Below are 106,308 nucleotides of genomic sequence, written 5' to 3'. Positions count from 1 at the left end.
AACTGGTAAACAAAAGCAACAGCAAAAACTGCTGGAGAGCTCAGTGGCTGAGGCCTCTGGCTGTGGGGCCCGAGGTTGAGAGGTCGATTCCCCAGTGGTGACAGGGGATTGGACTCAATGATCTGGAGGGTCCCTTCAAGCTGTCTAGTTCTAATATTACATAACACATTCAGTAAGGCAGAACAGTCCATTAAAAAAAAAAACCACCCGGGCAGCCATTCACTGAGGGAAAGCTTGCCTGAAGAGAAAAGTCTTCATCTGCTTGCGGAAGGACAGCAAAGATGGGGCCAAGCTGGCCTCCAGTGGGAGGGAGTTCCAGAGTCTAAAGGGGCAGCCACAAAGAAGGCCCTCTCCTGCGTCTCCCACCGAGCACACCTGTGAAAGGGGTAGGAGCAAGAGAAAGCCCTCTCCTGAGGATCTTAACATCCAAGCAGGCTCATCAAGGGAGATGCGGTCTTTTAGATAGCTTGTACCCAAGCCGTGTAGGGCTTTATAGGTTAGGAACAGCCCTTTGCATCATGCCTGGAAAAAGGACTGGCAGCTGGTGAAGCTGCTGTAACGGAGGGGGGGGGGTTCTGTGATCCCTGTGATCCGCCTCAGTCAGCCATCTGGCTGCAGCATTTTGGACCTGCTGAAGTTTCCTGACACTTTCTAAAGGCAACCCCACGTTGAACATATTACAGTAATCTAGCTGGGATGTAACTAGAGCAGGTGTCACCACGGCCAGACCTGTCCAGAAATGAGTGCACCTACCCCATAGCTGTTGCCGTTTAGCCCCTTGGGCAGGGGTGGGCAAAGCGTAGACCTCCAGATCCCACTGGGCTACAAATCCTAGCATTCCTTACTGGGTAGGGCTGACGGGAGTCACAGTCCAAGAACCTCTTTGCCCACCTCTGCCCTTAAGCAGCATAAAGAGCAAGCAGGGAAGTTGCAAGACTTGGCGTCTACATAATAATAAAAGAGGCTGTTGTTACGTTCTGTTGAGTTGTGCCAGATGTTGAGCACCCAACTGGGTTTTCAAGGGAAGCAAGAGGAATCACTGACTGTTGCCAATCCACAGTGTGTCCCCATGGCCAAGCGGGGATTGGAACCCGGGTATCCTGAGTCCTCGCCCATCACTCTACCTGTTGCACTACTACACAGGCTCTCACGTATAATAGTCATGGGTTGCAAATGAGGCAGAAGAACGTGAGACGGGAATGTGCACAAGGGTGTGCTAAATAATGATAAACCAGAGGTCACTACTTGGAAAAGGAATCTGTGTGTGAGGAGGTCCTTGGCAACATCCGCAACTACCAAAGACGCCCCCAAACTCCTTCACTCAGCCATGCATCAGCTGGCTGGAAGGATGGGTGAGAAGTCCAGAGACCTGGTTTCTGGTCTTCCTTTGGCTGGGCAGCTCCCTGGATGACCCGAGACCCATCACACACATGGCCAACTTCACCAGGTTCTTGTGAAGACCTAGTGTGGAGGAGGAGGAAGAGCAGAGCTATGTCTGCTGCCTTCCTCTCATTGGCGGGACGGTGAGATATAAAAGTAGGAGGCACCTGGAACAAGTAAGACTACCTTAGTGGTCTAATTAGGGCAGGAAGGTCCTCTCCCAGCCTCAGCAGAATGTGCACCTGAGGGACACAGCCTGGCACCCTTTCAGCAGGAGGTGAGGTCTTCAAGAGCTTCTCAATGAGAGCCGCACCAGCTGTGAGTGAGCTGCTCACCAGCCTCTGGATGCCTCCGCTGTCCGTGGTCCTGATGCTGAGCCATCACCCCCTTACTGCTCAGTCCTCTTGTTACCGGCCAGGCCTTGCAACTCCGAGCCTTTATTGCCAGATCTCCTGATTTCAGAAAATCAATCCCTCTCACACACAAACCTTGTTTTGCCATCACCTGCATCTGTTCATCACTTATTTTAATGGTATGTTATCTTTCCCACCTAGTTGGGCCCAAAGACGTCAAATGATAACCGCAAAGATACCCATTCAAAAAAGCTAAACCAAGGCTTGCAGACTTAGCTCTTGCGCCACTGTGTGTTATGGGTGATCACGTCCCTTCCAACTTACAGCAACCCTGGTAGGGCTTTAAAAAAAAAAAGTGAGATAATTAAGGAAGGGGTTCAACATGGCCACCGAAACCCAGTGAGTTTCCATAGCCAGACAGAGATTTTAATCCAGCCCCCCCTAAGTATAATCAAAAAAGCTATTTATTAACAACACCCTGGGTTCCATTGCACCAGTAGATAAATAGTGAATTATTATTAATAATAATAATATTCTTAGAACTGCAGAGCTGGAAGAGACCCTTTGGATCATCAAGTCCAACCCCTGTCAAGGAGGCACTTTGGGGGAATCGAACTCCCAACCTTGGGCTCCACAACCAGGTGACTAAACCACTGAGCTACCCAGCAGTTAAGTGCTGAACAAAGCAATATTGAAAAAAAAATCCAAATAAGCAAACTTTATCCCTCTACTTTGTTTGTTTGTTTGTTTGTTTGTTTGTTTGTTTGTTTGTTTGTTTGTTTGTTTGTTTGTTTAAGATCCCTCCCATCTAGACCGAAGTCTACTCTGAGCGGCTAACAATAAGGTCATAAAACAATTTCATAAAAACAATAGCAGTTATAAGATAACAACATAATGTAATTCAAGATGACAAAATAAATTATATAATGACAGGAGGGAAGGCCTGCCTAAAGAGACAAGTCTTGATCTTGATCTTAAAAACACCCAGCGAGGGAGTCAGGCCAATTTCTGGGAGTAGACTGTTTCAGAGGCGAGGGGCCACTGCCGAGAAGGCCCCGTTTCTTGTTCTTTCTCTCTGGGCTTCCCTGGCGTCAGGCCCCTCAGCCACCCCTCCTGGCTAGAGCGAGTGATTCAGGTAGATGTAGGTGGGAGGAGGTGTTCTCCTAGATATCGAGGACCTAAACCATTCAGGGCTTTATATGTCATCATTAATACTTTGAAATCAATGTGGAAACAAACAGGAAGCCAATGCAAGGCTGCCAGAGTGGGGGAGATATGTTGATGCTTTCTCACTCCAGTGAGAAGTCTGGCCACCGCATTCTGCACCATTTGAAGCTTCCACATCAATCTCAAAGGCAGCCCCACGAAGAGTGCATTACAGTAGTCTAATCTCGAGACTACAAGCACATGGATCAGAGTGGTGAGGGCCCCCACATCAAGATAGGGACGCAGCTGGGCCATCCGCCGAAGATGGAAGTAGGCAGTGCGGACCACTGATGCTACCTGGGTCTCCATGGTGAGCGCCTCCGGGGCCACCCACCCTTGGGATCTCCGTCTTGTCCGGGTTCAGCCTCAGTCCATTCTCCTGCGTCCATTGCAGTACATACTTAAGCCAAACAGGAGAGGAAATACCCAGCACGGAGAGAAACATATCCATCTCCATTCCATACAAAGGCCACATGAGTCAGACCTCGAATCAGTCTTCGAACCCGTGATTGCCAAGCAGACTTCTTACTCGGGGACACTTCCCTCCCACTTCTCGCTTGGGTCTCTGCTCTAAGTACCTTCACCAGGGAAAGGAAAGACTGCCAGTCATCTCTCAAGCCCCCTCCCCCCAGGCACTGACAAATCATATTAATCAATCTCTCTCCAAGACGCTGGGTGGGGTGGCGAAAGCCAAGGGGGGGGTGAAGGCACTTTTTTAAAATCGCAGTCTATTCGGCAACATCCAGGACTTGGCAGTCACTCGTGGGATTGCTGAGAAGTCATCAAGAAGATGGGCTTTGGGCCGCTCCAAGATGCTTCCTCAGGCAAGGAGGGTAGAAAACCTAAAGTTAAGGCAAGTGGATCAAAAAAAATTGGGCCAGACGTGAGGCCCATGGCTCATGAAGTCAGATTGGCCTCCAAAGCAAAATGGGGGTATAGATTCCACTCGAGGCAGAAGTGGTGATTCTTGCTCCTTTGCAGACCAAAGGCTGGTTTCTCCCATTGTCTGAGATCTGCCAGTGGCATGAAGTGAAGCCGCATGGATGCCTTGCAGCAGAGAAAAAGTGGACCAAGGCGTGTGTAAAAAAAAAGTAGGGGAAGACCTTCTGGCCTCACACTAGGGCGAAAAGTCAACAGCAGCCAAATTGGCAGTCAAGCCCAGTGGACTGATGGAGATGGAATTCTCACTGAGGTCTGGTCTCTTCTCATGGCAGCAGAATTCTTCCCAGTTGCCAAGTCATGCTATTTTCCACAGCCTGGCCAAGTGTTCCTTTGAAAGCAACCATTTCCAAGGTTGGACAATGGGTTGATTAGATCATGTGGCCATTTTTTATAAGTCTGTCCCCCCATCCCCCCCCAAGCACTTTTTGGGTTTATGCTGTTCTTGCTTTTTTCTCCCCCTCCTGGAAATTCTTTGTGAATAATGAATTCCAGGTTTTTGCAGGGGCGTTTCTGTGGCCTGTGAACAAAGTCTATGAAAAAAAAATCAAGACGTCTTGCATACAGTGCTTTCACCCCCAAGATCTTACATGGAGCTCCTCCACCAGTCTTAGGAGCCTGGCAGCTTTTGAACATCAGTGCCATCTTATTCGCATGTAACCCAGTCAAAGCCCATGCTCTGATTCTGGGAGTTACAGCCCAAAAAGTAACTTTTCCAAGCTCTGAGGGAAGAGGGACTCCAGGCCACTTCAGAGTCTTACGCCAAAACATAACTCAACGGCGACAAAGCCCCACCTCAACCCAATTTTTACAAGCACACACAAATCAAAAGGGATGTAAGATACAACCTGCAGCAGTTGGTAAAATTCCACTTACCTCCTGCATGACAAGGGGACGCCTCCCTCACCTGAATCTTGGCCACAAAAAAATTAAGCAGGCAGGTGGGTCTCCCTGCAGGTCCTCGGGACAATCAGGGGATGACAGCAGCCCCACCTTGGAAGAAGCCATGGGGATCCCTTCAGAAATCCCCCAGCCCAGCCTGATCCTGGATGCCTTTTGTACAGGGATTTCCAAGCAAGCAGGTGGCTGGGGCGTCATCCTCTCCTCAGCATCCTGACCAGCTTGAGAAAACAAGCCTTAAAAAAAAATAACACGTCAGCTGGCTTTATTATGGATCGCGCCAGTGGGAATAAATTAAAATAGCGTCATGCTGTCTCCCCTTGCCCCTGCCAATTCATTCTCACTGCCGTGAGTGAGGAAAAGCTGCCCGGACGAAGTTACTTTGAGAGAAGGAATTTATTTATTTATTTATTTATTTATTTATTTATTTATTTATTTATTTATTTATTTATTTATTTATACCCCGCCTATCTGGTCATTGCGACCACTCTAGGTGGCTAGGAACTACGGCCCTTTGCTTTTTTGCACACAGTTGATAGGTAACTACTTGTAGAACGCCTGCGTTCTCTTCATTGGACGAGCACAACCCCTGCCTATCCTTCACCTTGTGGCTCTGTTTGCCCCCGGGGATGGAATGGAGCCAGGGGCTCACAGGGTTAAAATCCCTGGACTACTTGGCTTGCGACATCGTGTGCCACCCCCTCCGGCTTCACTGCTCCCTCTGAGCTGGGCTGTAACCTTCGCAATAGGTGGGACCGAATTCATTTTCCCAGGAACAGAATTGCCTTTGCAAATTATCCCTGTTGGAGTGAGAAGGATATGGGGGTCGTTTGATCCTGAGCGGGCAAGCGAGAGCCATTCGCTTGGGGAAAGAACGGCTCCCGAATTCTTGATATATAAACCAACTGCGTGCTTTTCTTGGAGGGGTTGTCTTGTGGGGTTACTGGCTACAGGGACTGCCATGCTGAGTGAGGGGCCAGTGATTCAGCAATGAGTGAAGAAACAGGCCCATAAACCCCAGAGTGACCGCACAGACGTCCCAAGGGGATCGATGCCTTTTGGGACTGAAACTGTTGCCCTGTTCCTCCTCTGCTCGCCCACCCTGGCTCACCTTTCCCCAGCAAAGAGCAGACTCCCCAAATGTTTTTTTTTCTCTCTCTGCCATTTACACCCTGCGTGAGGTCTCTCCACCCGTCTCCAATGATGCATCCTAACTTTTGCTTCAAGTCAGAGCTTAATTCTCCTGTCAGGGGCCTCTTTGTCAGTTTTGGGTTTTTTTTTCACAATGTAGCTTCCTCCAAATGGATTAAACTGTGAACCCTATCATTTGCAATCAGTTCTCCCCAAAAGCCGGCTTCCTGAGGAGTATGGGAGTTGTAGTCTGACTCATCTGGAGGGTGCCAGTTAGTCACACTCATGCTTTACACAGGCTGAGCCTTACATTCTCATTCATCTGTTCATTTGTTCATCCAGACTTATAAAGTCGAGAGAACCTTTAAGCATGTGCAGAGCCCTTTCCCACCTCTACTCACTGTGTTGCCAAAACCCGGCTCCCACGCGTCTGGGATCCGGAGATCAGAGCATCCCAAGCTGACAGATTGGCTTTCATTTTGGCCCTTCCTCGCTCTCGGTCTTACCTGTTGCTCTTTTTTATTATTCTTTTTAGCCACTAACTACAGAAGTTTAGCAAAGTCCTTCTTGACACCAGGAGGAAACAGCCTTTGAAAGGGGCCGTGCTTTCCTCCGTCTTCGTGATCAATTGGGTCAAGGAAGCGAGACGGTGAGAAGAGCTGCAAAAATTCTCCTGTCTACAGGAAAAGAAAAAGAAAAAAGCAGCACAGCTTTCCAAAGCATAGAACCATAATTCCTGTTTTGTTTTGTTTTTTTAAAGCAACAGGAGAGCGCCGACAGGCAGGGGAGGGGGAGCAGGAAGCAAGCAAAAAATCCAAATACCTTCTGAGCTTCTGGAAGACTCCACTCTGGTCAAAAATAGCAGAAGGTGAACGAGAGCCAGGAGAGACATAAACCTGCTTTGACAGCTCCACAGAACAGGGGAAGCCGCCTTTCACCAAAGTAATTAAAGGCTGCGCTGTTGTGTAACCGAAAAGCTGGTTCATAGAAGAGGCGGGTTCCCGAGACGTGTGGGTGATCTGCCTCCCTGTAGGAATCAATCCTACAGCGCCCGTGGGCCACTTCCCTCCCTTCACCTGAGATGGTAGTGTGGGGTAGTGGTTAGAATGTGGGAGCGCCGCAGGGGAGATCCAGGTTCACCCCGACCAGCCACAGAATTCGCCCAGCAACTTTCTCACCCTCATTGATCTTTCAAGAATATGATAGCCATATCCTCCAGTTGGACCTCAGGGAAAAGAATCATAGAATATTTGAATTGGAAAGGGCATATAAGGCCATTGAGTCCAGCCCCCTAAGAAAAGTGGGGAATCAGAGTGACAAAGGATTAAAAGACGAACACAGAGGGGTCAAGTAGCCAACCTGTCACGGGATGCCGCATAGAAACAATCTCTGGTCCCCATTTCCTACAAACATGTTCACATTTGTTTTGTGTAGAATTTTTGACAGGCGTGTTGGAGGCGAGCCAGCAGGTAACAAGTCACTTAGCTGCTTTGGGTCCTTTTAAGGAGAAAGGCAGGGTAAAAATATTTTCAATAAATAGATAAACATAATCAAAGTGTAAACAGAATCGGTGCATAAACATTCCCCTACATCTATATTTCACACATACGACAATGATGTCTGGCATAGATTGTGGGTGCAAACTATACCCCCATGGAAGAATGTATGTAGGTATGAATAGGTAGATACGCTCATATAAGCACATCTGGCCACAGGCTTATTTTGCCTGCATCTGGCTGGCGGCATACGCAAGAACATAACTGACCTTTGAGCAGCTCAGAGGTTTCAGTCTATGGCTGAGGTTGGGGGTTCGATCCTCCCCCCACTGGGCCTCCTTGGCAGGGGCTGGACTCGATGACCCATAGGGTCCCGTCCAACTCTGCAGTTCTATGGTGACGATGATGATGCCTGAGTAGTGTATGTGTATCTGGGATGGGGGGATGATGGGACCTGGGACCCCAGGTTGCCGCCGCCTTCCTCGCCTTTTCCCTCCCTATGCAACGGAGCAGGCAGCGCATCCGAACAGGGACGTTCATGACAACTGGCCTGCCCCCCCCCCCGGCAGGCACCACCTTGGGCCGAGGCGGCGGCCAGGTATCCCCACCACCTCCCAGCCCCTTGCCCCGAGGTCTCCCCTCTCCTCTCCGTGTGGCTGCGCAGCTCCGTCCTCTCACTCTCCCCTTTCTCTCCCCCCCCCCCCGTGCTGCTTCCTGTCCTCTTTTCACCCGCGCTCTCCCTGGCCCCATGACCTAGATCCGCTGGTGGGGGGAGAGAGGGGGGAGGATGAGGGAACCCCCTCTCCATCTGGTTCCACTGGTGCAGTGGCTCCCCCTAGCGCCCGTGCCCCTGCACTACCTTTCTCTTGCAACCTTCCAACCCCCATAGGGAGGCTGTGTGTGTGTGTGGGGGGGGTGTTGGCCCTTTTACCCCTTCCCACTCCCCCCTCCCTCCCTCCCTCCCAGGTTTAGGGGGGACCTCTTCTCTCATCCGCCCTTCCCCGGTGCTAATTGCATCTCCCAGCCAAAGGTGCTGGGAAGGTGGGGGGAGGAGAGCGAGAGAAGCAGGAGGGGAAGGGATGGGGCCTTGATGGCGAGCGAGGTGCCAAAAAAGCTGCGAGCGCGTCACGGGGAGAGATTTCCTTATTGGGTCTCCCTCGCCCGCATCCTGAGTCCATCTATGGGCATTTACGTCACCGCAGCCCGGGCTTGGGAACTCCAGAAATGGAAGAGCCGGCCCGGAGCGGAAGGCGCGAGGCAGGTATATAAAGGGCCGGCTGCGGCGCTCGGGCGCTTTGCTTACAAACAGACGAGGCAGAGGGGGAAGCGAGAGGGAGAGAGACGCACCTGCCGAGGCCGGGCCAGGTGAGGGCGGGACGGGACGGGCAGGGCAGGTGGGCCGGGACGGGCCGGGACGGGTCAGCCCCCCCCATCCCACCCCCAGGCCGAGCACGACTAACCGGACCCCCTCCCCGCGAGTCGCCCCCCCCGCACCGCCGCCGCCGCTCCTCCTTGAGGACTAGCAGCATCCCGCCCTCCAGCCACCTGCCCAGGGTGGCCTTCCTGCTCTCCCTCTCTTCCGCCGGGCCATGCTCAACTTCATGGATTTCCCCCGCCAGGATTCGCTGGACGCCAAGCGGCCCCTGGAACCGGCAGAGGGCCCGATCCCCGGGCCTCACCCGCAGCAGCGCCGCCTCCAGCCGCACGACCCCCAGGAGCCTCCGGCACAGCCGCCGCAGCCGCCGCCGCCACAACTTTTGACGGAGCAACTGCGGGAGGGAGCCCCCCATTATCTCCCAGGTAAGGAGGGCCCTTCTTGGAAAGGGCAGGGGGCTCGGCGTCCGTTTGGCGACCAGACCGTCCCAGAAGGGTGTTTGTTCTGCAGGCAGGCAGGTCGGTGGGTTGGCTGGTGGGTTGGTGGACTGAACCCTCGGATCTCTAGATGGATTGATTACACCGGGATTCCGAAAGCCTCCAGGGAGGCCAGCTCGGGGGCCACAGGTGGCCCGAGAGTAACAGATGGATGGATGGATGGATGGATGGATGGATGGATGGATGGATGGATGGATGGATGGATGGATGGATGGATGGATGGATGGATGGATGGATGGATGGATGGATGGAAGGAAGGAAGGAAGGAAGGAAGGAAGGAGCTGATGAAGGAAGGAAGGAAGGAAGGGAAACCAGTGTCTTCTAATGGAGCACTCTAGTAAGATCATCTAATTCAGGAGTGGACCATATATGACCCCCCCCAGAGTGCCATTCTCCAAGCTCCTCCCATTTTAGACCTCCACCTGGGAACTCTGGCCCTTGGGTTGCCAGCAAATTCCATAAGTGGCCACCCAGAGGCCCCCAGGATCTCTCTCTGGTCCTCTCTGTGCCCAGTATAGTCTTGACCAAGGCCAAACTAGTCTTTTTGCCCAAGACTGCCAAAAGAAGGACCTTCCTCTCTCTTCTCCCCCCCCCCCCTTTCTCTTAGGCAACTCATTCCATTGCAGGATTTAGCTTGCAATTTGGGAGAGGGCCGTTAATCCCAGGTTAAATCCACGGGGCGGGGGCAACCATTATGATAGGCTGGGCCATTTCAGTGCTGGGCTCTCCTGTTTTCCCCGGACCCCAGACCCCATGAGTTACATCTCCCCAGGATGAGCTCTGAACCCCAGTGTTCCAGAACTAATTCCCATTTCTACCCCTTTCTTGATGGACAGCCATAATTCTTTGAACTGGGCTCCAACCTGGAGCCATGCTTCTATTTGGTCCATCGAGAAAAGGGCCCCCTGAAAAATGTGCCAGTTTTGGAGATCACATCTGAGACAGAGGGGAAAGAGGGTAAGAGGGAGGGGCCCAGACATTCAGTGGGGGGTTATCTGGTGCTGAAATGGTGGCCGGTTTTGCCCGGGATCATTAGATTTCATCAGAAGCTGCCGGTAGGACCAAGAAACCTAGGGTACCAGTAAACCCTAGGCCATTCAGACTGGTTTGGGGATCTTGCTCCGGCTCTTAGGGGTCACTGAGCCCAGACTTTTGCTAATACAGCTAAAGTTTTCCAGGCAAGACTGATATGAGGAAGAGGTGGGGGTGAAGTTTTGAATCAACCCCATAGAAGGAAAAAAAATAGAACAGGTATGTGTGCAGGATTATGTAAAATATTACAAACCAAGTTGAACGGAAGGATTGGATAGGAAATACAACAGGGTTAAGAAGGGCAGGGAGTGTGTGGTTCTCAGATATGAGCTTAACTGGTCCATGTTTCAGGCGGAAGAACATGAAATGATGACTCCTATCAGGCTGAGCCCAATATGGCACACTCAGACTGGCAGTAGCTCTCCGGAACAAGATATAGAGAGGAAGGTCTTTCCGCCCCCCTGCTACCTAATAGAGGTGCAAGAGGTGGAATCTGGAACCTGTGGCAGCAAGTGACTCCACTTCCAGGGATTGTGTAAATCCACTCCTGGTCTTAGTTTTGGTCTGCACTTTTATATGAGCTATCCATGGTGCTGAACCTATTGGGGGGATATTTCAGTGCATTGGATGGCTCCCGTAAAGTGCAAACTAAAACAAGGAGTGGATTCACCATATCCCCAGACCAGCTGCCACTGCCTAGGGCCTTCTATGCGCAGCCCATAGATGCTGCTTGCGAAGCATGACACCTGATGCTGTGTACACTTCTCAGATCTGTCTCCTGCTTTTTGCTGCAGTAGGCTTGTGCTTTTACATTAGTCTTTACTTTATAACTGAAAAGAATAATCTTGAATATCAATTTTCTAGGTAACTTTATGGGCGCCCCCATGAACCCTGAAACGGCAGATTTCTACTTCCTCTCTGGGCAGCCATCTCCACCAGTCAATTATTCGGGTAGCTTCTTTATCAAGACTGAGCAATGCCAGGACCAAGAGTCCCTTTTCAGCTTGATGTCAGGCATCCTGGGCCTTTCCCCCTTCTCAGCTTCAGAGGCCCCCCAGAGGCCACCAGAGGCCATCTACAGCATCCCTGAAGCTATACAGAACCACCTGGACCTCTATTCCACATGTCCACCTGAACTCAATATCTCTGTCCAGCCATCCTTGGCTGACCAAGGTTATCCCACCTTCGCCAGTCCAGAAAGCCTCCACCAGCAAGTCCAAACATCTCCCGAAGGGCAAGCTTCTTCTCATTGTCTCTTTAATGAAAAGCTGATGGAGAGTAAGCAGGATATTAAGCTCTCCTCAATTTCTCCATCTCTGGAGAAGTTCAAGCCTCCTTGTTCCCATTGGGACCCTCTGGGCCAACCTCAGAATTATCTGCCCTCAGAATATCCTTCTTCAGAGACCTTTCCTTCTTCAGAGACCAGCCAGACCGTGTTCCCCCAGCTGGCTCCAAAAACAGAGAACATGCTGTCCGTCAGCTGCCAGTCAGAGCTCAGCTGCCTCTCAGAACAGCCGGGGTCCTTTGGGCAGAACCTGGATTTCAGCTGCCAGCCGGACACCTTCCCCACACAGAGCCAAATCCCCAGTGACTTTGCGGAAGCCAAAATCGCCACTCTCCCCCACCCGCTTCTCCAAGACTTTGAACCGTCTTTACCCCAGGCCGAGCTCATGCCCAGCTTGATAAACCCCGGCGATCAAAGGTTGCACAGCACCTCCTCTCCCTCATCCCTGGTCTCCATGGCGGACTTTCTCGCTCACGCCCCCGGTTCCTCAGCATCTGCTTTAGGACCCAGCAGGAACGCCAGCGTCCTTCTGGAGCCAAAGAAGAGGCCCCGCAGAGGGAAATGTTCCTCCAAATGTTTCTGCCCTAAGCCCCACGAGAAGGCTTTTGCTTGCCCGGTGGAGAACTGCATCCGGAGCTTTGCGAGGTCTGACGAACTCAACCGGCATCTTCGCATCCACACCGGCCACAAGCCTTTCCAGTGCCGCATCTGCCTGCGGAACTTCAGCCGCAGCGACCACCTGACCACCCATATCCGAACCCACACAGGGGAGAAGCCCTTCTCCTGCGACGACTGTGGCCGCCGTTTTGCCCGGAGCGACGAGAAAAAGAGGCACAGCAAAGTCCACTTAAAGCAGAAAGCCAGGGCAGAGGAGAAGCTGAAAGGACTCGGGTTTTACACCGTCGGACTCTCCTTCGGGACCCTCTAAAAGCCTTTGGGGAATCCACCAAGTCTTGGCTTTTTGCAGGAGATCAAAGGTTCTTAGAGCACTTTGCTGGGATACTCAGTTTGGGAAGCTCTCTTTCAAATGGTTCCTTCTTACCGGAGAAGGATGGGTAGGAGAAATGAGCATTTTGCCCTGCATGAGCCTTCCCCATTCTGGTTGATTTCTTGTGCTGAAAGGGACCAGAGGAGAAGGCATTCTCAAAAGTGAGCAAATGAAAGGAAAGGAAGAGGAACGTCAGATAATGGCCTAGAGAGAGATTACTCTCATTCCATATCCAAATATGGTGGATCTCAGGTGATGGAGTAAGTTAGCAGCTAAGCTGTTTCAGCACCACTGCTTCTGGACAGCTCCAGGAGGTCTGATGCTCTGTTTCAGCACCTTCCAGCCATGGACAGATCTCGACTGAGCTTCGTGGGAGGGAAAAACAGTATTTTCTTCCCCAAAACTGCTTCTGTAATTAGCTTTAGTTAATGAGAAAAGTGTCTGTATATCTAAATAATTGCCTGCATTTTATACAGGGATGAAAGCAACTTGGCAGATGCTACCATTTTTAACACACTGATCCCACTTTCCCTTTCATAAGCACTTTAATGGACCTTCCAGGAAAGAGGATGGCTACTTTTCTTGTGTATAAAATTAGCACAGTTTATTGCATTGTTAATGATACAAGTTGCTGGAACTGACAGACTTTGGTAAATGAATGAATTGTATATAATTGAGACTAGGAGACTGTAGTGTTTTTTTAAAAATATATATGTAAATACTTCTCTTTGTATTTAAAAAACAGAATGTGTCAAGGTTATTGCAAAACTGTGTTTATTTTTACAATAAATAAAACTGGTTATAACTGAAGGAGGAAAATGTTCTTGAGCTATTATCTAGCTGCAAACTTGAAAGAATACAATATATGGCAAATTATTTATTTATTCAATGCTGCCAATTTATTTAATTCATTGTTTTTCATTTAAGATAGCTTTACCACGCCTTTCTCCTCAAAAGGACTCAAGATGGCTTATATAATTAAAAAATAGTAAATATACAACAAAATTTTAAAAAGGGTTATACAAATATGATATTAAAATGGTAAATAAAATGAATACTAAAACTCATTTAGAACAACCAAGCACAATCATTTATATAAAAACTCCTCTCAACCTAACGGTCATTAAGGAAAAGCTTGCCTGAAGAGAAAGGTCTTCATCTGCTTGCAGAAGGACAGCAAAGATGGGGCCAGCCTGGCCTCCAGTGGGAGGGAGTTCCAGAGTCTGGGAGCAGCCACAGAGAAGGCTTTCTTCCATAGCCCCCTCAAGCATGCCTGTGAGGGTGGTTGGACTGAGAGAAAGGCCTCCCCTGTTGATCTTGACATCCAGGCTGACTCAAAGAGGGAGATACATCATGAAACCATCAAACTGAATGAATTTAGGCATCCTTCAGTCTCGAGAGACTATGGTAATGTGCTCCAAATGGAGGTCTTGGAACCGCATCTAGTGTGGCTGAGGAAGCCATTTTTAGAGTAACCAATCCTTCCACACTGAAGACAAATACAATCTGTCCCCTGTCCAGCTCCTTGATTTTGCTGGTTTCAGGACGGCCTCTTTGCCTCGGCCTGCTGTACAAGGGTCTCTTCAAATTGGAGAGGGCGTAATGTACTGCCTGCCTCCAGGCTGAATGCTCAGAGGTCAAGATTTCCCATCTGTTGAGGTCCATTCCTAAGGCCTTCAGATCCCGCTTGTAGATATCCTTGTGTCGCAGCTGTGGTCTCCATCTGGAGCGATTTCCCTCCACTAATTCTTCATACTGGAGATCTTTTGGAATCCGACCATCAGCCATTCTCACGACATGCCCGGGCATGAAACCATCAACATATTAGATATTGCTACAAAAGAGTGATTTTTCTCCCCAACTATGAGTTAAGTTGGTCTTGAACAATTTTTGTGGAAAGCAAAGAATGGAAAAGTTCCTGGCTTGAACTCAACTTGCAATATCTGCCAGCCATCATGGCCACTGTGATTATTGATGCCATAATCCTCCAAAAAAGGGTGGGGGAGGGGCACACTCTCCTCAAGCTCTGGTTGAGATTAAGGGGTGGGAGGATGCTTTGGACCTCCAGATACTTTGGCCTACAACTCCCATCTTCCCCACATAGCATGGCCAAGAAGAAGAGATTAGGAGAGGTATACTTCCAAACATCTTGAAGGCTGAACATTTTCAGCCTTTGATTGGAAAGAACGGGTGCTAACAAGCTATGCCACCTCCCTAATGTTATCTAGATTGCTGATGAATTTCTTAAGGAAACAACTTTATCATCCTTAACACACAAAGTTCATCTCATTTTGGAAGCTAAGCAGCATCAGGCCTGGTCAAGACTCTGGTGAGAGATCACCAGGGAACACTTGGGATCTCAAGGCAAGGCAGGGAGTAAAACTGGCCCCAAACATGGAGCTGGCAGAATGGAGCCCAGGGGACCTCAGAGGTCCGATTCACAGATACCTGTGAGTCCAGTTTCAACCTTCCTTCCAGAAATATCTGGATTCCTGTTGCTTTCCATCTTCATACACTGGCTAGACACACATTCAGGACCACTCCTTGATATCTGTACAATGAAACACAAGCGTGGCTGCCATGGGCAACAAGAAAGCCATGCTCCAAAGCCCCTGACAGTTAGCATCCAGTAGCCTTGGTACTTACAGTTAGGAAGCTTCCCACTCTGTCTTTCAAAGCTTCCCCAGGAGGATGGGCCAGGCCAAACCAGGCTCCGAGATTCCAACCAGGCCTTCCAGATGGGTCAAAAATTTAGGATGTGTGATTGGTTCACAGTGCCAGACTGGTTAGGAGCAGGGAGGGCAAGGGTGGGGCCACTGGCCTTCTTCATCATGTCCTCCCCTAGTGAGTAATACCAAGGGGGTCCAGGAGGAACAGTCCCTGTTGCTTACCCTGACCCCCAGCATCTGCTGTCTGGGGCAATTGTTTCAGGGCTAGACAGTAATTGCTGTTGTTTAGTCATTTAGTTATGTCCGATTCTTTGTGACCCCATGGACCAGAGCACGCCAGGCCCTCCTGTCTTCCACTGCCTCCTGGAGTTGGGTCAAAGTCATCTTGGTCGCTTCGATGACCCTGTCCAACCATCTCATCCTCCGTCGTCCCCTTCTCCTCTTGCCTTCACACTTTCCCAACATCAGGGTCTTTTCCAGGGAGTCTCCTCTTCTCATGAGATGGCCAAAGTATTGGAGCCTCAGCTTCAGGATCTGTCCTTCCAGTGAGTACTTGGGGTTGATTTCCTTCAGAATGGAGAAGTTTGTTCTCCTTGCTGTTCTAGACAACAATAACCCATGCTAAATGCAGAGAAATGTTAATTTCATATTTTTTTACTCTAGAGGAAGCATGCAAGGACCAGCTGTGGATCTAGTTCAATTCACCTCAGGAAACATACCTCAGTTGTTTTCTGGTTAAACCTTTAAAAAAAAAAAAACTCCTGCTGGTGCCAGTCTCTTTGTGAGCTCGTTATTAGAGGGACAAAATTAGCTAAAAAGCAAACAGACAAGCAAACAAACAAAAACTTAGTGCAAAGTTTAAGTCCTCCTGCCCATGCATGCCAGGGTCCGGATTAGGCCACAGATCTGGCGATGGAGTGGGCAGGAGTGATCAGAATAGACATAAAGGTTTTATTGACTATCTGAAAAGTTGGAGGGGCTTCTCTTCTGTCCAAGGTGCTGAAAGAGATCTTAGCCTCCAAATGTAACAGAAATGCCCCCGTTCACGACTCTTCCTTACTTTCTAGTGCATTTGTTTATTTATTAAAAACATTTTGCCTCGCCTTTCTCCTTAAAAAGGACTCCAGGTGGCTTAGATCCATTAAAAGACAATGTTTGAAGCTAAAAGCAGTAAGTATACAAATACTGGACGGCTCAAACAAATACCATGCTAAAAGATGGTGAACAGAAACAACATCAAAACATAGTTAAAGCCCCCAGGGCACAACATTCTATTTTTTAAAAAACCCACTCAGGCAGCCAGACACATAGGGAAGGCTTACTTGAAGAGAAAGGTTTTTGCCTGCTTGCAAAAGGATGGCAAGCATGTTCCCAGCCAGGCCTCCAGTGGGAGGGAGTTCCAGAGTCTGGGAGCAGCTGCAGAGAAGGCCCTCTCCCGTGTCTCCACCAAGCACAATGGTGAGGGTGGTGGGGCCAAGAGAAAGGGCTCCCTTGATGATCTTAACAGCCAAGCAGGCTCATCATGGGAGAGGCGGTCCTTGAGATAGTTTGATCCCAAGCCATTTAGGGCTCTATAGCTTAGAACCAACACCTTGGATTCAGCCCAGAAATGGATCAGCCGCCCGTGGCACTGCTGTAACCACTTTTCACTCTTATTACTAGATGTAATAAGATGGACTTGGCCAGAATGGCATCTTTTCTTGATTTAGCTTGTATGCGTTTTTCTCTCCCGAAATCTGCCATGGTGGATCTAGGAACACCTTGGTCCACCTCAGTGAAATGGAGGAAGGTGTGTTACAGTAAGTCAAGCCACGTGATGCCTGGAACGCATTGGCTCCCCTGTGCTTCTGGAAGGGCAGCATAACCAGGCCTGGTTGGTCCTTGAATGTGATACTGTGAAAAACCATAGAGAACGCTGCTGCCAGTCAGAGCAGGCTATATCAGTCTTGGTGGACCAAGTGTTACTAGGTTGTATTGTTTGTAAATTAGGCCCCGTTTCCCCACAACTGATCCAAGCAGCTCAGGCAGACCAAAGTTCTTCTGATGATCTCCCACCTAATCATTTCCATGGGAGGTGCAGGAACTGATGTTTAAACTGTGTGCCCTCACACAGAACTGTGACCCTTTCCTAATTAGAGTACCTTAATCAGAAAGTTGGGGAAACTCTAGTCTTCTCTTTCTTTCAGACCATATCTGTCATAATCCCTTACTTCTAACCCTTCTGGCTCCTTATTGGGGCTCCTAGTCATGAATTCCAATTGTTTCTTTGAGACAAAATATGCATAGCCACAATAAAGTAGGAGATAAACAAGGAGGAGGAGAAGAATCTTTAATCTTTAGTAAAGCATGTCGTTTGCGTTGCAATGTTTACAGATGCTGAGTTAGTGGGTATCAGATTTTATTCAACTTTTTGTGTGTGTGCGTGTATGTGTGTGTGTGTATGTGTTTTAACTTTTTGTACAGGAGCATATTTTTATTCTCCCTTCCTTTTCCACTGCTCTTTGTTTTTGAGAAATGTACTTAAATTGCCTTTCAGGCCATTAAGGTTGAAAACTCAATGAAATATTTCAGAAAGAGGTAGCCCATCTGATGTTTTGCAACCAATTTCTCCTTTGCAAAAGGAGGCTTTATGTAATACCCTTGGCAGAGTAGCTCGCCTTTTGCAAAGCTGATCCTACAAAAAAAAATTTTTCTCTCATTGAGCCAAAGGATGGGATCAGCTGGGTCTGAGGCCACATGGAATAGTGCTTGGCTTTTATCCACTTGGAATGATAATAGATACTCATTAGCAGTGCTATTACTACAGGGAGCCCCAGGTCAAAAATAATGAGCCAGGAAATGTCACTTAAACATTTCCTGTGTTGTTTAACATCTGCATGAAACTTCTGTAAGAGTTTGTTCAGAGTTTTGGGGTTTGGTGTCCCCAGTACGCAGAAGACACCCAACCCTATCTCTCCCTGCTCTCTAAATCCATGGAAGCTGTTTTGATTCTAGCTCAGTGTCGGGTGTCTGTAATGGACTGGATGAGGGCCGATAAACTGAAACTTAATCCAGACAAGACAGAGGCGCTCCAGGACGGTCAAACGGCAGATCAGGGAAGAGAGATGCAGCCTGTGCTGGATGGGGTGATGTTCCCTCTGAAAACACAGGTGTGCCCCTTTGTGTTTTTGTTGTTGTTGTTGTTTTTGTTTTGTTTTGTTGCTGCTGTTTGGGTTAGGTGTAGGGATGGGGGATAAGTGGGCATGAGATAAGCAGGGAGTGCAAATCAACATAAACATTTTAAAATACTGTACTCATTCTTATCTGATACATTTCAAAGATACATAGGTTCCTGGTATCAATTATAATGTACATTCTATTTCTAAATTGATCATAGGCATTCAATGATCAAATATTAATTTACATTCTATTTCTGAGCCAGTCATAAAATTTATGCCATCAATCCTCATGGTTCGTCTTTCTTGTCGAATCTAGCCGTTCTGATAATTTATCCATTTCCGCCGTGTCCAGAATGTTTGCTATGAACTCATCCTGTGATGGATTCTCCGGGTCTTTCCAATGTTTTTGCAAAGAGTATTCTTGCAGTTGTCAAGATATGGATGGCTAAATATGTTTTCATTGGTTTTGTTGATTCCGGAATTACGTTTAGAAGAATTCAGGGGTTACGGTTATCGGAATCTCTAGAACCTCTTGCAAAGGCATGTCAACTCTTGTCCAGTATTTTTGGAATGGCTCCTCCGTTTTCAGGTGTGCCCCTTGGGAGGCACTCGTGGGATCCAGGAACGTTTGCACAGCGACTACTAGGGTGACGGCTGTGCTTGTTCCTGGAAAGGTCATGCCTTAGTTACATCCCAGCTGGATTACTGTAACATCCTCTATGTGGGGCTGCCCATGGAAAGTGTCGGGAAACTTCAGTGGGTCAGTGGAAGCTGTCAGCCCCCAGCAGCTGACTTCCATGGGCTCAGTTACTGGGTTTAAACATGTAAGAGATTTATTTGCAGTGGTAATATAGCCCTGCCAAATCTTTGCACCCTGGAGAGAGACATTCATGTGGCTCCCTCTAAGTAAGTAAGTAAGTAAGTAAGTAAGTAAGTAAGTAAGTAAGTAAGTAAGTAAGTAAGTAAGTAAGTAAGTAAGTAAGTAAGGAAGGAAGGAAGGAAGGAAGGAAGGAAGGAAGGAAGGAAGGAAGGAAGGAAGGAAGGAGGGAGGGAGGGAGGGAGGGAGGGAGGGAGGGAGGGAGGGAAGGAAGGAAGGAAGGAAGGAAGGAAGGAAGGAAGGAAGGAAGGAAGGAAGGAAGGAAGGAAGGAAGGAAGGAAGGAAGGAAGGAAGGAAGGAAGGAAGGAGTTGATGACAGAAGGGAGGGAGGAAGAACAGTGAGAAACTGTTGCTGAAAACTTGGCTGAAAAGCTGGATACCCATGCGGGTATTTTCCTGAGCTGGTTGCATTGTATGCATCAGCTTGATTGACTTTTCTTTGAGGAATGAGGCATGTTTCATAGTCACACAGACAAATCAGAATTACTTCCTTGGGAGAAATCTCGAAGCACGAATATGATGAGGAAGAACAGATACTTAGAGCTTAGGAGGAAGTGGGGCACGATCCTGTCATAACTTCAGTGGATGCTGTCCGGTCCCTCCAGCGCTGCCTGGACACTGTACTGGAATGGATGCAGTCAAATGGATTGAGGCTGAACCCGGACAAGACGGAGGTCTTGAGGGTGGGCTGCCCTTCCGTCAGCGGCATAGGTGACTCCCTTTCTTTTGGAGGGATGACCCTTGCCGCAAAGAGTGAGGTCCGCAGCTTGGGAATACATCTGGACCCGGCGCTTACCATGGAAACCCAGGTGGCGTCCGTGGTCCGCTCCACCTATTTTCATCTATGGCGGATTGCCCAGCTGCGACCATATCTTGATCGGAGGGCCCTCACTACTCTAGTCCAGTGGTTCTTAATGTGGGCAATAATGCCCCCCAGGGGGCGATTTCATTTTTCAGGGGGGCGGTAGAACGAAAAGGGGCGGCATGGGGGCGATGGAGCAGAAGGAGGGCGGTAGGGAGGCCCTGGAGCGAGCCAAACCTGTGAAGGCGACTGCAGCCCCAGTGCTGGCAGTAGATCCGGTGCTGCTGCCACTGCCAGATGATCCAGCTCTTTCTACCTGCCACATCTCGCCTTTCTCCTTTAGGGGAGCACTGAGTGTGGATCGGGTGGAAGGAAAGGGTCTCCTGGGTCCTCATTCTCGCCCCGTGAAGTGCTGCCTCCCCGGGTGGGGAGGGAGACTAGGTAGGTAGGTAGGTAGGTAGGTAGGTAGGTAGGTAGGTAGGTAGGTAGGTAGGTAGGTAGGTAGGTAGGTAGGTAGGTAGGTAGGTAGGTAGGTAGGTAGGTAGGTAGGTAGGTAGGTAGGTAAGAAAGATATCACCTCAGGGAGGGGGCGATGATAACTTCCTCAATGGCTCAAGGGGGCGTTTCTTTCAAAAAGGTTAAGAACCACTGCTCTAGTCCATGCGCTCGTAATCTCGAGATTAGACCATTGTATGCACTCTACGTGGGGCTGCCTTTGAGGCTGATGCAGAAACTTCAGATGGTCCAGAATGCAGCAGCCAGGCTCCTTAGTGGGGTGAGAAAACACCAGCATATCTCCCCCACTCTGGCTGCTTTGCACTGGTTGCCCATCCGTTTCCGCGTTGACTTCAAAGTGCTAATGATCACTTATAAAGCCCTAAACGGTTTGGGACCTCAATATTTGGCAGACCGTCTTCTCCCACCCAGATCTACCCGAATCACCCGACATAGCCAGCAGGGACGGCTGAGGGGACTGAAGCCGAGGGAGGCTCGGAAGGAGAAAACAAGAAACCGGGCCTTCTCGGCGGTGGCTCCTCGGCTGTGGATTGCCCTCCCAACAGAAATTCAGCTGGCACCCTCGCTGGGCGTTTTTAAAAGCCAGTTAAAAACTTGGTTATTCAAGAAGGCCTTCCCTCCAGTCAATTAAGTCTTTCTCTTTTTTCTTTTCTTTGCTATTCCATCTTGGTAATCCTCTCTTTAAATTAATTGTTTTAAATTGAAATTGTAGTTGTAATTTTATGATTTTATATATTTTTATACTGTTTTGTTTTATTTTGTAAGCCGCCCCGAGTAGACATGGTCTAGAGGGGCGGGGTAAAAATCAAATAAATAAATAAATAAATAAATAAATAAATAAATAAATAAATAAAAATAAATAAATAACAACCCCGTTGGGGGTCTTCCTTCCTGGCAAAGTGACAATCCCCCAGAAACCGCCTGCCGGGTTACGAGCATTCTGGGACATCATGCTGAATCAGCTGCCCAGTGTGAGCCTGGGAGTAACTCCCCACAGATAACCCTAATTTTATACAGATAACCCTTTTTTCATAGTCACCGAGATGGAACAAATGTTTTATTATTATAATGTGACAAGGGATGGGTTCCCTCTTTTTATGACACAATTGCAAATGTTTCAGTTACATTATATTTACTCGGATGTGTTTTCTGCTTCTGGCCAGCAGCTTGCAGAATTCTGATGGCCTTTGGGAGTAACGATGTTAGTTAATTTTGAGGAATAGAAAGTAAAGTGTTACCTTTTGAAATGATTATAATGATAACTAGCCACTTTTGTATGTTGGAACTGTAGCAAAAACGAATTACTGTATCTTTCAACATCAACGAAACAAGCTGAGGACAGGAGCTCTATGGCCACAAATGTGGCATCATCCTCATAATCATCCTTGGAACTGCAGAGATGGAAGGGACCCCTAAAGATCATCAAGTCCAGCCCCTGCCAAGGAGGCACCGTGGGAGAATCGAACTCCCAGCCTCTAGCTCTGCAGCCAGATGCCTAAACCACTGAGCTGTACAACATGCAGATGGGAGATTTTTTCCCCCCCCCTGAGGTTTGTGGCGCAGCAGTTACACTGCAGTACCGCGGTCAAGGCTCTTCTCATGACCTCAGGTCAACAGCAATGGGCTCAGGTTGACTCAGCCTTCCATCTTTCAGAGGATGGTAAACTGAGTACAGTATTCAGTTTGCTGGGCTGGGTAGGGGGAGCAATGTGTAGCCTGCATAATTAAATTGTAATCCGGCCAGAGAGTGTTTTCAGGGCTATGGGACAGTATAAGCTTCACACTTTGATTCTTATATGGCAATAGCTTCCTTTTCCTTTTGGGGAGGTCCTCTCCAGCAGCCGTGGTGTGGACAGCAAGTGAAGGGTGCAAAGATGACACCAGTGACGTTTTTCGAATCACCCTCTTTGAAGCCAGATGGTCCCATTGAGCAGAATCTGTCCATTCCGCTCCTATTGTCTGGCCAGCCCCCACCTGCTTACCTTGCTTTGTTTCAAGGGTACAGTATGGAGGGGCAGCCACGGAAATAGCAAATTCAGATGAAAGGAAGAGGTCTAAAGGTCTCCGGTAGCTTAGCGTCATTTTTTTTCAACGGAAAGGTGGAAATTCAACAAATAATCCAGGCTTATAAATGACAGATTTCTCACTCACTCCGCTCTGGCCCAAGATGAGTCACACTAGTAGCGCACAAACTCCTGTCTAATGTTTGATTCACCTCATTAAAGAACTTGAGTCCCACCACAACAAAAGCAACCCTACTTTTCCGGAGAAGAACAATTATTGATTTGCAAGCATTTTACAGGACATTCATACATCTACAGGTCATCAGATATGAAAGGGATCACATTTGTTTGCAAGAGGTGTTTGTGGTTGGCTCTAAGGGCATTAAAAAAAACCTGCAATAATTCTGTCCGTGCAAATACGAACAAAAATAATAATACCATTACTAGTTAGGGGAAAAAAGCGTTCTGGAGTGAGAGATGACCAAGAAAGAAGTATGAAAGTGAATGAATAAAGGCCAGGAACCATAAAGCACACAAAATGCAGGAAAGTAGCATTCTTCCATCATAGGAAGAGGAATTCAAAGGACAGACTGTTGCAGCTGATCATTCGAGGTAAAAACCAACATGAAAAGAAGTTCAAGGAAAAAGTAGAATTTCTTGGCTGAAGAACTTCAGAAGCTGGCTTAGATGTGGCACAGGGTCATCTTTTAAAGCACAGAGTCAGGACATTTTCTGGGTGACCTTGGGCCAGTCATAATTCCTCAGCCAAAGCAGCTTTAGGCTCCGAGGAGGAAAAAGAGGGATGTAAACAAGGTGAGCAAAATGGATCAATGACAACCAGGAGCCACAGAGACACAGTAGATCAAAAGAAAACCCAAACAAGGACTGCAGGAAATAAAAGTTCTCTCTCTTCTTCCTGTTGTTGTTCTATTTTTAAAGCCCACTCCTTGGTCCAGTGAAACCTTAGACTAACTTTTATATTTTTTTCAATGCCAGCTTTTGTGGACTCCATCAGACAGAAGAGAGGAGATGTAACACGGCAAACATTTATACATGGCATCAAGGTACAGATATTGGTAAGAAAGTCAGTGGGTGTTAAACATTGTGATGACAGTGTTTTTAATATGTGGGTCCTTAGTAGATGTTTGTGCTGTAAAGAATGTGAGAACCTCTGTCATGTATTGAAAACAGTAAAATAAGAATGGTAGAGTAACATGAGTGTTAAATAGATGGGCTGTTTACAGCTTTTGATGAATACAAGCTTTTCTTTGTATTCAGTTACAATAGTGTGTGAATTACCCCCAACAATGGATTACCACAAGAACAGAGTAAAGAATCTGCTCTTTTCTAAGGTAGAACAGATTCTAGAGATTCTACAGTCTTTATAGAGTTCGTCTTTAAGATGCCACCATGCTTTTGTCTTTTTTTAAAAAAAAAAATAACAACTTTTATCCATACCTATAAAACATTTGGGGACTGGTTGCACTTGCGGGTTAAACCGCAGAAGCCTCTGTGCTGGAAGGTCAGAAGACCTGCAGTCATAAGATCGAATCCACACGACAGAGGGAGCTCCCGTCGCTCGTCCCAGCTCCTGCCAACCTAGCCGTTCGAAAGCATGCAAAGATGTGAGTCGGTAAATAGGGACCACCTTGGTGGGAAGGCCACAGCGTTCCGTGTCTAGTCGCGCTGGCCACGTGACCACGGAAACTGTCTTCGGACAAACACTGGCTCTACAGCTTGGAAACGGGGATGAGCACCACACCCTAGAGTCGGACATGACTGGACTAAATGTCAAGAGGAACCTTTACCTTTACCTTATAAAACATTTGTGAGAGGTTAGAAATAGCACGGGCAATAAAGAGCCATTTGGTTAACAAAAGATCCGCTCCTTGTTTGTTAATAGAGGTGCCTGAATTTTTGGACTCCTTCTCGAGAGGCTGGCTCTGGGAACTCCCATAAGGAGCACCTGAATTTTCCAACTGGTTCCTGTCTTCCCGTCTGCAGGGATTGGGATCCATAAAGGGGCCTCGTCAGTCTTGACAGCGAGCTGCACGGATGACTGACTGAAGGATCTGGGCTCAGGCTTTCTTCCTCCAAGGCCAGCGGTGTAACCATTGCGGCCACACTGCCAGACCAATGCACCCCACTGGCCGAGTCTGTTCGGTCACACCATTTGCTCCCGAAGTGACTGGCTGTCGCGTCGCTTTCCTCAATGTTAGGAAAATCGAGTACGTGAGCAAAACAAAAACCAACATAGAAATCTAGTTTTGTGACAAAGAGTGAAGAGGTGTCGTAAGCCCGGGTGTCTCCCAAACCTTGCAGGAGCTGGGGGGATTTTAGGAGTTGCGGTGGTCTGAAAAAAGGAGCACCTTCCAAGCTGTGCAGAGTTCCTGTTCCCTCTTCCCTGCTTGTCTTGGCAAGGGGCATCCAATAATGTGGTCCTGGAGCAGTGATTTCCCTCCCGCCCGTTCCCATTCATTTGGCTTTTGAAAGAGAACTTCACAGTGGCTGTGCTTTACAAGGCTGAGGGAGGTTGGTGTGTGTGTTGTGTTCTCTCTCTCGAGAGAGAAACCTGCTCTTTCCAAATCCTGCAGGGTTGGTTGGTTTTCCCTTTCCAGTTTTAGCTCCATTGTTCCCATAACAACCGCACGCCGTTTGGAGGCCAAACGCTGCCTCCCCTTTCCATGCTACGTCTTACAGTTACCTCAGAAGCCTGCCCAGGTTCGCCGCTCAGCAGCTCGTTGGCTATCCCAGGCGGCTCTTCACAAACAAAGACCCCTCGACGCCCTTTCCTCAGTCCCAGAATCTGGCCCGGGCACAGCGTGACCATCTTTGAGGGTCGGAGGACCTTCGTTCCAGGCCATTGAGGCACCCTGGATCGGCCTCGGAAGGAAGGAAACCATGTCCACCTTTTCTCGAAGGCTTTCACGGCGGGGATCTGATGGTTGTTGTGGATTTTTCGGGCTCTTTGGCCATGTTCTGAAGGTTGTTCTTCCTAATGTTTTGCCAGTCTCTGTGGCCGGCATCTTCAGAGGACAGGAGTAGGAACACAGAGCACAGAGCATGGACAGAGTTCCTACTGCAGTCCTCTGAAGATGCCGGCCACAGAGACTGGCGAAAGGTCAGGAAGAACAACCTTCAGAACATGGCTAAAGAGTCCGAAAAACCCACAACAATCATCATTTCCACCTTTCTTCAGCCCCTGTCCGGCTGCTCAAGCCCAGCAAGGAGGAGCATCAACCTGACCCTCCGGGGTTTGCTGAACGGCCACACCCTGTTCCCAGGCAATGCATTTGGGGGTGTTGTTTCCCAAATTGTTGTGGCTGTCCCCCTGTGAGGAAACCAGCCATGAAGGGGGATCGTCATTCGCTCAAGTCTGCAAAAAAACTGAAATGCGTTGGGTGGGAGAAAGGATGGGCCTTCCAAGCCTTCTTTCGGCTGGTGCCAAGAATTTTATCTTTGGCCTTGAACTCCGGGGAAGCGTGTGAGCTGCTAGGTCTGCTTTATCCTAGAACGGCAGGGTTGGAAAGGGACCCTCTGGATCATCCAGTCTAAATCCTGTCAAGGAGGCCCAGTGGGGGAATCGAACCCCCAACCTCTGTCTCTGCAGCCAGGTCCCTAAATCACCGAAGTATCCAATTCACAGCTGGCTCTTGGCTAGCTTCTCTGATGCGTGCCTCTTTCAGACGTTGCCAATTAGCTAGAGAAAAAAAAGGATGCTATCTGATTGGTTGAATGTGTTGACCCATCCAGCAAGGGGATGATGGGCTATAAGGCCAGCCAGAAGATTGGCACAGTTATACTTCTGGAATCAAGCAGCAGCTTCACATACGTAGTTTGTGCTAATTTGCTTGCTCCAACATCTAACCCAAGCTTGTCATTATGCCAAACTCTGCATGTGCACTGGAACCATGTTACTTTGTAAGTTATATAACTAGAGAGTTAGCTTTCTTGTTTTCTATCAGTTTGATTCTTAGCTGCCTAAGTCTTTGAATGCTTTGCATTTTGCCTTCATTATGGAACTGTTTCACGTTATCATTATTATTTTTATTTCAGAATCCTTAAGCTTCCTTTTAAATCTCTATGTCCGTTTGAAATTTCTTCGATAAAATAATAAAAATTTTCCAGTTGTATTCAGAGATGGGCACAAACCGGTTCGTCAAATCCCCCAAACCCCTAAAGGACTCTTTAAAATGACTCTAAAAAAGCAGAGGCAAGGCAACAGAGAATCAATCATCTCCTCCTGAAGAAAGTAACAACAGTAAATGAAAAAGGGGGTTAGGGTCATCATCTCATCAGGCCTATGCTATAGCACTAATTTATTTATTGCATTCCGAACAATCATCAGTGTCGTATCAGAAAGAAAAGCCTTATCAGACCTATGTAGGCGGTGGCACACCTCTTTATTTCACATTCACCATCTTCTTTTTCATCATCATAAATTACGTATCTTCTTGCTAGGCACTGGCGCAGCCCAGCTCATTTGCTCCTCAACTATTAGTGCCTGGCACAGACATGGCAGGACTGTGCCCAGTGGCCTGTCGCTCACAATGCCACCCACATGGTCACCATGTTCTTCTCAGACTACAGGTGGAACTTACCTTTCGGGGGTGAGGTGGCTGCCTGGCTGGCCAAAGAAACAGGTGAGGAGACAGAGAGTCCGACAGGTTGGCATCACGCACGGTCCTCTCTTTTTCTTTTTCTTTCCCGTCTCCTCAGCTTTGGCAGCCGGCTCTGGCCAAGTGGGGCACTCTTGCCCAGCCTGGTCAACCATACCCAAGTCTCCCTTTCAGTCAAACAAGTGAACTAGAGTTCAATCACTCTAGTTAGTTCATTATAGGTCAACAACTCAGAAGAACGCCCTGGTTCTGACTCTGCCACTCAAATGCTGTGCAGATGGAAACCATCCAGGCTCTCATGGCATCAGGCAGGCAGGCCGGGACCCCAAGCAGGTCCTTCGTTCCTAGCTCAATCTTTTCCCTACCATCCTAGATTCCTATTTACTGAAGTCTTCCTCTCCTAGTTTCAAATCCACACCCGCCATCTTGACTTCCAAAGGCCAAGGCACATTTTGTGATGCCATGCCATCATCTGCCAGCAAGGGTCTTTCTTCATCTCCTCCCACCCATGCAGGCATGCCTCTAACTGTATGTTCTGCATTCTTCGAATCAGGTCAAGCAAGAAGATACATTTGTAAATTATTTTTTTCCCTTTCTGTAGCAGTCCTTTATATCTACAGTGGAGCCTGGAGGCTTATTTCAGGAGAAGGTGGAAGAACTAATGTGATTCCTGTGGTGGGAAAAAGATCTCCTCCCTCCCTCCCTCCCTTCCTTCATCAACTCCCTCCCTCCCTCCCTCCCTTCCTTCCTTCTATCATCAACTCCTTCCATCCATCCATCCATCCATCCATCCATCCATCCATCCATCCATCCATCCATCCATCCATCCATCCACTGACTCATCCATCCATCCATCCATCCATCCATCCATCCATCCATCCATCCATCCATCCATCCACTGACTCATCCATCCATCCATCCATCCATCCATCCATCCATCCATCCATCCATCCATCCATCCATCCATCCATCCATCCATCCATCCATCCATCCATCCATCCATCCATCCATCCATCCATCCATCGACAGTCGGGAAACATGGTGGGATAACTCAAGATTTTGTCATGAAAAAGGGCAAGGAAAAAAAGCTTTCAAGTAAATCAATCAATTTGTAGCAAAGGTTCCCAATCATTGGGTTGGGGCTCCAACTTCCAGAAGCCATCAGCAATACCTCGCTGCGTTGGTCAGGATTTCTGGGAGTTGTAGTCCAAGAACATTTGGGCACCCCAAAGTCGGGAAGCACTGAGGTCTAGAATCATTGCAGCTGTGTTGGTCGATTATAATTAAATCAAAATATCCGCAGAATAATCTGTTCATTCTGGCCAATTGAAGAGTTACAAAATGTCTTTCCCATTAATTTTAAATATGCATTCATTTTTTTTCATGGGACAAGTGTAGGAACGGAAAAGTCTTTAAGCAGGTGGCTTTGTTTTCCAGCTGGATTCTGGTGGGTTGTGTTTTTCCCCCCTTCTCCTGTCCAACACACTGAGTCATTGATCTGGGACCTCACTTAGCCACCTCCAGCGTTCCTTAATGACTCTCTTATTATTGCTGGTGAGTGCCAGATGATTTATGTTAAGTGTGCCTAAAAACTTCAGCAACGGGTGGGTTTTATCCTTAAATGGCAGCTGAGTCATAGATGTCTCTCGTAATCCTTGTCTGGGAACAGGATCTGATTAAATAACGAGGGGCATTTTTATTATGTGCCAGGCACCCCAGTGTCACTCAGCAAACACAACAATCGTTCATTATAGATCTGTTTCAAGAATGCAGCTGACCCGTCAGTCGGAGACCTGTCATGCTGTTGTGAAGAGCAAGGAAAAGGTCACCTTTTTCTTTGGAAGTACAGTTCCTAGCATCTACCAACCAGGACGGATCTGGGCTGCAGCATCATGGGACTGATACTTCAGAAGTCAATCATCCAGGTGCTGTTGTCATGCAGGGAGTGTTCACTCCGTCAACTGCCATGCAATGGCCTCTACGCCCTGACATGCAGCAGGCTCAAGCTTTAAAGAGGGGAAATGCTGTTTAGCGGTGGGCAGGCTTTGAGTAGAAACTTCCTTCTGACCCGGTCTTGCCCAAACTCCATGCTAAAACACACTGTGGGGCCACTAGAGAGCATCCGGAATTTCCCAAGCGTGTGAAATAACTCTTCCTGTAGGGAAAGTCTCCCGAGAAACTCAGATTGTGCCTCAGTCTCAACCATTTGGAAAGGAAAGTTGCGGAATCCTGACATGATTCTGCGACTCAGACATGGAGCAGAATGGTGCATCCTCCGAGGACAGCCCTGGTAGCTAACCTGTCCTGGTCCCCAGCCGGCCTCAGTCCCATGGCAGACAAGGCGCGCCGCATGAGATGCTGACGGCAAGAGCAGGGGGAGGCAGTTCCTTTGCTTTTTGTTCATCCACACTCTAAACATAAACCTTTCGGAGCTGTACATAAGGACTCAAGGCAGATTGATCCATAAGTTTGCTTTGGTTCTCTCGGAAATGGAATCTGGCCACCCTGCTTTGATCCAGACTTCACACAAACCCATCTGGATCCATCCAAATTGGGTTGGGGTCGGGATTTGTCCAAATCCAATGCATGCAGATGCGGGCACATGTGCATGTGCATACACACGCACGCACACACGCACACACAAACCAACTATGTGGCTGATGTTTAGCAACTTGTCTTGGCTACAGCCAGACATTGGTCTCTGAGTAAAGACCAAGCCTTTCTCTCCCCGCACTCTCTTTTATGAATGATACATGAGGCCTTATTAATATCCTCTTAGCAAATGCATCTCTTGTGGATGTTGTTGGGGAGAAAAACCCAGTCAGCCCCACCGAGGCAGCTGGAGAAATGCACTTCCTTCTGCATCGTTGGTGATAATATGTATGTCAATATTGGCCAAGGCACGAGACGCCTCTCCTTCGGGCTCGCCAGAGGGAGCGCAGTCAGACCCTGGCGCTTGAGACTGCAAAAAGGCACAGACGGAAAACCGGAGCTTCTTAAAAGAGCTAAACTGCTCCGGGTAAAGGTGATCCATCTCTCCATTGCGCCAGAATCTCAGCTGGGAAGGTCTCAGCGATCGACGAGGAAACCGCCTAGTGTGTTCTTGTGATATGCCGTCAAGTGCCTTCCAATTTAGGATTGGACATTTCAGATCTGTGAAATGTTCAGTGTGCGGTTTCCCACTGCCATCCTCTCAGGTGAGGTTTCATAGGCACTGGATAGTTGGGGCTGCCTTCTCCACCTCATGGCTCCATGCTCTTGAGTTGCACAGGGAGGCCTCAGGCCGAAACAACTGGAGAAGACATTGACCACCGACAGGACCTCAACATCGGCTGATCTGGAAACATAAGCTGCAGCAGACATGGAGACTGTTGCACTGTGGGACATTAGAGATGGGCACGAACCGATTCGTCCCAGTTCTTCCTTTCCCCTCCCTCCCCAGGCTCAATCAGTCCCTCTCCAGGCTTGGGGTGCCAGCTTCCTGCCCCTCCTCAACAGATCTGCCGATTCTGGCAAGAGCTGAGCCTTCTCTGGCCCCGCCCCCTTGGCTGATCTCCCAATCAGAGAAAAGGGCAGGGCACAGAAGGCTGTGCTCTTCCTCCTGACTGGGAGATGAGCCGAGGAGGTGGGAAAAGCAAGGCAGCCAGGCCTGGGGAGTGGCTTGATCTGCTAGGAGGCGGGCAAGGGGAGGAGCAGCAGTTGTGTTGCTGCCTTTATGAACTGGGACGAACCGGTTCGTGCCCATCTTTGCTGTGGGTGATGGTCAGGGAACAGGGCAATGAAGCTGACATTGCCAGGGAGTAGGAGGAGCCTAAAACGGGCAGCGGGGTGGCCAAATGGAGAGAGCAAAGCATCACCAACAAGAAGCTGATCTCATCCACAGGGCTTGGAGACTTAATCCTGCCTAAGAAACACCGTGAGCCCCCCCCCCTTAAGTACAAGTTATTCTGGGAAAAGAAAACACACAAGCAGAATTTATGCTAAATGAGGTTTTTTTAAAGACACCTTCTGGAGCAGTGGTTCCCAACCTCGGGTCACCCAGATGTTCTTGGACTACAACTCCCAGAACCCCTGGCCAGCCCAGCTTGTGATGAAAGCTTCTGGGAGTTGTAGTCCAAGAACATCTGGGGACCCAAGGTTGGGAACCATTGCTCTCTAGAGGCTGCCTTTAGTGCTTATGGTTTGTGTTTCTTCAATCAGAGACAATAGTTTCTCTGCACATCCCGGAAAAGTTCCTTCTGGCACTTACTGGTGGTGGGATTCCGGGAGCTGCAATTAAAAAAAAAAAGGAACTTTCCCCAAGATCAGGCTGCTTTCTGTGACAGAAATGAAGAGAGACCCTCAGGAAAGCCTGCGGGGCGTCTCCCAAAGGCCCATCTCTCATGGTGATGATGCAAGAAGGCGAAGCGAAGTGTGCTTGCTTGAGGCTTGCAAGCACAGTCACCCTGGGGCGGGCCTGAAAGGTGCCATCACTGGGGGAGACCACACTGCAGAACCAGCCGTCTGCCCAAATTTACATCACTCCAAGGTCATGGTGGGGTCAAGTCTGTGGCCAGCAAGAATTATCCACAGCGCTTAGTAGTCATTACAGAACCAAGTTGTAGCAATTGATTTCCAGCCTGTGAGACACTCAATAGGCCTCCCACCTGTAACCATCATCCCACTTTTTTTTAAGAGAAGAAAGTCCCCCAGAAATGCGAAGATGGTTTGGGAGAAGGTTCAAAGGGTATGTCTTTGAGCTCTTGAGAAGCTCAGGTGGAGGTCACCGAAGGAGGACGTGGCCCTTCTTGTTATAATTTATTTGTTTATTTCATTGATTTAGAGATCTCCCCATGTGTGGCAATGCACTATCCTGGCTGGTTAACAGCCTAATAAAATCGAAACAAACCGTGTCAAAAAGCAGCAGTGAAATCATAAAATAAACAAGCCAATTAAATCAGCATTTTAAGAAACAGATAAAGAGCACAACGGGAAAACTACAATCTCTCTTGCAAGCCAAAAATTTCCTTTCTTGTTCCTAGTTTGACTAAACTCCCGTTCAGCCCAGCCGGACTTGGGCGGTTGGCCGTTTGAGCCGCAAGTCAGGAGACACACCAAAACGTTTCATTGTACTCTACCCCCAGAATTCCCTGCATGTTGAAAGCCAGCATGTAAGGGAAGAAGCTAGCCTACAGCACTTTGCCAAGGTAACCAAGTTTTTCCATCTGCATGGAATTCTATTTTTTAAAAAAATTACAAAATAAAGATTATGTACCATCAATTGTGAGTTATGGCGTGCCATTCCAGGGTTTTCTTGGCATAGAAGACTCAGGAGCAGTTTCACCCAACCCTTCTTCTGGGGATGCCCTGGGATCACTGTGCCGCTTGCCCAAGGCCACACAGGCTGGCTCTTCTCCCGGACAAATTACAATTACTTTGGACTTTAAAGCCCAGGAAATGCCTCATGTCCTTAGTATAGATGTGAAACATGTGCTGCCACCTAGTGAGATCCAGAAGAATAGCAAAACATCTGATCCTGTAACATACAGGTTAGTGTGTATCTAGAAAGATCATGAAACAATAATCAGCTTTTATATTCCTTCCTTCCACCCATCCATCCATCCACTCCTTCCTTCCTTCCTTCCTTCCTTCCTTCCTTCCTTCCTTCCTTCCTTCCTTCCTTCCTTCCTTCCTTCCTTCCTTCCTTCCTTCCTTCCTTCCTTCCTTCCTTCCACCCATCCATCCACTCCTTCCTTCCTTCCTTCCTTCCTTCCTTCCTTCCTTCCTTCCTTCCTTCCTTCCTTCCTTCCTTCCTTCCTTCCTTCCTTCCTTCCTTCCTTCCACCCATCCATCCACTCCTTCCTTCCTTCCTTCCTTCCTTCCTTCCTTCCTTCCTTCCTTCCTTCCTTCCTTCCTTCCTTCCTTCCTTCCTTCCTTCCACCCATCCATCCACTCCTTCCTTCCTTCCTTCCTTCCTTCCTTCCTTCCTTCCTTCCTTCCTTCCTTCCTTCCTTCCTTCCTTCCACCCATCCATCCACTCCTTCCTTCCTTCATCAGATCCTTCCTTCCTTCCTTCCTTCCTTCCTTCCTTCCTTCCTTCCTTCCTTCCTTCCTTCCTTCCTTCCTTCCTTCCTTCCTTCCTTCCTTCCTTCCTTCCATCCACCCATCCATCCATCCATCCATCCACTCCTTCCTTCCTTCCTTCCTTCCTTCCTTCCTTCCTTCCTTCCTTCCTTCCTTCCTTCCTTCCTTCCTTCCTTCCTTCCACCCATCCATCCACTCCTTCCTTCCTTCCTTCCTTCCTTCCTTCCTTCCTTCCTTCCTTCCTTCCTTCCTTCCTTCCTTCCTTCCTTCCTTCCTTCCTTCCTTCCTTCCACCCATCCATCCATCCACTCCTTCCTTCCTTCCTTCCTTCCTTCCTTCCTTCCTTCCTTCCTTCCTTCCTTCCACCCATCCATCCACTCCTTCCTTCCTTCCTTCCTTCCTTCCTTCCTTCCTTCCTTCCTTCCTTCCTTCCTTCCACCCATCCATCCACTCCTTCCTTCCTTCCTTCCTTCCTTCCTTCCTTCCTTCCTTCCTTCCTTCCTTCCTTCCTTCCACCCATCCATCCACTCCTTCCTTCCTTCCTTCCTTCCTTCCTTCCTTCCTTCCTTCCTTCCTTCCTTCCTTCCACCCATCCATCCACTCCTTCCTTCCTTCATCAGATCCTTCCTTCCTTCCTTCCTTCCTTCCTTCCTTCCTTCCTTCCTTCCTTCCTTCCTTCCATCCACCCATCCATCCATCCATCCATCCACTCCTTCCTTCCTTCCTTCCTTCCTTCCTTCCTTCCTTCCTTCCTTCCTTCCTTCCTTCCTTCCTTCCTTCCTTCCTTCCTTCCTTCCTTCCTTCCTTCCTTCCTTGGCAGTACATAATTATTATTGTGTTCTTCTAATAAAAGTGGCTATGTTTCCAAAGTCTTCTCCCATGGAACCTGTGTTTCTCAAAAGCAAAGGCAAGCAAAGCGGGCGGCCATTCACCAGGAGAAGCAAACAAAGAGACCGCACAGGTGGGGCCCTGTTGAAGCCAAGTGGCATCTGAGGGTTCTTTTGCAGGCTGTCGAACACTCACAGTGGTGCCCTGGCCGCACAATCAATCCCACGGCCGGCAGTGCGACACCGACGCCCTGCGAAAACCAGACCAGGTGTCCATAGTTGTTCTTGCACATGTGGCAAAACCCAGGCAGGATCCTGGCCTTTAAGCCGTTCAGTCCCTCTCCACTTTGGTCTTCCTCTTTTCCTTCTGCCCTCCGTTTTTCCCTCGCCCCCCTTTCCTAGGAATCTGGTAACTCCTTAGGGCATGCCCAAATCTCAGCAGCCCCCAATGAGTCCTTTTCATTCTCTCTCTTTTTTTTTTAATTTTTTTTTTAACAAGGGGAATTGAGGTTAATGGGGAAGAGGAGAAACAATAACATACTAACGTCCATTCTATACCTATTGCCATATCAAGATTCCAAGTTACTCTATTTACTCTTTTCTACCTTCCAGGTTTAAGTTCTCGTTTCAATATATGCTCTTCAAGCGCTGCCTGTTGATTCAGTCCACTTGTTAAATAGATCCCATCTTTCAGTTGCCTTTTGTAAAGGACAGCCCTTCATCACTTCTGATAAAATGTCCATTTCCGCTGTTTCCCGTATCTTCTCTATAAGGTCTTCTTGTTTCGGTACCGTCGGACTTTTCCAATTTTTGGCATAGAGAATTCTGGCTGCAGTAACTATGTATATAACTATATACTCCTTTGTCTTATCTATGTTATCAGGTATCATACTCAATAAAAACAGTTCTGGGGTTAATGGCACCTTACAAAGCAATATTTGTTGCAGCATAGCATGTACTCTTTTCCAATACTGTTTCGCTACTCTTCATGACCACCACATATGATAATAGCTTCCCACTTGTGCTTCACATTTCCAACACAGATCTGATACATCTGCATACATCTTCGACAGTTTTTCTGGCATCACATGCCACCTATAAAACATCTTGTATATATTCTCCTTAAAATTAACCGATCTTGTAAGCTTTATATTACTTTGCCGTATTTTCAACCATTGATCAATATCAATATTATGCCCTATGTTTTGTGCCCACTTAGTCATACATTCTTTAACCATTTCATCTTGCATTTTAATTTCTAACAGATAGTTATACATTTTCTTAACAATTTTGTCTTTTGAACCTAATAAAAGCTTATCAAACATCGTTTGTTCTGAGTAGAAACCTTCTATTTTGTCTTTCGTATATCTAGATTCCAGCTGTGCTCTGGACCACCAGTCTATATAGATATTCTGTGACTCTAGCTCTTCTTTAGACCTTAATTCACCATCCTTTTTAAATAAATCATGGTACAAAGTTTTGCTTTTGTCATGAGATTAGATTGTGTAAAGGCCTCTATAGGTGACACCCATACAGGTGTTTTTTAGTAAATTTGTTGCATAATCTTTCTCCACATTCCCAATAGAGCTTTTCTTATCATATGTAAATTAAAATGCTTTTGCTCTTTATCCTTTTTATACCATAGATAAGCATGCCAGCCTAATTGTAAATCGTGTCCTTCCAAGTTAAGTAATCTATCATTTTCCAAAGTTATCCATTCTTTTATCCAATCTAAAATACAGGATCTATAATACAGAACCCAGTCTGGAAGACCAAAGCCACCCCTCTGTTTTGCATCTTGCATTGCCTTCATTTTAATTCTTGGGTTTTTTTTCCTTGCCATACAAATCTCATGATTATCTTATTAAGTTCTTGGGAAAAGGACTGTTTTAATATGATAGGAATTGAGTCCTTTTCATTCTCAAATGAGTTCCTTGCTCTGATGGGAATTAGGTTTCTGTCTTCAAATCCTAAGAGCAAAGATTTAAAAAAAAAAACACCACAGCAAAATAAAGGAATAAATTTTGCCCCAAGCAAAATAATTCACTGCCAAGAGAATTTGCCAAGAGTCCGCCTCAGCCTTTGGGGTGTGGAACCATAATGGCCCATGGCCTCGTCGGCGTCTGAGGGTTTCCTTCGGTGACTTCCAGATGATGGGATGGGGGATCTCCACCCCATAAAGTGAGACCTCTCGGCCAGCTGCCAGCTCCCTCCTCTGCTCCAAACTGCAGACGATGGCATGTGGTTCTGTCCAAGGTTTCTGAAGTTGGGTTGGACAGAAAGGCCCTCTTGTCAGGCCTTCTGTTCCCACGCTCACTTCTCCGATAGAGGAAAGAAGCCCCCCCGGCTCAAAGTCCCAGGAGCCAAAATAACTGGGGGGGGGGGGGAGAGATGGCACTCACAGGCAGAGTGTGGGATTTGATAACAAACCAAAAATGGTGTGCCATGAGAGAATCTACCCCATAGTGACCCTTACAAGGTTCTCTAGCAATCCAATGCCCACACCCTCTTTCTTGTGGCATTCCAGAGACCATCGTGCGGTTTGCCCACGACCACGTAGGCAGCCGGGGCGCACCGCCCTTGCCAGCCACACAGGCTCCTTCTGGGTGGTTTCAGCTGCCCCTTCTCCCAGGAGGCACCTGGAGGATTCGAATGCCTGGCCCCTGCCTCTGCCTCTGTTCCAACCCACTGAGCTATATCAGCCTTGATTCTTTCCAGGGGGATTAGGTACAGAGGATTCCACCCTGAGCTGGCCACCTGAGAGAGCCTGTCAGGATTAAACTCAATGTTGTGAGCAGAGTCTTCACTACAGTATTGCAGTTGAACCACTGAGCCATGAGTATTCTTTTATGTATGTTTTTTAATAAATACACAAAATATAAATGCTGTTCCTTAGAGTCCATCCTGGCGTCGTATGCAGGGAGCAGCTGCAGTCATTTCCCTGTTCCCTAACCCGGAGCCACCATACAGCCCTTATTGAAGATTCTTTTTCCAGATTACAACACTGGCTGGGCTAGCAATGGGGGATTCTTCTAACAAGGGCGGCTTCCTTCACCCCACTCGTATAGCTTCAACACTTTTAAGAAGGGGTGGTGGCTCCATTTCCAAACCCCGAAATTTTGACTGCAGGCCCCCTTAAGGCATGGGAGCTTCTCAACCTTCTAGAGTCCCCAAATAATCGGGTCAGATGAAGCAGGTAATAAGGAAATGCTGCCCGCAACTGCCCTCATGTGTTACACCAGGTGGAAGGATGTGTCCCTGGAGACTGAGACCAAGATCAGGCACACTCTGGTCTTTCCGATCCCCGTGTACGGGTGTGAAAGCTGGACAGTCAAGAAAGTTGGCAGGGGGAAAAATTGGCTTGCTTGAAATGTGGTGCTGGAGGAGAGCTTTGTGGATGCTCTGGACTGCCAGAAAGACCAACAAGGGGGTCCTAGAGCAAATCAAGCCTGAACTCTCTCTGGAGGCAGAAATGCTGAAACGGAGGCTGTCCCACTTTCGACACCTCATGAGAAAGCAGGATTCTCTGGAAAAGACAATCTTGCTGGGAAAAGTGGAAGGCAGCAGGAAAAGAGGAAGACGCAATATAAGATGGACTGACCCTCAAAAGGAAGCCACAGGCTTCAGTTGACAAGAGCTGAGCAGGGCTGTTTTCTGAGGGGCCACATATTCATTGGATCAGAGTAAGTCAGAGGCAACGTGACAGCACGCAAGAACAGCAACCCACACCCAGTGGCAAAGTCTAGCACCTTGCAGAGGGAAGGTCAGGTTCAGAAGAGCAGCTCACCTGTTTTCTCCCACAGGTGGCCGTGTTGACACCCCCCCCCCAAAAGAGTTGGTGGGGGAAGAAGACCATCGGGAGCTCCAGTCTTAGCATCTCCGGCTTGTCCCCCACACTCACATGCCCTAGTCTTTCTTTCTTACTGGAGTGTCATTCAAGCCATGTGGTGATGAGGCCATAACAGTGGCTAGACCACGGACTCTGACAAGGTGGCCACGTCTCTAAGTCAACTGGGAGTGAGGGCAATGTTTGCTGGATTAGAATTACCCTCGCTCTGAACAGGCGGGCACTTTTTCCTTCCTCTTTCCAGAGCAACTCTTGAAAAACCGATCAAGGGGGCAGAAAGAGACATCATCATAGCTCCCATGCCCTAGATCTAGCGTTGATTTCCTCAAGGGGTGGTTCATGGACTCAGACAGGGAATATGGCTCAGCCCCAAAGTTTGAAGGGGGGGGGTTGTCTGTTCTCTTGCTCCAGCCTATTTCTAGCCACCTGCCTGCCTGCTTCTCCTTTCTCCTTGTCTCTCTGCCAGCTTCACGCCTCTTTGCCTCTCCCCTTGGGCTGCATCTCTTGGCTCACCTCCCAGCCTGCCATTGTCTTTCCTTGTGGGTTGAGTCTCCCTGCAGAACGGTCCCAGGATCCCGACTCAGTTCCCGCCTGAATCCTGCTGGGAGCATCGCTTCCCTCCTCAGCATACTAAGCTGCCTCCAGGACGGGCTCCGACAGACATCCATGTGGTCCGAGAGTCCCATCTGGCCAAGCCTTTCTGGAGCAAAGCAAAAGCGAAAATCGTGGTGGGATTTTGCAATTCAGAGAGCACAGGTTGTTCAAACTGAACTATACAGACACTAACACACCAAATGCTCAAAACAGAAAAATGTGATGGCACTGGGGGTGGGGGAATCAAGCAATCATCGAAAACAAAAACAAACCCACAAATAAATAAAAGTAACACAAGAAGACAAAGCCTTGACCCGGCTGGAAAAAGAGGAAGGAAGGAAGGAAGGAAGGAAGGAAGGAAGGAAGGAAGGAAGGAAGGAAGGAAGGAAGGAAGGAAGGAAGGAAGGAAGGAAGGAAGGAAGGAAGGAAGGAAGGAAGGAAGGAAGGAAGGAAGGAAGGAAGGAAGGAAGGAGTTTGGATGGATGGATGGATGGATGGATGGATGGATGGATGGATGGATGGATGGATGGATGGATGGATGGATGGATGGATGGATGGATGGTGGAAGGAAGGAAGGAAGGAATTCTTTAAAATAAAAGCAAATAATAGCAGAAAAAGCACTAAAGAGATTTTGGGGAACAGAAAAGTATCTGTTTTGCTCCCACCTAGCCTATCAGTCAGAAAGTGTTCATTGGACACATGAGTTGTCTGTGGTACAGGAGTTCAGGTCCTGTGCTCTCAAATCCAAAGCAACATGTCATCATTAGAATACAGCTCCCAAGGTCATTGGGGTATTTAAGGAGTGGCTGGACCCTTTCCACCCTCCTTGGCCAAACCTCCCTCTCCTGAGCCCTCGTCCACCCTGCTACCCTGCCTGTCCTGCCAGGGAGCCGGGCCTGGGGTGTGCCTGGATCTCCAAGGAGGCGGGGGAGGGGAGCAGCAGCCCCTATGGCGTCGCCTTTCCAAACTGGGACGAAGTGGTTCGTGTCCATCTCAGTCCATAAAACTAAGGGCAACATGGATGGTGCCCTTTCCCTTCCACAGCACAGAGGCTCTGGTCTTATCCAGTTAACCAAACATTTTTTATCAGTCAGGCTTGTAATGCTGTTAATTATGCAGGCTACACATTGCCCCCTCCAGTGGGCTGGGCACACTGGGTTACAGGCCTCGGAAGGATAGAAGGCTGAGCGAACCTCGAGCCGGCGACCTGGGATAGAACCCCCCGGGTCGTGAGCAGAGTTTTGGCTGCAGCGCAGCCGGTTAACTGTACTGAAATTATTCCTTTGAAAGGTGGGGCTGGAGGAGAGCTTTGTGGATGCCCTGGATGCCCAGAAAGATGAACAAGGGGGTCCTCAATCAAATCCAGCCTGAATGATCTCTGGAGGCCAAAATGGTGAGGCTGAGGCTGTTCTGCTTTGGACACATCATGAGAATAGGTGGGATTCTCTGGAAAAGACAATCGTGGTGGGAAAGGTGGAAGGCAGCAGGAGAGGAGGAAGACCCAAGACGAGATGGACTCATTCTCTAAAGGAAGCCATAGACTTATGTTTGCAAGAGCTAAACAGGGCTGTGAAAGACGGGACATTTTGGAGACTGCTCAGTCATAAGGTTGCCATAAGTGGGAAGTGACTTGATGGCACATCACAACAACAACAACAACAACAACAACAACAACACAATGTGTGGGTTGGAGGAAGGCAGATTCAACTAGAGGCTGCCTGGTTTAGAAGTCAGTGCTCACCAGAGGAACAGAGTGTCTTGAGGCTCTTCCGATGTGTCAGATTCTCTCTCTCTCCCACAAAACACAAGTTGTGTGTGGCTGTTTCATGGCTGGGAGATGCCGAGGCGTTGGGGACCCCTGACCCCACGGAAAGGCTTCCCGAAAAGAAATGCAGACTGGGTCCAACAGTGCGCACTTCCTTGCACCCCCGCTAGGAGGCACTATAAGTCACCCCACATTCCGGCTTGTTCCTGGCTTTCCTCCACAGGAGGATGAGCGTTCAAGAATCTGCAGGCGCAGGGTGGTGGGTGGGTGGGTGGTGGGTGCACACATCCCCTGGCGGCTCAGGCCCACCGGGCATCCTCCCCCTAAGCCCGCCAACTTGGCCAAAGGCTTGTTTGGGCAGAATCCGGGGGGGGGCGCAGCAGTCCACTCCTCCCCCATCACACAAACCCAGAGATGTGCCACGGGTTGCCACGACTCTCACAGACACACACAGACGCACACCTTGGTTGCAGCACACAGCTGGCTCGAGGTCCTGGACCATCTCTGAAGAGATGCTGAAGGAGAAGGCAGGGAGGCCAGCCGGAACGAAGCGGGGGGGGGCAGGAGGGGGGGCTGATCTGACTTTCCTCTCTTGAGTTGCTGCTTTGAATTCACACACACAGACACACATAAGAGTCTCACACTTCAGGTGATGCTACTCCCACCCTCCCCCCACCCTTTTTGGAGCGATATTTATGTGTGTAGTGGGGGGGGCACTGCACCATGCCCTCTTCTGCTCCGCGAAAGGAAGGGGGGGGGTGTTTGGAGAGGGTGCCCCTTCCAATTAGGCCCGAGTTGGGGGGGGAGAGATGTTGCTCGGCCCTAAGACCTGGGGGGGGCCTCAGAGGCAGCTGCGGCGGCGGGGGGGGGGAAGAGGGCGTGTCACTGCAGACCCCCAACCCCGGGCCAAGCGGCTGATGGCTGGCCAGCCGAGCGAGGGGCGGGGCGGCCCCCATGCACAGCCAGCTGGAGGTGGGGTGTGTTTTTTTTGGGGGGGTGTCGCTAGATGTGCCAGGCTCTCGCGCACACGCGCGCGCACCTGCAAACACACACGCAGGGGGAGGGGAGAGAGCCGCCTGCGCTCAACCTCTGGAGCAGCTGGAAGGCTCCTTCCTGGCCAGCCCTGGGAAACGGGCGCGACGCGGGCCGCTCCCCTCCTCTTCCTCGGCCTCCCCCCCCCCAAACACACACACACACACACACACACACACACACACTCCCCTCCCCCCCATTCTCGCTCGCCGGCTGCCTTGGCAATGGAGGCGCCCAGATTGTAGGCAGCGTGTGTGCATGGGGGCTGCTCCGGGAGGAGGAGGAGGAGGCGGCTTTGCAAGCTCTGCCCCCCCCCGGACCTCCGCCCGCAGCGGGTCTCTCCCCCCCCCGCCCGGCCTCCGCCAGCCAACAAAGGCTCGCCCGGCGCCTCGGCCAGCGCCGAACCCGCGGTCGCTCGCCGGCCGGCCTCTCGGGGCTGTGCGCCGCCGCGGTGCTCGCGAGCGCCCCCCGGTGGACCCCGAGGGGGAGCGTCTCCCCCGCCTCTCTCCCTCTCCCTCTCCCTCTCCCTCTCCCTCTCCGTCTCCCTCTCTCGCCCGAGCGGCGTCCGCGGCGCGCATCGCCCGGCCGGCCACCTGCCTCGGTCCCAGCGCTGCGCGAGGCGAGCGGCGGGCGGACCGGCCCGCGGGCCGGCGGGAGGGCGAGCGGGCGCCCGGACGCCTCCCCCCCCTCGGCCGCCTTCCCCAGGTAAGGTGGACCACCTGGATCTCTCCGGGGGTGGGGTGGGGCTTTTATTTGGGGGGGGGAGAGGGAGGCGAGGCGATCGGGGCTCGTCCCCCAGCAGGACGGCGTGGTCGCCACCACCCAGGCATCTTTTCTCTCTCCCCCCCCTCCCCATTTACAGCATGCGGGGAGGGGGCGGGTTGGGCTGCCTTTTTTCATTATGGATTTAAGCTCCCCGAAATCTCCCGTTGGGTTCTCCCCCTCCCCCTCCCTTCCCCCCCCCCGATTGCAAAGGGTGAAACATCCGCCCGGTGATGGAGGCGCCCAGGTGCCGTGCGGGGGGGGGGGCTTGCCGGGAAGGCGCCAAAGGGGGCGGGCAGGCAGATCGGCCCCGGGTCCCCTCCCTTTGGGCTCTTTTCAAAACTGGGGGGGGAGGGGCAGTCAAGGCAAGGGGGGGCCTGGGAAGGGGGCCCCCGACACTGGGCGCCTGGCCGGCCTCCCGAATCAAAGGCTGCCGGCTGCCTCCATCCTTTCCGCGGCACCAGCCATGCTGGCCTGGCTGGCATCCGACTCTTTCTTTTCCCAGTCTGATTTTGGGGAGGGGGGGAGAGAGAAAGCCCCCCCCATACATACACACACACACACACATACACACCCCGCCTTCCGGGGCTCTGCTTGTGTGCCTTCTCACGCTCCCTTTGCAAATCCAGATTGCCAGCCGTGTGATCCAGAGGGAAAGCAGGATGCTTGGGGGGGGGGGGAGTAGACCCGGAAAGCCGGCAGGGATTGTGTTCCGTCTCCCCCTCCGGAGACCGGCACCCCCGGGGTTAAGGATGCCTCCCCTCCCCTCCCGCCCCACCCCAAAGGGTTTTAGATGCTACCAATTCTAGATTGCAGAGATTTCCCGCCGCCCAGGAAATCGGGACCCGGGTCCTTGGGGAGCAGCGGCCAAAGGAGACCCGCTGAGACCGTGGACTTTAAGTCAACACTTACGTAAGTCTCCTTGATTCAGTGGGTCTACTCTACCCGAGCCTGAACCATTGGCTTTTCAGTCCCTCCCTAGTCTGGGTGGTCCTCTGAAATCAGGATGCTTCTGAAAGGAAAGGAGGAAAACAAAGTTCCACGCAAGGAGCGGATGAGACCCGCGAGCCTCCGCCAGTGTCACCTGGACCCACGGCTGACAATCGATGGGTCGGAGTGTTGAAGGGTGGCAGGAGGGGATGGAGAGCCAAGCCCCCCCCCCCGAGTTATTTGCAGCTAAGGGGGCTGCTCTGGACTCTGGCAAGCCTTCTGTAATCTTCTTTGGGTGCATTTCAGAACATGGTTCAACTACCCTTTCCTCTGATTTCCTCTCCTGTTGCCTCCGTGTAGCCTGTTTTCATCTTGGTTTGTACCTGGCTAGGGGAGTGAACCCTAAGAGGTTTGCTCAGTTTAAAAAGAAAAGGGGGGGGGAATACTTCAAGCTCATGATTTTGTTTCGGGACTAAATGATTATTTTGTCATTTGTGTACAGCCTAAAATTGCTAGTTCTGTTTTGCTGTGTTTATATAGTGTGAAGTGCTCTGCACAAAAAATTCGAACGGAGCCCCTACCTAGCTCTTGAAAAGCTTGCTGTTAAGCATGTACAAAACCCAAGAAGGGGAAAAAAAAATCTCTTTTGTGAATTCTCAAGCCGTGGATTTCTGTGGACAGCTTTGTGGCCAGTTCAGGTTTTAGTGGTTCTGCGTGCCTAGTCATGGGGGGAAAATCTAAGTGGCAGCTGGTGACTCTGATGTTGTGGACAACAGCAAACCCCTTTGGGGTTTTAATCCAAACTTTAAAGAAGGTGTCCAATTTGTTACAGGAGAGAGGATTCAGTGCCTTGGAAAAACTCCTGTAGAATCTGGAGTAAAACTCAGGATGTATTCACCGCCCTCTGCCACCAGACCCCACGGGTTCTTAGTTGCACTGCATCATGGGCTTTGTAGTTCCGGACTGCACAACTAACAAGGCTTGTCGTGTGTGCTTTTAGCGCTGGAAGCGAATGCAGTGTAGTTCTAGAATGTTAAGGCAGGCGATCCTCTCGTGCAGTCATGCGTTTTGCTCACTTCCGAGAAAAAGGTCTGGTGGAAAAAACGAACGGCAGTGAGGACGTATTCTCGAAGGCTTTCACGGCCCGTTGTTGTGGGTTTTTCAGGCTCTTTGGCCGTGTTCTGAAGGTAGTGAGGATGCTGCTCAGGGCAACGTAAAGCTGAGGGTGTCAGGTGATGCTTATTGATTCAAAATTTTCTCTAAGGTTGGTTCCTTGAAAACCTAGCAGATCTCAGAGCAACCACTAGATATTTGGGGCCAAATGATTCTCTTAAATCTCTTACCACTCGAGGTTGGTTGTTACTGTGCTGATTTTGCAGGCAGTAAACTGATTTACACGAGAAGGTGCTCCCCAGTCAGAATGAAGCCAAACTCCGGAGAAGTGCCGCGGCCTGGCTGTTGGACATCGAAGAGAGAAGGCGCATTTTAGAACAATGAATGGGTTGCGCCGTGCCATTACACTGAGCGTAGATCCACTGAAAACAATGGAGCTTCGGCTCTCATACTTTCACCCCATCCAGTAGGCTTTGAGCCATAAGGAATGCATGTTGTTGTTGTTGTTGTTGTTGTTGTTGTTGTTGTTGTTGTTGTTGTTGTTGTTGTTGTTGTTGTTGTTGTTGTTGTTTTTAACTAATCATTCCGCCATGGCTGGAAGTGAAATTGCAATCTGGACCGTTCTGAAATGTGGTTTGGAAGTGCCGATTTAGAAACTTGGATAATGCCCTAAAATGTGATGTGTGTGTGAAAGAGCAAAGCTTTGAAGCTGGTTGTGTGTCAGGCAGTCTTTGTGGTTCATTGGCTGAGATCCGCAGACTAGCGGCTTTTCTCTTGTTGGCTTCCACTGGTTTCCTTACACACGCACACACACACACTTGGGATTTCATGCAACGGCATGGGTATACTTCGAGGCGGACTCGTGTAGGATTAAACTGTAACCGTGGCTGGAAGACTTCCAGGAAGAAATGGCTATTGCAGCCTTTCCCCAGTGTGGCATTCTCTCTTTGTGTTGAACTACAACCCCCATCATCCCCAGGCAACATGGCCATACACTGGCCATTTCCTTTCGGGGTCTGTTCTGCTGAACTGGTAGAAGAGCTAATGGCGTGGTGTCTTCTTTCTTCCCCACCTTTTGCCTTCTCATTTGTGACAAGCTAAACATGGACAATTTAAAAAGTGACTTTATCTCACTTCCTTAAATTTCTCACCTTGACTCAAAAGGTGTTTGCATGACTTCAAGCTGTTCCGTGTCTCACGGGCTGCACGTTTTCTGCATGTTCCACCCTCTCTCTCTCTCTCTCTCTCTCTCGCAACTGTTCATTCTGATCTTATTACAATTATCACTGCAAGCTGTGGCTTGCTGATAGTATTTGGTGAGAGCCAGTCCTAATTTGGCACGTTGGAATATTTTGTGACAACTTACTAAACAACAGGTCTGGTGGAGGTGGGTGTCAGGTTTCAGTATGGTAAAGGCTCCACTCCGGGATTTAGTACTGGAGAACTCCCTTAAAGTTCAGATTAAAACCCAGAGTGGATGTTCCACACAGCCGTCCATTGACATCTAATCTACCAACTTCCACTGAGAAGGTCTTTGGATCATTCTTGCTTGTTGTATTTCCCTTTTATAATCCACGAGGTAGCTAGATAGCTAAGTGGCTTAGGTTTCTGGCTGGGGAGTCCAAGGCCTGGGATTTGATTCCCCGCTGGGCCTCCTGGAAGTAGAGCCAGCCTGGATGGCCTGGGGCAAGCTTCACAGTCACCTCTAGAAGAAGGGAATGGTGAACCCCTTTTGAGTATTCTCTATCTGAAAATTTTTTGGAAAGGATCACCATAAGTCATAATTTACTTGGCGGCACGTGATGACTGCTACAGGTCAGGGATTTTGACCCGAAAGGAGTCTGGAGTGTGGTCCATTTAGGACAGCCTTAACAAACAGTAGCTTATAATGGAGTTCAGAAATATTACCGTATTTTTCCGTGTATAAGACTATACTTTTGTCTAAAATCTTTAGACTAAAAATTGAGGGTCGTCTCATATATAGAAGTAAGCTGAGGAGAGAACAAAAACAAGTGGATGGGGAAAGCAGGGATCAAAGCGATCCTTTGATCCCTTTCCCCCTACACTTGCTAAGCCCCACTTAGATTTCTCAGCGTTGGATTAGAAAAGTTGGGGGGGGGCGTCTTATACATGAGGGTGTCTTATACACGGAAAAATACGGTACTTTTCAGAACTGCCAGAACTGGAGGATTCTGGATGTGGTAGTCCTCCCCGAAGCACGGCCTCTAAGATCTGGCATAGGAACTGTAGATCTAGGACATAAATCAAATTAAGTATAAAGTACTCCGAAACGGTTTACCCTTCCCCGTCTTCTGAGGGCCCTCTGGAGCCATGCAGCTTGTCCAAGGCAACTGGCTCAATAGCTCAGGGGTTTAGGACTCTGGCTGCAGAGCTAGAAGTTGGGAATTTGATTCCCCCGTTCGGCCTCCTTGATGGAGGCTGGACTTGAGGATTCCGAGGGTCCCTTCCAGAACTGCAGTTCTAAGATGATAGATGATGATGCCAGGAGGAATCGAATTCCCAACCTCTGGCTCTCCAACCGACAGGGCTGTCTATCCGGCGATATGGGGCATGGTTTCTGCCAAGGCTATACTATGAAGCGTGGTTGCCCTCTTACCCAGAGCATCTGATCTGCCAGCTTGCTTTTTCTGCCCATTGCCGTTCCATGTACTGTACAAGCTTGCAACAAGCGCTGCCCTCTGAGAGAAGCCTCGCTGCCTGACACTCGAGGGGGAAAAAAAGTGTTTTTGGGCCATGAGCCCAAAGATGTTCAGTGCTCAGCTCCAGAAACATTAAGGTGAATATCAAGAACATGAATTTGCAAGGATGGGCGGGGGTGGGAATCAGGATCTTTCAAGAAAGCAAACCAGCCTTTATAAAAATATATATATTTTTGCATCCAAGGCAGCGTTGAAGGCTGCACGGAGAAGCGAGCAAACGCAGAGCACAAAATGACATGCAGGAAGCATGCCAGCGTTTGGGATGCTGAATTGTATGGATGCAGGCCAGCTCGCTGAACCAGCGCAGGATGGTCTGCTTTGGCCGGCAGCAGTTTTGCAGGGTCTGGGATGGAGGGGAGGAAAAGTGGCAGAGGGAGACGGAGGCCAAAGCCAAAGGTTCATAGGCACACGTGCCCACACGTGTCAGACCGGGGAAGGTAAAAGACGTATTTGATGTGCATGTGCAGGAGGAGCACACTAGGGGGCGCTGAACCTCTGCCTCTGGGAATGAGGAGAGGGGCTAGCTGGGGTTAGCCAGAGCTTGATATTCGCCCTGTTTATCCACCTCCCCATGAGGTCATCGGTTCCATTGTTGTACTGCTTTAACAGTTAGGAAGTTTTTTCCCCCCTGATATTCAGCCTAAATCTAGCTTCCTGTAACTTGAGACCAACCATAATCTGTACAGGAGAAGTATGGGTTATAACCTAACCCTAAACCTTCTTAGTGTTTTCTCCTCTTCATAGAACCCCCCCCCCAATGTCCCCATGGCTTCCCATCCCTGCGGGTTTCTAAATGCGTATTTCCCCCCACTGACGAGAACTTGACGCTGGGGGCGAGAGCAAAGTGTCTCCTTGCACAGAGACAAGAACTCACCACCAGATCCCCCAATCCTGGGTTGTTCCAAAGGTAGCTCATTTGAGCAGTATAATTTAGGGTGGTGGAAAAGGAGGGGGGGGATCATTAGGTCCGTACCGTGTTTAAACCTTTGGGAGCCGGGCGTCTTTTCCGAGCTCCTGTACATCAGCCAGCTACGGTGCCGATAGATTTTTCTGGCTCTTCTGCTCCAGATTATTCGTTTCCCAACGCTTTCTCTCTCTCTCTCTCTGCAATTAACAACAATTTCCATGACAACCTCCTTTTTACCTGTTGTTGTCTGCCAGTTGGAAAAATCTAGCACTTCTTCATATCAGTGAGCAAGTGCACGGCACGACACATACTGTGCATGCGAAACCTTCGTTCCCAGTGTTTGCAGGGGGGGGGGAGAGCAGGGAAGGTTGCTCCCTGATGGCGAGGGCAAATGATGGTGAGGGCAAACGATACGGAATGGGATGGACCGAAGGTCTGGTCCCAGGCAAATAAAGCTTCTGGCCCTGGTTGAGCAAAACAGCTTACAGCCGCGTCCGACCTGAGGGCTGCTTCCAGAAACGAGCCTCTTGGTCCAGCAACCTCAGGCGCTCCAGTGGGGTTACGGGAGGCTGCATGGACCACGTGGGAGGCGGACAGGAGTGAGTCCTCGTGGTGGTACATCCACGTGAGGTTGAAATTGCCTGCTGGGGTTTGCATTCAAGAAGCATCTGCAGAAGGCTGCCCAGGGCGAGCGTACTTGGTTTCTGGCGCATGATGAGTTGTTTCTTGACCTGAAGCAAACCATGTTTCAAGAGAAGATGCCTTGATGGCTTAGTTTTCTAGCTCCTTGCCACCCCTAAGACTCACCTACTTTGACAAGGTAGGCACCAGCCGTGGGACCTGATCCGTCTTGGGGCTCAGACAGGTTCTGGGGCTGTATTCTGGCTCAGGTGGCATCTTTTGCATTTCCTGGAAGGAGATGAAGAGTCAGGGTGCTCTCGTCAGTCGCCCGTCCTGGTCCAAATCATGGAGATTCGGTCCTCCATGGCAGGTGGCTTAAAGATGAACAAGCTTCACTCGGCACGAGCTTTTCGTGGACCACAGCCGAAACCCACGAAAACCCCTGCCAAAATAAAACATAGTCTTTCGTTTGCCAGAAGAATCTGTGTTGCGTTTGCTGCAGCCGTCCTCACCCAGCTAGCTAGCTTTCCGGAGATCCCTTTCCTGCCTTTGGAAAGGCAGGTATTTGCCTGCCTGGCAGCTGAAAAACAGAAGTGTGTGTGAAAAGGGATGCAGGAGCGCTCTTCATCCTATAAACAAAAACACGGACAAGTTACGCGGCCAGAGGATCTACAGAAGAGAAGAGAATCACTCTCTTCTTTGCAGCTTTGCAGGCACTCATTTTGGATCCTTGTCTTCGTGGAACTGAATCAGCCACGCTGCCATGGTGATCGTGGCTAGGTGCTTTCTGAATGGCCAGGTGAATCTCTATTTGATTGCCAGGGAGGGCCAGGTTTGGCCCTCCCAATGTTGTCCCACCGCACCTGCCTCGGCATTTCTCCCCCCCCCTTGGCAGGGTTGATGGCATTGGAGGTCTGGCCACTTTGGGGAGGCTTCAAATTGCCCACCCTTTTCTTAACCATCCTATCATCCCTCAGCAAATGGCCTTCCTAAACGGCCTTCCCCCCACTGTGGGGGTTACCCCCGATGTTCCTGACTACAGATCCCATCACCCCCTAAGTACAAGCCCCATCATGTCCTGATCCCTGGTTTTGCTGGCTGTCAAGCCATACATTTTTTGCTGTCGTCGTTATGTGCCACCAAGACACCTCCCACTTAGGGCAACCCCACGAATGAGCACTCTCCCAAATGCCCTGCTGAGCGCTTGCCAACTCAAGCCCGTGGCTTCCTTTAGAGAATCGATCCATCTCAGGTCTTCCTCTTTTCCTGCTGCCTTTCCGATGTCCCAGCATGACGGTCTTTTCCAGGAAAATCCTGTCTTCTCAGGAGGTGCCCAAAGGAGAAAAGCATCAGTTGCAACATTTTTTTTTAACTCCAGAGAGACAGTAGGTTGGGCTGGATTTGGTCCAGGGCCCGCTCGCTTCTCTTTCTGGCAGACTACGAAGCTCTTCTCCAGCACCACATTTCAAACTTGGTTTGCCTGTCCGCTTCCTTTACTGTACAGCTTCCGCACCCATACATGGCGATCAAGAATACAAGTGTGTGAATTAACTTGGTCTCCGGTGACACATCGTTACACCTTCATTCCCTCATTCCCCACCTTCAAGCTATTTCTAGTGAAGTTCTTGTTGCCCAAACCACAACGTAGAAAATTGTTCAGTAGAGGGATTGGGGGGGGGGGACACAGAAAAAAAGAAGGTCAACCCCTTCTCCTTATGCATGCTTTATACTGTCAAGTCTTACCCAATTTACAGCAGTCCTAAAGTTGAGATTTACAAGGTATGCAAGGTAATTAAGGAGTTGTTTGGCCACTGACCCCCATGAGTTTCGATGACCAAGTGAGGATTTGAACCCATGTCTTCTGATTGTTGGTCTATCCTTCTATACATTACACCAGTGGTTCTTAACCTTGGGTTACTCAGGTGTTTTTGGACTGCAACTCCCAGAAGACTTCACCACAAGCTGTGCTGGCTGGGGTTTCTGGGAGTTGCAGTTCACAAACATCTGAATAACCCAAGGTTAAGAAGCACTGCATGACACTAAACCAGGCAGCCCTTCTGCCTATACGACAGCCCTCATCCGCCTCACATCCCAGTGGATGGTTGTCTAGAAGAGAGAGAAACACTGCTGGTGATGCCGTCAGCATCCCATTTTGCTTTGCCCACCAGGAAAGACTGAAAGAATTTGGCATGCTTAGCCTGGAGAAAAGACGGGAGATTGGAGAGCACTTTTCAAAGCTGTCTTACGGAGGAGGGGCAGGATCTGTTCTCCATCATCCCAGAGTTCAGGACACGTCTAATGGACTCAAGGTACAGGAAGTCAGATTTTGGCTGAATATCATGAAAAACTTCCTAACTGTTAGAGCGGAACGACAGTGGAACCAATGACCTCGGGAGTTGGTGAGCGCTCCAACGCTGGAGGCATTCAAGAAAAACTTAGACCACCCTTTGTCCGATCTGCTTTGATTTGGGTTCCTGCTTTGAGCAGGGGGTTGGACTGGATGGCCTTAGAGGCCCCCTTTCCAACGTCATGATTCTATGAATCTATGATTCTATGCAAGTGTCCACCTGGTGTGTATTAGCCATAAATAGGGCCAAACTGCACATTAGCACTTTCTAGAGAAGGGACCGAAAATCAAGTGGAGATCAAGCCGTTATTTCCATTTGTTGATGTTTTATTACCTGAGCAAGTAACAGAACTCTCTTTGCGTGCATTTCCCCAGGTCGGACTTCGGCCTTTAGTTGCCAAAATGCAACGGGGCCACCCTGCTTCCATCTTGCATGTTTGGCCATCGATTTTGAGATTTCCCTGAGATGTTCAAGGTGACCCCCCCCCCCGGCTGGGTCAAGCCATGGCATGATTTGTCCCTGAGGTGGAGTTCTTTGCCAACTTCTCAGGGTCAAAACTCCCTGCTTTTGTGAATTTGCTCTTCTGGGGCAGTGGGAAGAGGAAAGGAGAAGGTCCAGAAACGATCTCAGTCTGGCCCAGAAATTAATGTAACAGCTTTCTTCCCCTACCGTGGCAAAGTCATTTGGCGCAGGCCTGTTGGGTCCTATCTGACACGGTCTTGAATAGATGTGGCCACAGGAGTCACACTGGTTCAGACCAGGCTTTCTCGGCTCTCAGATCAAGCCTGAACTTCCTCTGGAGTAAAAACAAAATGATGAACTAAAGTCTGTCCTGCTTTGGGCACCTCACGAGAAGGCAAGATTCTCTGGAAAAAAACAACACTGGGAAAGGTGGAAGGCAGCAGGAAAAGAGGAAGGCCAAGTATGAGATGGACGGACACCCTAAAGGAAGCCACAGGCTGGAGTTTGCAAGAGCTTGCTGAGCAGGGTCGTTAAGGACAGGACCTTTGGGAGACCATTCATTCATTGGGTCGTCCTACGTCGTCGGCTGCTTGACAGCACATTGCAACAAATGAATTTGTCATCTTCCAAAGGTCCTGTCCTCAGTAGCCCTGATCAGGTCTTGGGGCCAATCAAAGTCATATTTGGTCTTCCTCTTTTCCTGCTCCTTCAACTTTTCTGGGCATTAGGGTCTTTTCCAGTAAGTCTTGCCTTCTCCGGAGGTGCCCAAAGAAGTGGGAAACGTAGGTTAATAATAAAGAACTGATCTGTATGCAGGGTGCCCCCCTGTCCTAATTCCAGAGGACCTTTCCCATTAATTATTTTTTTAATAATTGATCACGGGTTAGGGTGGGAAAGATCCCGCTCGGAAACCTAGGCTGGAGAGTTGCTGCCGGATCGGAACAGACTGCACTAGGCTGAAGGTGAGAAAGGAAGCTGGCGGTAAACCCATTCCTACGACGGTCAGCGCCTCATTTGGCTAGAGCTGGTGGGAGACACCGCATGCTTTTGGACCAGATCTGGCCTCCCTCGGTCTGGATCCGGTCCTCTGGGCTTCCCCAGTGGGCGAAGGCCTCTCCTCCTGACTTCAGTGTTTCGCGACTTGAGAGCTGCCGACTGGGTGATTTCCTCATCGCCAAAGGAGGAACCGTTGCTTCCAAAGCAACTTTGCTATCGGGAAGAGCTTTAAGGTTTAAAAAAATGTGCTTGAATGTCTCTGCTCTTCAAAACAGAGATGGGCATAATCTCGCCCTGGAGCCAAGTCCTGTTTTTGCAGCCTCCAGCCCTCCCCTTTCCAGGCAAAGAAAAAGCGAAATACAGTCTCTGGAGGCCTTCGCGGATGGCAGTTTACTTTTAAATACATGACAGCCTTCCCTGCTCAGTTTAGCATCCCAGTTTTAAATGGTAAAATATTATTTTGTTTGGTTAACTACTTCCAGTTTTATTTGGGGGGGGGGATGCTTACACTTGGAGCAAAATTTTGCAGCTTCCAGAGTGTCCCCGGAGCAGAAAGGAGGCTCCCAGACCCAACAAAGTGCCCAACCCTGCTGTAAAATAGGATCCCCCCCCCTTGCCGTTGGCCCCACAGACCCACTGGAAAGCTATCTTCTGCCTTCTCCAAGATGGGAGTTTTGGCCTTCTGACTGAAAGAGCTTCTGCATCCTTGCCTTAGTTAGATCTTGGACTTTGTGGGTTCCGTTCCTGCTTTCCTTGGGAGCTCTCCTTGGTCCTGAAACGTCTTCATTCCTGGTGTGTCAAAGGCCTCCCAGCAACTGGCTCTGAACTTTTTAGTATTCACTGCAATCTGCACGGTGGCTGGGTCCATGGCATGATCTGTGTATCTAGTTCTTTGTTTATAAAGAAAAAAACATCCCCATAAATAGAGGAGGAACACAATCTACTGTGACCCAGGGAATCTGTGTAGCATCCGGATGGTCTGACCTGTCCACTCAAAGCCCATACATCCACCTTTCCATAGTCACAAATATGCTCAAGCTTAGTGGTATAATAATAATCCAGTAAAGTTGAGTAGACAAAGTTAATTGAGGGTGCAAGGAAAAAGGAGACTATGCCAGACGGAGAAACGATTAAACAATGGGACATGTCTTCTCTTTACCCTAGCATAGGCATCCTTCAGTCTCGAGAGACTATGGTAACATGCTCTGAATTGAGGAGTGTCCTCTCCAGAGCATGAAGCCCGGGTAAGGTAATATGGAGGATAGGCTGTTACCCAAGCAGCAGATCCCCCCTCTCCACATTGCTGAAATGGTCCAATGGAAAGGCAAGAGCCAATACAACTGGTTCCAGCAATGTCGCAGGAGTTGGCAGAACGACACATGCTGCCTTTGGGACTCCAGCTCTGGATTTTGCCTCGAGGTTAACTCCTGAAGCCTTTTACCCTACAGCTCCATGAAATGGCAGCTGGAATAGCTGCAATGGGCACACAGAGAGAGAGAGAGAGAGAGAGAGAGAGAGAGACAGAGAGAGAGCACAATGACATGGGTTTCAACCCTTCCAAAGTTTTCATGGTTAGAGCATCCGTCAGAGAAACTGGGCGTTACTGGAAGGTTTCACTGTCCTTCGCCTTCTCTGTCGATGTCATTCTGCTGTGCTACGTTTCTCAATTTCCAGGTTCCCCCATTCAAATCCAGACCCTCTTTTTAAATCCATGGATGCCAGATGGAATGTGAAGGATCTGTCCTGACGTTTCTTTGCCTGATGGTGTTCACCAGCTCCTTGCTGGGCTCCACAGTCATGCCAGAATCACACAACTACCCCTGGCTCCATCCTTTTTTTGCACACTTCTCTGCAGGCAGTCCCCATGGCTACTTAAAATATTGTGGCCCAAGCCTGGTGACCATTCTCTGCCCCTCACTATTGCACCCTGATACATGTGTGCCATTTTCCCCAGGGCTAGGTTTCAAGAGGCAACCAGATTGGTTTGCTAGCATCCTTAAGAGGCAAAACAGACTGTGTGGAGGTGGTGAGTGACATTTTTAATGTCATCCTAAGGGCAAAAAATCCCCAGGCCAAGAGAAGGTCAGAACACCAGGGCAAACGCTAGGCTTGAGGGTCTCGCCCCGATCTGTACTCAGAGGGTGTTGTCAGTGAAGGCAAACCCAGAACGTGGGTGCACCTCCACCTCCCGCCTGAAACGATCTGATCTGTTGCACCACCTTGGGCAGGCTAGCCAAGGGCAGGGTGATACCCCCTGTTTCCTGTATTGCCCGGGTTGTTTGCCTGGGGATTGTGCAGCAGAACATCCAGATGGCGTGAAATCTTGGATCAGAACATAGGATCACACACCAAAACAGACTGGTGGAAGCGCCAGGACGGATCTGAAGAAGTTATTTTTTCACATGGTGTGGAGTAAAACCTGGGAATTTGCTGGAGTGTAAGTTGGTGGTTCTGATGCCTGGTGAAGTGGCCCATTTGTTCCAGTTGGTTTTTCTGTTGTTCTCTAGCCCTGCCAAGTGACTTCTCGCCTATAGTGATCCCACCTCCCTATGAATGAGTGGCCTCCAGAAGGTCCTCTATCCTCAATAGCTCTGCTCGAGTCTTCAGCCCCAGGTCATGGCTGCCTTTAGTGATTCATTCCCTCTCACATTTGGTCTTCCTTTTTTTCTGCTGCCTTCAACTTTGCTAAACCTCAGGGACTCTTGAGGTTGAGGAGCTACGAAGGCACTGGAAAGATAGGGATAGGATTGCTTAGGATAGCTCTTGTAAAGTTTGGGCTAAAACCCAGAGCCAATTCACCATGCCACTGACATCAGAGCCATGATCCTCCCCTGGATGGCCATCAGGGTGGATAGCATTAAATGCACAGAAGATGGGCCATCAGGGGCTGCTAGAGAAGGTGGACATATACCTCCCTCCAGAAATGGCGAGCACGTCCGTTTGTGTTTTGGTTGTCAGGGAACACGAGCAGGAGGGGGCCTGTGTCCTTCTGGTGTCCTCTCCATAGACTACCAATTGTCTGTCGTGTGGACAGATCCAGAATGGCTCCTAGGATCTTACACTGCTTCCCGTTTCAGATGGAAGTGCCTGTTGGTTTGTGGTTTAACCCTAGTTGAAGCCATTGGAAACCAAACAGGGTGGTTCTATACACAACATTTACTGGCTGGATTGCTCATCGGTTTAGGTCCCTAGCTGCGGAACCAGAGGTGGGGATTCCCCATGGGGCCTCCCTGTGAGTAGAGCCAGCCTGGGTGGCCTTGGGCAAGCTGCACTGTCCCACAGTGCCCCTAGTGGAAGGGAATGATAAAAAACCACTTCTGTGTATTCTCTACCTGAAAAGGGTTGCCACAAGTCCGAATCGATTTGAAGGCACACAGTTATTAAATATTTTTGCACTTTCTCTGTCTATCTGGCCATGCTGTTGGGACCTTTCTGGAACGGTCGCCCCCCCCAAAAAAATAAAAAAGTCTCCCAGGTTCTCAGCCAATTTGGTTTGGCAATGAATGGCGTTTTCAGAGGTGGAGCTGGCTTTTTAAAATGGAATATATCTCTCTCAAACAAATTGTTGCTTGGTATTTTTTTTACTGACCTTTTCTGATTCATTGCTTCAGAGGGCTCTGTGGCTTTACACCCCCCCCACACACACGACAGTTCTCAAGCGTATCTGTTTCCAAGTGGGACGGGGAGATGCTATAGTGTGTTCCTTGAACAGAGTCGTCATGAAATATTGAAATTACAGCTGATAAAGTTGTGTGTTTTTAAGACCGAAGAACGGTGTGCCGGGAAGGGAGTCCTCAAACCCTTTGTCTTGGTGGAGAAAAGAAAATGTGGTTGTCTTTGCAATTAAAGGGGGAGTGGCTGTTTGCAAATGCATGGCCAGAATGACCCACATCGAGCCTTGCCGGATTAAGCCACGTCCACGGTAAAGCAGGATTGAGAGTAAGAGTTTGTGGGCCTGGCCACAGCGATTCTCATCTCAGGTTGGGCCAAGCCTGGGGTATAGAAAAGTGCCTCCTTTTTTCGAACTCTCTCTCTCTCCCAGGAGATGTCAGGCAGAAAAAGAAGTAGACAAGATGAAGAGAGAGAGAGAGAGAGAGAGAGAGAGAGAGAGATGGAATGGAGGAGTTGGGACAATATGCCTGCTACTTAGGGATGTTGGACAGTCTTTGGGCCCAAGTCCGAGTCTAAATCTTTGGTACCAAACCCTGACTCCCATGTTCGAGTCTCTATTAAATACAAGCTTATGGGTGGGAGGGGTTCCGAGTTAAATCCGAGTCGTTGAAGGAAAAAAAACAATGAGTTGAATCCCAGCTGAGTCACCGGTGTGATTTATAGCTGACGTGACAGTGAAATGGTGGCAAAACCACTGCAGGCTGTTTTAGGTTTACCTTGATATGGGTGCCACCTTGGCTCTCCAAAGCCTGGACAGAGAAGACATGGCCCACTTCCCTCTCCATCCTTCTGGGTCCTCATTGCCATTCCTGTCAGCGTCCTCCTCGGCTCTCAGGCCAGGAATGCTAATCTACCTCCGACTGACAGGAGCAGGGAGAAGATCCAGGACCGACCCTCCTTTCTGTTTCTACTTTGACCTCTTCCGATTACATCAGAATTGCATGGAGTAAGCAGTCCAGGCATGGCTGGGTTGTTTCCTCCCTCCTCTGATAGCCGGCCTAAGAGTTCCTATTGACAAAGGGGCCAAACGGAGCTTGCAAGAAGGGGCGCACTTTTTTTTTTTGACAACGCTGCCCAGAATCCCTCAGTTGTAGTCCACAAAAATTAACTCTTCCAAACTCTGATTCTCGATTCTTTCCTCCACCTGGAAAAGGAGATAGAGGAGTGAACTTTGGCTGGCTGGGGACGCTGGAAGCTGTAGTCCCCAATGACTTAGTTTCTTAGTGGGGGGTTCTTAGTGGGTGAGGAGTGTTTGAGGATTTTTTGTGTGTGTGCATGTGGGTCTGGTCTCTCGGTGTCTGTGTGAATTTTGTTGTATGGGTATACTATGTATATATAGTGGTGCCTCGCTTAACGGGCGCCCCGTTTAACAACGAAATCGCATAGCAATGAAGATTTTGCTATCGCAAAAGCGATCGCATTGCGATGTTTTAAATGGGGAAAAATTACTTTGCGATGATTGGTAACCTGTTTTGCTTACCGATCATCACAAAGAGATTATTTTTTAACAGCTGATCGGCAGTTCCAAAATGGCCGCGGGTAAAAAAAATGGCCGCCCACTGTTTTCTGGGACAGATTCCTCGCTTACCGGGCAGCAAAAATGGCCGCCGTATGGAGGATTTTCGTTTAAAGGTGAGTCTGAAGCCCATAGGAACACATTGAAGGGGTTTCAGTGCATTCCTATGGGCTTTTTAATATCGCATAGCGATGAAATTGCTTTGCAGCGATTTTTGCTGCACCGATTATCGTCGCTATGCGAGGCACCACTGTACTTACAATGACAATAAATTTATTTGAAGCTTTCCCAGCTCCAGCCACAGGTGCAGGGGGGAGTGTGGTCTCAGGAAGGGACCAGTGGCCAGACGGTGCTGACCCTCTTCTCTCTTCCAGGAGTGCCCAATGCTGACCGCACCTCCCGCCGCCCGCTGGGATTGGTCTCCTCCCTGGCTTGGCTCACCAGCTCCTGACCAGCAATGACTTTGCTGAAGGGCCCTACCCTCCTGTCGCCCTGCCCTTTTCCCCCTCGCACTGCCTCTTCTGCTCCCGGCGCTGCCGCAGCGGCCACCCGCGGGTCAGCACCATGAGCGGGGCCGGGCGGCTGGATTCCTGTGGAGGAGGGCTGCGTGGCCGGCAGGGCAGCTTGGGCTGAGGGATGGCGTCTCTGGACCTGCCTTATCGCTGTCCTCGCTGCGGGGAACACAAGCGTTTCCGAAGCCTCTCTTCTCTGCGGGCCCACCTGGAGTACAATCACACCTACGAGACGCTCTATGTCCTTTCCAAGACCAACAGCATCTGTGATGCCACAGTCTTCCCCCTGGCGTCCGACACCACCACCCTCTTGACCCCAGCCACCCGCCGGGACATCTTTGAGAGCACCTCGTTCCAGGGCAAAGAACAGCATTTCACCTGCGACCTCATCGCCGCCGACGAACTGGATCCTTCTTCCTTGCCGGTCGCCTCCCGCTACGTCCACGAGATCGAGATCCCGCTGACGGAGATCTTCACCCGGAAGGCCATGACGTCAGCCTCCACTCCTCCCGCCACGGCGGCCGCGGCCGCAGCCGTGGCCGCCGTGGACGCAGCCTACGAGGAAGGCTTGACCCGCCTCAAGATTCGGGCTTTTGAGAAGCTGGAGGTGGACAAGCGCCTGGAGAAGCTGACCGAGGAGGTGGAGCAGAAGATCGCCTCCCAAGTGGGCCGGCTCCAGGTGGAACTGGACCGCAAGACCTCGGAGCTGGAGAAAGCCAAGCAGGAGAGCCTCCGGCTGAGCCGGGAGAAACAGGAGCTGGAGGACCGGGCCGTGGAGCTCTCCCGCCAGGTGGACGTGAGCGTGGAGATGTTGGCTTCCCTCAAGCAAGACCTGGTGCAGAAGGAACAGGAGCTGACACGCAAGCAACAGTGAGTGCCTCTTTCTGTCCCCCGGGCAGATGGGGTGGGGTCCGTGGAAGGAGGCAGGGGAGGGGGGATGGCTTTACACACCTCTTTCCCAAGTTATTCTGCACAACAGAATCTATATCAGGCTTGTCCAACCTGCGGCCCGAGGGCCGCATGCGGCCCAGGTCAGCTCATAATGCGGCCCAGTGCAATTTTTTATTTTTAAAGAAATTGCAAAGTTTCAATTTATACTGCCGGTGCTTGCAGCTGGAATGTGGCCAAGGCACGTCACAACAGTAGAGGGGGAGAGAGGGAAGGAAGAAGTGGGAGGGGACGGGACGGGGGGCTGCATGACTGTATTGCGCCATCCCCATCAATAGGTGGACCCCCTCCCACCGGAGTCGAAGCTGGCAGCCTCTGCTCTCTGAGATCGCAGCTGCCGGTAAGCGCACTTGGAGCCGGGCTGCGGAGGACAGCTAGGGATGCCCCCCCCATGCAGCCCAAACCAAATGTATGTGCGGCCCAAACCAGATTTTCATCTTCTAATGTGGCCCAGGGAAGGTGAAAGGTTGGACACCCCTGATCTATATAGTCCTGAGTTTTTTAGACTGAGATTCTCACAGAACCATAGCCAAGAGGGCCAGTGACCCTGCGTGCTGGGCAAGAAATAGAATTTCGGGCCAAAAATGTGGAATTTTCTAATGTGTGAAAGGGACTCGCCTCGGTCTGGTCTGGTCTGGTTTTGCCTGGCGTGCGTCTCCTTCAATTTGCATTTTCTTCTGCTTGATCTTGGCAATGTGCCATGCAAGGGTGCATGGACTATTTTGCTACAAAGTCTGAGATCCTCTAAGGCCTTGGATTCTACCCCCTGCTCCAATTTAGATCATGTTCTAGCTTGATTCACGGTGGATGCCTGTCGGCTTGTCAAAATCAAATTACCTGCTTGCGTGCTTTGTTTTGCTTTGAGGTAGATTGCCCCCACTGACAGCATAGAGGACTAAAAATAGTTTCCACCAGATAGATAGTTTCCACCATCACTCCCAGCTAAGTTACTTTTCCAAGCTCTGCACATTACACAATTGAAGTTAGAATTACTGTAGGCTGCCTTTAGAAGAAAGGCACCAAATCCATCCATCCATCCATCATCCAGGCACCAGTTTATTTTTTAAAAAATATCCATTCCACAGGCCTAGACTAGGAGCACACCCCACACAAACCGACGAATACCTGATATAGATAGGCACAATTTCTTATGTGGAAGAAATTATAGTACTACTGATGACATCCGTGCAGCAGTCAGAGGAAAGCATTGAGATGTTGTTGTTTTTTCCAGTCCCGCCAGCATCTCCATCATGTCCACTGCTGAAATGGCCAGTGTCATGAAAAAGGAATCGCTGCTTTTTCATTAGTTTCCTGGGGCTCAGTTTCAGTAACAGGGCTGAGCGCACTTCCCAGGGAGAAGGCTTTCTCTGTCTTAAAAGGGCAGAGCCTGGAGGGGTACCTCTGGATCATCCAGTCCAGCCCCTGCCAGGGAGGCCCAGTGGGGGAATCGGACGCCTGACCTCTGGCTCCCCAGACAGAGACCGAAACCACTGAACTCTCCAGCCATTCAAAAGATGCCAGCTTTGTGATGCAAAGCTCTGCTGCAGGGAGGCAGTATTCCCCAGGTAGGCCTGGCTGGAAACCTTTTGCTGACTGATGCAAAGGACAAGCCGAGAGATGGATTCAACCCCTGCAGCTGGACCAGTCTTCCCCTGGACCTGGGTGTGGTCGGATGATTTAGGGGGTGCAGGACCAGCTGGCGGGAATGAGGATGAAGGGCTAGCATGAATGACCACTCTTGGCCCCCAACCAGGGACTCCACTGGACTGGCCCTGACCTAGAGAGATGATAGTCTGACTTGTATACGGTTTCCAGCAGGACCTTTGATGGAGGGAAATGCCCCAGATGTGTTTCCATGAGCAGGCGCCCTCGCCGGCATTCTCCAGCTTTCCGGCTGGCACAGCCAGGATCATGGCATATTCCTGGATTGATAATAAAAGGAAATAAAATAAAACCACCTTCTAGAGCCTCTTCTTTCAGCTGAGCCTGACGTTCAGGAATACAAGTACGGACATGTAGAAGGAATGGTGGGTCGTTGTTGTTTTTCCAGATTGGCTTCCTAAAGTCCTCTCATTCAGCTGTTACACAGGGGAAAGGGAGAGGTTCAGCAAGCATTACTGATTCCTCCCGTCACACCACTGTCACATATGAAACACGCAGACCGAAGACTGGACCCCCTCGTCCTCTCGAGTCCCACCCCGTCTTTCCAGTGTCTTGATGATGCATCTCTGTTCAGCGTCATCTGGGGGTTTAGAGGACCTGACAGCTGCTTCCTTTTCTGCCGTCTTTGAGAACAGATATCAGATGAGACTAGACATGCCGCCCTGTTCTGTCTCCCCCCCCCGCCTCGTGCCGCGGCCCCCCCTTCCTGATTCAGTAACTCTTGGCCTTTTTGCTTCTGGTCCGTCGGCCAATTTCCTGCATCCCTGGAGACACAGATTAATTTTTAAGTTAGATTTTGTGTGCCATTTTGCCAAAATCAGAACAGACGACGTTGACTGTTTCCCGGCCCCCACCCTCTCTCTGCATCTTGATTTTCTTGTCTTTTGTGGCACCCAGTGATGCCAAGCACCACATCAATACCACTGCTACTTAAGTCATTAAATAATTGGGTCTAGTCGTAAGCAACGGGAACGTCCGTCATGCTGCTTGGAGACAAAAGGGGAAGAAAAATAGAGAATCACCCCATAGGTCGCAAGTAGCGTAGAGCTGGCCAAAGATGGTGGAAAAACAGGATTATGATCAATGGAAGGACTTAGAAAAATGCAGCTCTTTTCTTTTAAAAACTGTGTTAGACTATATATCCCAAGATCCCCCACCCGGCACCGCCGTCATTTATTTTGGCTAGGGGATTCTGGGCCCAACAGAATAACTTCTCAAAGCTGTTTAGAAAGTGGTGTAATCATGTTCTGGATAACAACATTTAATAAGGAAGATTCAGGGAAATCCAAAACATCATGGATGCATAGCAAAGCATGCCATTCTTTGTTGTCCTTGTCTTTAAATATTTATTTATTACATTTATTGCATTTATCTCTCTGTCTCTCTCTCTCCTCTCTCTCTCTTTCTGTCCCCGTATCTATCTATCTATTCATTCATTCATTCATTCACTCATTCATTCATAGTGCAAAGCACACACTCCTTTTATCCAGGAATGTGGACTTCACTATAAAGATTGTATGTTATGTCCTGTACCATCACATCACATCGGACTTATGGCAAGCCTAATAGAGTTCTCAAGGTATGTGAGATAGTTAGGGATTTTTTAAAACTGTTGCTACCTGCCGTAAGTTGCTGTAGCCATGCAGGGATTTGAACCCAGGCCTCCTGAGTCCTAGGTAAAGGTAAAGGTTCCCCTTGACAATTTCTGTCCAGCCGTGTCTGACTCTAGGGGGCGGTGCTCATCCCCGTTTCCAAGCCATAGAGCCAGCGTTTTGTCCAAAGACAATCTTACGTGGTCACATGGCCAGTGCGACTTAGACATGGAACGCTGTTACCTTCCCACCGAGGTGGTCCCTATTAATCTACTCGCATTTGCGTGCTTTCGAACCACTAGGTTGGCGGGAGCTGGGACAAGCGACGGGCGCTCACTCCGTTGCGTGGATTCGATCTTACGACTGCTTGGTCTTCTGACCCTGCAGCACAGGCTTCTGCGGTTTAGCCTGCAGCGCCACTGAGTCCTAGTCCATCATTTTATCCACATTTGGCCACACTGGCCCAAACTGCGTTGCGCAGCTACACCAACACACCTTAAAGTTGCATGTGTGGTTGAGAAATTGGCGTTGAAACAGAAAACGCATCCATCAAGCGGTTCTAAGTTGTGCTACTTGCTTACACAGTCAGTTGTGCGATCAGGACTTTCTGGACATGACTTCCCATGAAGTTCCAATGGTTTAAATTTCTGCTAAGGGAAGGACACAGGGTTTCAGCTACTGGCTCCTGCACCATAAAGAACAGAAGCCAGAAGGCCTATAACTAGGTCGATAGTCAGAAAATCCGCCTTATTATCTCCCCACCCTAAAATTATCTCCCTTTTTTTCCTTCAGTTCTCTGACTCCTTTCATCTTTCCGTCTAGTTCCTTAATTACCCGCTTTTCCCTGGAGTTGATATTTTAGCTTACTGTTCGCTCTTCATCCTTTTCCCAACCATTGTGCCTGAAGGGTCCCCATTCTTTCGCTTCCCTTAAAAAAAAAATCTCCTGCTAGAGTTTGCTTTTCAGTGCTCAGCTAGGGTTACCCCCTAAGCTGTGGGTGAGCTTTCACTCGCAGCCGGACTGATAACTCCCTCTTCCATTGTGGAAACCTGGGCTGCAAACCTTTCACTCCACCTTGATGACTGAGCATGTGGGATGTTTGTGGAAATTCTGTGCCATTCTGGTGGCCCAGCCAATCAGGCTGGGCCACCAGCCTGATTGGCTGGTGCTCCATGCTGCCAACAGGTTCCAATATAGACAAGGGTGTTTGCACTGATTGCTTGTGTGCTAAATTTGTTGCAGAGATTTGAATTTCTAGTTAAATTCCTCTAGCGGTGCAACAAAAGTGCAGGGATTCACAGAACAGAATTACCTTCAATTTTTCCCAGAGCAGTCCAACCCTTTTTCTTATTACCTGGCACTTACAGTCTCAGTAATTCACTCCGAGATATTTGTATGATAAAGAACAAAAGGTTTCATTTACTTCCAGTGAACAGATCAAACAGTAAACTGGCGAACAGGACTGCTTTCACCAAACAGACTTCAACAGACTCCCTCCTTCTAAGAGACTCAAGAGAGGGGGGAAAGCACTGAACAGGGAGGCAGGAGGGAACAACTGGCTACTGCTGGGGCATTTCTGGGATTCTGAAACTTGCCCAAGGCCACCCAGGCTGGCTCTTCTCCCTGGAAGCCCAGTGAGGGAATTGAACTCCCAACCTTTGGCTGCCCAGCCAGAGATCTGAGCTATCCATCCAGCATTGACAAAATTAGAGAGACCCATTTTCCCAGGGCTTCTTTTTTGCTGTTTCTAACACAGGGCCATGCATGCCAAGTCCACTTGGCTTAGTTGTGTTTTACAGTCTTTCCCGAAAATGACAGATTTGTAACACACACACACACACACACACACAAATGCAAATTCCGATCATTGTTCTGAGGTTGAATTAACTATGTATGATGTTCCCAGCTGGAAAGCACAGTTTGTTTTAAAAAGCATGCTGTAGTGCTAGCATAGGGTCATCTATATCACATGTGCAATAGACTTTAACAGTGAGTTGCGTCCTCTACTTAAAAACCAGAGATTCCTGGACAGTATAATGAAGACTCAAGGCTGCAGTCTTACGCACACGGATAAATCTCAATGAACTCGACGGGGCTTATTTCTGCATTGCCGTGAATAAGACTGCACTGTTTCGGGTTGCACACACGCCAGTTGATGTGGGCTGCGATAGCATGAATAGAGTAATGCTTCTGTAAATCGGATGAAAGCCTGCACAGATCAGTCACTCTTGCAAGACTGGGCTTCAAAACTGCAGAGAGGTGGTTTTCCACATCCAGAAGGAACCATAGCTATTCTCGGCTTCCTTCTCCACAAGAGACGGTGGCTGTTCCTCCCCGCTCTCTCTCCCCGCCAGCCTTTCCAGAGCAACTGCCGGGTAAGACGCGGAGTGTAGATGGTCGTTTCATAAGATCAGGCAGGATCAGATCCCCGGGGGAAGGCAGTCTGAATATTAAAGCACACGGCAGTTGCTTGAGAATGTATTCCTTTTTAGAAATAGCTCCCAACGGTAACTCCCACCTCCTGGATCTTTATTTAATGTGGCCATTTGCATGGAGATGGGCTCGGCACCTCGTTTTCAATTAAATTCATGCTGTGGGATCCGGCGGCTTTCCGCTGCGTGTCATGAGGATACAGTGGCTGGAACTGCAGCAAATACCTGCCTGTGAAATTTGCCACGGTGAAAAGGTATGGGGTTTTTTTTTGGGGGGGGGGGAGGGAACTGAACCACCTTGGCAGCCTTTCCATGTTTTTAAAATGTGGCCGTAGCACTTGCATCTCCTTCCGGTTCTATCTCTGTGCCATTTCTTCTCATTTAGTTAATATCTTCTTCCCTAGATGATCCCAAACTATCAGGGATCTCAGAGTGAGTATGACATCATCAGGATGCGACATAGCTAGTCAGACTTATTGATGCTGTGACATCATGCAGAGTGTTGGGACATTTAGATTTTTTAGACTACAAATACCATAATTCTCCACTGTGGGAATCCCACCAACCTTATAGACACCTAAATGTGGTTCACCTGGGAGAAAGGGCCTAAACTGGTAGGCTTTGAGGCCTAGTTCGGCCTAGCTCCAGCCAAGCTTCCTGTTCCTGCCCCAGTGCTAGCTGGGAGTTTTCCTTCTGAGCCAGAAAGCTGAGCAGAGCTAGGCCTAGCTAATCCTGAGATCCTTCCAGTCAAGGCCTTTTTCTCCCAGGTGAGCAAAATTTAGGAAAGTGTCTGTAAGGTGTGCAGTTTTGGAGTTTTATTCGCACGCTGCCTGTGTTTTGAGTGACTAGGATGGAGTTTTCTGGGCTGTCAGTCTATCCAGCACTAACCAATCATTTCCTTCTACTTCTGAATTCTAAGAGAGCCCCACCTCTCTGCTGAGTGTTCCTTTCCCTTTCGTCTTTCTCTTTCATCTGTTAGAAGCAATGTTTCTTTATTTGCTGTTGATCTGCTCACCATCGTTATTAATGATTTTTCTTCTTCTTCTTCTTTCTCCTACAAATGTCTCCGAGTGAGTCATTGATACCTTAAGGACCAATGAATGAGAAAGGGGTGGACTCTCTGGAGAACTTGAAGCTGTTCTCTTCTGAGAGTCTCTGTACTTCTACTGGGTAGCACAAAGGAATTTTACCAGAAATTCAAAACTATGCAACATGAAGGAGAATTAGATATTTGCAGTCCAAAAAATATGAAAATTCCATATTTGTGGAATTCAGGGGAGAAACTTACTATAACCTTCTTCAGCTGTGATTTAGAGTGAGAATCGTGAACATTTTCTTCACTCGGCAGGTCACAGAACTGTGTGTGCATGTTCGCAAGTGTGTTTGAAGGGGTTGCAGGATGTGTCTGGAATGCCTCCCCCTCCACCACCGCCAACCACCCTTCGGCCCAGCTGTTCAGGGGCATGAGGATTCCACCGCTTTGCCAGCCCCTCGGGGATTTTCATGACCTCATCTATCACTCCATGATCTGGTCAACAGCCAATTAAAGTCATGGACAACCAGCTGTTAGGAAACGCGGGGGGGGGGAATGAGTCATTGAGTCAGAAATAAAGGATGGGGGAGGTCTCCATCTCCCTATTTTTCATCTGAACTCGCACTGAGAATCTCAGCTCACAGACACAAATGACGAGGGGGTGGCCACCGTCCGCACTCTGCGCAGGATTTTGCTATGACCAGCCCTGGGGTTCTTTCCTGGTGGCAAGGTTCACCCTTGGAAAATTGTATTTATTTACTGTACTTGTTTATTTCATTTGTCCCACCTTTCTCCCTTGCAAAACCAAAGATAGCTTACCATGGAAAACAAATTCAACTAAAAATCACCATGGGAAAAACCTTATCCGTTAGGTCCGTCGGTGTAGCCCAGATGTAAATGTCAATTGGTACCCAGAACCCCTTTTTTTTTCATGCCAGAAAAGCCCCGCCAGGGCCCTTTTTTAGGGAAGCCATTCTCATCATCATCATCATCCTTTTAGAATTGCAGAGCCAGAAGGGATCCGTTGTCACAATGTTTTTCACCTTCCAAGACCTGTTTTGAGATTGGAGGAGATTTGTGCAAAGCTGAGAAAACGCTGGGGGCCCAGAACGCCTGTGGCCCTCTGGGGTGGGGGCTTCCGTTCTGCCTCACCCTGCCGTTGGTATTGCGCTGTGCACATCTGTTTTTAACTTTTGTCTTGGTCCTCCTTGTGTGTTTTGCACTCACGCATGCACTCTTAAACTGAACAAGGATGCCAAAACAGATTTTTTTTCCCTAGCTGTTGTTCCGTCTAGACTGATACAACCTCATTCTGCTTAAATGGAGAGGCTTGGGTGGAATTTGGGACTTCCTGCATGCAACATGCAGTTTGCCACCCAATTTTGACCTGTCTACCACCATTAGTCGTGCTGGCCACGTGACCACCACGGAAACTGTCTTCGGACGAACGCTGGCTCTACGGCTTGGAGACGGGGATGAGCACCGCCCCCTAGAGTCGAACACGACTGGACTCAATGTCAAGGGGAACCTTTACCTTTACCTTACCACCCTCATTGATCCATCTTTATAACTAGCAATGTGACATGCCGCTCCGGTTTCCATGCAGAAAAGGTTTCGTTCCTAGAGTCGGCCACGAACGTCAGTTCAGAGGCTTGTGTCAGTTCATAAGCGTGGCTCCAGGGGTCCTGCATTTCCCTTTCTGCACCTCCCTGGATGAATTCTCTCACTCACCAGTCGGTGCAGGCTCTCCTCCTCCTCCTCCTCCTCTTTGGCGGTTCAGCCAGTCTCTGGCAGGAGCATGGGCTTCTCTGCCCCACCTCCTTGTCTGATCACCCACTCAGACAAGGAGGTGGGACAGGCAACCCTGTGCTCCTGCCGAGGACTGGCTGAACTGACGGAGAGGAAGAGGAGAGGAGCATGCACTGGATGGGTGCCGCGCTCATGAACCAGCAGGAACCTCCCAATCGAGGTCCATGCCCATCTCTACTCATTGCCTTTTACACCAAAAGCCCGTCCTCGGCTTGACATGTTGCCCTAGGGCTGGCGGCCAGGCCTGGCTCTACGCTCAGGCGGAGCAAAGCAGGCCTCTTAAAAACGAAATCTAAGGAAGGTCTGTGCCAGGCAGCCTGTCGTCTGTCTTCAAGATCTCACCTCCTGCTTGAAGTGGGATGGGAGATACTTCCTCACTACTAAGGATGAAGAATGATTTCAATTCCGGGCCCATCAACAGGGACTAACATCATGCCCTGGCAGCTTTTGGCAGCAAAATATCTTTGGATGAGCTGACTGTCCACTGGCCCGACGGATCTGTTTCTCCCCAGAGTGGGTGGTTCTCTGTGCAGACTCTGGCCTGCGTCCTGTTCAATCTTTGCAGATGTGGGATTCCCACAGTGCCACAGCCCCCGAAGGTGCAAGTGGTTCAAGCTGCTGGGGAACCAACGCAAAAGTCAGCAGGCGCTGCCAGAGAAGGTGCCCGGCACCTAGCGTCGAAGGGGATCCGAGGCAGTGGGGAGAGGTGCAGATCAAGATGCGTAAAAGGCTTTCCTGTCAGGGATACTTTGCTGGAAATGACACACAGTTTGTGTATCCGTATCAGTTCTAGATAGCTTTTGCGGATGGCTTCCTTGAACTTTGGCCCGGCTCATTTTGGCTCTGTCTGCTGCTGGCTTCCCCCATAAGTGGCGATTCCAGAGTACAGGGTGTCCACTCCGGGTTTCAATCCAGACTTTGAGGGAGCCATCCAAAAGGCTAAACCTATGGAAGTTAGGTTTCAGCACCCGGGATAGCTCCTGTAAACTAATTCACTGTTCCCTGATACTGGTGTGAGCTAGCCTCCACTGGGCAAAGGGGGAAGATGATGGAAAAAAGTTGAGGGTGTGGGAAGCATTTCAGGAGCAGGGAAGATCACCACAAGTCTAAGCAGGAGAGTTAGTTTTGTGTGCAACAGGACTGAAGCCAGTTAGGTGGCACCCAGAGACCTTCTCCTGCAGAAATCGCCCCAACGGGTCCCTGTACGAAGGCGAGCGGTCACATCGTGAGGTTCCTGCTCTTCCTCCGCCGTGCATCTGACCCAGATTCTACACCAAAAATACGACAACCTTTGAAGAAAGACCACACAGGTTTGGCCGCTCATTGGACTCCCCAGGCATACAGTTGTGTGTGCCAAGAGGGAGGGAAGGAGAGAAGGAAGGCAGGAGGAAGCAGGAAGAAGGAAACCATTCACAGGACTCAACGGAAGGGCTGGATAAAGTGGCTTTCCTTCCTCCCGGCAGAGCTGGTGGTGCAACTCTTTTGCAGTGCCCGGCACAGAGTTCAGTCTTACAGTGACTGTTCTATGGGGAAGCTGCGGACCATGAGTTGAGGGGTATCCCCACAACATCCCAGGGTCTCACACCAAGAGAAGGTAATGTGAGATCTGTGGCTTGCATATGGTCCAAAACCTCATGGTGCCCTTCTAGCAACAAAAGATAGAACCAGGGATCCTGCCCCACCCCACACAGAGACGTTCCTTGGAGGAAGAATCGGGGTATCAAAGGAATGGCACTCCAAGTCTCCAAAACCAGCATCACAAGCGGATTCAAGGGTACTGCTGGCTTTGCCCCTCTTTTTTGTAGATTCTGGATGCTTTTTTACAATTTCCAGACCGTGTTGCGTTACTCGTTCCTTTGGGGGAAGCCCAATGGTCTTATTCATTGCTCCATTCATTCACCAAAGTAACTGTTGGTGGTGCGCACAGTTAGTACGTCGTGTTGCTGTTACCAGAACACCAGAAAGAGGGCAGGGAAATCTTCTCTGGTTTCCTTCGAGGGCCCCGCTGTAATCTAAAAACACTGGTTAAAATAGAAAAATAAGCAACATATCTTCAAGATTGGTAAGGGAATGGCATAAAATATGCAGGAGATCTGCCTTTGAGATGCCTTGAAATACTTTCTACTCTCTCTCACACACAAAAAAAGTTTACAATTCCTTATTACATTGCTTTGGAAATGTAACTTAATTATACCTTTTTTGCGCGCGCAACCCAACAACCCATTGGCTAGTGTCCACTGAGCCCCCACAGAGCAGGAGGTTTTGCTGGTATAGTAAACGTGGGATGTCTGCACTCGTTTAGCATCCCAGTCCCCTAGAATGAGAAGAACATCTTTCTTTGGTGTCAGTTCTAGAAGGTGTTGTAAGTCTTCATAGAATTGGTCAATTTCAGCCTCCAGCATCAGTGGTTGGTGCATAAACTTGGATTTCTGTGATGTTGAAAGGTCTGCCTTGGATTCGTATTGACATCATTCTATCATTTTTGGGATTGTATCCCAGTACAGCTTTTCCCACTCTTTTGTTGACTATGAAGGCTACTCCATTCCTTCTACGGGATTCTTGCCCACAATAGTAGATATGGTAATCATCTGAGCTGAATTCGCCCATTCCTGTCCATTTTAGTTCGCTGATGCCCAGGATGTTGATGTTTATTCTTGCCATCTCCTGTTTGACCACATCCAGCTTCCCAAGGTTCATAGATCTTACATTCCAGGTTCCTATGCAGTACTGTATTTTTCTTTGCAGCATCGGACTTTCCTTTCACTTCCAGGTGCGTCCGCAGCTGAGCGTCCTTTCAGCTTTGGCTCAACCACTTCATTGGCTCTGGAGCTACTTGTCCTTGTCCTCCGCTCTTCCTCAGTAGCATGCTGGATGCCTTCCAACCTGATGGGCTCATCTTCCAGCGTCATACCTTTTGTTTCTGTCCATGGGGTTTTCTTGGCAAAGATACTGGGGTGGCTTGCGTGTTCTAGTTTTCTGTATAGTTAAATTCTCTTGTTTTTGGTTTTCTCTCTGTTTTTCCCATGGATTCTTTCATTACCATACTTACAGTTGTTGCAGCTGTGAAATCTTCTGTTCTCTGATTTCACAGAGTGATTTTTCTTTAAAGCAGAAGAAATTAATTAGGTTGGCAAGTAAACAAGTCCCAAATTCCATTTTACAATGACATGGGGCAGAGGGGTGAGCTTAAAAAAACACAAAATAAGGGTTTAAGATTACAGATCTTCTCTTACCAGAGCGGTGGATATTCAAATCCTCCTGGTCTGTTTTGGTGTCCTAAGATGAAATAATAATAATAATAATAATAATAATAATAATAATAATAATAATAATAATAATAATAATAATAATAATAATAATAATAATAATAATAATAATAATAATAATAATAATAATAATAATAATAATAATAATAACAACAACCTCTGAACTGCAGAGCCAGAAGTCCAGCCCTCGTCAAGGAGGCCCCGTGGGGGAATCGAACTCCCAGCCCCAGACGTTGGAACCAAAAGCCTCAACTACTGAGCTATCCAGCAGTTTCTGTAAGGAAGAAATGTACTGCAGACAATGAAATGAATTCTGGCAAATAATGTAACAGTGTTAGATTTTACCTAAAGTGGTCTGTAGATGTTCTGAGAGTTGGAAAGTTAATAAAAATGGAACTTCCAACTTAGACGATGTGAACACATCTGGATGCATCCACAGTAACCCTGCCCCCTCCCTCTGCCCCTAAACCGGGCTGTTATCTCGTGCCAAACATTGCATTTATTTCAAATTCAAGCCTACAGCATCCCTCGAGTTCATAATCCAGAAAAATCGTAGTAAGGTCATAGATGGTTCTACTGTATCCGTTGCTAGTCTCGGATCAGGTTTTATCTCAAGGGCTGTTACCCCAGCATACCTCGCAGGACTGTTGTAAGAGCAAAGTAAGAAAAAGTGAGCCTTTTCTGTCACTTGCAACACCTTAGGAAGGAAAAGAGGGCTACAAACTTAACTATAAACAAAGGGACAGCATAGTGCCAAATTTGGAAGTCTCCCCATAACCAACAACACCCATAAAGAGAGTCCAGGAATGCAGACCGCTGGATCAGCCCATAGTAGCCTATGAGGAGCAGGTCTTTTGTAAAGCATATGGCTCCTGATTACCCACTCAAGATCAAGCCACCTTCAAATCCTTTGCATTACAGGAGGGGTGGCTTGTAGCAATACTATACTGTTCCTGGGAAAAGCCATTTCTCCCTCAGCTACTGTGAGTATTGCAGCCCAGTGCAGAGGAAAGAGGGGTGCCTGAAGGGGGTGGCATGGGATGCCACGGTCCCTTATAGCTCAGAAGGTCCCGGCGTCTTGGTCCGGTGAGGCCGGTCTCCCCTACAGCACCGCTAATACGTAAATCTTTAAAATATTAAGGTTCCATGGGCCACTCATCTGATTCTTCAAGATTCTCAGTTTGTTGTTTTCTGGTTGCAGAGGGAGAGGCGGAAGCCGCGGGGTCGGGGGGACGAAAGGCTCAAGATGCAGGCCGAGACTGTGTGCCACAAATGCTGAAAAGTGTGTGCAAAATAAGGCCGGCGAGCTCTACGGGAGCTCGCTTGGTGCTTTCATAAGGTTATAGCTATCCTATTTACTTGGGTTTTAATCAGCAACAGTCATTACATCTCCTGCTGCTTCTTGGCCATTGTCCTGATTTTATAACCTTTGCTTGCAGGGGAGTGTGTGTGTGTGTGTGTGTGTGTGTGTGTGTGTTGGGGGGGAGTTTAGCTGTGTTGATCCTTTCTGGACGAGGATTAAATATTAGACCTCTGGCATAGGGAAGGCTGCTGGGTTTTTTGTTTTGTTTTGTTTTTGTTTTGTTTTGTTTTGTTTTTTTGCCCCGGCATTCGTGGTGGGCAATCCAGTTCGGTTCGTAAAAGCTTACACCGAATTGAATCCGTCTCTCGGTGCCAGAAGGCGCCTTGGTGAATTTTACAATTTTGCAGTTTTCTTTGCTTTGTGGGGAGTGGAGTGGCTTATAGGGGGGTGCATCGTTTTGATTTGTTTTTCAGGATGACTTTTAATTTGGCTTGCCAAGGCCTCCCAAGGGGCTTCTTTGTAGTCAAGCCACGAAGCAGGACTTATTAAAAAATCAAATAAAACTCTGGCCTGCCTCTGGAAAGTCAGGGCGTGTGCTTCTATTTTGCAAAGATTTTGGGGAAACAGGCGTGCTCATAAAAAAGCAATCTTTAGAGTATATATTTTAATTGTTTTAACTTTTTAATTGTATTTTAATTGTTGTAAGCCACTCAGAGACCTTTGGGTAGTGTGGGCAGCATATAAGTTCAATTAATTAATTAATTAATTTTGTAGCATACATGGGGACAGTCTAGCTCTCCAGATATCTTAGAGCTGCAGCTTGGGGACGATGGGACATGTAATCCAACCCAATCCGTATTGCGCACAATGGTTGATGCTGTTGGGATGGTCATGGCGTTCCTTGAGAGCAGGATGATGCTGTTTGGCCCCTTCTCGCCCCTTCCTCCCTCCTGCAGGGAGGTGATCCAGATCGACCAGTTCCTCAAGGAGACGGCGGCCCGCGAAGCCAACGCCAAGGTGCGCCTCCAGCAGTTCATCGAGGAGCTCCTGGACCGAGCCGACCGAGCCGAGAAGCAGCTCCAGATCATCAGCAGCAGTTGCGGGACGACGCCAAACTGCAGCCTCGGAAGGTGTAGCGTCCCGGGATCCAAGAGCACGGGGCGGCCGGTATGGAGCGACACCGACCCCAAAACCTTTGGTTCTCCGAGGGGGAGGCGGGCCTTCCTGGGGGGTGGGCGGGGCCAGTGGCCAAGCTCCTCCTTTCTGGTCTCTCCGTCCATATAAAGCTCCCGGCTGCCTTTGCTGTGCCTCGCTGTGCCTTCCGGGGAGAGGGCTAACCAAGACCATCCGGATCTGTGGTGGAGGGAGGGTCCATGCCCAGCCATCTGTGCCGCCTGAGGTCACTGCCATGGTAGAGCCCCACCAGAAGGAGGGAATTGGTAAACCATTTATGGGAGGTGCCTTCATTGCTTTATATTTTTTTTCCTGGCCAAGTACACTCCAAGGTACATGGGTCTGTCTCGAAAGAGAAAGCATCTGTGTGTGTTTGTAAGCTACTCCATTTGAGAGATTTTTCTGTAGTACACAACGAATTTAAATCAGCAGCACTGGGCCATAATGTGGTTGGAGTTGATCAATCAAAACGAAAACAAAAGGCTGGGAAGGAAGCAACGGATGGAAAGGGAATCATAGAGGGAAGGGTTAAGACCCCTCTGGGTCACCTCTCTCTTGCCCGGTTGGGGTCAAAGGAGAGCTGTATGTTATCATTTCCAAAGGTCAAAGCTTGGATTGGTCTTGTAAGCCAACCTGATTTTAGAAACACTTTGAACGCTCTCCAAGCTGCTCATTTCTCTCCCAGAACAAAAAAACTAGCTTGTTGGTAAAATCTCATTTTTCAACACAGCCAAAGTACAGAGACTTTCAGGGGAGAATAGCTTCAAGCTCCCCAGAGAGTCCACCCCTTTCTCATTCACTGGCCCTTAAGGTCTCACTAAATCACTCTGAGGCACTGGTAGGTAAAAGAACAAAAAAAAAACATTTCATTACCTGCAGTTGTGAACAGATCAACAATCAACGAACAAGCCCTGCTTGCAGTAGACTAAAGAGAGAGGGAAAAGAGGCAGTCAGCAGAGAGGCGGGGCTCTCTTTGAATTCAAAAGCTGGAAGGAAGGATTGGTTAGTGCTGGATAGATTGACAGTCACTCCAGCCCAGGAAGGTCCCTTCCAGTCAAATAAAATGTAGGCGGCATGCGAGGTTGTAAAAACTCCAACAAGGCTCCTCCTCCACCAGTCTAAATGTCCTCAGAAGGTGGATGACGGGCGTGCAGGACGTAACTAGGCAAAATAACAAATATCTATGATGGGATTCTCATCACATGAAATAGTGAAAGAAACTGCCATGGATGGAGAAAAGGTGCCACCAGAAAGATATTGGGGGGGGGGGAGGTTTTATTTCTCCCCACGCCATGTTTCCAGGGAAAGCCATTCCGGCGAAGCCTTATTATAGAAAAGAGCTGGTGAGGGCAGTTTTCATCCAGAAAATGGTACTTGAGGGGAAATCATCCCCTCCCTCTTGTTGTTAATAGCCCTAACTCTGAGCAGAAGATCTGTTTCATTGTTATGGATGCAATATAATCTTCAAATCTGCGTTGGGCTGGATATATTCTTTTAATTTACAAACATCCAGAGTGGAAATTAAAAATCCACCAACCGCACTGACATTGCCTTTAAACGTCAGGAGACTGAATGGCTGATTTCTCTTTTCTCTTACGTTTAGGCCCACCGTCACATGGTATTGCAAGCAGAGGTTAGAAAGTTGCTCTTTTTAAAAAAGTAACTCATTGTGGAATTAGTTACAAAGCTGGAAAAAGAAGAATGCATTGCTGTTAATGTTTCAAGAAGATTATTAGTTCCACACTGCGTTGCTATTTCCTTTTTGTTACCTAAAATAACAGTGTAAGACTAAGAAAAGGGCAGTCCAGACCAAGGCTAATTTAAAGATAAATAAATATGTGAAAGAGAATAAGGTTGATGAAGTTGCCGATCATCCACGGTGACCTGCACTGGGAGAGCAGATTCCGTAGGAGACACATGGGGCATCACTACACAAGTGAGACACATTGTCATCCTGTTTAAATTCAAAAAATGGTTCCTAAATTTTGCATCTGTACATAGAGTATCAGCTTCTGGGGTTTTGTGCCATCGAGCGCTCTCTTTTGGCTTCCATTTTGGTGAGGGTTATTCTCCTTTTACGTGCAAGTGGACAACTGCCCTTGTTTCACCCTTGTCACCGTAAAGAAAATTAATTAATTTGTTTGTTTGTTTGTTTCCTAAAGGGATATATACTGCCCCATTGGTGCCATGCGCTAAGTATCAAAACTATGAGAAAGTGATTGTGCTACTTTAAACTCACTACTTCCCAGTTCAGATTGCAAGTGGGCAGAAACAATTCCATGGATGGGGTCCCTTACATTTAAAAAAAACTGGATGCCGAGCTATCTGATGAATGTCACCTCTTTGTCTTCTCTCTTGCAGAGAGACCGGCATTCGGTCCCCGGTGCAACACCCCACAGCTCCTACGCCGTTTCGAACCAAAGGTCTTCATCCAGCACAGGGTAAAATGGGGGGGGGGGAAGGAAAAAAAATAATCTTTGGCATTGCATTTATAGCTGTCCTTTCTTTCTTTCTTTCTTTCTTTCTTTCTTTCTTTCTTTCTTTCTTTCTTTCTTTCTTTCTTTTATTTTTATTTATTTATTTTTTATTTTTTATTTTTTTGCCTGAGATATACACAGGTATATCTCAGACCTCAGATATACCTGTGTCTCCCAGAGGAAAAGTAAAACAGCTAGTGGTTCACTTAAAATGTACATGTAGTGTGTGTTGTTTTTCTTTATCTGTTTTCAAAGGCAGGCTGGTTCATTCTTTATTGATTTTTCTTGGCGATGGAATAAACTATCAAACCAAAAAAAACAATGGGGAGAAAAGGAGGAGTCTATAGATTCCCAACTCAGAAAATGAGTATTTAAGAAAAGGGATCATATAACCCAAGCAGTCTCTCCCTCCCTCTCTCTCTCTCTCTCTCTGTGTGTGTGTGTGTGTGTGTGTGTGTGCGTGTGCGCGTGTGCGTGTGCGCGTGTGTGCACGCGCACTCATGCGCCTTCTGCATGCACAAGACACAAGTGCAAAAATGGTCTCAAGTGACAGGGTGCAGCCTCCCTAAAACCTCACCAGGCACTGAAAACGTGGCAGGTTTCTAGTCCTTGAGACAGTACAAGCACCTTGAGGCCTCTCAGATCAAATGTATAGATAAAGAGGCATCAGAAAAAGGAGAAGAGACCTTTATGGCCGTGCCTTGTCCACAGGCAGCTGCCACCAGACAGCTGTTTAAATCTTTAAAATCATTTCTCTGTCATCTATAGAGTAGACCTTTGGTCTATGTGGGCGGGAGAGAAATCCAATAAATAAATACTGTATAAGCAACGTATGCAGTTTTGTGCAAAACCATGTCCTCTTTTTGGCTCTCTTTCTGTCATGCGTTGGGGTCCAGCCTGAGCATCCTTAGGGAGCCTTCCAGACTTTAAATGGTCGGGGATCATGGGGGCTGGTGTCCTGAAATGCTTTTGGCCCTGCCCAGTTCCTGGAAGACTAGATAATATATTTATTTTTATTTGTTTAGACGGACACCCTGCCCATTTAGCAGACAAGCCACTACTCTGGCCACCTTCCAAAACATAACATGAGTACACAAACAGGATCTTGAAAATGAATGTATAAAAGGAAAGAAACCTTAATGAAGCCTCCAGTCTATAGCGCATGATCCAAGACTCGGAGTGGCGAACCACAGGCCGGCATAAATGTGCTACAAAATCCATATTACAAAGGGTTGAAGCTTGCCAAGGTCTGGGTAAAATGCTAGCTTTTACCTTGCTTCTGAAAGCTGTGTGCCTTTTTGGTGCATAACTCCTAATGGCGGCCTCGCCTTTCAGCACACAAAACCAAGAGTGGCTTTAGGCAGAATGCTGTATCCCTACATCCAAAGAGTGTAAATATCCTTTCCGATCTGTTTGCTTTCATCCCTCGATAGCAATGAATTCTCTGAAATTTGGGGGAGTTGGATTAAACAGAGTGTCCAATGGTAAAGGAAAAATTAAGATTTCTTGATGCTTTTTCTAAAACGTATTACTCTTCTCTTATTATACTTCTCTTGTTTTGGTATTGGAGCTAGTTTATGGAAAATAGCATCCTTTACTCAACCCCTTCTGCTCTTATATGGCGCCTTGGTCCATAGACATAATATATATTCCTTGTTTTGCTATTAATTAATTAACCAATTAATAAATTAATTAATCGGTTAATTAATTAGTTAATTATTTAGTTACTTATTTTGGCTCTACTCTGGGCGGTTTGGGCCCGTCTTGCGACAAGGGGTGAGCTGAGCTGGCTTTCGTTATTATGCCGTGCTTTTCGGATCATGCCATTCAGTTTTTTTCAAATTCCGTCCTGTCATTCCAGGGCTTCGAGCCGCGCCAAAGCCGTCTCCCAGAGCTCGGGCTGCTACGACAGTGACAGCCCGGAGCTCTACCACGGGGACGAGAACGCAGAGGGACACCCTTACCAGGGCGGGCAGAGCCGAGGTACCGAAAGCGGCTTCGAAAGGCCCGGGGGAGTCCGCAGCTCAGGGCTGCGCAGGCAAGCCATCCAGAACTGGCAGCGCCGGCCGTACCGCAACAGCACGGAGGGCGAGGAAGGAGACATCTCCGACGTCGGCTCCAGGACCACCGAGTCCGAGGCAGAAATCTGGGAGACGGAGAGCCGGGCTCCCCCGGAGGTTCAACAGCTGAACCTCTCCAGGACGGCCGAGAGCGCCCGGCTGCCAGGTGAGTCTCCTGCCGGAAGAACCAGGGAGGGCTTGGTGGTCGGACAAGACAGGTTTAATCTCTGCTGGGTTTCAGTTGTTTGGTCATCTTCCTGTCCTGAGAAGGTTGATACTCGTTGCTGGGAGCCGAACAGGGTGGCTGTTTGTTCTCGTCGTTATGTGCCGCCTCCAACTTAAGGCAACCCGATGAATGAGAGACCTCCAAAATCTCTTGTGCTCAATTGCCCTGCTCAGCTCCTGCAGACCCACGCTTGTGGCTTCCTTTAGGGAGTCACTCCATCTTGTATTGGGTCTTCCTCTTTTCCTGCTGCCTTCCACCTTTCTCAGCGTTAGGGTCTTTTCCAGAGCATCCTTCCTTCTCAGGATTCATGAACAGGGTTGGGCAGGGCAGTTGCTTGAATGGAACACCTTCATGGTAGGTCTGAGAAGGAATCCTGCCTTTAAACCCCCCCCCCCAAGAAAGCCAGGGCTGCTGGTCAGAATAGAGGAGCAGATGGTCTAGACCAGTGGTGTCGAACTGTGGCCCTCCAGATGTTCTCGGCCTTCAACTCCCAGAAATCCTGGCCAGCAGAGGTGGTGGTGAAGGCTTCTGGGAGTTGAAGTCCAAGAACATCTGGAGGGCCACAGTTCGACACCACTGGTCTAGACGGACAAAGGGACTGACTTGGCCCAGCCACTTCCCCTGTTCTTCAGAAGATCGTGTCGCTGTGGCAAAGGATCGCAAAAGTCACTTCTCTAGGCAGAATTTGGAAACGTTCATTTTTCTTGGACCCATTGCCAGAATCGCCCAGCTAGCCTGACTGGTGGCGAAATGGGGTGGAGGATTCTGGGAGTTGTAGTCTTGAAAAAGGAAGGGTTCTCCATTCTCTGCAGGGGCAGAAGGAGGCAAGTCTGTCCAACATCCTCCCCCCCCCCCAAAAAAAGCTGAAATCCTAAACTCAGAGCAGGTCTGCATTAGAGTCGGATTCCTTTTGGGTCCTCCATGGCGCCTTCCTGGTGGTGCTTGGCTTCCCTGGGATTCCCTGCTGGGAATCAGGGGAGGGGCGCTAGCAGAGAAGGCTGAATGCTTCGCTAAATGACAAATCCCAGAACTGGTGCAGTTTGTTTGGATAGTTGAGTATATTTATAGCTGTGGGATCAGCTTTTGTCCTTTTCAGGAGATGGGTGATTGTGGTGATCAGCATATTTTTGTTGTGGATGTATTGTTGTGATAAGGGGGAGAGATTATCTGTCACTGTGATTGATGGGTGTTGTTACCCAGTCTTTTATGTGCAGTGATCATCTGTCCTTATAGCTGGGTAGAGTTTGTTGACCATTTGCAGGCTGTATTTTTCAGTGCTGGGAGCCAGGCCTTGTTGATTTTTAAACTTTCTTCTTTTTTGTCGAAGCTCTGCTGGTGTTTGTGGATTTCAGTGGCTTCCCTGTTCAGTCTAACATAATGATTGCTGGTGTTGTCCAGTACTTCTGTCTTTTGAAATAGGATTTAAAAGTTTAAAACTCAAGACAGAGTTCTGACTCCTGTCCTCTGAAGATGCCAGCCACAGGGACTGGCGAAACATCAGAAAGAGCAACCTTCAGAACACAGCCAAAGAGCCCGAAAAACCCACAACAACCATCAGATCCCAGCCATGAAAACCTTCGAGAATACAAATACCAGAATTGATATTGCATTTCACTGCTGTAGCTGTGATGGGTGCATACAGTGTTTCTTACCTGGGGGCCAATGCCTCTGGATTCGGCAGAGGAAACTTCTAGGGATCCGTTGTTAGTCTCCATACACTGCCTGTTTCCATTGCTGTTCACTCCTGAGTTCCTGATGAACGGGAATGTCCCATTTCCCACCCACCCCATCCCTTTCTCCCAAATTGCAGCCCGTTCCGATGGAGGGAAGGTCGCCAGACCCGAACGGGGGAGCCCATCCCGCTCCAATGAGGTCATCAGTCCAGAGATCCTCAAGATGCGGGCCGCGCTCTTTTGCATCTTCACGTACCTGGACACCAAGACTCTGCTGAGGGCCGCCGAGGTGTGCAAGGACTGGAAATTTGTGGCCCGGCACCCTGCCGTGTGGACGCGGGTGCTTCTGGAAAACGCCCGGGTGTCCTCAAAGGTAACAACATGACCCAGGCGTGGGGAAGGGGGGCATTCATTTTTTTAAAATATTGGTCTCCTTTGAACTGATTGTTTCCCAATCTGGGGGCTCTGATGATCGTGGACTACAAACTAACTCTCAATAGCTCTAGCTAACATAGCCAGTCGTTGGGGATGCTAGGAGGTGTAGTCCGATACCGCAAAGGCATGATCGTATTTTGTTTTTCCGATGGGTGATTTCTTACCCTGCCCTATTTCAAAGTCTGTTTTTATTATCTGTTTCTGAATATTGACAGAAGTTTATTCTTCAGATCCCACAAGGTACTAGTTCCCATCTATTCAGCACTGGTTAGGTCTCCTCTTCTTAAGAAGGATGATGACAAACTGAAACAAGTTCAGAGGAGGGCAACAACAATTGCAGGGCTGGAAACTAAGCCTAAGGAGGAAAGGCTGAAAGAACTGAGCATGTTTAGCCTTGAGAAAAGAAGGCTAAGGGAGATAGGATAGTACTTTTCAAAGACTTGGAATTCTGTCCTACAGAGGAGAGGCAGGATCTGTTCTCCGTCATCCCAAAGTGCAAGACATGCAACAATAGGCTCAAGTTACAGGAAGGAAGATTTCAGTTGAATGTTGGGAAAAACTTCCTAACTGTTAGAGATGTACAGCAATGGAATCAATGACCTCTTGAGGTGGGGTAGCTCTCCATCACTGGAGGCATTCTAGAGACACCTGGGAGATATCATCTGATTTGAATGATAGGCCCCCTTCCAACTTCATGATTCTGTGATACTGTTCTGAATCTTCCTCCTGTACTTCTCGCCACCCACTTACTCTAGTTGACTTTCCCTTTGTCCCCATCATATAAAAGTCAACCAAAGTAAGTGGATGGCAATAGGTACAGGAGGAAAGAGTTGGCTCTCTTGGTTTGCTCATGTGCAAAATTGCACAGCTGCTTTTCTCATGAATGACGGCAGACTCCACCGCTCTCTTCCTCCTCTGTCTACAGTTCCTGGTCATGCTCTCGCAGTGGTGCACCCAAACACACTCCCTCACCCTCCAGAATCTGAAGCCCCGACAAAGGGGAAAGAAAGAAACCAAGGAAGATTACATGAAAAGCACACGGTAAGAGCAGCCTCTTCCAGACCGCTTGCAACATTTCATTCTGGTTCATTCAGGAATCAGCTACTGGTTTATTGGGATAAAAGGGCTTCTGATTTTTTCAACCTGGAGATCTACTAAGTTCTGTAGGACTCTTAGGAAAGTCCCCTCTGACCTGGTGTTGCACGGACAGCCATCAGACCGTCTTTTGCTCATTCTGGGGAGAAACAGACTTGCCTAGAGAATGCACAGATAGCTGTACAGCAAGGCAAGTGCAGGACCATAAGCAGAATCTGACCGTGGTCAGATTCCAAAAGATCTCCTGTATGGAGAATTAGTGCAGGGAAATCGCCCCGGGGGAGACCACAGCTGCCATACAAGGATATCTGCAAGCGGGATCTGAAGGCCTTAGATGGGAAACCTTAACCTCTGAGCATTCAGCATGAAGGCAGGTGGTACAGCATGGCCTCTCCCAATTTGAAGAGACCCTTGTCCAGCAGGCCGAGGCGGAGAGGCCATCCCAAAACCACAAAACCAGGGAACTGGACAGGAAACAGCTTGTATTTGTCTTCAGTGTGAAAGGGATGGTCACTCTCGAATTGGCCTTCTCAGCCACCTTAGACGCTGTTCTAAGTCCTCTGTTCAGAGCATGTGACCATCGTCTCTCAAGACTGAAAGATGCCTACTGTGTAGTCAAAGAAAAGGCAACGTTTCCAAGTACCGTTGTTGTCCTAGCTGGGAGCCACTGGGCAGGAGAAGAACGGCTGCCTGAGGCATGCTGTGGCCATCCTAGCCAGCCACAGAGGCAGACCAAAGAACAAAGATGCTGGGCCAGAAACAGTCAGGTGGAAAGCTAAGCATCTAGAGAGCTGGTTCTTCTTGCCTTTCTGGAACACAGGAGGGCCCAGATAGAGACACCGCAGGTAATCCTTTTTCCTGCCGAGGCCGACTCAGAGAGGGAAGCCTTCCTGTAGCCAGGGTTCTAAACGAGAGAGTCTTAACGGAAAATTCTCCGTCCCTTGTTGTGGCACGAACGTCCCTTGATGTGTCTTTCCTTTCCTTCCCATTTCTTCCCAGGGGTTGCCTAGAAGCTGGGCTGGAGTCCTTATTGAAAGCTACAGGGAGCAACCTTTTGATCCTCCGGATTTCTCACTGCCCCAACATCTTGACGGATCGGTCCCTCTGGCTGGCCAGTTGCTACTGCCGAGCGCTGCAAGCGGTCACGTATCGGTAAGCGGGCAAAACGCTTAGAAAATTCAGGACATAAAGATGAAACCCCTCTGAACCCCTCTGGAACATCAAGGATTTCTCCCTCCCTACGTGGTAGAATCCCTGGTGCAAAACCTTGAGAAGAACTTGCCTTGCCTAAGAAATCAAGGTACTCCGAGTTTTGATCCTGCTTCCGGAGGAAAGAAGCTCCTGTCATTTCTGGCCCTCTTTTTTTTCCCCCTCAGCTGAAACTTTACAAGCACAGGCGCTTCCTGACCGTTTCCCCACCCAACAGGCTAAACCAAATCATCCACAGGGATTACCCTTTTGTTTCAGGAGAAATGAAAGCTGACCCAGTGATTCCCATTGGGGTTGCTTTTTCATTCATTAATTGTTCATTAATTCATTCGTTCATTCATTTATTCGTTCGTTCATTCATTCGTTCGTTCGTTCGTTCGTTCGTTCGTTCATTCATTCATTCATTCGTTCATTCATTCATACCTGCAGATCCATACCTGGAGGTATGAAAAAGCACTCTGTCTCATTTTCATCACCCATTGTCGAAATCCCGCCATCTTCCTCGTCCAGCCTGAGCTACCACTCAGAGAGAAATGTTTGCACTGTGTTTTGGATATTTCTTTCACAGATTTTACGGGTATCACATTTCAGTCGTTTTCCTCTTGACTATACTATGTTTATGGGTAATTTTCAGATGTCTTCACTTTTAGGCATGCCCTTTTTAAAAAAAAACACACAACAGTACTGGTGGCTTTGTGCATGTGTGTGTGTGTGGTTTTTTTTTAATTTGCCACAATCATAGAATCCTAGCATCACGGAGTTGGAAGGGGCCTGGAAGGCCATCTAGTCCAACCCCCTGCTCAAGGCAGGCACCCAAGCCAAAGCAGATCTGACTGAAGGTGGTCCCATATTCTCTTGAATGTGCTGTAAGTCTCGGACACGGTCAGATTTTCAAGGCGAGGTTCGCTTCCTCCTGTCACCCCTCTTGAGAACTGTGAGATGAAGCCTTTTGCAGGGAATTTTTAACATGGTGGGTTTCTCTCTCCTTCCCCTCCATGCCCTCTGCCTGGAGAGCTCTGCAAAAGGAGCGCATCCTCCAACCGGTCCTTGTCGCTTTGGGCCATGCCATCTGTAGGGCTGCCTGGAAGAGAGAGAGAGAGAGAGAGAGCAGAGGCGTGAAACCGCACGGTCATTGATCCCTGGACGTTTGGGAAAGCGATGGGCCAGGCAAGGGGTGTATTTGGGTGAGGGCCATGCTGGGCGTTATCCTTGAGGAGACTGCTACAGCAAAGCAGCTTAAAGCACCAGGAGGGGTGCATGCAATCCTCCGCATGTCAGGACTGCCGCAGGAAACCTGATCATTATCTCCGCTTGAGTCGACTGGGAGAGAATTGTCTCCGAAGAGGAGGCTGGGCTGGCAGAGAACACATCTGCTCTCCCGCAAGGAGCCGTAGGTTGCCCTTCTCCAAATGAATGTCTCCGTTTGGGAATATGCTTTTAAAAGAAAGCCCTGCTTTGAGCTTTTGGGGGAGCTCCGTTTTTTTTACTCCAAAACCCACAATCCCCCAGTGAGCGTGGCAAGCGGCCTTTCTCCATGGGCTGGTGGTAAAGTTTCAAACAATGATTCTTTGCAGGACGACACCTCACGACCGTAGCTGCGTCCTACAAAAAAGCAGACTGCAGCTCCCAGCATGGTGGGGTTGACTAAGGATGCTGGGCACTGTAGTCCAAAAATATGTTTCCCCATGCTTTTCTCTTTAGCACTTAGATTTTCATTCCATCAGACATTTGTGGAAGCTTATTTCAACCGGCCTTTGCCTCTTACAGGTTTCTGTGTATTTTTCTTACTTATATTCCCACTTCCTTTAAATTTAAATTTTGTCAGAGAGGCGACGGTCTTAGTTCACAGGGATGAGACCAGCAAAGCATCCGTGGGCATCTTTAAGACGGTTAAATTGTAATTTGGCATCACTTCAGCTCCTTCAGAGAGCATTGTAAAAAAGAATTTGCCAGCCCTCCCCAAAAGCTTCTTGCAAATAATACGTGTTCGTTTTAAAAGCACCATGGGATTGTTGTTTTTGGAATGTTTCCTTCTTAGCCGAGGCTGAATGTGTTTATTGGCACGCTTATTATCTGATTCATTTGCTCAAGTGTTTGTGCACGAGGAGAGCAAGCTAAATTTAGCTTCTTCTAAAAGGAATATAAGTCGGCAAAATAATCAACCGGTCTCTTGTGACTCACGGAGGCATAGACGGAGGCAGCAGTACAAATCCATGCTTTTTGGAAAAGGCACAGACTCTAGTAGTAACAACAACGTGTTTTGGGGGGGGGGGGAGAACATGAGAAGAGTGGAGTAGCCAATACATTAGATCCTTCCTGTCATGAGACACCTAAAGTCCAGAGGTTCTCTCCCAAAATTTTGAGGTGACGGCTCCCCGGGGCTGAGGTTGTCAGACGCCCCTGTTTCCTTTGCAAGTTTGCCCATTGCCAACTGATTTCGAGAAGGTCCTGATCCAGGTTGAGAGGTACTGCTCGTTCCACATACCTCTGGCTCATGGTTGGCCCAGTCCAGGGGCGCCGATGTTGGAGTTTCTCATCTGAGGATGGAAGGAGGGTGAGCGGTCCAGCAGGGCCAAAGGAGCAAGCTTCAGAGAAAGGTTGCATAGGAGCTGTCCGGCCGCACAGCTAATGTTTGACAGCGGTGTCGAGATCAGAGCAGAGGCTACGCCAGCAACACCCAGGCGGGAGACGGATCCTCTCCTCCATCACAGGGAAGAGAAGTCCCCTTCCTGCTTTCAGCCCTGAACACAGATTTATTTATTTATTTATTTATTTATTTATTTGATTTTTACCCCGCCCCTCTAGACCATGTCTACTCGGGGCGGCTTACAAAATAAAACAAAACAGTATAAAAATATATAAAATCATAAAATTACATATTTCAATTTAAAACAATTAATTTAAAGAGAGGATTACCAAGATGGAATAGCCAAAAAAAGAGAGAGAGAAACAGAGAAAAAGACTTAATTGACTGGAGGGAAGGCCTTCTTGAATAACCAAGTTACCATGCTGAGCAATGGATGGTAGGCTCTAGGGATGGCATGCTCAGAATTAAACTCCCAAGTCCTATAATTCAGCAGGAAACACTTCAGGCTTCAGGAATTATGGGAACTGGGAGTCCGTTAATTCTGAAAAGCCTCTTGCTACTAGGCTGGATGGATCCATGGTTCTGGCTCAGCATAAAGCAGCTACTGATATTACTTTGAAACTAACCTATATATTCGAGTATAAACTGAGTTTTTCAGCACAATTTTTTTGGCTAAAAAAGCACTCTCTCGGCTTACACTCGAGTCAGTGTCAAAATTACATGTTTTCCATCATACCGAAGGCAAGCATACTATCAACATTATCCATATCAGTACCTCGGCTTATACTCAAGTCAATAAGTTTTCCTAGGTTTTTTTGGTGGTAACATTGGGTGCCTCGGCTTATATTCGGGTCGGCTTATACTCGAGTATATATGGTACTTATTTTGGGCTACAATTTCCAGATTCCCCAGGCCATGTAAGCATTCTGGGAGTTGTAATCCAAACAGTAAAATTTCCAAATCCCATATCCAGGGCACAGATTTCTTCCCTCCTCTCTCTCTCTCTCTCTCTCTCTCTCTCTCTCTCTCCCTCTCTCTTCCTTCCTTTTCCCTTTTCTCTCCCCAGGCAACTGCCTTCCAGACCAAATCCTCAGGTTTCCCTGAGCGGCTTGCCAGCTCCCTAAACCTGTCACCGTGACTCACATGTTTTAATTAAGGCCAAGCCCAACTGGCTCGGGGAGTGCCTTGGCAGGCAGCTTCCTGGGAGATGTATGAGCGTTCCAGATAATACGATGCTGCTTATTTTTAGGCTCAACCGAAGCACAGAAGTGGGTCATTCATTGAAAAATTAGGGATGAGGAAAAACAAAAAAACACAAGCTGGATTTCAATCAGAAGGGCTGGGATGCCCTAGATCCATCCCACACAGAGTGTTTGTTTCCACAACACCCCCATCTCTTTCCCAAACAGACTGAGAAGTTTTGATGCCCAAGGCAGAAAACCTCACAAGCCCACTAAATCCTGTGAGCGCCCCGGGCAGTGTCAGGGGTCACAAAGTCTTCTGATAAGAAATCCAAGGGCTCTGCGTTGTAGGCAGAACCAGTGACAGCCTTTCTTGCTTCAGGCAGGCCAACTGGGGCCTTTCACTCTTCCGTTTGCCTGTCAGCTCTTTGGGGTCCCTGCACGGACCTTCCAGGAGAGATCCTTTCAAGAAGGGCCCTTGTTAACACCACAGGGGACCTCGAAAGTCCCAGCCTTGAAAGGCAGGAGAGGATGATCCCAACAGCTGGTAGAACCAGGTAAAGGACAGTGGCGTCAGCTCCGTTGCTCCTCCTGAAGTCTCCCATCTCTCTCTCACTGGCGCTTCCATTGCCAGAGCTGAGTCGGGGAGGGTGCCCCTGTTCCTGTTGGATGGCAGGGGCACCAAGGTCATAACAGCTGGGTTGGGGGCTCCGTTAATCCTGTTACAGGGCCCCTCATTCACAGCCCCTTCCTCTGCCTAATGGTTCAATGCTTCAAAGTTTCCCCTCGGGGTTCCCCCTGCCAGCTTCTGTCTGTCTCCCCTGAGGCACAAAGCTGAGGGTCCCAGGACTCAATGGCTTCCCCCCATCTCCTCTCCAATCCCCTGGTCTCCACATCTCCCTCTGGAAGCACCCAAGTCCCCCCATGCTTCCTCCTGGTTGGTTGGTTGGTTTGTTGGTTCATTCATTCATTCGTTGGTTGGTTGGTTGGTTGGTTGGTTGGTTCATTTGTTCATGCATTCGTTCATTCGTTTGATAAATCTATCATTCAACCAACACCTTGTCACCTCTTTCATCTGTCAGCTCCTTGTCAAATGCCTGACATCCTTCCCCCTTGCCCGCCAGGATCTGGGAGCCAAGGTCTCTCCCAGGGTCTTCAGGGTGAGGGAAGGCAGCCGGCCCAGGGCAATGGTGGCAAACCCCTCACAATACCCCAGATCTGCCATCAGTCTACGTGGAGACTGCCGCCGAGGACTGAGGAGAAGACTGTGATTCAATTCAGCTGGGCAATAGTGAAGGAACTAGAAAAGATCCTTCCAAGTACAGGTGTGCCCCTTCGTAGGTTGGCAAAGATTTCTCACACACCTGTGCATGTCTCACACCACCGTCAGTAAAAGGCTTTCTCTCCCTGCTACCCCTGTCCAAGATTCTACTCCTGAATTATTGGCAGAAAGGTGGCCTATAAACAAGCCAACAAACAAATCAATCAATCAATTCAGTCAATCAATCAGTGAAGAAAACTTGCAGGAACCAGGAGTAATTTTTCCTGAAAGAACTGGATTTTTTTTGTCTAGTGCTAATGTCTAGTGCACTTACAGGACATGTCATGCTAATGTCTAGTACGCGTACAGGACATATGTTCTACGACAGGTGCTCACCTCACATTCTAGTTAAAACATGCCCACGTGCGTACACACACGTACAGTCGTGCCCCGCTGGACGATTACCCCGCTCTACGACAAATCCGCATTACATTGACGTTTAAATGGGGGAATTTCGCTTAGCGACAATCAGCAAACAGCTGATCGTCGGGTTTCAAAATGGCCACCGGCTCTCAAAATGGCCCCCGCTGTTTTCTAGGACGGATTCCTTGCTTTACAGGCACTGAAAATGGCCGCCGTATGGAGGATCTTTGCTGGACGGTGAGTTTTTCAGCCCATTGGAACGCATTGAATGTGTTTTCATTGCGTTTCAATGGGATGTTTTCATTCGTTCGGCGATGTTTTGGCTCTACAGTGATTTCACTGGAACGAATTAACATAGTCAAACGAGGCATCACTGTACTCACACCCACACACAAACACTGCAGTCCTACAAACCTAAACGAGGATAACTGGATGGCTCAGGGGGCGAGTTTGATTCCCTCCTGGGGCTCCCTGAGAAGGGGCTGGACTTCCTGATCCAGAGGGTCCCTTCCAGCTCTGCAGTTCTAAGATGATGACAGAGAGCTCAGGGGTTTAGGTCTGTAGCTGGAGAGCCAGAGGTTGGGAGTTCGATTCCCCCACTGGTCCTCCTTGACAGGGGCTGGACTGGATGATCCCACTGGATCCCTTCCAGCTCTGCAGTTCTAGGATTATATTAAATCAGCCATGCCCTCGCAGCGTCCACTTCCGAGGGCTACTGTTATCTCCATCCTGGCCACCATGAACCATCAGGAATATGTTTGTTACGAAGTAACGGCTCTTGCAAATCAGCAAAAAGTATATAAAAACCTAATAACGGTGTTTGGTTCCTCATTGCAGCCTTAGTTATGAATATGTGTTTTTTTTAAAGAAAACAACGAAACATTTACAATTTAATACGAGGACGCAAAGTATTTGTACAAATTCCACCGCCTGTGAACTAAAGTACCTCTTCGGCCGTTCTTCTCCTTCAGCAGTTTTGAGGAAAGAGGTTTAAATGTGATTTAAATGCATTTGCCCAGGATTGAAAAGCCACCAGCTGGGGAGGGAAGCTATTTAGGCAAGCAAAGAGGAAACAACGTTAAAACATTTGCATAAGGATAAATAAGGAAGAGGGACCTCCTTCCCTCCCACCCCCTTTTATAAGACCAGAATGGGCAGGTGAGTCTCCTAATTAGTGGAGGGTCTCCAAATCGGGAGCAGGGGGAAATTTGCATGAATATAATTCCGTCTGTATTTAATGATCAGGTGGAATTGGCGGCCAAAAGCTGTCCTGATGGCCAGAAAGTTAGATGGCTTTGAAAGGAAGCGGGAGAAATATATAAAAGGCAAGAGTTCTGTTGATGGTAGAGGATCTGTAACTAAATTTTGCAGCATGGAATGTTCCTCCCGTCTGTTCCATGCTCCTTGTTCTTATTTCTCCATTTTGAAACCATTAGTATTCCAGATGGTCACTGAGTAAATTCAGTCCACAAATTAGCACATTTTTTTTTCTTCTGGAAGGATTTCTACTGGCACAACGCATTTTAGGGTCCTTTTCCTATTTTTTTCTTCTCATTTCTATATATCCCAGCACCCCCTCCTCCCCAAGCCCAGGGATCCTGTCTCTCTGCAGCTGGTGCTGTTTGCTTAAGCAACAACACCCAGCAATTACTGCATGAGTGTCGGCAACAGAAAGAATAGTGACACAACTCCGTGGATCCTCCAGATCCAGGGGCAGTCTATCTCTAAACAGCTGTGGGGGGAGAGAAGGCCAGAAAACTACTCTTCTTCCTTATTTGGAGGCATCCTGAAATTTGTCTGGTGCGGAGAAACTGTTTCAGAAACTGGCTAGTTGGCCTGGTGGGCCGACGGTGGGTGATGCTCCTGGCAGAATTCCTAGACGACCTGTTAAAAGTTAAAGAAGTATTCAAAGAGATGGTGGTTGTGGGTTTTTCGGGCTCTTTGGCCGTGTTCTGAAAGTTGTTCTTCGTAACGTTTCGCCAGTCTCTGTGGCCGGCATCTTCAGAGGACAACACTCTTCAAAGAGAACGTGGACATTTTATTTAAAAAAATTTTTGCTAAAAAAAAGAAGAAACAAAACCAAATCTATACTCAAAGCCTCCAGAGGTGTCAGCTTCACCCTTTCCAAGTTCTCTGTTTTGATTACCTTTGTATTTTCAGTGAGAAAGCCAGACCCACCCGGGGCTGCAGAAATGGGATGAAAAAGCAAGTTGCAATTCTGATAGCCCAAGGAGGCGTTCATGCATCTCTCTCTCTCTCTCTCTCCCTCCCTCCCTCCCTCCCTCTTTATTTCCCTGTTCCAGGAGTGCTACGGATCCGGTGGGCCATGAGGTGATATGGGCGCTAGGAGCCGGCTGCCGGGACATCATCTCCTTACAGGTGGCACCGCTACACCCTTGGTAAGAGGGCTGGCCTGGGCATTCCTGGTGGCACCACTCTTTCATACGCACATACAAACACACACACACACACACACACACACACACGGGTCGGCTGGGTGATTTCCGCTGGGAAATGGGGGAAGAGCTTAAGCCTGCTCCTTTCCCAAGACCCCGATGTCAGTTGGATATGGACACATCCATAAACCAAAGCTTGGATAAGTTACTTTTGGGGAGGGGGCAGGCTTATAGATCTCAAAATCTTTCAGCCTTCCTGGCCATTGGAAAGAAAGAAGCTCGTGTTCAGAGAGGAGAGGAGAGGAGATCCCTTCGCTTCACCCTGGTGCCAGAAGCGATTATTCTCAAATGGAAACCTTCCTTTCAATTTGCAAAAAGGGGGTTTCCAGCTCCCAGAATGGAAAGGTCTCCCTCTCTGGTCAGCTTCCTCCCAAGATGGTTCTCCATGCTTTGCTCCTCTCCATTCAGAAGTTCAGCAAAGTCTGTTTTGGCTGCTCCGGCCAACCTGTGCGCCAATGGCACTTTCCTCCTTTCTTTCTTTCGTGCCTGCTTGGTGATGTTGTGTAAATGATGCTCGGATCGTGTTCGGGTCTTCCTTTCTCACTTCCCCTCTTTTCTCCTCTTCTTCTTTCCTCCAGCCAGCAACCCACTCGCTTCAGCAACCGCTGCTTGCAAATGATCGGGCGATGCTGGCCGCATTTACGAGCCCTGGGGGTCGGCGGCGCAGGCTGCGGCATGCAGGGACTGGCATCGCTTGGTAAATCCAGTTTTGGGGGGGCGCTCCCTCTGTGGGTGGATCGATACTCGGCTAGCTTCTCAATGCTGCAAACCGGGGCATGATGGCACTCAGCCTGCCCCTGGGGATGCGAGGTGATGATGATGATGATGATGATGCTTCCCCTTTTTTGGACTCCGATTCCCAGAATCCCACAGCCATTAGCCATGCCCACTTTGGGGCTCTGGGATCTGTAGTCCAAAAAAAAAAAAAGGTTTCCACCTCTGGTCTCCCTTACTGAGCCATGCTGGAGCCAAACTGGATCCGGTCCAATCTGTACAGGAATGAGTGTTCTCCATTCTGGGAGTCCTATTGTGGAGCGGACGTCAGAGCTGGGGAACCGAAATGTCGCCTGAAGTTCAAGCGGCAGAAGCTCAGACCTTGGGGAAGTTGTTTCCTTAGGTGGAGACTCCCAAGATTCCCTCAAGCGGTGTGTGCTGCAGGCCAAGAAACGAACTGTTCCGAGTTCTGAAAATGGTCTCGGAATGGCCCTACCATGAGGCAGAGGGAGGTCCTTGCCTCAGGTGGCACATGCTGAGGGGTGCCATGATGGAGAGGGATGGGTTTTTTCAGATTTCTTGGACTACAAATCCAGTAATCCGCCATTCTGGGAGTGCGGCCTAATGGGATAGCTGCCTTACAGACACCTAAATTTGGCTCACCTGGCCTGAAGGCCTCAGCCAGAAGACTTTAAGGCCGAGCTCCACCAAATATCTGCTTCAGAAAAACAGTTCCCAGCTAGTTCTGGGGCAGGAAGAGGAAGCGTGGATGGAGCTAGGCCTAGTTAAATCTCTCCCAGGTGAGCCAAATTTAGGTGTCTGTCATGTAGAATGGAGAATTACAAGAATTATCTGCCATACAGACTTCCCATAACTTCCTAGACTAGTCTGTCCCTTGTCTAGGGAGGTGTGATGGAGGCTGCTATTTGATTAAAAGCATAGAACTACGTTTCGACGGTCACACCAGGTGGCTTCTGTCTGTGGAATGGAGACAGTCACCATCAATGGGCAGAAGGTCAGGCACTTAAAACTTCTAGCAAACTTGGCCCAGTCATGGCAGAGAAGCCATATCATCTGCTTGTCACTGGAGTAGATATTGGCTGACCATTATTCCATTATGTTGCAGCACTCCTTCTGCATGCAAGGGTCGTCATGGCTTGCAGGGGATGAAAATGGGTTTTGCAACCTGACTCCATGAAGTCTAAAACCCGTATTGTCTGAAAGCACCTTCCCCATCATCACTTGCCACCTGGCCCACTCATGAACCAGGAAGTGACCGCATGTAGGAAGAAACACCAAGCAGAACTTTGATATGATGGGAAAGTCTAGGACAGTGGTTCCCAACCTTGGAGCCCCCAGATACTCTTGCACTACAACTCCCAGAAGCCTTCAACACTAGTTGTGCTGGCCAGGATTTCTGGGAGTTGTAGTCCAAGAACACCTGGGGACCCCAAGGTTGGGAACCATCCATCTAGAACCCTGGGTTCCATCCTGCAGTTCTCCAGATGTTTTGGACTTCAACTCCCAGAAGGAGCTCCTGCCAGCATGGCCAGCCACAAGAACTCATGGGAGTTGAAGTCCAAAACATCTCCAGACTCTAGAACTGGGAGAACCACTGGTCTACTAGAATCCGCCCTCTGTGGTCCGTAACCCACGCATGGCTGGCTAATTCTCTCCTTCTGTGTCTCTCCATCTCACCAGCCCGGAACTGCATGCGCCTCCAAGTCTTAGAACTGGACCACGTGACGGAGGTCAACCAAGAGGTGGCTGCCGAAGTTTGCCGGGAAGGCTTGAAGGGTTTGGAGATGTTGGTTCTGACGTCCACCCCCGTCACCCCAAAAGCCTTGTTGCATTTTAACAGTGAGTGGAAAAGTCCAGACAGGTCAGGAGGGAGGGCTGAGGTTTTTGCAGTAGAAAATGTGAATGTGTATGTTGTGGTGGGGGTCTGTGTGTGTTGCAGTATTTGCGGACTGGATGAAGAAGCCTGAAGCCTATGCATTTGGGAAGAAGATGCATCAGATGGGATTAGGAGCAAGTCATGGGGTGCATGCTTTAGCTCTTTACCCTGGTGTAATCCCAGTTTGCATCGGCCAGCCTTTTTGTACTGGACACAAAAAAAATCCAGTTCCATTCATTATCCTGCCCAAGTTAATCAAGCAAGCAAAAATGAAATGAGGATGTTATCGAAACCTCAGTACAAGGAAGGGAGCTGAGATAAGAAACGGTGAGGTGTTCCTTCTATCGTCTTTAGAAGAAATTGCTGCCTTTAATGGTCTATCTTGATCTCTATTGTAGTCGGGAACCGAAGCCAAAATATGTTAAAAATTAACCAAGTCCTTCATCCTCGGCCCCATTAATTCATGCATCTACTAATTGATCTATGTTGTCAATTAATCTACTAATTAAACACGTGCAGCCCTAATAATGGAACACAAAAGGGACGGAATGCATTTTCTTTAAAAGACATTGGGTGGTATAAGGCAAACTTCATCTCAAACCACAGAACCAACAACTTTGACTTGTCCGTCACAAGATGAGGAAGGATGTGAACTGAAATGGCCAACACCATTTTGCCCCCCCCCCCATGTGCTTACACCAAACACCATCCATGGACAGATTTTCCATTGCTCAGAGATGGGTCATTTCTGAATGCTTTTATGCAAATGTTTTCTCTCTCTCATGGTGGAACGAGACCTGCAGCATCAAAGTCTAATCTTGGAAAAGTTACTTTTTTTGGAATGATAATTCTGGGAAACGCGCATACACAGCCTGGCTATGCTAGCTGGGAGATGCTGGGAATGGCGTTTCCAGAAAAAGTAACTTTCTGAGTTTCTCATCAGGACATTTGGACTTTTTGCTTCACAGGGTAAATATCTTTCTCTCTCCCTCTGTCCTACCCCAGGTTCCCCTATCCTCCAGATAACTAGGGAGGCCAGGAATTGCCAAACAACAAAAATTATGGGGGGGGGAAGAATTCTGGAGTGGCTTGATTTTGAATTGACAGTTAAGAGTAATTAGGTTTACAACACAGTGGAGGAGAGAAGCTTTGAAAATGGGGATTTGAGGAAGGTGATTCTGAGTCGTTACGATTTTTTGGTACTGCTCAACTGAACTGTCCGTATTTTTGACCTCTCTTTGGCTGTTTGATTATTCCAAGAAATTTCACAGAGTGTTATAAGCAGCTGCATATCTCAGAAATAACACCATCAGAGCTACAAAAAAAAACCTGGCAATATTAGGAACAGCATACATACTGTGCCGATATTTAACAGATACTTAGGTTTTTGATTAAAACTTGTATCTGTTGCATAATGCCAGTCAATGTTTTTATAATTGTGATTGACTGTGCCTGGTGTTTTTTAATAATAATAACAATGATGGATCCTATAACTTGCCAGGCTCCAAAAACCCATGGGAACATCAGGTAGAGAAGGTGTCAGAAAATGAGGAAGTCAAGATCTTGTGGGATTTCCGGATCCAAACCAATAATAGACACCTTGAACATAACCTACCAGACATTGTCATGATAGAACGAAGAAAGGTCTGGATCGTGGACATTGCAATTCCAGGGGATGCCAGAGTTCAAGCTAAAGAATTGGAAAAATTAACGAAATGCAAAGATCTCGCTTGTGGATGAAAGACACTCCAGTGGTCCCCGTAGTCATCGGGGCTTTGGAGAAATTATCAAGAAATTTTACACAGTATAATAACTCCTCCTCCTGGGAAATGTCCCCTCGTTCCTCATTCCCCCAAACTCCCCCGTTCCAAACTCATAGAGGTCCTCTGTCTCTCAAAGGTGTTTGCCGAAACCTGAAGTCCATCGTGGTCCAGGTCGGGATTGCCGATTACTTCAAGGAGCCAAATAGTTCTGAGGCCAGGAAGATGTTTGAGGAGATGGTTAACAAGCTCCAGGTAAGGAGGAGACGTCTGTGAATGGTCTTAAGTCCTGTCCCACACTCGCCATCACAAGCGTGGGTTTCATTTCTGGTGGCGGACCGGTCCACAGGCTGGGCCTGGATCTCAAAGCCCCTTCCAAGTGGCCGGTTCAGCAAACCAGGGCTGGTTTTAGGATTAGGACACCCGCTCTATGAAAGGTGCAGCGTCCTGGCTTCGGGCAACACCTTAAAGATTAGCTCACTGACCAGAGGGGCAAGGGGAAATAATATACCAAGCTGGAGATGCCCCATTTTGGATTCCGTATTAAATTCTCCATGGCCATGCTTTGTCCTTCCCAAGCTGAGCCACAGATCCATGGCTACCTGGACTTCCCTCCAGAGGGACCGCATGCAGTCGAGGGCTGAGCAATGCCCGTGACAGATGCCGTAATCTCTTGTTTGAGCTGAAGTCGTGTCATTGTATCAGCAGAGTAAGCCAAGCCACCTTCTACATCTGTGAAGTCAGACTTGCCTATTAAGAAGATACTGTACGGTTCGGCCGTTTGTTTATCGGCCAAACGGGTGTTTGGTGCTTCTAAGCCCTGCCTCCTCTGATGGGCGCCCACTCGGAAGCGGCCGCCTGGCTTCCCTGCCCCACCTCCTCTGTTTAGCCAAGAAACAAACAGGCACGAACCACCCAATGGCCAGTTTGTGCCCATCTCTGGTCCTGAAGCCCAGTCCGAAAACCTAGCTTGCTTTGAGGGTCACCCCTAAGAAGTGGGACAGAGGGAAGCCTCTCCAGGAGAGCAGTTTTGTGCACTCTGAAATGGCTGCATGCGCTCATTTTCAACAAACAGAGCTCCATTTCCCTCCATCCAGCCCAAGCCATTTCCATTTGAGTCCGAACATTATTTAGTGGTCCAGCCTTCCTTAATAGCATCATCTGTCTTGAACCGATACCCCTGAACGTGATGCATTCTCCCGCTTGCTTCCCTTCCAGGCCCTGAAGAAGAGGCCCGGCTTTTCAAAGATTTTACACGTTAAGGTGGAAGCAGGTTGTTAACCCTTGCAGGTGGGGGGAAAAAAGAACAGGAAAAAAAAAAGACGGATCACGTCTTACATCTTCTCGTCCACCTGTTGCTAAAGACACCCTGGAGCCGACGCCAGCGGCCTGCAAGCCTCAGTTCTCTGACCTGGCGCCTTCGAAAGCAACCGGCCAAGGGCAACACATTTTCAAGCAGGCCTTCGGGAATGAAAGCGACGCGCTCCTTTTTTTCCGAACAGGCGGGTCGGGTGTGTCGTTGAGTCGACAGTGCTGTGAATATCAACCAAGGAATCTCTCAAGACTGCCAGAGAGGGCTTCCTGTCTTCTCCAGCCCTCGCTTTCCTCAGAGGCAGCTATAGAAGCATCTGCTCACAACACCCAGATAGCTTTTTATTTGCCGAGCAGTTCTCCAACTCCGGAGTTCCTTTCCTTTCCTCTGGAAACTCAATAACTTATGGGCAGAGGGCAATTAATGAGCGAGGCTCTTCAAAACTCCCTCGCGATTCCCTCGTTTGCTCCAGTTGACTGATGATTCCTTTGGTCTTCGAGAAGCGTGTGAAGTTTCATCTCCACAGGGCTCCTTTGAATGGTCTTGTTTCATTCCTTTCTCCGCTGACATCTATTTGAGGCGTTTTCTGGGTTTGTGGTGTGTGGTTTGGGGTTTTTTTAAAAAAAAAATGGGGTTGTTCCTACTGTGAGGAAGAGAAAGCACCTCGTACTTCTGTTCATTCGGAGTTCTTTTTCAAAGAAGAAAAGAGCAAGCCAGAAAAGAAATTCCTCATACAACCAAAGGCTACTATAGTTAAAACAAAAACAAAAACAGAAGATGCCTACAGTGTGGGAAGAATCTCTTCTTGATAGGTTGGACCTCAACAATGGAGCCACCACCAGCAAAAAGAACACCCTTACTTGGCCTCCATCTTTGACCCAGAAGGACACTGGTCCTCCACCTTGAGCAGACAAGAACAGGTCTTGCATACAATCTGGTGGTGGCTTTTTGTCTCAACCCAAGGAAAGTGGCCTTCTGGAGGAGAGCCCCACCAGATGGTCGATTGCTCAGCACCGTTGTGAATCCGGAGAGCGCAGAAGAGATGTTTCTTCTCTTAATGTAGGCCAATTCCATCCATCACAGCCCCACCGTCCTTGCTTGCCGGTTTGCTAAAGGGCAGAGAAGTCCGGCTTGTGATGTTCTCCACCCACCTCTCATTCTGCAAGTTGCCCTCCAGACAAACCAGCGCTATCTTCAACCTTAACTGGTTCCCCATGCTTTCTGAGTTCTGCTGGTATTTAGGAGACAGGACCAAGGAATTTTTCCATCTCTTAATTTCTTGGCACCGAACGGCTTCCTTTCACTTTGATTGTTCAGCTTTTATTTCACCCCTAAAAAATCGAATTTTTTTTTTGTTCTATCAAAACAAAATCTACCAGCTTTCAGGAAACGGGATCTCCTCACTTCTCAGCGGTGGTGACAACCATGGGTCTTATGTGGAGAAGCCGGATCTGATCATTCATGGCCAAAGCTTTAGCCCAAAGCTGAGGAAATCTTTTTTGGTCACACAATCTACTTTAAAACTCTTGAGGAAATCCGAAGTCCGGCCAGAGGGGTGTCGTGTTGTGCGTATCTCAGCCGAAGGTCAACAGGTACAGTTTTTCCTGCTTGTGCATCTCAGTTTCACATATGAGGTGATCTGATGCCTTGATTTCTTGCCAGAAGATGATGATGATGGAAGATTGGATGCTTAACCTTTCAGAGCTTCCCCTGATGAGGTAAACTGTTGGACTCAAGAGTTCAGTAGCTACAAATAGAGGGTAAGGAAAGGAGATTCGTGCCAAATCCGGGAGATTTTAATGCTTTCAAGTATTGAAAAGGGATGGTCTCCCTGTAGACATCGAGGGTCATCGGGGCTTGCGTACCGTTTTTGCTTTACGAAACGAAAATCTATATTCTGCAAATCACAAAAAAGCCTGAATTATTTGGGAAGGATAAATTATGCAAAGAAGCAGGAGGACGCCGTGTTCGTGCCCACTAAGCAGATGAAAATTTCCTTAGTCTATGTCTGATCTATTTGGATAATGTCTGGGAAGTGGAAAGAGTAGCAGGATGATTGTGCCAGCACCTCTGCTGAGCTTAGCGCTCCAACACCCACCGTATGTGGACATTATTGGGAGCCTAACATTCAGCCCTGTCAATGTCCTATGTTGAAGGCAGGCCATTTCTTCTCCTGGGGAGGGGGTAGCCTGGTGGGGCGATTTATTTCTTGGTGGGAGCCTTGAGATTTTGAATGGCATCCTCAAAGTCATCGCTCAGCAACAATTCCCGTCCTCATCGTTGCAGGGATTAACATGAGAAGGGTGTCACATAAAGGAGATAGGAAGAAAGACAGAAGGAGGTGCATATCTAAAAAGTCACCTTTAAAAAAAAAAAGATTGCATATCTATTCAAAAGTTATCTGAGATGCAGGAAAGGGAGCAGTTTCTCACTTAGTTGCATTGAGCACAAGATAAGAAGCAGCTGTGGATGGTGGGCGGATTATACCATGTCACCTTGAACTTCCTTCCTGGCTTTAGAAGCTAAGGAGGGCCAGGCCTGGTTAGGACCTGGATGGGGGGAGGTCATCATGAAACCCCAAGTACCTCCAGAGATGTTAGCAAATCTTTGAATCTGGGTCCCAAAAGCCCGTAAGTCTTTTAATGCCCATTAAAAACAAGCTTTTTCCCGCCAGAAAAAGAGGAACGGGATGGGTGGGTTCTGAGTCACAAGTCAAGACGAGGTCATTGGGGGGGGGCTCAAGTCAAGTCCCAATCAAGTCCCCAGTGTGACTCAGGTGTGACTTGACAGTGTGTCCCCATCCTTGGTAGGGCTAAAAAGAGTATCCTTCCCCCCCAAAAAACCTAAACAGCTGCTGATGCTGCCTGTCAGAACTGGCCAAACCAAACTGGAATGGATCAATGACCCACGTCAGCCTAAGGCAGTTCCCTAGCTTTCTAAAATCAGCATAAAACAGCTTTCCCCAGCTAAGTGTCCTCCAGATACGTTGGACTGCAAACTCGCGCACGCTTGTGGGAAGCGGGGCCCAACCCATCTGGTTTGGTGGGCCATTGGGTAGGCTCCCATCTTGAGCGATAGCAGCTGAGGTACCCATTTGCCCCTCTGCTTGACTGCACTGTGAGAATGAAGCCTACACAGACAGGGGTCCCAAGACAGTGGGGAGAGGAGCCTCAAGTGCCCCCACCACCATCATCACCACCAGCAGTAGCTTGGAGCATCTGGAGGTGGTTTTGGGGTTCTTCAAGAGTTTGGACGAGTGTTGGCCAAGTTTATTGGGACATAGATTTGCCCTCAGCTGGGACAAGATTAAATTAGATACTGAGCTGGAATACTTCCTGTTTCATATTCCAAATGCATAATTTATTCTGTTCCCGAGACACGGGTTTGGAATGGATTGTCAGCAGGTTTTTTTCTCAGGAGAACCAGGAGGATCATAAAGAGTGAAGGGTTTGGAGATAGGATACGAGGAAGGAGAGACACGAGATACGGAGAGAAGGAATGAGCCAGGCAGAACAAAGACACAAGTAAACAACTCCTAGAGGTTGAAAAGGGTTAGGGTTTTTTTCCCCCCGTGCTACAACCTCTTAAATCTCCCCCCAGAGGGCCAGGGAAGGCTCTCTAGCATGGCCCCTTCAGCAAGGAAGGAATATAGCCGAGTCCTAGAACAGAGGCTACCTGGAAAAGTTACTCTTTTTTTAAAAAAACTAAAAAACCCTGGAAGATGCCCTCCTGGAGGCATGGTATTTCTGAAAGATTTAGTACCAAAAATGTAATTTCCCCACTCCTCCAGTCTCTGCACAAAGCAAACCAGGTGAGCCAGCTGATCGGGGGGAAATCTGGAAATTATAATCAAAATAATATCTATTTATTTAAAAATATTTTTACCCCACCGTTCTCCTTAAAAAGACCCTACCTATTGACAGGCCTCTACACAGCTAAGAATTCTGCCCTTCCCGTCCTCTAATCATGCCCGGGTCAACAAGAAAGCCTCCCCCACCAGCAGCTACTGAATGGCATGGCTGACTCAAACATAATTTAGCAAGCAGCCAGCAGCGCTTTTTAATCCACACACCCACCCCCCCGGTGAAAGGCCTGCAAGTTCAGTTCAGGGGCTGGAGACCGATTTTGGCCCCAGCGTGCGCTCGGAGGCCCGGCCTTCCTTAATTCTAAGCGCACGCCTGACTCCCTAAGTTATGATGCGGTCCGTTCGCCTGGGGGAAGCTTGGTGGAAAATGAAGCACTGACCACTCTTCCTCTAGGTCAGAGAAAACTTGTGCTAGAATAAAGGGCTAAATCCTGCCATGCAAACCCCAGAGAGAGGAATGGTCAGGTCCAACTCAACCTAATATCGGGGTCCATAGACCAAGGTTCCGCCTCTATAAAAGGCAGCTTCCTACCTTCCGAACGCTATCTTTTTGTCTTGCCCTTTAGAGCAAAGTCTCCCCAACCTTGGGTTTCCAGATGTTCCTGGACTTCAACTCCCAGAAATCCTGGCCAGCGGAGGTGGTGGTGAAGGCTTCTGGGTGTTGTAGTCTGAGAACATCTGGAGAGCCGAGGTTGGGGACCCCTGCTTTAGATAATACAGAGTGTTTCAAATATGCTATTTGGGAAAATCCGCGAGTGGTTATTTCCACCAGTGGTTCCCCAACCTTGAGCTTCCAGATGTTCTTGGACTTCAACGCCCAGAAGCCTTCACCACCACCTCTGCTGGCCAGGATTTCTGGGAGTTGAAGTCCAAGAACATCTGGAGGCCCAAGGTTGGGGAACCACTGATTTTACACAATACTTCAAATGCACAGCTGACGCTAAGCTGAAGGAGATGGGGTGGTTGGATACTTGGCAGCTAAGGCAGGATTTGCACGGGGAACATTCTTATGTTTGACCCAGTCTCTTAGCGAACGTGTGACACCAGCGAGCAGTTCCCACTGAGAGAGAATGAGAGAGAGAGCAAAGGCGGGAAGCATGCACATCCCAGAAACTCTAGCTGAAGACTCCTCCGAATCTGGAGTCATTCCCATATAGCAACAATGCCCATCCAGATCAACAGGGTCAACTTGGTAAAGACTTTGGAGCTGCTGCATGCATTCCTTCTTGAAAGAGCCATCATCATCCCCACCACCACCAGTCCTGGGAGCCAAAATTCAAAGTTAATAATTTCATTTGTTTTTATATATATCTATATCTATGGTTGTGTTTTTTTCCATTTCTGTTGTTTGTTGCTGGGGAGGGATTTTTTTCAGTCACTTTTTCTGCAAGACTGGCACACGTTTCCAAGTTTTATTTTCTTGTTCCGGGAGCACAACAGACATAAATGTGGAGGCTCCAGAATGCATCGGAGGTGCATGAGAAATACGGCGTTCCAGGGACGGCACATCCTCCACGTTGACGAGAACGGTGGCCATTTTGTACAAACTTTGCCACAAAGATGGCAATGGAGGACCACCAAGGAGGTAAAGGGCTACCGAGCAAAAATAATAAAATTAAAGAATCAGAGTGGAGAAACATTGCTTTTTAGGGGATGGTTAACTCCCAGAATCGCCCAGCCAGGTTCTGTTAGCTAGGGGATTCTGGGAGTTGTAGTCTACATTTTCAAGCTCTGGAAAAGGATGCCTCAAAACCAGCAAGAGCAAGAAAAAAATCAATCTCAAACCATAAAAGTGACAGAGGTGGGAGAGCCAGTAGAACCAGCTGCCCAGTTCCACGTTTTGATACTTTTGAACACCCTGTTTTTCTTCGGGCAGCGAGGATAAATCCCTCCGAGCAGGGACGGTCGCTTTCAACATGGCACAGAAACTTGAATAAACTTGAGCTGACATGCAAGGAAAGCAGCATTTATTTCTGTGAAGGACTAAACGCAAGAACAAACAAACAGAGCAGAAGAGAGATTTTTTTTAAAAAAAGCGAAGTTATTTACTCAGCATGTTATCTGTATGCTCTATTCTTAGCAAAGGGTTTGCTTTTATTGGAGAGTCATCCGGGGTCTCCTCTTTTTTCCTTGTTCATCCATACGTGGCGGAAGAAAGACATCACGGCCCGAGGCTCCTTGCTGCTCATATGGTTTTTCAGAGCACCTTTTCCTTTCTCCAAAAAAGAGCACCCGTAGGAAGAAACGAAAGAGACCATCCCAACATCACGTGTTTGTTTCGCCTTCGTCCATGGGTTCTTCTATGGATCAAGCCGCCACGGGTCTCTGGGAGTGGAAACACGAGGCTGGGGTCCTCGTGATTAATCCCGGGAGGTGCCCTTGCATGGCTGTTTGATTTACCTAGATGCCACAAAAAGGCAATCTCCAAGCCACAGCGGGTGAACTCGACGAGAGCGGCTACCGGGTCTGTCCATGTGCCCATTCTGTTCTTGTAGGAAAAGAATTTCGTTGCGGCAAAAGGGGTGGGAAACAGCCGCGTGGGACGCCCTGATTCACGTGGGAAGCCACCGCTTTCTAAAAGATGTGGGGATGGGTCAGAGGAGGGGGGAAACAGAGACCAAAGCAACTTTTAAAGAGATATTTCGCCTCTAAATTCAAAGGCATGAGGGATGGGAGAGAGCAAAATATTTATTTATTTATTTATTTGTTTGTTTGTTTGTTTGTTTGTTTGTTTATTTATTTATTTATTTATTTATTTATTTATTTATTTATTTATTTATTTATTTATTTATTTATTTATTTATTTATTTATTTATTGGTGGGATGACCTTGATATTTATTTTCAGGAGTTAAAAACAAGAGTCATGGGACTCAACTGTGGCATTTCTTCCTTGTGAATTGTGGCGAAAACGGAGCTATGAGTGTGGGTTCCCCTCCTGTTTTTTTCCCCCCTTTTTGAAGTACTGTCTATCATAAATCTGGTTGATTTAGGGCCTTCCTGCTCCCTTGTCCCCTGTTCCACTATGATGTAGGAAAAGAAAGGGGCTCTAATGGAAATTGAGGTAACAACCACTATATATGTATACTATGGCAGCCCCAAAGATGGGCCACCATGTTCAGCACATGGATGATGTTGGCGCATGGAGCTCAGTAGGACCTCAGAGTGAGGAATAACAGATCAGTCATGTGTATATTTGTTCAGAGTCAGGGTGAACTCTTGATTTTGCAAAGGTGGTGGTGAATCTGTTCAGGGTGAGTTGTTTCAAAGTTCGCAGTAACATCCAGACCAGGTTTGTTACCCTGGCAAAATCAGAGTCCCCAGCGTTCACTGACTCATCATTAAATCCCATTGAGCTCAATGAGACTTACGCCCAGGTAAGTGCATTTATGATGGCAGCCAAATGGCGTCTGGATCATGCTCCTCGTTTGCTGGGTGTAGGACCATCAACTTAAGCCAAACTTCATTTTGGCCGTGTTTTGAATGAGGAGAAAAATGGCAAATATTATTATTTCTCTTATTGCCCTCTGAAAGGATGTTCTAAAAACCCTTTTGGAGGTTTAAACCTGAATCGCTTTCAAGTGTTTGGAAGAATCCACTTCAAATGCGGTTTTCAAAAATGGGTGCGTTTCACATAGTTTCTACTCCTGCAGTGGAAGCTCTCATCATATCGGTGGTGGCGTCTGCACATTTCTAGTGAATACCTATGGGTGAGAAGGGTGGCAGGCAAGGAAGCCCATCCTCCATGTACATACATTAATGCAGGGACAACCCAAGAATGTTTTCTGCCTGAAGTAGAGCAGCAAATGCTCGCCACCGCCCCCCAGGCAAATAAAGGGGCATAAAACCCAAAGCCAATCAGATGACTTTGGCACGCGAAGCAGAAAATCCCTCCTCCAGCACTTCCAGCACTTAAAAATAAAATAATAGCAGGAGCCCGAATCCTCAGTCCCATCAGGGGAATTTTACAAGCAGTCTGACCTCTTTCCGGGCTGCCGGTTGCACTTCGATTTCTCCAGATTGAACAGCTGACTGTTCATCCCATGGGCATGAAGGGAAGCCTAGGAAAGAGAGAAAAGTTTCTTGTGTAGATGTGGGGGAAATGCAAGAGGATTTTGGCCAAAGAAAATCCTTCAGCGTTTGCTGTCTTCACATGATAACCCAAATCCATCGCCGAAGGCAGCAGCCTCACTCTGCCTCCTGGTAGAACCGGCCCTGCATTTATGGAGTACATGGAGGAAAAGTCTGAAAGTAATGAAGGGGCTTGGATGATGCAGGCTAGGAACTCTTCACCAGGAGGAATTGAGCTGGGGTAGCAGATACATGCAGGTCATCACTTCATTCAATGCTGAACTCACAAGACTTTGACCTGGCCTGCAGTGTGAATCGTCTCCAGCTCTAGGTGCTTTCAGATTCTGAGGGTTGCAAGTGAGGCAGGCTGGAGGTTTGGTTCCTTCCTTCCCCTGGGAGTTTTTTTTTTCCCAAAAGAAGGTGGAAGACCTGATGGGGAAAACACAGGAAGGTTCCAAAGGAGAGGTGGCTCTTTTCAAGCCCTGTGAAAAATCCCAGGATGGAAGGCAAGGTCAATGAGGTCACTCAAGCCCCCCCCCCCCACCTCTGATGGCTTTGCTGTGTTTGTCAAAACTGGAGACTCTGCTGAAGGGTTCATCTGGATTTGGTGAGAATCGAAGCCCATCCTTCTGGCCAGTTTTGGACTGGATCACAAGGGTGCTGGTTTTGGTGTCCTTTTGCATTTCTGCCAGAGGCTGAGAGTGGCACAGCGAACTGTGCAAGCTGGCGAAGAAGCTCCTTTGGTGTGAGAAGCATTATATAATAAGTGTGTCCCTGTTCATACAAAGCAAAATGTTCGGTTCACCCTCCGCTCCTTCTTGACTCTTGTCCTTTGCTTTCTCCTACCTTTTTCCAGCATCTTTCTCCGCTCACGCTTGCAACGGCTGAAGTACTAAAAGCACCCCTCTCCTTGGTACCAGGTCGTGCTTGCCCACTGAATGCCAGATGGTGCCTGGCAGAAATGGCGCAGCCTCTGTGTGGATTTTTTTGAGGAGCATCTGTTAGCCACTGGCAAAAACGAGACAGGAGACTTGAGGGTCAAACCACACACGGAGAACTTGGGAGAAGTTACTTTCCCAAACCGCAGCTCCCAGAATCTGTTGGCCAGCGTGGCCAAGGCGATTGGGATTCTGGAAGTTGCAGTTATATGCAACTTTTCAAGGCTCTTAATAATGAATTAAGTGACGAAGAAGAAGGGGGAAAAAGAGGGGGGAGTTTGCTTACCACTGCCTGTTGGGTTATGGAAAAGTAACAGCCCAAGACTGTAACTGGATAGACACCAGTGTGCAGAAAAACGGCTTGCTTCCTTACCCAAGATCACAACTGCACAACTGCAGTTGCTACCCCTACCCCTCTCAGAGATTATCTGCATTCAATAGCATCTTTAGGGGAAAGAGTTCCTAAGGCTCTTTTTGGTAGAGAAGCAGAGCGAAGGTTAAATCTTCCCTCCTTTTATCCCATGGTTCTGCCCCAAATTCAGTTCCAGGTCCTTGTCCGCCAACCTGAAGGTGGGCTTCGGGAAGGCCAGGTGAGGTTCAAACCAGCAGCTTGGTGATCAGGTGGGTTCCACTTCTGATGCAACATCCTGCCTCTTGGCTTCTGATCTGCTCCCACCAAGCCAGGGGGAAGCCTTGCGAATCATATTGTGTGTGTGAACTACAAACCAACCGGGGTGATGGATGGACTGGAAGAAGAAGAAGAACGGTGAGATCAGGAGGAGTGAGAAAATTTGAGCCACAGCGCAGTGCACAAAATCTCACCCAGCATGGGACTTCTTTAAGCCAACGGTGGGCTTCCTTAACTTAGGATCAGCGCGCACCACTATCCAACAGCAGCAGGGAAACCTAACAGAGCCAATTTCCTCTTCCTCATCAAGAACAGTTCACAGAAAAGCCAAAGGCACAGATCCCTTCCAGCCGCCTTCCATCCCGGGACATTTTAAAAGCCGTAGAAGAATAGACGGAGTTTGCACTGGGCTCCAACCCATCACATGGAAAACCTCAGAGTGACACCTCGACACCGGAAACATCCACCCGACGCTTCTCTTCCTCGAGAAGGCCTCATCCACCTAACCCGAGCTTTTAATTTCAGAAGCTGGTGCTCCTGTTTCAAAGACACTGAACTGGGTGGGGACACATCTTGGAAAAACCATCTTGCGCCCAGTGTGCCTTGGGCACACTGATGGTTTGGAGGAAAGCCTGTGTGTCCATGGGTTCTCCTGTGCCTTTTCCTTCAATGGGGCTTACTCAAGAGCAGTACCCTGAGCCAAGTCCAAAGGAACCCAAAAGCTGCCAATGTGTTTGTTCTCAGCCCTTGGGGAGTCTTGAAGAATCAAATCCTGATGGATCCATTTGGTCCGGCCAGCAGTGACTGATGTGACGCCTTGGTCTGGGCAGGAGTAAGGAATCCTTCCCTCACTGTGGCTGCCCCAGTAATGGGCATTCAAAAACTGGCTGCCTCTTGTCCCAAAGTCTCGT

At 48.6% G+C, this 106,308-nt stretch overlaps 2 protein-coding genes across 2 annotated transcripts; both read left to right on the top strand.

Annotated features, from left to right (window-relative positions):
- The first annotated feature begins 8,919 nt into the window (after positions 1 to 8,919).
- Positions 8,920 to 13,401, top strand: EGR4 (early growth response 4). Its single transcript, XM_020807638.3, has 2 exons — positions 8,920 to 9,205; positions 11,174 to 13,401. Exons 1-2 carry the CDS (start codon positions 8,995 to 8,997, stop codon positions 12,520 to 12,522), a joined length of 1,560 nt encoding a protein of 519 aa, XP_020663297.3. The 5' UTR covers positions 8,920 to 8,994; the 3' UTR covers positions 12,523 to 13,401.
- Positions 13,402 to 41,952: 28,551 nt separating this feature from the next.
- Positions 41,953 to 106,098, top strand: FBXO41 (F-box protein 41). The gene is made up of 13 exons (XM_078394439.1): positions 41,953 to 42,059; positions 57,776 to 58,783; positions 72,915 to 73,125; positions 75,493 to 75,572; positions 77,470 to 77,834; positions 79,705 to 79,940; positions 80,928 to 81,043; positions 82,097 to 82,249; positions 90,062 to 90,157; positions 90,793 to 90,911; positions 92,630 to 92,788; positions 94,725 to 94,840; positions 95,804 to 106,098. The coding sequence occupies exons 2-13, from the start codon at positions 58,038 to 58,040 to the stop codon at positions 95,864 to 95,866; spliced, it is 2,460 nt and encodes an 819-aa protein (XP_078250565.1). The 5' UTR covers positions 41,953 to 42,059; positions 57,776 to 58,037; the 3' UTR covers positions 95,867 to 106,098.
- The last annotated feature ends 210 nt before the right edge of the window (positions 106,099 to 106,308 follow it).

The sequence above is a fragment of the Pogona vitticeps genome, chromosome 5 (assembly GCF_051106095.1).
Source record: "Pogona vitticeps strain Pit_001003342236 chromosome 5, PviZW2.1, whole genome shotgun sequence".
In the NCBI taxonomy this organism is placed as follows: domain Eukaryota; kingdom Metazoa; phylum Chordata; class Lepidosauria; order Squamata; family Agamidae; genus Pogona; species Pogona vitticeps.
Note: the sequence above shows the minus strand (reverse complement) of the source record. Positions and strands in the feature narration are given on the sequence as shown.

Excerpts from the sequence above, each read along its gene's own strand:
- FBXO41 (XM_078394439.1), top strand. The coding sequence starts at position 58,038 with ATGGCGTCTCTGGACCTGCCTTATCGCTGTCCTCGCTGCGGGGAACAC. Across the intron at positions 90,158-90,792 it reads GTGGCACCGCTACACCCTTG|CCAGCAACCCACTCGCTTCA; the intron begins GTAAGAGGGCTG and ends TCTTTCCTCCAG. Across the intron at positions 92,789-94,724 it reads AGCCTTGTTGCATTTTAACA|GTGTTTGCCGAAACCTGAAG; the intron begins GTGAGTGGAAAA and ends TGTCTCTCAAAG.
- EGR4 (XM_020807638.3), top strand. The coding sequence starts at position 8,995 with ATGCTCAACTTCATGGATTTCCCCCGCCAGGATTCGCTGGACGCCAAG. Across the intron at positions 9,206-11,173 it reads AGCCCCCCATTATCTCCCAG|GTAACTTTATGGGCGCCCCC; the intron begins GTAAGGAGGGCC and ends TCAATTTTCTAG.